Source organism: Myotis nattereri (assembly GCF_964212035.1).
Source record: "Myotis nattereri genome assembly, chromosome: 16".
NCBI classification, from domain to species: domain Eukaryota; kingdom Metazoa; phylum Chordata; class Mammalia; order Chiroptera; family Vespertilionidae; genus Myotis; species Myotis nattereri.
In genome coordinates, this window is record NC_138091.1 from 18,155,791 (window position 1) to 18,297,690 (window position 141,900).

The following is a 141,900-nucleotide window of genomic DNA, read 5'->3' on the forward strand; positions in this document are numbered from 1 at the left end:
ACCACCACACTCCGTCAGCTCCGCCTTGCCCAGTGTGTAACACGGCTGCTGTGGAAAAGCTGTTAGACCTGGAGATCCACAGATTTCCTACTGGAAGGTGGCTCTGCCTTCTACCACGCCCTGTGGCCTTGGCAAGTGGTTTCCTCCTCTATGAAACAGAGGGAATACTGCCCGCAGTGACCAAGATCAGCTGCGAAAGTACAAAGTCCGGGCAGGACACGTGCTTTTATTAAATGGACCTGAGTATGTAGAGAAGGAAGTCTGTGAAGGTGGATGGAAAAAATGTTCCTTCTTTGGTTTACTGAAACTTAACATTTAACTGAAACTTAACATTTCCTCAATTAAAAGTGTAGGCAACAAACCATCATAGGATTAGCAGTACCTATACTTAACATCAATAGAAATTCAGGTATTTTCCCATCACCTTACAGGTAAATACTTCAAAACACACTTTAAGGTCATCATGATTTGAAAGCAGCATAGTTACTAGACCTGCTGCTTAGTGCAGTAATAAAGAAACACATGTATCTCCATATCATAATTTTTTTTAATATTCTGATCATTGTGTTCAATATAACTGGTTCTTTGTAAACTTCCATATATTTAAAAACAAGCTGATGGATGACTAGATGGGAAAATACGTGATAAAGCAAGCATAGTAAAATGTTAATGGAAGAAACCAGGTGGTGGGTAGACAGGTCTTCACCGTAAAATTCGACTCTTCTGTATATTTGGACGTTTTCATAGCACAATGTTGGGAAATCATGAGAAGGGCTCCCTAGGCTTCACCAGACCACCAAAGGGGCCTATGGCACACACACGAGTTAGAAACCCCTCACTTAGAGGTACGAGTGGCCCTAACAAGCTAACCAGTCCACCAGGAGCCTTCATCCAGGAGGCAGAGGGCCCCAAGCCGCAGTGTGGAATTCCAGGAATTAGGCTGGTAGCCCTCTCCTAGGCGAGGAAAGCTAGCAGAACCCACATGGGCTGTTTTCTCCCTCCAACATTCCAACCTTAGTCGCAGACCTCAGGGCTCTAGAGGAAAGATTCCCCAGGGTAGGATGCTAACCAGAGCCTGAGAACACCTGCCAGAGCTCTGGGCAGGGCTGCCCAGGCCCTGGACAGAAACCACACCCACTGCTTCCTCATGCCCACCAGCACATCTGCCAGAATCCCCCATCCTGGAGGGCGCATCGCTCTCTGATTCTACTTAGGCCAAATCCCTTACTTGCCCAGAGGCTCTGAAGTTCAAAATGAAAAATGCACTTCTACGCCAGATGACCCAGTTCAGAAAGAGCTGAGAAAAAGCCAAAGCCACATTTTAACTGGACAAGACAGAAAAAGTAAAGTCCCAAGCTAAAAAATTGTCATCTTATTTCATAGGAAGGTACACGGTCTCGCTGTCAATCAAAGCTATGATCACATACCCATTAAAAAACAAGCGAAGTGAAACGGAGGTCCCAGGACATGCTCTTGTGGCTGATACCTATCTTTTGTGGTTAGGTCCTTCTGGAAAGCTATTTGGCACAGCATAGCGATTACAAAAATATCTTTCAGTCCACTTTTGGAAAAAGCTGAAAGGGCTTCTTTACAAACGGTAAAGAGCTGTACAAATTTATTAATTCCCCATAGACATGTTAACCCAAGATACTACCTCTCCCTATCCCAGTCTCACCCATTTTTTTCTGAAATCATTCCTTGATAAAGGTCACAAATGGTAGAACATATGATCCTTAAAAAACCAAAATAAAAAAAGTGTTGTGTACGTATGTAGAGTGTGAGTGTGTGTGTGTGTGTGTGTGTGTGTATACTAGGGGCCTGATGCACGAAAATTCATGTACTGGGGGCGTGGGGGTCCCTCAGCCCGGCCTGCACCCTCTCGCAGTCGAGGACCTCTCGGGGGATGTCCACTGCCAGCTTAGGCCTGCTCCCCAGGGGATTGGGCCTCACCTGGCAGTCAGACATCCCTCTAGCAGTCCAGGAGCACTTGGGGAATATCCACTGACAGCTTAGGCCCACCAAGGAGCTGGCCTAAGCTGTCAGTTGGACATTCTTAGCACTGTGGAGGAGGTGGGAGAGGCTCCTGCCACCACAGCCATCAGCACAGCACGGCTTGTGGCTGAACAGAGCTCCTCCTGTGGAAGCGCACTGACCACCAGGGGGCAGCTCCTGTGTTGAGTGTCTTCCCCCTGATGGTCAGTCTGTGTCATAGCAACCAGTTGTTCCCAATCATTCCACTATTGGGGTCAATTTGCACATTACCCTTTTATCATATAGGATACACATACACACACTTCAGTTAACTTGACTTTTTTTTAAATCCTCACCTCGTAGGACATGATTAGAGAGAGGAAGAGGGAGAGAGAGCAAGATGGAGGGAGAAACTTCCCAAAGGGGCTAGGGCCAAGGGCAGGCTGTGAGGCAGGCAGAGGAGGGTATGCAAAGCTCCCATTAAAGTGTGGCAGAGTAGCCAGGCCAATGTGACTCAGTGTTTGAGTGTTAACCTATGAACCAGGAGGTCATGGTTTGATTCCCAGTCTGGGCGTTTGCCTAGGTTGCAGGCTTGATCCCTAGTAGGGGTCATGCAGGAGGCAGCCAATCAATGCTTCTCTTTCATCATTGATGTTTCTCTCTTTTCCTTTCTCTTCCACCCTGAAATCAATAAAAACATATTTAAAAATTAGAATAGCCCTAGCCGGTTTGGCTCAGTGGATTGAGTGTTGGCCTGTGGAATGAAAGGTCCCAGGTTTGATTTTGGCGAAGGGCACGTGCCCGGTTGCGGGCTTGGTCCCCAGTAGGGGCCACACAGGAGGCAGCCAATCAGTGATTCTCTCTCATCATTGATGTTTCTATCTCTTCCTCCCTCTCTTAAACCAATAAAGAAATATATATTTTTAAAAAATAGAATACCCAGCCCTGACTGGCTTGGCTCAATGGTTAGAGAATCAGCCTGCAGACCAAAGGGTCTCTTCCCAGTCAAAGGCACATACCTGGGCTGCAAAGTTACAAATGAAAGCTGGTATCCAAAACAGAATACTAGTTATCATACTGATTAGATTAGCAAAATACTTAATTTGGTGGTGCTCAGGGCACAGAGTGGCACTTAAACATATTCTAAGTGGGAGTGTAAACGGGTAAAAACATTTTCAAGGTCAAGTTGCCATCATCTATCAAAATTGTAAATGCCCATAACCTTTGAGCCAGTAATTGTGCTAGGACTTAACCATCAATATACCTGAAAAGCATCTCAGCACACGTTTAAAGATGTTTATCACATCTTTTCTTTGTAATAAAAAAAATAAATGAGAATAACCTAACTATCCACCTATACGGGCTTGTTAAGTAAATTCTGACACATCCACTTATAACATAGAGTATATTATAGATCTGTTAAAAGAATGGGGTAAGTCTTCAGATGTTGCTACTTAAAGATGACTAAGTCCATTAGATGAAAAAAACTATGGGCAGAACACTATAAATAATCTAATCCCACTTGCACATTTAAAAAGTTTATGCTGATACACACAGAAATATTTTTTTTAAATGTCTGAAACTATTAACAGTGGTTGCTTTTGGAAAAAGAGATTAAAGTGGGAGAGGAAAGGGGAACTTTTCATTGTTTAGATACCTTTGTGCTGTTTTGAGTTTATTACTGGAATAAAAAAAAATTGTTCCTTCAATCGTGGTACTGATACAGGAACAAAGAGATCCATGAAACAAAACTTAATTTCTAGACTTCATATATGAGCATATATAGGAATTGCATAAATGATAACAGCAGAATCTCAATCAGCAGTGAGCATTTTCAACAAATGATTAAAAACAAGTTGTTAATCATTTGGAAATAACAGATTCAAGGTTGTCAGAAACCACTCTAGGTGTTTCAAGCAGAAAGAGATTTAACACAGAGAGCTAAGTTTCAAGTTTGTCGAAAGGGCTGGAAAATAAAAGGAGTGTCACCCAGAGGTCAGGGGTTGCAGGAAGCCACCAGCACGGGAGCCCACACTGCCATGCTGCTGCTCAGACGCCTGTGCCCGTCTGCTGCTGCCACTGCTCGCAGAACCAGGAGAAAGGCTTCCCCCATCTGCCCACTCCCAGTGGGTTCTCACTGGGAAAACCTGAACTAGGAACCCACTGCCAGGGAGTTCAGGCGTTTAAAGCCTTCTGGGCCCTGTGATTCCGGGAGAACGTGGATAAGCAGAGGAAGTGGATAGGTACTTCAGTAAGTGATGCTGTGAAATCACTTATGCTTCTGGGAAAAACACACTCGGGTTAAATCCTCAATTCACACCTTATAAACTCATAGATGTCAGAAAAAAAGTTAAAATTTAAAAGGAATAATAATGAAATCATCTCAATTAGACAAAGAAGACTAGGGGGGTCATACAAATTACTTTCTACATTATATACTTCTGCACGGTTTACATTTTTGCAGTAATTTTATAATTCATGAAAACAATGTTTTTAGAAGTGGAAAAATGTGGTCAAGCTTTAACAGCCATAACAATAAAAGAAGCTACTAAGAGCAAGGCTAGCCTGTAAGTGCGGCCTAATCTCTGTGCCCCACCCTCTCCCAGGCCAGGTTCCACCCCTGTGGATCAGTGCTTTCTTCTGGGGACAGTACTGACTAAGGAATGAAGTCTCTCTGAGCAACTCCCTAAGTAGGAAGCCAGGTAAAGGACTGGCCGTGTTAGTAAATAGACATGTTCATACATACAATAAAAACGAAGCTACAGCCCTAACCGGTTTGGCTCAGTGGATAGAGCGTCAGCCTGTGGACTGAAGGGTCCCAGGTTCGATTCCGGTCAAGGGCATGTACCTTGGTTGCGGGCACATCCTCAGTAGGGGGTGTGCAGGAGGCAGCTGATCGATGTTTCTCTCTCATCGATGTTTCTAACTCTCTATCCCTCTCCCTTCCTCTCTGTAAAAAATCAATAAAATATATTTTTTTAAAAATGAAGCTACAGAATAAAATCCTAGTCTTGTCTTTGCCTCTCCTCCTAGTGCCTGTTGTGATGGCTTTTGTTTTTATACTTTTTCATTTGTTCTGGGAGGCTTTTTGTGGCCTGATTTGAAATAACAGGCAAGAGCTGAGGATGTTGAAATACCAGACTAGGAACCGCTTTCAACCACTGTCCCTGCAGGATAAACTTCATAGCACACGATTTTGGAGATATCAACAGTAATGACGAGAAAAATGCATTTTTACACAAAGTTGAGAAATGCTATATAATTTCTTGGGAGGAAAAAAGAATTCAAAGTATATTATATGTGTATATTCAAAACGCTTTTGTAAAGAAAACAGTTTAACACCAAACAGTTAAATAAACACCAAATCTTTCCCAAGTTCATTTTTGCACATGCACAGGCACTCTTGAGACGATGTATTATTGAAAAACAATATTGTATTGACAATTTATCAGATTCTGCCCTGCACCCTCCTACAAGACCAGGTCATCAGTACGACACCACGTCTCCAGGGGTTGAGCACTAGCTGACATTCTCTCCCAGTGGACGAGGAGGCCGGTCCTCACCTTCTGTGAGCTGATTCTCTGATTTCAGCTGGGCCTTCCTTATGCTCTCCAAGTTCAGTTGTCGGTATTTTCTTTTAAAAAAGCCACACTAAAACAAAGGGGGGAAAGCCCAATTTCAGACCGAAGATACCCATCTGTCCCAGAAAACCATTTACCTGGTTGTTGCCAAAAGAGCCCCCATACTCCTTGGCTTCTCAGGCTCCCCGAATCTTTCCCAGTTCCCAGTCTGCCAAGAGCGTCCTAAACGCTGCCTTTCCACAGCCTTCCTGGTGCTCACTCCCCAGTCAGAAGTGACTTTTCACCTTTCCCTGAAACCACGGAGCTCTTTAACCTTTTTAACTTTTAATTGTGCAAAGTATTACAGTTTGGGCTGTACTGGATCTTACTTATGTAAAAGGGCTCAGCCCACTATGCTGAGGCTAGGTGATCAAGTACGGTGTCCCACAGCAAGAAACGCACCATCTAGTAGAAAGAGAAGTCATTAACACACAGTGCCACTTCTGGATTCCCAGCAGGGAGCTCACAGGAAAAGCTCCACCTCAGCTCAGAGGATTCCGGAGTCCCTGGGCTGGGCTTTAAGGGAAGAGTGTGAGCAAGGTGAAACCGTGAAAAACAGCCTGGGGGTGGGGTGGACAGCTTAACTGCCAGCACAAAGACACAAGCCTATTTAGTTCATCTCTGGAGAAAAAAGCAAGACTTAGGGTGAGCGGGTAGAAGCCGGGGAGTGAGAATCCTGAAGAGCAGATAAAGTCTGAATATTAAAAGAGGGGAAGGGAAGGGAAGGGAAGGATTTAAACAGGGAACAACCACCAATCTGTTTCAGGAAATCTCTCTTTACTCCAATACTTTAATTCGGTTTGTATTTTTTTCAGACAGAAACTGTCTCACTCATTTGCCTACAGATGTGTGGTGGAAGGAAGAGGGTAAAGTGGCCACACAGCCAGGCAGCTGTTCTAAGTCAGGGGCTGGTTGTCCCAGAAAGTATTGTGCCCAACCCCAGGGCCCGTATAAACACGATAGAACTGACCTTGAATAGCACGACTATAATCACTATCAAAACCAGAAAGCCAGCGACACTGCTTCCGATGATGAGAGGCAAAGGAAGGTACCCCTCCTCTTTCAGGAAGATGACCGTGATCTAGAATAAGACAAAGTTGTATCAGGTCAAGCAAATGAGAAAAAGTGCCACACATTATTTTAAGGAGCAAAATATGAGTAGAAGCTTACAGTGCTGGGATAGAAAACCCGAACTACGCCCTAGCCAGTTTGGCTCAGTGGATAGAGTGACAACCTGCAGACAGAAGGGTCCCGGGTTCGATTCCGGTCAAGGGCACGTATCTTGGTTGCAGCCTTCTCCCCACCCCGGGCCCTGGTTGGGGCTCGTGTAGGAGGCAACCAATCGATGTGTTTCTCTCACATGAATATTTCTCTTTGTCTTTCCCTCTCTCTTCCACTCTCTCTAAAAATCAATGGAAAAAATATCCTTGAATGAGGATTTAAAAAAAAAAAAGGGGGGGCGGGGGGACCTGAACTATAATTGATGAGCTGCTGGAGGCTCAGTGCGGACAACTCAGAGTTAAAAACGCCAGGAAACCCAGTCATAAGGGGGCCCCCCCACAGTGAGATTTACCTCCAGGAGCTTGACCAGGTTCCCACAGTAAGTACTGGAGAAAAATCTCTTGGCTTCCCAACAGGAAATATGCCATTTTGAAATACACCAGAGCACTGTTATTTTTTTTAAGCAACATTACTCATGTTTGATAATTTATTGATTTTTAGAGAGGAAGGGAGAGGGGGAGAGAGAGAAACATCAATGTGAGAGCAGAACATCGATGCCCTGTTCGGTTTGGCTCAGTGGATGGAGCGTTGGCCTGTGGACTGGGGTGTCCCGGGTTCGATTCCGGTCGAGGGCATGTACCTTGGTTGCGGGTGCATCCCCAGTAGGAGGCGTGCAGGAGGCAGCTGATCGATGTTTCTCTCTCATCAATGTTTCTAACTCTCTATCCCTCTCCCTTCCACTCTGTAAAAAATCAATAAAATATATTTAAAAAAAAAAAAAGAACATCGGCTCACTAACAGACTGAGACCTACTTATAGGATGATATACACTCACCTTCCCCCATACCTCACCACATTACTAAAGGCCTATTTACAGCAGTTCCTAAAGGCAAAAGACACAACTTGAAGAGACAAGAGCAAGCATGAGAACTAGACATAGCAAGGATGTTAGAATTATCAGATGGGGAATTTAACACAACTATGATCAATATGCTAAGGCCTCTAATGGATAAAGCAGACAGCACATAAGAACAAAGATAAAGAATAGACAGGCAATGGAAGTGGAAAGGTGGAAATCCCAAGAACCAAAAAGAAATGCTCAAGATAAAACACTGTAACAAAAATGAAGAATGCCTTTGATGGCTCATTTGTAGACAGAACTTGGCTAAGCAAAGAACCTCTGAGCTAGATAATCAATAGAATCCTCAAAAAGCAAACAGAACAAAAACTGAAGGGGAAAAAAAGAGCGCAGTAACATGATCTAATGACCAAAATACTTTATAGAAACTATTTTGATTTGTAATGCAGAAATAGAGCTAAGTCTGTCAGGAGACTGTGACCTCCTGTTAAGGATTCTCTGACAGTTTAACAGAAGGTCCCACGGGATTGAGGTCTTCAGGTTTTAAAGACTGACCGAAAATTAAGATTCTACACCCAGCTATGCCATTATACATCCTTGATCCCCAAGCTTCACCTTCAAAATGATGACGTTTTGTAAATGATCTTCCAGCTCTGTTTTTTTAAATAATATTTTTATTGACTTTTTACAGAGAGGAAGGGAGAGGGATCGTTAGAAACATCGATGAGAGAGAAATATCAATCAGCTGCCTCCTGCACACCCCCTACTGGGGATGTGCCCAAAACCAAGGTACATGCCCTTGACCAGAATCGAACCTGTGACCCTTCAACCTCTACGCCGATGCTTTATTCACTGAGCCAGACTGGTTAGGGCATTCCAGCTCTGTTCTGACAGCTCTTTTTGAGCTTCCACAAATCCCTAAAGTCTGATAATACACTTTCCCTCACCCGAAATATAAGACAAACACACTGTTCTGCTCCTCACCAGACTAGAGTATATGTTACTTTGAGACGGGAAAATAACGCAAAACAGCACCACGTGTACAACCTGTAGAGCTCTTCCTATGGAAGCCATCCCCAGCACTGTTGTCTCAACTTCAGAGTCTAAGCTGTCTTTTCACAAACAAGACTCAGCTGGAGCTTCCCAAGTGAGACCCAGACAGGAACGTCCCAAGTTGTGGCCAGCACACACAACACACATCATGGTCCCAGGACTTGAGTGGGGCCCAAGGGCCAGCCAAGCTTCTCTGCCTGGCCCCAGCCAGGTAGCTCAGTTGTTTGGAGCAACATGCCATGCACTGAAAGGCTGCGGGTTCCATTATCGGTCAGGGCACGGATGGAGGCAACAGATTGATGTTTCTTTCTCTCTCATTCTCCCTCTAAAATCAATTTTTAAAAAAACCATATAAAACAAACAGACAGGAAAAAAAACAGCTTTGCCTGCCCAAAACAGTGAGCTCCTTTCACACAAATGTTTAAGCACCCAGGTCAGCAATGCTTCGGAAGGAAATTCTGTACGGGGTGGAGGCTGGACGAATTTATCTGTGAGGCCTCCTCCTATAGAGCTACAGATGGTGGTTACTTCCCAGGGCTGACCCTCCAGGCACTATGTACACACCGGCCTTACAAGGATTAGTTCTCGGCCTTGACAGTGAGCGGGGAGCAAAGCAACAGAGAGGGAGGAAGACCAGGAAGGGAGCTTGTTTTTCCTTCTGTGGAAGCGAAGGGGGAAGGACAAGGAAAGTGATGAAAGGAAGCCCCAAGGTGACAGTGGTTCACCAGACCAGACCTGAGTGGACGAAACGCTCCTATTTCTCAAAGTCCCTTCCCTTTTCCTCTCCCAAAGCCACAGGTTTGCAATGTGCCCCAGGGCTGCCCGTGGAGGTGAAGGGAGAAGCAGGGCACAGGACACCACTGCTTGTAGCAAATACCGATGGGGGCCTCCTCCACAGCCATTCTCTCCTTTCAGATTTTGTTCAGAACCATGACTGGTCTAAGCTAATTAAGACAAAGACTAGTTGCCCCCGTTGCCAATGAGACAAAGGAGCCAGAGCACTGGCCCTGGTCTGCCTCCCTCCTTTTATGGTACCCGCAGCTGACATGCACTTGGATATACTGCTACTTACACTCATAGAGTCACTGTAAGTCAGGGGCTTATTGTCAGGAACTACTTAATACTTTGCTTAGGGTATCAAATTTAAAGAAAATAATTATAAGGAATCTATACTGTAGAATAAAAATATCAGTAAGAGGAGGAATTACCTAAATAATTTAAGAATATGCATATCAGAAATTGTTCACATAACCTCCCTTTGGGAAGAGGAAGTTGAAGTGTGGGAAGAGGGGAAGGAAAGGACCCATCATTTTTCATTTGGTATCTTTCTATAAGACTTGGATTTTCTTCTAAGCATTATCGGATTTTTTAAAAATCTGGGCAGTGGGATAACGGGGCACTTCTCTTTCTTCCTATCATTTTCTGTATTAGAAATGCCTAAAAATAAAGGGAAATGTTATTCCTGACACGTCTAGAGAACTGTTCCTTTCTCGTCCTCCTCCAGAAAGAAAATCAGAGGACCCAATATTTAGCAATCCAGTCTCACTCTCTTAACATTCCTTCTAATAATGAATCATGCCTAACTACAGAGCTCACAGATGGAGCATCTCGAAAACCAGCAGCACATCTAGGTGAGTGTCAACAAGAATGACAGCTCAGGGGAGCACACACTCCATTTGGCCCACAGATCACAGACATCCGTTTGACCTGTGGTCAGACTTCAGCAAAACAAACCCCAGGAGCTCTAGTACTGAGTCTAAGGCCTGTCAAAGAAGTATGCACTCTGAGTATTGTAACTGATTAATATTATAATTAAACTCTGACACTACACACTAGAGAGTTCATGCATACAAACAATAATTTCTCACTTTGGGAAAAAAATTTTAAATACCTTTTCAAATCATAGCATCTGTAGCTTATGGTTCCAGCTTAGTTATTTCAGTTTAGACATCCTCAGCTTAAGCCTCTTATGTAACTGCTTCATTTCACAGATGGAAAAACTGAGGCAGAAGCTGACTAGCCCAAGGTCACAGAGGCAGTTGGTGGCAGAGTCAAGATCAGAGGTGATAAGACTGAAAACAGGAACAGGGCCACAGCAGAGTGCACGAAGGCTGAGCAGTTCTCCTAGGACACCACCCCGAAGACAGGGCTTACCTTCGTTCTGTGGTTCTCTGCATTCAGACCCTCATACAGAGATTTGTTGAAAGAAATTTCACCAAGGATCTGCAGTTCAGTTACATCTCTTAGGAACTATAAGGGCAGAGGGGGAGAAAACGTGTTTTAGACATGGACTTACTGTTTCTGTACAGCATTCACCATCCTTTCTTTTACGTGTTCCATCCTATGTATTCCTTAGCTTAGTTAATGAGCTCAGCAACCACAAAGTTACCCAAACAAAAAACCTATGGTTATTCCGCAACTTTCCCCTTTACCTCATGTCACACCCTCACCCACCCCGCCCAAGTCAGTTTTCTTGACCATTTTTCCCTTTCTTTCTTTCCTTCCTTCCTTCCTTCCTTCCTTCCTTCCTTCCTCCCTCCCTCCCTCCCTCCCTTTTTCCTTTCCCTTCCCTTCCTTTTCTCTCTCTCTTTCTTTCATTCATTCATTCATTTATTGGTTAATCCTCATTCATTCATTCGTTCATTCATTTTTGGTTAATCCTCATTCATTCATTCATTCATTCATTCATTCATTCATTTATTGGTTAATCCTCACCCGAAGGTATCTTTTCCACTGATTTTTAGAGAGTAGAAGGGAGTGAAGGAGGCGCGGGAGGGAAAGAGGGGGAAGAAGGGGAAGAAGGAGAGAAACATTAATGTGAGAGAGACTGGGGCTCAGAATTGGACCTGCAACCCAGGTATGTGCCCTTGACCAGGAATCAAACCTGCCACCCTTTTGATGCATGGGCTCTATGCACTGAGCCACACTGGCCAGGGCCCTTCCTTTTTTGAGCCTCTCTTGCACCTGTCCCTTTGCCTCCATTCCCATAGCTATTTCTTCAGTTCCCATCTCATCAGTCATCTGGGTCACTGCAAGACGTTACACTGGGCTGTAGTTCCCACTTTCGAATGAGTATTCAAGGAAGGCCTCTCCAAGAAGGTTACATGTGAGCTAAATACAAGAAACCACGCACATGAAGATCTGGGAGAAGAAAAATGTCATGGAGAAGGAAGAGCAAGTACAAAGGGCCTGTGGCCAGAACAACATGGAACAATATGGAGGCACAGAAAGGACAGAACAGCTGGCGCATAAGAAGCTGGGCAGAGGAGAGTACGAGGAGATGAAGTCGAAGAAGAAATCGGAGACCAGATCACGCAGGGCCTTGCAGGCTACTGAAAAGGTATGAATTTTAGGGCGAATGTATAAAAAAGCATGTTTGTTTTTAAAAGGTAGCTGTGGCCCTAGCCAGTTTGGCTCAGTGGATAGAGCGTCGGCCTGGGGACCGATTCTGATCCAGGGCTCCTCCCTGGCCGAGGCGCTGGTCAGGGCGCGTGCAGGAGCCAACCAATCAATGCGTTTCTCTCACATCAGTATTTCTCCCTGTCTTTCCCTCTCTCTTCCACTCTCTCTAAAAATCAATGGAAAAATATCCTAGGGTGAAGATTAACAAAAAATAAAAATAAATAAAAATAAAAGGTGGCTGTGAGGAATGTTCGGAGCAGGGCATGGCAAGAGCAGAGGCGAGAAGAGCAGACAGAAGGCTGGGGCAGCAGTCTGGGCCAAAGAGGGCAGCCTGGACGACAGGGCGGCAGCGGCCAAGCAGGAGTGAACGGACTTAGAATGTATTTTGGAGGTGGAATGGGAGTTTGCTGTGGGAACAGACATGCGCCAGGAAGAAAGGGAGGAGGCCCAAGAAGTTCCTAGAAAGTAACTGGGGAGGTGAGCTGCCCTGAGGAACGGGGTAAGGCGCGGGTTGGGGCAGAAGGGGGGCCAAGGGCATGTGATACTGGAGATGCGCGGTCCAGCCGCGGCTCTTTCTAGGGGAGACAGGCGCCGGGAGCTGCAGGACAAGCCCATCCGGGGCATTTCGCGGCCTCAAGTACCTGCTCAGACTGACTCGCGGCGAGCTCCGCTGCCACCGTCACGTTCTCTCTGTCGGAAGCGATGGCACAGCGCACCGAATGCCACTCCTCCACGGGCTGGGCACGGAAAAGCGGGTGAGCACCATCCCTGTCACCGTCACCCTCGGCACACGAGACCCGGGGAAGAGACCGAGGAGGGCGCTGGGGCCGCCCCGCACGTGCTTTCGGGGGAAACTGCGGGCCCTTCCCGTCACCCGCTTCAGACCCTCCTCCCTGCCTGGCCTCTCGGCGCCGCCGCGCTCACCTGAAGCGCCTCGCTCCCACAGGCGCGCTCCGGACGCTGGGTGCACACGGTGTGAGCCTGGAACGAGAGCCATCGCCGCGACGAATGAGGACGCGAAACCGCCGTGGGAAAGCGCCCCCTGCCAAACCCGCGAGCCCGGGGTGATACGCATGCGCGCAGGAGGAGGGAGGGCGCTAGGACCCGACGTGCCGGCCGGCTGGGGGGCGTGTCTACGTCCACGCCAGCGTCCTCCGGAAGTCTCGCGATGTTTGCATTTGAACAGTTTGGCGGGTGAGAGCCATGGCGGAGCCAGTCCCGCGACCCCGGAACCGGCTCTTACGAACGTATGGGGCTGTGGGCGGCGGGGGGCCGCGGTGGCGGTCGGGCCGGGCCGGCGCGCAGTGGTTCGCGCCTCAAGATTCAAAGCGTTTCTTCAGCAGCACCAGCAGCAGCAACGCCAGCAGTGACGACCCCTCGCCGCCCGCCGCCTCCGACGACTCTGACGACCCCGACTTCTGCAGCGAGGTGGGTCCGCGGCGGAGGCGAGCTGGCGGGCGAACCTCCAAGGCCCGGCCGAGCCTGCTCATGACTCCGAGACGCCTGAGGCTGCGAGCGCGGCCGCCGCGGAAGTGCAGCACGCCCTGCAGCCCACTCGGGCCGCCGCCCTTCGCCAGCAGCACCCCGGGCCGCCTCAGCCCGGACCTCAGTGTGTGCAGCCAGCCCAGCGACGGCGGCCAGCTGGGCACCAGCGCCTCCCTGTTTAGCTCCCCAGCCTCTCCCGGCCCCGGCCCCGGGTCCCCAGCGCCGGGAGACAGTGTCATAGCTACCGGCCCCTCTGCCTCTCTGGATGCCGCCTCTCCGGACCACGCACCTCATTCCTGCTCCCAGGAGGCAGCAACAGGAGGAGGCGGGGTCACCAGCTTGGCCCGCCACGCTCGTGCAAGGCTCCCGTCAGCTCTCTTTAGCCTTACGGACTCGGGGCACCCTGAGGATTCTGAGTTTGGGACCGGCGGGAAGGATATGCGGGAGTCCCGCTGTGCAAGGGGACTGGTGGGGAAGAGGCTGGAGAGCCCAGCTTTGTCAAGCAGGCGGAGGAAGAGGGCCACAGACAAGGACTCTTGTCGAGGGACTGGGGCTCAAGGGGCTGTCCAGACAGAAGGTGGGGAGGCCAGTGGTTGCAAGAGCTGCAAAGGACCCGGGAACACCAACAGGCCTGAGAGAACTGGGCCAGGCCAGAAAAGGAAACATCGGGAGGCAGTAGAAACCTCCCTCCTCCATCACCACCAGTTTAAAAAGGGCCACAGGCCGGGCAAAGATTCACTCCTTACCCAGGACCTGAGTCCATTACAGATTGACTGCTCTTGGACCAAAGCCAGGGCTTCCTTCAGTTTCCATAAGAAAAAGATCGTGACCGCTGCGTCAGAAGTGAGCAACAACGCCACTACCCGTTCTCCTCCGGCGTCCTTCGTGTCCGAATATTCAAACCCTCCTGTCCTGAACAAAACAACCAGCAGTGCCCCGTCCCCTTGGCACTCCTCTTCCATGTATTTGCTCACCCCCTTAAAGACACTGCATGTCGCAGACCAAAAGGCATCTGATGCTGAAAAGGTTTATAGGGAATGCGACCAGGAGGGTCCTGTTCCCTTTAGCGCTTGCCTTTCCACGGAGGAACTGGAAAGCTGTGAGAAGATTGGGGAAGGAGTGTTTGGGGAAGTGTTTCAAACAACTGCTAATTGTACACCAGTAGCCCTAAAAATCATTGCTATTGAAGGACCGGAGTTAGTCAATGGAGCCCACCAGAAAACTTTTGAGGAAATCCTCCCCGAGATCATCATCTCCAAAGAGTTGAGCCTCCTGTCTGATGCTGCATGCCACCGCACAGATGGCTTTATTGGGCTGAACTCAGTGCACTGTGTTCGTGGGCCTTACCCTCCCTTGCTCCTCAAAGCCTGGGATCACTATAACTCAACCAGAGGGTCTGCAAATGACCGGCCTGACTTTTTCGACCAAGACCAGCTCTTCATTGTGCTTGAATTTGAATTTGGAGGCACTGACTTAGAGCAAAGGAGAAAGACGTTGTCCTCCATAGCTACTGCGAAGAGCATTCTGCACCAGCTCACCGCATCCCTTGCGGTTGCAGAGGCATCGCTGCACTTTGAGCACCGAGACTTACACTGGGGGAATGTGCTGTTAAAGAAAACCAGCCTCAAGGAAGTCCACTACACCCTCGGCGGGAAGACAGGTACTATCCCCACCTGTGGGCTGCAAGTCAACATCATTGACTACACCCTGTCGCGCTTGGAGCGGGATGGGGTCGTGGTTTTCTGTGACATTTCCGAGGATGAGGACCTTTTTACAGGTGAAGGTGACTACCAGTTTGAGATCTACAGGCTAATGAAGCAGGAGAACAACAACTGCTGGGGTGAATATCACCCTTACAGCAATGTGCTCTGGCTACATTACCTCACAGATAAGATTCTGAAGGAAATGGTCTTCAAGAGGAAATGTAACACCCCTGCCTTGAAGCAAATAAAGAAAGACATCGTACATTTCCATGGGACAATGCTGAACTTCAGCTCTGCCACTGACCTGCTCTGCCAACACAGTCTATTTAAGTAAGTCAAAGGTGCCTTACCGCCCCAAAGGGAGAGAGACCACTAGCCTTGAAAGCCCGCAAAGCCCGCATTGTTGTTTTCGATCTCTATCCCCAGGGGAGGGTGAAATTCCTATTCTAATCAGTTTTTCAAACAAGAATTTTTTGTTTCCAAGTGGAAACTGAAATGTTTGTGGAAATCTTTATACAGCAAACATTCTTTAAAAATGAACTACATGTGAGAACCGGTGTTTACAACTTTTAAGCCCTCTTTCTGTCAGCAGAGTCTATTCTGTAGGTTTCTCTCCATTTTTTCATTTTTGAGCCTTGACACTTTATGTAACCTAAGGGGGAAAAGAATTCAGGAAAGCCCAAGGTCTCAGCTGTTATACTAATCAGAGCCTATAGGTATTGACAGGCTGGCTTTGGGAACCATTCTACAGCTCAGGAGTCAACCGAGGGCAAAGAGGCAGTAGCAAAGCAGAGACCAAGACAGACAGACTGGAGGGAGAGAGAAAAGGAAGATGGTAAGACAGTTTATAGGAGACATGCAAGAAATGCCATATATTTATCAAGCTCATTTGCCAGTCACAGAGAAGTAGAATTTAACAATTTTTCAACAGGAAAATAAATGTCTCCATGGCTACTAAAAAAGTTTTGAGTTTTTGCTTATTTTTTATCAAAGGAAGTAAACAAATATTGCTTTAAGAGGTGGGTGGTTGATAATCCTTCTGAACATGACTTTGATAATTTACTCCTAATGTGTTCTCAGGTTAACTAATCTTGTTTTTACTCTTTTTCTAGAACTCTAGTTTTTATACCTTTAAAAATCTGTAGTCACTCTGAAAGAGATACAATTGTGATAGAGTCAAGAACCGCCTCTGAGTACCTGTGTCTTTGTCAGGTTCTTCACTCTTACAAGCCGGAGCCCTTGTATTTTAATTGGAACACAGATTTGCAGCTGGAATTCGGCTCCAAAGAAGTTTTCTCCATGGATCTGCAAAGAGTAGGAAGTCAGAGTTGGTGTTGCTTTGCCACTTGTAGCTTTGCAATAATTAGTACTAAGCACTTACATTGAAGGAGAATTCTTTGTGGTCAGAAAGCCCCTGGCTTGTGTTCATGTACATCACCGCTGGTCTGCAATTGAGAGGACATGTGTTAGCCTCAAGGCCCCCTTGTTTTAAGTGAACCTGAATGCTACTAGTTGGGTACATTAGGACAGAGCACCAGATCCTTAAGAGGAATCAAAGCTAAATATTCACATGTAAATTGGTGGTAGGGCAGTTGGGAGCGGGCAGAATATTTGAGTAGTATATATTTGGGCTGGTTCTTTATCTAATTATCATTCTTCAGAGTGGCCTTACTTTTCTCCTTCCTTCCTTTTCAATCCCATAACCCCTCTCTTCTTCCCTTCTTAGCATCGTGTCAGGACCTTTTGAAGCAAGACCAGTTGACAGTACTACTTTGATTACTACCACGGGCTTCTAGGAACCACTGTTAGTGTCCTAGAGATCGATGGGAGCCTGGGTTTTAAGCAGCCTCTTCTCAAAGAAAGGCAGTCCCATATCCAGCCTGCCCACCAGTTCCACCCACAAGAGAGAATGCTCCAAACTGTGCCCCAGGTGTTGGCCCCTTGGAGGTGCTTACTTGGGAAGAACTGCAATGAAGGCATGCTTGAAGTGAAGTCTGTGGGTCTCTCTGACCAAAGAGCTTCTTCCATTGGCACTAAGAAATAAGACACGTGCTTTGTACATATGGCTGCTTCTATACCTTGGCTTCCCAGGGTCATCAGGGGTCAGATAAGAAAAGACTCTTGGAAATAAGCAGAGTGCAGAAGAGTTGCTAGAAGTCCAGACTTGGAGAAATTGATTTAGAAGGGTTTCTCAACCTCAACAATATTAACATTTTGGGCCAGATAATCCATTGTGAGAGGCTGTCCTGTATATTGGAAGGTGTTTAGCAGCTTCCCTGGTCTCTACCCACTAGATATCAGTAGGACCCCCCATGTCGTGTCAGTCAAAAATATCTTCACGTAGCCCTGCCGGCGTGGCTCAGTTGTTAAGCGTCGACCTATGAGCCAGGATGTCACGGTTCAATTCCTGGTCAGGGCACATGCCCAGGTTGCTGCGGACTCAATCCCCAGTGTGGGGTGTGCAGGAGGCAGCCAATCAATGATTCTCTCTCATCACTGATGTTTCTCTCCCTCTCTCTTCCTCTCTGAAATCAATAAAAATATTTTTTTAAATATATATCTTCAGGAATTGCCCCTGAGGGACAGTATCACCTGTATTTGAGAACCCTTTCCCAACACCATATCCCATCCTACCCCCAAACATAGAGGTTTTGCAGGGGAAAGCTTCCCCAAAATTAAATGAACCAGAATTAGAACTCCAGTCCAAGGCTCATTTTTCCACACTATACCATAGTTTTACTTTGTCTGTCAATAAAAGAATGTTTAAATATATTTGATAACCATGGGGACACAGGTGCCTTCTCTGGGCTCACTGAAGTCCCCTTCTTCTCGGGTACATGGGAGGAAGATTTCTTCCAGGGCCATAACCTGGGTCTGCTGTGGCACAGACACTACTTACTTTGTGATTGTCACAGTGATGTCAGCTGTCCTGTTTGGGAAGGCACTCTCCTCTAGCTGCCAAACTACTGAAAAGTTTGCCTATTTTGAAAAAAAGAAAAAAAAGTCACTTCTCTATACCACTCACAATTCAAACTATTTCCTACTAATGAGACAGACCTGGGAAATAATTTATATTGCTCACATTTTTGTATCATAGGCTTCCACATTTGCTATTCCATGTCACCTTCTTACTCCCCTTTACAACTGAGCAAACATATCAGAGATTCTCACAGCACAGAGATCCTCCGTGGCACATCAGGGACTCACCTCAGGACTAATAACTTCGGGTCTGATGACCCTTCCATACTACGTGCTATTTCACTCTGTAGTGAGCCAACAATTTGTCTGGCTGTATTCCCTCACCCACCTCTCCCTACTTTCAGAGCCAACTTGGCAGTTCTAAGCACAGCTATGGACTGACTGTACAGTGAAGGGAAGCATGGGACCACAACTGAGATTCCAGTGAGACAGGAAAGTAGAAGACACCAACTCCAGGGTAGTGAGACAAGTCAGCCAATCAAAACACTCACAGATGCCCTCCTGAGTATGGGGTGACCAATCTTGCACTTCATGACCAGGACAGAAGCAGCTGGCTTAGGGTCATCACACTGAATATCTGGGGAAGGAGGCTGTTAACACAGAAAAGACTGTTCTTAAAAGGTAAAGAAAAAGCAGTTTTCTCACACCAATTTAGCATCATTTGCTCATTTTTTTTTCACATTCAAGACACCTTGCCCAGAGCTGAGGACACAAATCAGACTTGGTCCCTGTCTTCCTCGAAAGCTGGGCAGGAGGGCTCAGTGGTAGATGGTTGAGGAATTTAAATACAAGGCCTAAGGAGTGGTTCTGTGAGAGAGGTACAGAGAACAGCAGTAGAGGAAGATGAATTTCAACTTGGATGAATGAAAGTCTTCCTAGGGAAGGAGACATTTGAATTGGGCCTCGGGCCAATGCAAGTTTAACATAACAGATGGACTAGAAGGCTAGCATGAGCCCCAGCACCACCACACTGCCGTTTTCAATCATGGTTCCTCATCGGGACCACTGAATACAGAGAATAATTTGAGCATCTGCTTTTTTTTTTTTTTTTTAACTACTATTTTCTTAATTCTCCAAGGAGGGTGCATCACCAGTTCCATTCTGGATGCTCAGGAGATCATTTCATTCTTTTCATATAATGGACGCTGTCTTAGGCCAAATAGCCTAAGACCTTCAGGGACAGACCGTAGTCTGACAAAGCTGGGTTTATTGATTCATTATAGAGGAAAACCTCATTGGTGTGTCTTACCAAACAAAGGGAAAGACAGTTACTGAAGGACTCCGGGGAAGGGTGGTGGTGAGGTGAGATGTCAATGACGCAGTGTTCTGATAGGTTAAAAATAAAGCAGGGCTGTGTGTAAAGGGTCAGTCAACATCAGGTCTGCACTGCGGAGTGGACCCAGGGACCCTTGTCCTTGGGAACTATTCGGATGGACGTGAAAAGTTTTGTCCAGAAATGCTATATGTGCAGCTCTGTACCTCAGGAGGATATAGACTGCTTCTCTTTGTCAAAGTGACTTAGATTCTCCAGGCAAGCGTGAGGTGGTTTCATAATTACAGATACAACTTCAAACAGCAAAGATTCTGATTTCCAAAGACTTTAGAGAACACAGTTGCTCAATGTTATGATACTTTATATATAGCTGCAGGGTGTCCTTGGGAAAAATACCATTTCCTAGTATCTTGCAGCTGGTTTCCTGTCTGCATTCCCAGGCTGATGAATGGCAGGGCAGACTTTACATTTTAGTCCCAGCTAAGTTATTAGAGATTACTTCTCTCTCAGAACCTGGGTTAGGAAAGGCTGCGGCAGGGAGGAGTGATTGTGCGGCAAATGGCACCATTGAAGGTTTGTGAGATAGAATGGCATGACTGGATCCATGACATGTAGTTGGTTGGAGGGGCTTCATCCAGTTAATTTATTTTTTAATATATTTGTATTGATTTCCAAGAGGAAGGGAGAGGGAGAGCGAAACATCAATGATGAAAGAGAATCATTGATCCGCTGCCTCCTGCACACCCCCTACTGTAGGGGATCAAGCCCACAACCCGGGCATGTGCCCTGACTGGGAATCGAACCATGACCTCCTGGTTCATAGGTTGACACTCAACCACTGAGCCACTCCCGTTGATTTAAATCATTTGTTGAATGGACCAACATGAAGCTGGAGGCAGTTTGGAGGTTGCCATAGAAAAAGAGAGTATGCAGGGAGGAAAAGCCATGAGTGGCATGTTTCCCAAACTGCTGTCATAGTTACCTTTTGTATCCTCTTAAACTGTAAGTTTCTGGGGTAAGTCAAAGCCATGTTTGTCATGTAGGAATCTTCCCCAGAGTTAGTTAGGCTGATGTTCATTGTCAGCTCCTTTGTGACACCCACCACCAATTCCGTCCTGCACAGGGTAGCAAATAGATAAGTGTTACCAGTTTATTCTGTAAAAACCTCGATGCAGTGCAATAACACATTCAACTCACTTCTTAGGTAAATTGCCTAAAGGATAGATTTAGCCTAGATTTTCTTCCCCTTAACATAAGCAAACACCTGGACCTCCACACCCACCTCAGTTGCTGTGTGAGATAATAATAATGGCTACCATTTATTTAGTCCTTTCCATGTGCCAGGGACTGTGCTAAATGCTTCACATGCTCAGTTTATCCTCATAATAACCCTATGAAATAGGACGGTTATTCTTCATCTTATAGAGAAGGAAACAGAAGCCAAAAGAGGCTCACTAATTTGCCTGAGATCTAGCAACCTCAAAAAGGAATTGGGAGAATTGGATCTAAATCCTCTTTCTGTTACCAATTCTCTGTGACCATAGGCAAGGCACTCCCTTACACAAATCCATCCATTTCATATCTATTTATGGAGTAGCTTCCCTGTGCCAGATTCCCTATACAACACTAGAGTGACAGTAGGTATGAGACAGACACCATCCCTGCCCCTTTCCTGGCCTTAGCTTTCTCTCCCACAAAATCATTCAGCCCCTTCTAATTTAAAGGCTGTGGTTTAAACCAGGAGTCTGCTCAGCCTGGTGAAGAGAAGACTTGGGGCTTTGTGAGAGCGTCCTTCAGTCTGCTGAGGTACAGTGGGGCCCCAAAGTGCAGAACAACTACCAGTCATTGAAATCTATAGGAAAATGTGTGACCAGTACGAAGAAAACTCTCTAGCCATCTGACATAGCCAAAGACGTAATATGTAGCTCTGGGAAGCAACCATGTGCTTTGTTGTGTTGTTTTATCACAGCTGAAAAGAGGACAGATTGATTGGAGGGAGAGGGGTCAGAGCCTGCTGTGGAGATCCATCTGAGGAAATAAGACAGTAGTGGTTGGGATGGAGAGAACAGATAGAAACCAGAGATGGTAAGGCTGTGCTTGCGAGCAGAGCACAGGGAGAGAGGACTCAAGGATGAGTCCCAAGGTGACAGCCTGGATGACTGATGAGGGAGAGACCACAGGAGCAAGGGCAGAGGAAGTTGACAGAAGAGTTCAGTCTGGGACATGGTGAGAGGTGTTTATAGATAACCAGGTAGAGACGTTGAAATGTCCGTTGGATGCACTGTTCCAGAACCCAGGAAAGAGATCTGAGAGTTGTCAGAATATTTTAACAGGGACAGTCTCAGAGGCCCCGAATGCAAACACTGATGTGTGCACATGTGATCTTCTAGAACAGTGGTTCTCAACCTTGGCTGCACATTAGAATCACCTGGGAATCTCTTTAAAATCCTGATTTCTGGGCCTCATCCTCCGGAAATGCTGTTTCTTTGTTACTAATGTTGTGGCCCCGCCCCATAAAAAAGACACAGAATTTCCGGAGGATGAGGCCCAGAAATCAGGATTTTAAAGAGATTCCCAGGTGATTCTAATGTGCAGCCAAGGTTGAGAACCACTGTTCTAGGGAGAAGGGTCTGCAGTTTTCCTTAGATCAGTGGTTGGCAAACTTCGGCTCGCGAGCCACATGCGGCTCTTTGGCCCCTTGAGTGTGGCTCTTCCACAAAATACCACATGCAGGCGTGCATGTACAGTGCGATTGAAACTTCGTGGCCCATGTGCAGAAGTTGGTATTTTGTGGAAGAGCCACACTCAAGGGGCCAAAGAGCCGCGTGTGGCTCGCGAGCCGCAGTTTGCCGACCACTGCCTTAGATTCTTTGGGTGATCTATGTCCTCAAGGTCAAAAGCCACTAAAGTGTTTGGATGCTAAAGATTAGGCTTAATAATACTTTTGAAAAACAAAGAGGCTGCTTGCTACGTATGTACACTAGGGGGTGATGTAGGGCCAGCTGTGTGTGCTGTGTCTCTAGTTCACACACACTGGCTAAGAGGGCAGTGCTTGGTTCCATTAATTCCCTGGTGGAAGCAGCTGTGTCTGCTTGTTAGGCTGGATTCCAAAGCGCTCAGGCGTCTTGAATTGGATCCTTAGCAACTGAGATGGGCAGCACTAAGCCATGCACATCTGAAACACAAGTCCTGCAAACGTCTAGTGCAGGGGTGGGCAAACTTTTTGACTCGAGGGCCACAATGGATTCTTAAACTGGACCGGAGGGCCGGAACAAAAGCATGGATGGAGTGTTTGTGTGAACTAATATAAATTCAAAGTAAACATCATTACATAAAAGGGTACGGTCTTTTTTTTGAATAGTTTTATTCATTTCAAACGGGCCGGATCCGGCCCGCGGGCCGTAGTTTGCCCACGCCTGGTCTAGAAGCACTGGCCATCAGTACCATGTTATATACGCAGCACTGGTAGCCGGGAGGGCTCTTAAGACCACCATACGTCCCAAACCAAACTCGTGATCTCTTCCTCCCCACCCCGCCTTCCAAAGTCATTCTTCCAAAGGCTTCCCCGGTTCAGTCCTTGGCATCACTGCCGTCCTCGAACTGTTGCGGTCATGGGAGTGGTTATTGCTGTGCTATGCAGTATCACTAGCCATACGTGGGTACTGAGCACCGGAAATGTGCACAGTACGACTGAGGGGCTAAAATTTTAATTTTATTTAATTTAAATTAAAATTGGACAGCACAGTTCTAGATGCTCAGGCTGAAGTCTTGAAAGATTTCTTAGACCCCTCTCTTTCCCTCACTCCCACCTCCACTATGTCATCAAATCCTATGGGCTTTAACGTCAGAACATAACACCTTCACTGCTACCACCCTGGCCCAAGGCACCATCCCTTCTCCCCTGAGTTATTGTAAGAGCTCCTTGCTAGCTCCCTGCTTCCACCTTTGCTCCTACAGTCTGTTCTCAACACAGCAGCAAGAATGACCCGGTGACAAATGAAAGATCATCCATTCCTCTGGCTTCCCAGCTCCCAGTAACAGCCCCATGGAAGAAGGCCTGTGCAGCCCCGGGTGACCGTCCCCTGCCCACACATTGCCTCTCTCTCCTCATGCTACTGCAACCACTGCTAGGTCCTGGCCATACCTCCCATCCAGGGTATTGGCACTTGCTCTTCCTTCCAATACCCACATAGTCATTCCTCAACCTCCTGTGTGTACCAAAAAGCCTCCTCAGCGAGCTCTTGCCTGACCACTCCGTTCCAAACTGCCACCCCACCCCCAGCCCGTACTCCCTCCCGCCTTCCCTGCCTTGTCTTCATAGTACATCTTGACAACAAAATATTTACTTATTTGTTATCTTCTCCCCCTAAAAGCAGCAGGAAGGCAGGGCTCTTTGTCTGTGTTGTTCACTGCTGTATCTGCAGCGCCTGGAGTGCTTGGCACAGAGTAGACGCTCCATAAGCATTTACTGAATTAAGTAATTTGATTAAGAGGTGAGTCGGGGAAGAGGTTGCCTCTAACTGACACAGACTTATGAAAATGGCATTGCCCAGGATGTCGGAGACCTGGGTTCAAGTCTACGAGGTGACCCCTGTGACCCCCACGCAGGCTCCCAACTACTGATTCTGTTCTCTAATCTGTAAAATGGGAAAGCAGGTCTCTGTGTTGCCTCCCTTATGGGATGGCTGGGGAAGCAATGAGATAATAAATGCAAGGCCCTTTGTGGGCCATGAGGGGAAGGAGAGGGAATGGTCAGTTCAGGTAAGTCAGGAGGAAGTTTACTACAGAAACTCTGATGACTGGATCCGACTCACGGAGAGGTGGTGGCCAGCTGTAACTCAGCAACACAAAACAGCTTATTCTTGCAGGCCTTCTCGTAGGGCAGCTGTAACGAGACGGGGGCAGGATTAGCCCAGGGACCCCGCCACCCCCGCAGCCTTCCCTGGTGATCTCCGTAGGACATGCTGGACAGGCTGGGCTGTGTCCACATGGCTGTGACTGTGACAGTCCTTGCTCTGGCAGCGGTAGGAAGAACAGTCGGGTAACAGATGGCAAGTGACAGCCTGTCAGGTAGGGGGTGTGCTCGGTCCTACAACACAGGTACACCATGAGTCAGGCCTCTGGCCAAGGTAAAAAATGGGGTGACCTTCATGGAATGGTGGGAGGGCCTGTCACATTTCTATCAGCAGAATGAGGCACCAACACTCACAACTCACTGTGTACTTTGAAATTTTGGGGAGGAAAACCTATATGAAGAAGAGTTTTCTGAGTCCTTTCAAGTAGAGGTAGGAACCGCAGGGGCACAAATGGAAGACGCCTAATCAAATATTGTCAAGATCCAGTCCTGCACAGCCTCTGATTCCGTGGGTAGTTTCTGGGGGTTAAATATTCCCCTTGCAATCATTCCGACACTAAACCAAACTAATTCAGAGAGTCACAGAGGGTCCACAGGCCCAGTCAAAGTTGAAAAGCCCTATACAGGTTGAAAATCAAAGTTTCTAAAGAATCTGGGTGTTTTTGTTTGTTTGTTTTATTGATTTCTGAGAGGGAGAGAGAGAAAGAAACATCAATAATGAGAGAGAATCATTGATTGACTGCCTCCTGCAGGCCCCCCACTGGGGACGGAGCCTGCAACCTGGGCATGTGCCCTTGATTGGAATCGAACCCGGGACCCTTCAATCCGTTGGCCGACGCTCTATCCATTGAGCCAGACCAGCTAGGGGTGGGTTCATTTTTTATTATGAAGGAAACACAGCCAGCTCCTTAACTGGGAAATCTCTGCATTTCTCTCCCCAGCAGCCAGTGACCGCATCAGCAGCTTACGCAAGGACTCTCTGCCCAGGGCCTGAAGCGGGAATGGAGCCAGAGTTAGAAAGGAAACCTCCTACTTCCTGGAGACTGGAGATGCAATTTGCAGAAGTCAGAGCTTGACACTCCGACTGGGTCAATAGTTTGGGGCAAAGTTTTTTGGATTTTCTCTAGTTTTGTTTTTAATATAGACAAGTAGCCTGCTCTCTTTCACCCAAACCCAGTGAGCGTGAGCAAGGTTAAACTATAAGCTTCCAGCTAGAACTCATTCTCTGGAAACATCTGTGTGCTTAAACTAATACCAAATCACGCCTCCTCATCCATTTTATCAGTGGAGTAAAAAATGTCTTTGCCAAACCATCAAAGTAATCATTGATTCAGGTAAGAATCATGAGTGGATGTTAAACAGGATACATTCATAATCTCCAAGCATCGCCTATAAGATACTTATTCATGACCAGGGGAAACGGCACCAGTCGTGGGACAAAGCAGTGTGCCCCTGACATGACACCTAGAAGGACCAACTTCACTTCTATAATATTCTTGTCCAAAATGCACAATCTAATCTAATCGCGAGGAGACATCAGACAAATTCAAGTTGAGAAACATTCTACAAAATAACTGGCCTGTATCCTTCGGAAATGTTGAAGTCATTAAAGACTGAGAAACTGCTCCAAATTAAAGGAGACTAAAGATAAGTGATGACAAAAATGCAATAAATGATGCTGGACTGGCAGGAAAAAGTTTTTTCTTTTGCAATAAAGGACATTAATAGGACAACTGATGAGATTTAAATAAATTAGGTAATAGTATTTTATTATTATTTCCTGATTTTGATCATTGCACTGAGGTTTTGTAAGAGAATGTCCTTGATTTTAGGAAATAGATACTGAATACTGGAGGGTAAGGCATCAAATCTATAACTTACTCTCAAATGGTTCAGAAATATAACTGTGTGTATGTGTGTAATTTGTATATATGTATATGTACTGTCTATATATATCAAGACAGAATGGTAAAGCAATGGGAATAACAAAACGTGCAGATGTTAACATTTTGGAAATCTGGATAAAGAATGCATGGGGAGCCCGGCCAGCATGGTTCAGTGGTTGAGCATCAACTTATGAACCAGGAGGTCATGGTTCAATTCCTGGTCAGGGCACATGCCCGGGTTGCTGGCTGGATCCTCAGTGTGGGGCGTGCAAGAGGCAGCTGATAAATGATTCTCTCTCATCATTGATGTTTCTATCTCTCTCCCTACCCCTTCCTCTCTGAAATCCATAAAATATATATATATGTTTTAAAAGACTGCATGGGGATTATTTTGGAGTGTGCTTATAACTTTATAGTAAACCAGCTAATTCAAAATAAAGTCATATATATATTTAGCCCTAACTGGTTTGGTTCAGTGGATAGAGCGTTGGCCTGCAGACTGAAAGATCCCAGGTTCGATTCCGGTGAAGGGCATGTACCTGGGTTGTGGGCACATCCCCAGTAGGAGGTGTGCAGGAGGCAGCTGATTGATGTTTCTCTCTCATTGATGTTTCTAACTCTCTATCCCTCTCCCTTCTTCTCTGTAAAAAATCAATAAAATATATTTTAAATATATATTTAGTGATCATCTGCTTATTGACAAAACTTTATTACATTAATTCTTCCAACCTTTTTTTCATCTAACTTGCTGTCAATACCAATTTTTAAAAATAAATCTTCAGCCTGGTCGGTGTGGCTCAGTGGTTGAGCATCGACCTATGAACCAGGAGGTCACAGTTCAATTCTGCGTCAGGGACTCTGGGGCCTGCAGGAGGCAGCCAATCAGTGACTCTCTCCCATCACTGATGTTTCTATCTCTCTCTCTCACTTCCTCTCTGAAATCAAAAAAAACACATTAAAAATTTTTATAATTTACAAAATAAATATACTATTAGAAATTTAAAATAAAGTCACTTGCCTAAAAAATTAAGATGTCAGTCTTTGTACATGAACCTGATTCCCTCTCTTCCTGGGCAGATGAGCAGTGAAAACAGTCACCCTAATTGTGTTACTCTCTTATTTCTGTTTACTATTTTGTTTTGTTTTATTTTGAGAGAGAGAGAGAGAGACATCAATTTATTGTTTCATTTATTTACGTATTCATTGGTTGATTCTTGTATATGGCCTGACCAGGGATCGAACCCACAACCTTGGAGTATCATAATGACTCTCTAACCAACTAAACTACCCAGGCAGGGCTCTATTTACTATTTGTGATTAATACATTAGATATTGACCAAAACTGGAGCTAAAATCTTGTATAATTTAATTAACAGCATTTGGGTAAAAAATATTGGACAGTCGGGACTGTCCTGTGATTACCTAGAACTAAGTTACCTGAGCTTTTCCGTGCCCACATGAACAGAAAAGCTGTTGGCTTTTTAGTTCAAATTTTGGAGACTCCAACTCATCCCAACTGACTGTAATTATTACTCGCTAAGGCTCACGTTGTCACTTCTTTGATCCTGCTGACTTTTCTATACCCCAAAACACTCTCTAAATGTAGACAGATAGAATATTCCAGAGCCTGGATACAAGCAAAAATCACCTTAGATATCATAGAGTCAGGAAATATGACTGCTTTCCCTCTCTGGTTTCCCTTAGTAATGAGAAAAGTTTCTTGTGACACTACCTTCCCGTTAGGGGCAAGTTAGGTGGGGCCAGACATTCAGCCCGAAGGCCCTGAGCGGGACCTGGGTAGACAGCTGTGCCAAAGGGCATCCTCTCTCCCAGCAGGACAGGGTGGCTCCAGTCCAGTCCCCACATGGGACCCCACCGCCCAGTCATCAGACACCCTTGCCAAGTCAGGCAGTGGGTTCAGATGCTTCATTAAATACGTAGCAAGCACTCCGAACACAAAGGAACTAGTTTGGAGACGTGGTTACCCACCAGGGAGGCCCCTGGGTGCAGTAAGGGGCCCAAATGCTGTCTGACGACCCTCCCGATTCTAACATTCTTTGAAGTTAGGGGAGCAGGTGCTTTGGAGGATGGTGCCCCGGAGGGTCTGGTCCCAGCTGTGGGTACAATCACCTGGAAGATGGCGGAGGGCTCACTGTAGATGTCCAGGACAGGCTGGGAATGGCTCCTCTGGTCCTTGGAGTTCTGGAGGTGGTAGCTGACCTTGACAGTAATGTTGGAGAAGCAGTCCTCTTCACAGAGCTGCAGTCACCAGGAAGGTGGAGTTGCAGTCGGATGTGGGGCAGAAGATGACAAGGAGAATGCCTTTAACTTCGGTATAGTCATGAAATAAACCGTGACAGTGGAGAGCCAGAAGTCCTAAGCCTCTTCCCAACAAGCCAGGCTAAAGGGAAGCTGTCATTGAACCAAGCTGCCAAGAGCATTAGAAAAATCCCTGGATCTGTTCTCAAATCTCATAACTCCTTCTGGTTTCCACCCCAATCCTAAGGAGTTAAAAACTGACAACTTTGCCCAGCCTGTGTTGCTCAGTGGTTGAGCATCGACCTACGAACCAGGAGGTGGCAGTTCAATTTCCGGTCAGGGCACATGCTCAGGGCTTGATCCCTGGTGGGAGGTGTGCAGGAGGCAACCGATCACTGGTTCTCTCTCATCATACATGTTTCTATCTCTCCCTCTCCCTTCTCTGAAATCAATAAAAATATATGTTAAGAAAATAATATATTCTTTAAAAACCTGATGATTTTATTCAGAGAGCAAACGGGAGGCACTGAGGGATGACTCATGGTCACATCTGTGTTTACAGAACAGCATGAAGGACATATTAGAGCAGTGGTTCTCAACCTTCCTAATGCCGCCACCCTTTAATACAGTTCCTCACGTTGTGACCCCCAACCATAAAATTATTTCCGTTCCTACTTCATAACTGTAATTTTGCTACTGTTATGAATCGTAATGTAAATATCTGATATGCAGGATGTATTTTCATTGTTACAAATTGAACATAATGAAAGCATAGTGATTCATCACAAAAACAATATGTGATTGTATATGTGTTTTCCGATGGTCTTAGGTGACCCCTGTGAAAGGGTCGTTCAACCCCCAAAGGGGTCACGACCCACAGGTTGAGAACCGCTGTATTAGAGGGGAAAAACCAAATGACATCCTGGGGTGGCATTTGCCCTTCTCTGTGTGTGAGCCATGGTAGCAGCTTCAAGCCAGGAGAGTAGGTGAGCATGACTCCCGGTGGAAGGAGTAGTTATGCTTTTATTTAAAGAAGCCACAGACGCACTGGAAACTCTTTCCTATTAACAACTGGAACAGATGTGGGGACAGATGTGTGGTTAGAAGCATAATTCATGAGGTTGTTGGAATAAATGATCCTTATAGGTCTAAAGTTCTAGGGCCAGTCAGGCCCTGAGTCCTGACAAATACATTTTCTGTGAGTGTTTGTAGACACCTTTGTCAGGTGGAAACCTTCGTAAATGATAACTTTTGTCCTTCTATTTCTACTTTCTCTCATTCAGATTTTCTGATAATGATTTGAAGAAGGACCCTCAGCTCCACTCTTAGGTCAGTTGACAGGGGAAAGGAATAAACAGCAATTAGAATATTTCACTCTCTGTTCAGATGCTAGGAAGCTCAGAGATATAGTGTTCAATTTCAGCACATTTCTTTAATCTGGATTTCTAACATAATTAACTTCATCACCCATTGCTATTATGTGGTTCCTGATCTATCATTTTTTTAAAATATATATATTTTTTAAAAAAATATTTTTAAATTGATTTCAGAGAGGAAGGGAGAGGCAGAGAGGGATAGAAACATCAATGATAAGAGAGAATCTTTGATCGGCTGCCTCCTGCACACCCTCTACTGGGGATCAAGCCTGCAACCTGGGCAGGTGCCCTGACCGGGAGTCTAACCATGACCTCCTGATTCATAGGTCAATGCTCAACCACTGAGCCACCCTGGCTGGGCTATTATGTTAATTGTCTAGTTTGTATGGACGGATACATACCCTTCATTGCACACCCCTCAGTTCTTGTATCAGAGCACAGACCCCTCTGGACTTTCCTAAACCCCTCACTCACCTCTCCCTCTGTGGGGCTGAGCAGGCGGGACTCGCAGAGACGGGGCCCACTGCCCCACTCCCGAAGGCAGCTCTGACAAGTTCTCTGGTCCGCGCACTGCAGCCTCTTCCTCTCCTTCAACACATCCACGTCCAACGTGAAATTCAGGGACGTCCCTCTGAGGCCTGGGAGTGAAGACCAGACCTTCCCGATGAGGCTGGGAGGGGCCAGCCCCAGACACAGCACCCCCAGCCCGCCTGAGGCTCCCCGGGAGCCCCTCCAGCGGGTGGCCCCGCCCAGGTGCTTCCCTGGGGCTGGACTTCTGAGTTTCTTCACTTCGAAGGGACTTTTCTCTGGTCTCCTGGCACCGGCTAGCGTCCCTCCGTGTCCCAACCCCCAGCCCAGAGCAGCACATTCCTGGGGCTGGGGCTTTCTTCCCTAGGAGAGGGAGGACTCAGGAGGGAGGCTGGGATTCGGGGAGAAATGGAGGAGAGGAAACAGCACGGAATGGGGAGAGAAACCAGAGAGTAACACCTGGACAGCAGAGCTGGAAGCACCTTACAGATTACCTGGGCCAACTCCTTTACTGTACAGAACAGAAACCAGGACCAGAGAGGGAAAGACACCTGCCTATGTCACACAGCTGCTCAGCAGCAGCCATGCGGGCTCCAAGGCCTGAATCGCTCTGCCTGCACAGCTGGACCCGATAGGCCCGTCATTTCCTCTCCGCATGTGATAACGGCCTCCTTCTGCAGGAAAGCCACCCACCCCGAGAGGGCTTTCTTATTTGCAGGAACCAGAGACATTCAGGGACTGCTGCTGAGTCTCGACACCTTGGGGACTCTTGCTGATGGGTGGCTCTGGAGGGGAGCTCTGGGGCTGCCAGGAAGTTCCTGGGCTGCGAAAGCCGGGCCCACCCTCTACCTCCTGGAAACAATCTCCCAACCAGTGCCAGGAAGGGATGGGAAGAGAGGCCAGGCCTCCACCTCCGGCAGGTCATCCCATCCCACCTGGGCCAGGGAGACATAGCGAGGAGGGCAGGGGCGAAGGTGTAAATCAGAGAGGAAGAGGAAGGGCCCTTCTCAGGGTCCCCTGCACATCCGTGGGCACCGTGGATGGGGATGGAGAAACGGCTGCCCTTTCCTGAATCTTTTTTCAGAAACTCAACCCTTCACACCTGAGGAAGGGATCCAAGGTCCTTCTTCCCAACAGGGTCAGAGACACCCCTGCAGAGTGCGGACTCCCCAGCAGGTCACCCTTTTCTAGGGCACTTCACCCTGAACGGAACCTAATGTCAAAGGAGCTAAGCTCCAAAGAGAGGGATTTCAAACCCCAGGACCTCATCACTCACATAGCCCCACCCACCCCATCCTCTTTCCCTGCCCCGAAGCCAACGAGGAATGACCCCAACACTGGGTGGGCCAGCTAGGCTGCCTGTTACCTGACGTGGCAGCTGTGGTCCCAGAGCTGATTTCAAAACACAAATTCACGTTCACGCTGCTGTTGAAGCCAATGGGCAGCGCCTCCGGGGTGAAGGAGACGGACACCGCCAGGCGCACCACAGGGCTTGAGCTAAACGAGACAGCAGAGAGGACCGTGAGAAGTGACCGCAGTCTTCTGTATCAGTGCTGGCTCATTCATTCCTTCAATGGATGCTATCGAGCAACTCTCATGGGCCACTGCTGTTCTGAGTCTTCAGGGAAAGAGACAAATCCCTGCTCTAGTGGGAAAATAGACAACAAGCAAATAAACAAGAAGAAACAGTAAAATACTATGTTCGGGTAAGACTATGATAAAAATAAAGGAGGATAAGGTCATGGAGACTGGGGGCTCCTTAGGTTGGGTAGTCAGGGCAGCCTCACTAATGAGGAGACATCTAAGTTGCGATCTGAGAGAGCCAGCTATGTAAAGATCCAGGCAGGAGGCACAGCTAGTGCAAAGGGCCTGCGGTAGGAAGGAGCCGGGTTTGAGGAACACGGGGGTGAGCATGACAGGAGCAGCTAGTGAGACAGAGGGTAGCAAGAGACGGGGAGGGAGGAGGGGCGGGGCAGGTCGTGGAGAACTTCGCAGGCCGTGGTAGGGAATTTGGGTTTCACTCTAAGCAGGAGCCATTGAGGGGTTTTAAGCAGCAGAATGAAGGGATCGCTGGCGGCTGCGTGGAGAATGGAGCACAGGGAGGGGGGCAGGGGAGAACGCCCTGGCGGTGATCCAGGCGAGAGGTGACAGTGTGTTGTAGGGGAAGGTATTTGCGAGGCAGGGACAGCAAAAACGTGTTGACGGGCGGCAGGAGAGGGAAAAGAAGAATCAAGGATGACTCCTGGGTTTCTGTCCTGAACAAATGGTGTCATTTGCTGCGATGGGCAGCCCAGGAGGGGCTGGTTGGGGGAGACTAAGAAGACAGGGCCACTGTAGGCATGTTGACTCTGAGATGCCTGGGAGCAACAGCACGAGGGTGTTGAGTTGAGAGCCACGTCTGGGGCTCAGTGGAGAGCACAGGGCAGATCGCGCCCCGTCAGCTTATTTGTCGCCATGGTACTTGGTCATTCGCTCAGGGACGGGCACAGGAGCGCTGACATTCACAATAACAATAATGGCAGCCACCATGGGGCACTGTGCTAAATACTGGGCATGGATTCTCTCAATGGAGCCTCATAACTCCGTGAGGTAGGGGCTACTATTATTCCCATTTATAGATGAGAAAGTTGGGACTTAGAATTCACCAACCTGCCCAAGCACACAGCGTGAAGGGAGAGCAGAGGTTCAAACCCAGATGGGCAGACTCCAGAGCCCGGCCCCTAACCACCTACTCTCTTCCGTCAGTGCCTGGCATCTTCATGGGATCTCGTAGGGCAGAGCAGGTGGGTGAGGCAGGGGTCTGGGACCCCAGAAGGCAGGGCAGACCCTTACCGGAGCACAGCCGCCCGACCAAGGGTGCCCACGGTGATGTCAGCAAGGCCATCGCCGGTCACATCCAGGCCACCGTCCACAGACATGCCGAAGTAGTGGAGTCGGGGGGCGACCGCTGCGGCTCTGATGTGCTATGGAGGGAGAGACGCAAGGCATGGGGCGGGAAAAGAGTCCTTTGGATGTGACTCAATCAGCAAATCAGCATCAGTCCCCACCTCTCAAGGGGACCCCTCGATTATGTAGAAGCTGGAAAGAGCAGGGCAGGGTCTCCCAGGGAAGAGGCATTTGGATAGAGCCGGGAAGGGCGTGTGGGACTGGACAGGGGAGGTGCAGGAAGAGGTGTGGCCAAGCAGGGTGGCCTAAGGAAACAGCTGGGGGCCAGTGCTGGGAATAAGAGTGGAGTTGGGTGCAAGGAGGCTTGATGTGGGGCTGGGGGTGTCTAATCACATACAGGGCAGGAGATGAGGAGGAGGCAGGAGGGCAGGCTTGGGAGAGAGCTGGAATGTTGGGATGCACACGGGGCTGACAGACTGTGCCCAGTGTGGGCGCCTGGGATTATCTGGGTGTCTGGGGTGGGGGGGGCAGAGGAGCCGCAGGTCTCGGGGGAAGAGGCTGCTTTCTGTTGGGCAGCAGGAGAGCTACCTGCTTCGGAGCCACCCAGGCGAGGTGCCCAAGAGGCAGCTGGACAGACGGGACTGAAGCTGAGGAGAGAAGCCAGTTGGAGGGAGTGAAAGTGCCATAAAAGATACAGCATGAGCCTGGCTGGTTTGGCTCAGTGGATAGAGCATCGGCCTGAGGACTGAGGGGTCCCAGGTTCGGTTCCGGTCAAGGGCACATGCCCGGGTTGTGGGCTCAATCCCCAGTGGGGGACTTGCAGGAGGCAGCACATCCATGATTCTCTCTCATCATGGATGTTTCTCTCTCTCTCCCTCTTCCTTCCTCTCTGAAATCAATAAAAATATATTTTTAAAAAACAAGTATGTGTCTATCATTTTACTTAAAAAAGATATAGCATGAGAGGTTGGCAACAGAGCCCTGGGGGTGAGCGCTCAGGCACGGAGGGTTGGGCGGGGTTAGGAGCCAGAGAAGGGCCAGCAGGAGAGGGAGGAGGAGCTGAGGCAGGCCCAGGCCGGGAATGCCAAGGAAGGGAGGTACAGGTCAGGGTAGTCAGACATTGCCACAAGCTCTTGCCCCGCTGGATGCGCCGGGAACCTCCCACCAGCCTGAGTGACTTCTGCCCTGCACTGGGGACCCCCAACCCCGTGGGACTGCCTGGCACTTAGACCTGGAGCTGACTTGGGGCTCAGGCCATTACATCTGGGGGGGTCACTGTCCCAGAGGAGAGGCAGGAGAGCGCGCTGCGGGTTACCTGCGAGGGGCTGGTAGAGAGGCCGTCCGGGCATCCGTTGTAAATGTACACACTGCCGAAGCTGGCGCCATCACCTGCCCCCCAACCCTCCAGGGGGGCGCCGATGGCCACGTCCGTGAGCTTATCTTGACTGATGTCCCCCACTGTTGCCATGGCAAAGCCAAATCGGGCATCAGGGAACCCAGGCTTCCCGCTCAGCGTGCGTGCCAAGGAGAAGGAACCGCCCTGCAAAGCAAGCAGGCAGCTCAGCCCTCCAGACGGGCATGCAGGGGGCCCAGCCCATCGCCACCCGGGAGGCCTGCTCCCTGGGCTTGTCAACGCAGAGTCCCTGGCAGGGAGTCTGAGGCTCAGAAAAGGCGGGGGCCTTCCCAAGCTGGCACAGTGGGCGAGTGGTAGAGCCGGGTCCTGTGCCCTCTGCTCCCACAGTTGGCAGCACTGGCCTGGCCGTTGGGAGCCCTGGGTTCTGGTCTTGGCTCTTCCCCACACTTGTATGTGAACTTGGACAAGTTTTAGCATCACTGAGCCTCCACTTCCTCACCTGTAAGGTGTGAGTGACAGCTACCTCCCAGGTGCCAGAGAAACAGGCGAGCTAATAGGCAAAGCCTCCTTTATGCTTTATCAGCTGCTGCCACTCGGGGTGTTGTCACCACCAATAGGAGATGATGAGGAGGGGAAAATGAGGATGTGGGGTAGGGGGGTGGGGGAGTGAGCCGCTGTCCACCCTGAGCACCTCCCCATCACTGCCTTCCCACGCAAGGTGGGGTCAGGACGATTCCACCTCCGCCACCCCTGGGCCAGGCCAGTGGCCGCAGCCTGCACAAGCGTGCGAAGTCGGAGGCTCTCCCACCTGCTCGTCCAGGCGGTACACGTAGACTCTGCCTTCCTGGCCGCGAACGTGGTAAAACGGAGCCGCCACCAGCAAGAGGTCCGTGGTTCCATCCATGTCGATGTCCACAGGACACAGCTCAGAGCCAAAATAGGACCCCATCTACGGCCCAGGGAGAGCTCGCTGACCGGGTGGCGGGAGGCCCCTCCCCTGCCCCTCAGCAAGGCCACCAGCTCTGGGTCATTCCAGATGGATCTGCTCTCCAGAGGAACACAGGAGCCTGGGAGAGCAGCCCGAGCCCCACGCGGGCACCACTGGCAGTCGGACACGCCGGGCCAGGGCAGAGGCGCTGAGGTCTGCCCAGGCTGGGCCCCCCACCCATGGTGTGCCCTGGAGCCCATCCCTTTCCCTCGGGCCTCCGATCCCCATCTGTAATGGAGGGTCCGCGGTCCCTCCCCGGCAGGCACCTGCTCTCCCTCCAGCACTGGCACGAAGTCGTTCTCTCCGCCCTCCTTCCGGAACTCAAACACGGCCCCTCGATGCTTGTGCCGGGGAGCCCCCGCCACGTAGGAGGGGCCACTGGCCTTGTGCAGCTCGGCCAGCGAGTAACCTGGGGCAGGGGTGGTGTGGCTGTGATCAGAGGCTTCCACGGGCCACGCCTTTGTCCCCCGCCCCCTCCCCCCCCCACCTTCCCAGCCAGGCCTTGGAAGTGGCCCGCGCAGGAGGACAAAAAGGGGACTGTCAGTCTCATCGTCTCAAAATTGGCATCAGGGAGCCTTCCCACTTACCCACTGTTGCTGGTCACACACTCCTGCCCACCACACAGATGTGACACACACACATCACCATGTATGCAGCTCTGCTCTAAATACACGCATCCGCACACCCGGCACGTAAGGACTGAGGTGAGGGGTGGAGGGAGGCCCCGCCTTCCCTAGGCAGCCATCCAGGACCACCCCCTGAATCCGGTACTGAGCAGGCCCTGTCGCCTTCCAGGAGCCCTAATTTTCAGCTTCCAGATCCCTAACCAGGGTCCATCCCTCTGTCCATGGAAGCCTAGTGCAGCATAAGGTGAAACCTCAGTGTCCCTGCCCTCACCCAGGTGGTCTCCGGGCCCCGCCCTCACCCAGGTGGTCTCCGGGCCCCGCCCTCACCCAGGTGGTCTCCGGGCCCCGCCCTCACCCAGGTGGTCTCCGGGCCCCGCCCTCACCCAGGTGGTCTTCGGGCCCCGCCCTCACCCAGGGGGTCTCCAGGCCCCGCCCTCACCCAGGGGGTCTCCGGGCCCCGCCCTCACCCAGGTGGTCTCCGGGCCCCGCCCTCACCCAGGTGGTCTCCGGCCCCGCCCTCACCCAGGTAGCTGTGCTTCCCAGCCTTGCTGTCCACCACCGTCTGGTTCAGGAAGCGGCCCCGGCAGCTGTGCCTGTCATAGAGCAGCACGCCCCCGGACCAATCAAAGGCCCCAACAGCACCGAGCAGCAGCTGCCCCTGCAGGGAACGAGGAGGCCATTTGAACTGGAGGTGCCCCGGGGTCAGCCGCTGTGACCTCGGGCCTACTGCCAGCACAGCGAACCTTGTGCTGTGGGGGAAACAGGGGTGTTCCGTGGCCCCAGGCCCACCTGGCCAGCCATGCAGGAGGAAGGTGAGATGGCAAACACTGGTTCCTGCCTTGAACCCATGACCCTTCCCTCTAATACCAACCCCAGAGCAGAAGCCGTCCTGGCCCAGGCGTGAAGGAAGCACTAAAAGGAGAGAGAGAAGAGAGTGCTGCCTCCTTCCTCCCAGGTCGCCCAGCCTGGGCTGAGAGACAGCCCTAACTGTGCTTCCACCACACGAGGGCCACGCCCTGCCCTCTGTGCCTGCATCTCGGCCCACCTGTGGGAACAGTGCCTCTGGTGGGGAGAAGCAGGCAACTTGGCGAGCGGGCCCAGGCCAGAGCCTGCTCCCGTGAGAACAGCTCAATCCTGGCGCACACAGAACAAGACGACCCCCGGGATGAAGACGGCCATTCTTTTGTCTACCTCAGGGTCCCAGAAGAGGGCGAGTAAGCAGACATTTTCCGTTATCCTAACATGGCTCCTTCAGAGGCAGGACCAGGAGGCAGAGCTGCTCTGTGCCCAGGGCCCCTAGCCCCTGGGTGTTGCTGGGCCCTCCTCCATGCTGAGTTGGCCACGTACCTCATTCAGGATCTGGGCGCTGAACCCGACCTGTGCCAGCTGGAAGTGCAGGGCTTCTCCGACCGTGCCTGGAAGCCACGACACCCAGTGAGACACTGCGCTGGGCAAGGTGGAGGGAGCAACCAAGCCAGGGAAGGGTCCAGCCTGGCCTCACTCCCAGACGGAACTGGGTTTGGTGTGATGGGAACAGACCAAGCTGAGAGCAGAGATGTGGGTCCTGCTTTAGCAGCTACCGGATGAGAGCCTGGGCAGTTCCCTCCCTCCTTCGGGGCCTGGGTCTCCACGCCCCGGTCATCCTCCTTTCTCCAGCACCAGGTCAGCTCATCAGAGCTGCCTGGAGACTCAGGGAAGGGCAGAGGCCTGGGGATACGGTCGCCTTTTTAGAGGTGGAACAGCCGAGGCTCATAGGGGTGATGGGAGTTGCCCCGAGTGTCACAAGGAGGGAGCCCCGAGGTGGGGCTGGAGGGCAGGCCTCGGACCTCCTGCTGAATGCCGAGGGGGCAGCCACAGGGTGGCGAGGCCCTGGAGCCCTCACCTTCCATGGGAACGATACTTTGCTGCAGTTGGCTCAGCAGCCCATCCAGCGCCGCGTAGTTGGTCACCTTGAAGGCATGGGTCTCCGGGGGGTGCGAGGCGATCAGCTTCAGCTCCTTCTCCGTCTTAGGCTTCGTAAATGCCTCTCCCACCTGCACAGAGGCCCCGGATCGGTGGATCCACACCTGAGGGCTGGCTGCTTCCTGAGCCCCGAGGCCTCTCCAGGCCTAGGGAGAGGGCCGGCCTCCTGCCCCCTACTTTCCCTGCTCCCTGTTCTCCCCCAAACACACACCGTCGTCTTACGGTGTTGTCCTGAACACACAGGCTCCTTCGCACCTCTGCACACGCTGTTCCCTCTGCCTGCAGCGCTCTCCCCTCCTCCCCTGGACACTCGGCCAGTTACTCCTGTCTGTCCTCCAAGGCTCAGCCCACCACCGGCTCCTCTAGGACCACCCCCCCCACACACCCCGATGTGGGCTCCCTGGGTTGCCACTGCTCTCCCCATCACTTCTGAGCAAGTGAGCTCTGACCACGCTGGGGAAATGAGCCTCTGTGGGAGGGGTGTGCTGCCCGGGGCGTGAGGCGGGAGAAAAGAAGTTGGTGAGTGTGCACAGCACAGGGTTTGGTAAGCTGCTTACAGAAGCCCCTCCCAGGAACCCTGGCTCCTCCCCTACAGAGACTTGGGAGGCGCCCCCTGCTCCCGGCTCTTACCCCAATGGCAAAGCGCTCAACACCTTGCATCTTTGTGGAGTTGATGACAGTCGTGAGGTTGAGGGGGTCCATGAATATCTCCCCATCGGTGAGCACCACCATGACCTTGGAGGCCTCTCTTCTGGAGCCGTGGCTTGGTGAGAAGATGTGGTCTCTGAGTAGGGAGAGTAAAGGAAGTGGAGGACTTGGCCAGGGAGACGGCTGAGCTTGGGGAGATTTTATTCACAAACCTGTTTTAGAATTGGAGAGGGTTAAGGTGCCCTCCCAGCGGAACAAAGGCCCAAGGAGGGGTGGGGACAGCAGGGCTGGGTGGGGGCGGGGCACCTGCTCCCAACAGAAAGGTGCTGGACAGCACAGGGAATAGATGTGTGTGGGAATAACAATGACATTAAGAACAGTGGCGCCCTAACCGGCTTGGCTCAGTGGATAGAGCGTCAGCCTGCGGATTCAAGGGTCGCAGGTTCGATTCCGGTCAAGGGCAAGGGCATGTACCTTGGTTGCGGGCACATCCCCAGTAGGGGGTGTGCAGGAGGCAGCTGATCGATGTTTCTCTCTCATCGATGTTTCTAACTCTATCCCTCTCCCTTCCTCTCTGTAAAAAATCAATAAAATATATATTTATAAAAAAAGAACAGTGGCTAATATTTACAAAGCACTTATGTGGCAGGTGCTGCTATAGGCACTGTATGTATTTTTAACCCATTTAATCCTCACAGAATCCTCTAGGGCAGTGGTCGGCAAACTCATTAGTCAACAGAGCCAAATATCAACAGTACGACGGAAATTTCTTTTGAGAGCCAAATTTTTTAAACTTAAACTATATAGGTAGGTACATTGTTATTAACTTAATTAGGGTACTCCTAAGCTGGCCTTTGCTAAAAACATCCTCAATCTGATTGAGGTATGTTCGATGAGGTCGACCCCTTCCAACTCTCCCATCCATCTTGTACACTTGTTTCGTCTATCTCCTTTCGTTCATCCTCTCTGTATGTCCAAACTATCTCAACATACCTTTCACAGTCCTCGACACTACATCTTCTTTCACTCCACAACGTAACCTAAAATTAACTTAATAAACTTTACTTAAAGTTTTAAGTCAACTTCACACTGTACGTGTGCGCACCCGCACGTGATATTTTGTGGAAGAGCCACACTCAAGGGGCCAAAGAGCCGCATGTGGCTCGCGAGCCGCGGTTTGCCGACCACTGCTCTAAGGCAAGGGCTATTATTATTCCCATTTTACACGCGAGAACCAAGCAGGGAGAGGTCAGGCACCCAGGTCTCCAAGTACAGACTGGTGCTGGGATGTGGACCCAGGCAGCCCGGCCACTGAGCCCCCCACTGTCTGCACTGTGCTCCACTGCCCCCCTCAAGAGGAGTCCTCAGAAGGCTCTCTGGAGGACTGTCCTGGGGTGTCATTCATCAGCCAAGGCTGGATTGAAAGACCTCACATTCTCCTCTCAACCGAGGAGGAGCTAGAACCCTGATCCTCTCCTCTTTTCCGTTCTGTCCTGCCACCTCTCCAGGCATGACGCCTCAAAGCCTCTGGGCAGGGATGCCAGCCAGCACCCAGTAGGTGTTCAGGTAATTCCCGCTGCCCTCACACTCACAGGACATGCTGCATGGCAGAGGCTGTCTTGGTGACTTCCTTCACTTGAGTGATGTTCTGGACTTTGCTGAGGGAGGCCATCACATCCTGGCTGTACCGAAGGTCAAACTCAGTCTGGATCACACCTCCGTACTGCACCAGGGCAAAGCTGCACTGCAGGGAGGGGCAGAGGGAGGAGGAGGTTGGCAGGGTCACCATGCCCAAAGCCCTTGTATGGCTCCCCCTGGATGCTGAGGAAGAATCCACTCATTCCTCCTTGTTGAAGGCAAGAGGAGGTGCTAAAGCAGAGGGAGATGTGACAGTGACGGCTCCCAGTGGATCGCAGACTTCTCCCTGAACCCATGTCCTTGTGTACGCCCTCTCCCCTTCCTATCCACCATGTGACTTTCTTTGGCCTTTGGGATATCAGCAAATGGGATACAATCAGAGACATGAAAAGTGCTTGTGTGCATTAGGTCTTGCCCTCTTGGAATGTTGCAGCCATGAAAACATTGGGCTGACCTGCTGGAGACACATGGCCAGACAAGTGAGGCCAACCAGTTCCAGTCAAGTAACCAGACACCTGCAGCTGCAGGAAAACATTCAGGCAAGACCAGCAGCAGAAGAACCGCCCCGCTGAGCCCAGCCCAAATAGCTGACCCATAGAACTGTGAGCAGATCAATGGTAGCTGTTTCGAGGTGGTTTGTTCATAGCGATAGACAGCAACAGACTGTGTGCGCCTAGCTTCTAGGGAAGCCCACCTCAAAGCACTTCTCATAGATCTTCCTCATCATGTTGGAGATGAAGTCTTTGGCTCTCTGGAAGTCGGGGGGATCAATGCTTCCCGAGCCATCCAGGACGATGGCGATCTCGGTGCCTGGGCCAAGACAGGGAGCAGGTCCGGAGTGGGCATGCAACTGGGGCAGGAGTGAGGGTGGCATGCCCTGCCCTATAGGACACCCACCCCATTCAAGCCCCAAGGGCTCCGTTCAGGGAAGAAGTTGGTGAAGCTCCCAACAGCGAAGCCTTGTCTCAGAGGCTGCGAGAGAGCCAGGACTTGCTCAGGCTCTGACCCTGCGAGCCACTCCCATCACTCCCACTCTCTGGGCCTCAGTTTCCCCATCAGTAAGATGGAGGGGGGCAGAGCTGGGGGTGGCCAGGCATGTAGAATCCAGCCACTGTTCCCCATCTCCCAGACCTAGGCAGCTCTCACCCCTGGAGTTGCCAGCCTAGGCGTCAGCTCTGAGAGCCTCAGAGAGCAACCCAGATCTGCCTCTTCTCACCAGCTCCCTCCTCCTCTTCCTCTTCCTCCTCCTCCTCCTCCTCTTCCTCCTCCTCCTCTTTGGCCTTCAGAGCCCGGCGCTGCCTGGCTGTATTCTCAGTGCTGCCTTTTTTGTTCCTGTAGCAGTCTCCAGCATCCGCATGTGCCCCAGGAACCAGGAGATTTTCTTTAAAAATACACATGAAAGAGCTCAGAATCAGACAGCCTCCTTCACCTCGGGGCAAGCCCACACTTAGCCCACGGCGGGCCTAGGCCCAACTTGCCCTCTCTGGGCCTGTGTCCTTCTGTGTCTGCCATGGGCAGGTGCCCCTTCTTGGAGACTCAAGGAAACCTCCTTAGAGCTGCCCAAGGCCAGCGAGTATCCTTACCAATGTCGCTGAAAGAGACCAGGGCCTGGTGACTGAGGTTGGAGGCCAGCAGGCTGCAGGTGCCTGTGAGTTCTGAGCTGAGGCTGTGGGGCCGCCGGGCCACCACCTGAATGCAGATCTGGGGGAGAGACGGAGAAAGGGAGAGGGAAAGTCTGGGTCACCCCCAGCCCAGGCCCCTGAGTCACCGCTGCCCAGAACCACATGCCTCAACCAGGCAGGGAATGCAGGAACAGCTTGCTCACCGCTCACCAGGGGCAGACGTTGGTGCCAGGGTCAGAGCTGAGATCAGCCCTGGAGTTGGCACCAGGGGGACACCTGGCCTTGGCCCTGAGAATAGCATGCCAGTCAGGACTGGCATGAACACGGGTTTGCCACAGGGGTCATTGCCCGCCTCCTGAGGCCCTCCAGCCCCCTGCCCACGCACACTCACCAAAACACCGTGGTGGTTCCGGGCAACGGTCACGCCCCGGTGCCTCCCCTTCGGGATGGGGACATGCTCTGAAACAGTGAAGTCCAGGTAAGGTGGGAGGGACACAGGGAGGCCGCCGTGGAGCCCAGGTCAGAGGGGGCACAGGGCTTGGCCAGATGGTGATGGGGACTTAGAAATAACTGAGACGGGGTGTAGAGCGGCTATAGGGTTAAGCCCCGGACTGACCTGTTGGCAAAGCCACAGACAAGTCCCAGCTTAGAGGGCACAGCCCTCTTAGCATAATTAGGCTTGACCTTATGACGCTCCCTAGATCCTTCCTGGGAAGCTAATGGGCTGTGGGAGGTGCAGCAAGTGCTGCCAAAACAAGTGAAACTCCCAAGAACATTGTAACTATGGTGACCACGACCTTGTTTACCTTTGGCTATAAAATAAAGCCTCAGCTTGCCTTCTGGGTCTCCCTCTCTGTGGCCTCAGCCAGGCACAGGAGATCCTGCTAGACCTAGCTTACTCTCTCTGTCTGTCTTTTCTACATCTTTCACTGCCCCCGCCCGCACACCCCCCGCTCAGGCTCACGGAACCCTTGGCTGTACTGGCCCGGCACAACTGGGGCTTTCCTCCAGGGCTCCCAGTGTGGCGGGGCAGGTGGGGAGAGAAGCAGGAGTGAGTGTGTGCAGCGCGGGGGAGGTGTGCAGGATGCTGAGGCACTGGCTATAGGAACAATGGACCCTCCAGTCTCAAAGGCCGTCTCTGGGGAACCTTACTGCCCCAGGGGCAGATGCGGTCGCTCCGTCCTCTCCCTTCCCAGTGTGGGCCTGGGGACACGGTCTCATTTTGAACCACTGGATCACCCTGTCACCCTGCTGGACTGTGTCCCCCTCTGAGGCTGTTCAACACGGTGCCTCTCAGAGACAAGGGTTCTGCCATACACAGCCGAGGGGCCACCAGCGAGTGTGTGCCGTGTGTCGGACTGAGTGGGATGGGCAGAGTTTGGTTAATAAATGAATATGGCCCATTCATTTGGTCAATTATTTCAAACAACATTTACTGCGCACCTAATATGTGCTGGACGTTGGGGTGGCCACGGTTAGATGGGGCGGGGAGGGATGGATGCCACTGAGGTGTGATCAGTTGGGACAGGTGAGGTTTTGGAACCAGGTCAAGTTGGGTTTGCATCCGTGGTGCCCCCAATGCTATTTGTGTGACCTTAGTCATACTGGTAACCAGAGGACTTCCCTGAGCTGGAGGTTCCTCTTCGGTCAAATGGTACGGTTTTGAGGGTTAAAAGCGGGTGGAGAAGTACTTAGGAACACGCAATACATGTTAGGTAGGATTTTGCTGTTAGGATTGGGTCAGGAGAGGTGGGCGGGGATTAGGGTTGGGTTGGGATGGGATTGGGCACTGGGACAGAAAGTGAGCCGTGGGGGGCGGGGGTGTGGAGTCTGGGGGGAGGGGCTGGTTAGATGGGCTGGGGTTGGAATGGTTTGGCCTGGATGAGTGGGACTCCTAGAAAAGGGTCCTGGGAGCATTCCCTGGAGCTGGGCCTCACTTACCTACAGGCTGGCAAAGGAGCTCATCCCGGGTGAGGGAACACTGATGCAGGGGCCCCGCTGTCCTGTTGGTTCTGGGGCTGGTGACCAGGAGCCTGAGAGGGAGGGCGGACCGCAGAGTTGAGCCGCTTGCTGATACCTTCCCCCCCCTGTCCGCCCACGCCCCGCCTGCCCACCCCAGGCCCCCCGGGCTCCCAGGCTCCGCGCCTGGAAAACCACGGAGCGGGCACAGACCTGGGAAAGGCCGGCAGCCTCCCCGCCCAGGGTGGCAGGCACCACATGACGTGGAAGCCATGGCTCAGCCTCTACCTTTGCACAGCTCCAGGCAGGAAATGGTTAATGGCCCACCCTGCCGGAGAGGGTGATAGTGCTGGTAAACAAGGACTGTGCTCTTCGGTGGGTGGTGGGGGTGGTGGCCGTGGGGGGACCCAGGAAGCCACCAGCAGCACCGTGGTTATACTGGGGGGGGGGGGGGGGCAGTGCCGGCTTTTCAGTGGCTGCTCCAGCTGGTGCCCCTATCCTATGAGTCAGTCAGAATTAGAGGTCGGGGGTGGGCGCCTCAGCCTGATTAAGCCTCAGAAGATGTGAGGCCCAACAGCAAACTTTGCCCCACAACCCATCCACCCACCTAAACCTTTTCACTGCCCATGCTGCCCGGGGAGGGCTGGGCTGCCTGAGACAGGGAGTGGGCTCCCCATCCTAGGGCTGTGAGGGAGGGGTGCTGGGGCAGCGGCCCTGAGGCTGGGCTTGGTAACAGCGACCAGCAGTAGGAAGCCACAGAGGGCTTTATAAAAGGGAAGAACAAAATTAGTCTACGGCTTGAAAGGTCATAATGAGGCTATAGTGGGTTGGGGGGAGGGCAGGAAGGAGGTACTGTCTCCACTTCCTCACCGCCCCCCCCCCCATCCATCTACATCTTTTAAAATTACAAAATGGCCCTTTTGTCCGACACCTTATCGAGGCAGCAGTGGTAGCAGCTGCTCTTCGAGTGCCTCTACGCCGCCCAAGGACGACAAGAAGAAGAAGAAAGATGCTGGGAAGTCGGCCAAGAAAGACAAAGACCCAGTGAACAAATCTGGAGCAAGGCCAGAAGGAAGGAGTGGTCCAAAGGCAAGGCTCGGGGCAAGCTCAATAACCCAGTCTTGTTTGACAAAGCAACGCACGACAAGCCGTGTAAGGAAGTTCCCAACTATAGGCGTATTGTGACCCCAGCTGTTGTCTCTGAGAGACTGGAGACCCCCAGTTCCTGGGCCAGGACAGCCCTAGGGGCTCCTTAGTAAGGACTGACTCACCTAGCTTCAAAGCACAGAGCTCAAGTCATGTACCAGAAACACCAAGGGTGGGGACGCCCCAGCTGCACATTGTGAAAAATGAACTTTATTAAATTTAAGGAAGTGTAAATACATCCTTCACCCATCTCCACGGTTGATAGGACAATAATAACATCTACACCTGTGTGTGTGCCCCGCCAGCTTAACCCACCCCAAGCTGACTTCCACCCGAGGTCCCCAGTGGTCCCCACATGGCCAGAGCCAATGGACACCTTTCTGTCGTCATCTTCCTCACCCTCTCAGCAGCCTGGGCGGAAGTGACAATCTCCTCCTGCCGCCCTTTCTCCTTGACCCCTCCGACCTCTCTCCTGACCTCCCCAGGCCCCTTCGCTGGCTCCATCGCTGTCTGACCTCTGACCGGAGTCCTGAGGCTTGGTCTTGCCTCCTTGCCAGCACAGCTTCCCCAGGGGCCCCCCGCCGCCCCATGGCCCCCATCCACCCACAAATGCTGAGATTCCCACCTCGGCACCTGCGGGCCTAGCATCCTTCCAGCACGAGGCAGACTAGCCTGGCCGTAGAAGGCAGAATAATGTCCACCGCCCGCCGCCCCACCTCCCCGCCAGATGTCGGCATCCTAATCTCCAGACCCTGGGATTACGCTACTTTTCATGGTCAAAGTGACTTTGTGGACTTGGTTAAGTTAAGGGTCTTATGGGAAGATTATCCTGGATTTTTTTTAATTTAAAGTTTATTTTTCTTCTTTTTTTAAATGTTTTATTTTGAGGAATGTCTTAATTTTTATGTTTGACCAAAACTTTGTCTTTTTTATTATTTTTTTTATTTTTTGTTAATCCTCACGGGAGGATATTTTTTCCATTGATATTTTTGAAAAGAGGGAGAGAGAGAGAGAGAGAGAGACAGAGAGAGAGACATCAATTGGTTGCCTCCACACACACCCCGACAGCGACTGGGAATTGAACCCATGACCCTTCAGTGAGCAGGCCCACACTCTAACTACTGAACCACACTGGCCAGGGCTAAAGGTTATTTTTCAATTACAGTTTACATTCAATGCTATTCTGTACGAGATGCCCAGTGCACGAATTCATGCACGGGTGGGGTCCCTCAGCCTGCCCGGCGATTGGGGGCCACAGGAGGTTGCGTACTGACCACCAGGGGGCAGCCTCTGCATTGAGTGTCTGCCCCCTGGTGGTCAATGTGCATCATAGTGACCAGTTGTTTGCTTGGTTGGTGGCTTAGGCTTTTATATATAGAGATTAGTTTCCGGTGGACAGCATAGTGGTTAGACAATCATGCACTTCTACAAAGTGATTCCCTGATGTTTCAAGTATTCACCTGGCACCACACCTAGTTATTACAATATTATTGACTATAATTCCTATGTCATACTTCACATCCCCATGACTACTTTGTGGCCATTTTGGAGACTTTGACCTTCAGAATGGAAAGGTAATAAATCTGTATTGTTTGAAGCCAGCAAATGTTTTATAACTTGCTGCAGTAGCAACAGGAAACGAATACAACAACCAACTGCCCGTTGTCTAACAGGCACTGCAAACTGGAAATGTCCAAAGCAGAACACAGGGTCTTGACCTCCGAGCCTGCCCTGTCCGCCTTCCCCAGCAACCACCCCAGTCCACGTCCCCAAGCCGGGGCATCCTCACTTCACCTTTCACTCGCCCCACATCAGATCCACGCGTAAGCCCTGTGGGTTCTTTCTCCAACCTACATCTAGAGAGCATTTCTCTATTCATTTTTCAATTTGTCAGTATTACAAATTTATTTTAACAAACACCAGTCAGAATTTTTTGAAAATGTGACATTTTTCCTAACATTTAAGTGGAAAATTTTAAGTCCAGAAATATTGTAGACTTTGAAAACAAACAAAAAGAAAGTGGAAAATATGAGATATTGGGGTATATTTTAAAACAAAAACAAATTAAAAATGGTGAGGCGGTTGCAGAAACCAAACAGAACAAGCAACCAACCAAAAAAACCCATGTTTGGTGGGTCAGAATCCCAGCGTCTAGGAGAGACCGGGACGTGTGTTTAGAGATGGGAACCTGGTGAGCAGCAGCAACAGAGCGCGTTCCTTCTCTCCCTCCCCAGCCACCATCCTGACCACCATCCTCCCGCCTGATCTGTGGTAATACCATCCTAACTGTTGTTTTTGTTTTTGTTTTTTTAAAATATATTTTATTGATTTTTTACAGAGAGGAAGGGAGAGGGATAGAGAGTTAGAAGCATCGATGAGAGAGAAACATCCATCAGCTGCCTCCTGCACACTCCCTACTGGGGATGTGCCCGCAACCAAGGTACATGCCCTTGACCGGAATCGAACCTGGGACCCTTGAGTCCGCAGGCTGACGCTCTATCCACTGAGCCAAACCAGTCAGGGCACCCCCTGTTTTATTTCCTTCGGAGCCTGTCCCCTCATAGTATCCTGTTTACATGTTTACATGCTTCTATCTGTCCCTCCCAGTGGCCTGGCACTTCCCCAAGGATCTTGTCTAGCTCTTTATTCCCAGGGTCTGGAACAGTGCCTGGCGCAGAGCAAGGGCTCAGTAAGTATTTGCCGAGTGACGATGACGAAATGACAGCCCAGGCAGCAGGTGAGGGGACTAATCTTGGGCGGGGCTGAGGGGTAGAGAGTGGGTGCAGCTGAACTCTGCAGGCTCTGCAGCTGAGCCCCCAAATTAGGTCACCTGCCCTGCACCCCTGCCTCTCTCCCTCCCCAGGCTCCTCCCCAGCCTGAGCCTCAGAACTGCGCTCGGCCGGGCCATGCTTTGGTGGGGCAGGTGCGAGCCTTCCTCCGCCAGCCTTTGCCCAGCTGCCCGCTCTGCCTGCAGTGCCCTCCCCTCCCTCTTCCTGCCGAGTCATTCCCACCAGCTCCTCAGGAAGCCTTCCTCAAAGAAGGAGGAAGGTGACCCTCCAAGCCGGCCAGGGGCCTGACTACTAGAACCCATCCCACCCCTGGCTTCTGTTCCCACCGGGACCACCAGGGGCAAGGTGGCGATTTGCATCAGGCACGCAAGGCTGGGGCCCGGGGCTCAGTCTGAGCTGCCTCTGCCGCCCACCTCCTTATCGCCCCACCACGGTGGGTGGCCTCTGGGTCTCCAGGTTTGCTGACTGAGTAACTGATTAACTAACTGAGCCATAACTGAACCTGCCATCGGCCGACAACCCACCTGATGGATTCACCCAACTGGAACCTGTCTCTCATCTCAGCCTATTCCCACACCCCCTCCCCGCCCCCCCAGAAGGCCTTCCTTCTGTCCCACCGCATCCCCGCTGTGGCAGCCACGCCCGTGGTGCTGCCAGCCTGGCTGCTATGTTTTAGGGAGACGCAGCATGAGGGAGAGGGGCCCTGGCCTCACACGCAGGGCAGGGGGGCCTGCTCCTCTCTCTGCGGCCTGGTGGCCCAGGGGGCACTTCCTGCCCCCGCAGCGGGCGCGTGGTCTCTGGCTCCCTCATTGCGGCAGGAACCCAGGAGCGCCTCCCACCACATCCTCCGTGAGCCCCTCCACCTCAGCAGGTGTGCAGGGCCTTCATGGGCCCCAGCCCTGAGTGGGCTTAGAGCTCCTGTCCCAACTCCCCTCCTCTGCGGAGGCCTTTCAGCCGTGGAGGGAGGGAGCCCTACGCCTGCCAGGCCAGGAGCTGGGGAGGGGGGCCCCCCGCCCAGGCATTGGTGTGAGGGGACCCAGGGGGCGATGGGCATCCATCACTCAGACGCACCTGGTCAGAAGCACTGCGAAGTTTGAGAAACTGAATGCGAGGCCAGCGCATTAGCCTGATCCAGCAACTCCAGTGCTGGGCACGTGCTGGAGGGAGGGAGGGGCACGGGTCCACTGGGAGAAAGGGCCCGGCCCTGCTACTCATACAGCCCAGGGGACAGCCCAAATGCCTCCATCAGCCCTGGTCACATGGGCCAATTCTAGCAACGAGAATGAGCCCCCAGCCTCAGGCAAGCCCCTGGGGGAAGTCACAGGCTATGTGGAGGGAGAGACGCCTAACATAATAGTGCGCCTACTGTGTGCCTGGTTTATAATACCTTTAAAGCCCTGACCAGTTTGGCTCAGTGGCTAGAGCGTCGGCCTGTGGACTGAAGAGTCCCAGGTTTGATTCCGGCCAAGGGCATGTACCTTGGTCGCGGGCACATCCCCAGTAGGGGGCGTGCAGGAGGCAGTTGATGGATGTTTCTCTCTCATGGATGTTTCTAACTCTCTATCCCTCTCCCTTCCTCTCTGTAAAAAATCAATAAAATATATTTAAAAAAACAAACAAACAAGCAGAACTGCCCAGCTGGCGTGGCTCAGACGTTGAGCGGCGACCTGTGAACCAGGAAGTCGGGGTTCCATTCCTAGTCAGGGCACATGCCTGGGTTGCAGGCTGGATCTCCAGTGTGGGGCGTGCAGGAGGCAGCCGATCCATGATTCTCTCTCATCATTGATGTTTCTCTCTCTCCCTCTCCTTCCCTCTCTGAAATCAACAAAAAAAAATATTAAAAAAATAATAAATAACCACTGCACACATCTCATTGGTTTGACCTGCTGCTAGTACCGATCGCATGATTCACAGCGTATTTCTTCCATTTTCGGAACAATGAGCATGCCTTTCTGTCACCACTCCCAGCAGGGCTACCATAGACACCCTGACCCCACGAGAATCCTCCAGGGCTGGCATCTGGGAGTGGCATCGCTGAGCCCAAGGCCACGGGCATCGTCAGTCTGACCACACGTGGCAACCTTGTTCTCCAGGGCGGTTTCACCAGTTTACGTCCTCGCAAGTTTCTGTACAGCCACATCCTTGCCAACAGAATGTCATCAGATTGAGGTTTTTGCTCGTCTAATGAGTGGGTACAGATGAGATTTTCAAAAGATAAGATACTGTGATTGAGCTTTAATTTGGCCAGAAACTATGCTAAACCTTTTAAAATGTGCGTGAACTCAGCAGTCTTTGCATCAGCCCTGGGAGGCAGGCGAACCCTGCCCCATTGGAGAGACGAGAAGTGAGGCTGTGGGGGAGACGTCGCTACAGAAACAGAGTGAAGCTGCCACCAGACCCACAGCTGCCTCTTAGCCACCACCCCCTTCTGACTCAGAATTTCCATTTTTATTTTATTTTGTTTTGTTAAATTTTGTTTAGATTGGTTGTAGAGAGAGAAAAGGGAGAGGGATAGAGAGATAGAAACATCAATAAAGAGAAACATCGGTCGGCTGCCTCCTGCACGCCCCCTACTGGGCATCGCGCCTGCAAGCTGGCCATGTGCCCCAACCTGGAATTGAACCAGCGACCTCTTGGTTCGTGGGTCAACGTTCAACCACTGAGCCACACCGGACGGGCCAGAATTTCCATTTTTAAAAAAATATTTTTGTCACTGTCCAAAATTCCTACACTGAGCATGTGGTATTTTTGTAAGAGACAAAGGAGCCTTAAAAACCCTTATTTTAAAATAGTTTTGAAGCCCCCCCCCCCCCTCACCTCAGCAATGAAGAAAAGAGGGGCCAGGTGAGGAGAGGGCCGGGGCGGGGTGGGGGGGGGGGCGCCTGGGGCTCACAGCCTCTCCCTCCTCCTCTCCTCCACGGCCTGGGGACGTGCACGGAGGCTCTCCCCAGCCTCGGGGGGTTGGGGGGTTGCCAAGGCCTTCTCTGGGGCCCCCTCGGTCCTCAGGCTGCCTGTGCCGGGCCCCACTCACCAGGTCTGGTTGCTGCTGGGGTCTTGGTGCAAAAGGGAGCTGAGCACATACGGCCCGTGTTCCTCGGGCGTCACCCGGATCCAGTTCTCATCCACGTTGAAGGCCCCCAGAGGAGCCAGGCCTATGAAGAAAAAAGAAATATTTAACAAAACGGGCACCTGGTGAAGCCATGGCGGGGCCTTTTCGCCAGTTATCCCATCAAGCCCTGCCGTGTCATCATCCCCACCACACAGATGAGAAAAGCAAGACTCCCGAGGACGTCCCCCGCCCAGGGGAACAGGTGTGTCTGACCAGGGCCCTGATCCTCCTCCTGAACCTCGCCGTGTCCGCACCAGGGTCCCTTCTCCAGGGGCTCTTCCCCGGGCCTCCCCCCAGAAACACTTCTCACACCTCTCACCACACACTTCCTGTACCTGTGACATCGCACACGCTCATCACCGAGTCTTTGTACCGAAGTGAAAATAGTAAGTCCCAGGGTGAGGGTCTGCATACATTCAGACTATGTACCCCAAGTGACTCAAGAGAAAGCATGTCCTCAAAAATACCTGCACAAGAGTGTTTATAGCGGCTTTATTTGTAACAGTCCCAAACTGGAAACCACCCAGATGTCCGCACCTGAGGGAAGGGGTAAAGTACCCGTGGTCTATCCACACCATGGAACACTGCTCAGGAGTGCAAAGGAGTGGACAACTGACACACACAGCAGTGGGTGAGTCACAGACATCATTACGCCGAGCGACAGAAGCCTAACATTAAAGAGTATCTCCCGTATGATTCCGCTTGTATAATGTTCTAGGACCAGCAAAACGAACCTATAGTAAAAGATATTGCCCAGCTGGTGTGGCTCAGTGGTTAAGTGTCTACCCATGAACCACGGTTCAATCCCGGTCAGGGCACATGTCTGGGTTGTGGGCTTGATCCCCAGTAAAGGGTGTGCAGGAGGCAGCTGATCAATAATTTTCTCTCACCACTGATGTTTCTCTCTCTCTCTCTCTCTCTGAAATCAATTAAAACATATCTTTAAAAAAATAGCCTGTGGGGATTAGCAGGGATGGGACAGGAAGGAACTTTGTGGAGTGATGGAAATATCGTATATCTTATTGGAGAGTTTGGATTATAAAGGTGTGTGCATTTGTCAGAAACACGAGTCGTCCACTTAAAATTTGTGTGAATTTTACCTGAAAAAACAACCCTATGTAAATATTGAACTCTAGTTGATATATACGCTGAAATATAAGATAGTTGATGGATGGATAGATGGATACAGATACATATATGGGTGGATATATACTAGTATATACATATATGTTTTATGTAATATATAATATAAATATATAAACATAAATATAGCCCTGGCTGGGTAGCACAGCTGGTTAGAGTGTCGTCCTAATACACCAAGGTTGCAGGTTTGATCTCCGGTCAAGGCACATACAGGGCATAATGAATGCATAAATAAGCGGAACTGCAAATCAATATTTCTCTCTTTCTCCCTCCCTCCTTTCTCTCTCTCCTTCCTCTTTCTCTCTAAAATTACTTTTTTCAAAAAAAATAATATATACATGGGGTGTTCCCCAAAAATGTATATACACTTTGAATAATTATAAAGTCAGTGTTTATTAATACACATTCATTTTCAAAATTTAAAGGAATATACATAAATGAATAAATTTTTTGTCAATGCCTGTTTTCAAACTGATGACCGTTCTGGTCCAGGCACCGCTGATAACGTGAAGCAATGGAATCAAAACATCAAGAATCATTTCATTTGTAATTTGTGTGCCCTCAGTTCATCTACTGTTGCCAGTTTTGTCCTATAAACTTTATCTTTAATGTATCCCATAAAAAATGCCTAGTGGCGCTTTAGGATAAATGTTCTTTGTTCCAAGCTTAGTCTGGCTTCACCCATTATTTCAAGTCATTTAAACCTAAAAAGGAATGAAAATTAAGTGAGTTGTCAGCTGTTCAAGTGTGTATACATTTTTGAGACCCTACATATACTTTATATACTATGTGTGATCGTGAAAAAATAAAATGTTGACCATTGTAAAACCTAAGTGTGATGTGTGGTTGTTCACTGTACAATTTTTTCAAGTTTTCTATGTTTGAAATTTGTCATTAAAAGTTTGGAGGGAAAATTGATATATCCAGATTGCCTCCCAAAGAGGCTGTGCTGGTTCACACTCCGACGACAGAGTAGGAGGCCTGCTTCCGCCCAGCACTGCTTCAGCTGACTGTGTGCAACCTTGTCGTTCTTGTTTTAAAGGAGCATCTCGTTATTTTGTTCCAAAACTTTTTTTTATTGATTTCAGAGAGGAAGGGAGAGGGAGAAAGAGATGGAAACATCAATGATGAGAGAGAATCATTGATCAGCTGCCTCCTGCACACCCCACAGTGGGGATCAAGCCTGTAACCCGGGCATGTGCCCTGACCAGGAATCAAACTGTGCCCTCCTGGTTCATAGGTTGATGCTCAACCACTGAGCCAGGCTGGCTGGGCCCAAAACTTTTTTTTTTTAAATATATCTTTATTGATATCAGAGAGGAAGAGAATAATGAGAGAATCATTGATCAGCTGCCTCCTACACACCCCACACTGGGGATTGAGACCACAGCCGGGGCATGTGCCCTGACCTCCTGTTTCATAGGTTGACGCTCAACCACTGAGCAACGCCAGTGGGGCCAAAAACTATTTTTTAATTGTGAGTGAGGTCAAGCCTCTTATCAGCTCATTTAAAGCTTATTCATATACGTTATCTATTTTTATGAGGCATTTATTGTTTTCTTATTCATTACAGTTTTTTGAATCCAAAAGAAATAGTCAATGTAACAATGTTTCTCACTTAGCCCTTTGACTAGCATATTATATGTTTTCCACGTCTAGACGTCTTATAGAGTCAATTTTTTTCCCTTTCTGACCCTTGAATTTTGTGTCATGCTTCCCTACTCAGAGGTTTGATTTTTTCAATTCACTCAATGTTTTCTTTGATATTTTGTTTCATTTCTTATTATCGAACCTTTGATTCATCTGGGTTTTATTTTTGTGTGTAGATTGAAACAGAGATTCACCTTTACTTTTTCTTCCCCCAAATGAAATGATCTCAACATAATTCCCACAGATTTGAAACACAACCTCTCTCGTTCTCAGAATCCTCATATGCGTTTGGGCCTCTGTCGGGACTCAGTTGTGCCCAACTGACTGCATTGTTTCTTACTTGGACACCTTCATTAGTCCCCTCACCTTTCTCTTCTAAGACTTGTCCCTCTGGCTACATCCTTTCTCAACCAGCTGCCAGACAGATTTTTTTTTTTTTTTGAGAGAGAGAGAGAGAGAAAGAGAAAGGAAAGAGAAGAAGCAGGGTGGGGGCGGGGAGAGACATCGATTTGTTGTCCCACCATTTATGCATTCATTGGTTAGTTCCCACATGTGCCTTGACTGGAGATCGAACCCGCAACCTTGTTGTATGGGACAACGCTCTAACCAGCTGAGCTGCCCAGCCAGGGCTTGCCAGAAAGAATTCTTAAAAATCATGGTCTGGCCATGCTACTCAAAACTTTCCATGTACATAGAAAAAGGCAGGTAAAGTTCAGTCTATAGACTTATCTGTTCAATTAACTTTTTGCCATAATGACTCTTAAAAAACTTATACTGAAGCATCCATCTTATATAAAAACTGCTGTTTGAAATTTTAACCCTGCTATTTCTGGCTTCTGTAGATGCTTGCTGGCTTAAATAATAAGGAAAATAAGACTACTCCCATTTCAGAGAGGCCATTAAACCTTCCCCAGACGAAGTTATCAGGGCTGGCATCAGGCCAAGCCTTTGGTCGAGGTCTCAAAGCGCCAGCACACAGGGGCTCTTTAAGAACTTGCAAAGGGAACCGGAAAAACCCCATATTTGGGAGACAAAGAAGGTAAAATGGTATAAATACAGGAAACTTCCTGTGTGATTTCGCCCAGATTTGAGAGGCATTTTCCTCTGGGCCTGCGCGTAATAATAATAAATGTAACTCCATCTCTCTAAGCGTTGCTTGGTTCTTCTCCGGTTTTTCTGTAACAATACCACTATAGTATAATGATTTTTTTCTTCCCTGAACGTACCAAATAAACATGCCATAACGAGTGACATTCTGACAGCACACTTTCAGGGGTGTCAGAATATAACCGTTTCTAGCCCAGTGATGGCCTAGGGCAGTGGTCAGGAAACTGCGGCTTGGGAGCCACATGCGGCTCTTTGGCCCCTTGAGTGTGGCTCTTCCACAAAATACCACGTGCGGGTGCGCATGTACAGTGTGATTGAAACTTCGTGGCCCATGCGCAGAAGTCAGTATTTTGTGGAAGAGCCACACTCAAGAGGCCAAAGAGCCGCATGTGGCTCGCGAGCCGCAGTTTGCCGACCACTGGCCTAGGGAACAAACCTGCCTTGCTTGCCGGGTTCGGGTAAACCCCATGTGCTTTGTTTTGCACATGCCCATCGGAGGGCTGCAGAGGCGGCTTCCACGTTCTGTGCTCTGTTGAGTACACAAGCTATTTCCATGTGTTTCAAAGGGCTTCCTTTGCCCTCAAGACATTTTTCTGTGCTATAACTTCATTTTTAAGTAAAAATTTTGAAGATAGCCGTAAGTCTCCAGGTGGTTGAAAAACAGTGAAGAAATGGTGTCGAGAGAACTATGCACCTTCTCAATAACGATTCCCGCACAGCCATCTTTCACCACCCATGTTAAAAGCCGTCATTACTCCTTTAATGGGCACAATAAACCTTCAGTACAGTAAGTTTTATATATAAACTGTATCTTTATACTTTGTATTACTGGGTTTTTAAAAATATAAACTTAATTTATTGGTCAGTTAATAAAATTTCCCATCAGTAAAAATTATTTGGCTATTGGGTTGGATGGACTGCATCACAATTTTTCACTGAAATTGAAGGAAGTATGTTTTTCAAAGAATGGCTTTTCACTTGGCAGTAGAGTTTTAGGCACAAATAAAAGTAAGTAAGCAAAGTACAGGTTTATAGACTATGCTATCTATATATATAACAGCCTAAGCAACCAAATGACCAAACAACCGGTCAACCGGTCACTATGATGTGCACTGACCACCAGGGGGCAGACGCTCAATGCAGAAGCTGCCCCCTGGTGGTCAGTGCGCTCCCACAGCGGGAGCGCCACTAAGCTGACTGACGGCCGCAGACGCCGGGCTCACTGCTAGCAAGTGCAGCTGCAGCGTGAGCCTCTCCCACCTCAGTGGCAGCGAGCTACAGGCAGTGGCGGTGCGGGCACAGCAGGGCCAGGATGAGTGGGAGCGGCACAGCGCCCGGCCGCCTGCCCCTTTGCGCACTACTACATCCCCCCAGGGGTCCCAGATTGCGAGAAGGCGCAGGCCAGGCTGAGGGACCCCACCAGTGCATGAATCTGTGCACTGGGCCTCTAGTATTTTACATAAGAGAAGGAAATATACACATACAAACATGTTGTTCTTCATCCATCAAGAAGTTATAACGATTTAAAATATGTATATAACCAATAACATTGCTTTAAAATATACATAGCAAAAATCGACTGAATTAAAAGGAAAATATAAAAATCAACAACGAATGTGGGAGATTTTAATGTTTTAACAAGTCTTTCATAGAAGCTCTAAAAGCAGACAAAAAACCAGTAAGGATATAAAAGACCTGAACAATACAATTAAGCTTAGATTAATTGACTAACAGAACACTCTACCTGACAATGGTAAAATAAACAGTTTTTGACATGCATGTAAAACGCTTACCCAAACTGACCACATGCTAGCCTCAATAAATTGCCATAGTTTGAAATAATTCAGAATATATTCTCAGTCTCTACTGGAATTAAACTAGAAATCAATAACAAAAAGAAAACTTTAAAAATCTGAGTGTTTTATAAATTAATGCACTTTAAATAACCTAGGGTCCAAGATGAAGTCACAACAGAAATTCTAAAATATCTTGAACTGAATGAGAATTAAGATATGACAAATCAAAACTTGTGGGGGGCTTCTGTAGTGTGGGGGCATGGCTCAGCACAGGGACCCTGGCAGCTGTCCTCTCAGCTCTCTCCCCAGAGCCACCCACCCCAGAGAGAGAGAATAAATCAAAACACTGCGTTGGAAGTAATGAGGGAACCATCCCTTATTCTGAAAATTAACTATTAAAAGGAAAGTACTAAGCAATTTTCTTGCCTTTCCTATGAGCTGCATCTTAGGGTCACCAAATAGTCTTAGTTGATGAGAAAAAGTTCTTTACAGAAGAATTATTACTAATGAATGTGGGAGGCATAATAAAATCACAAAACACAATTTTGCAAGCCATTATATCATTAACTCGGGCCATGATCATCAGCGGATGAAGCTACTGACGAGTTTGGTTGAGCACTTGACAATTAGGCCGACATCCCATCCCGTCCCCCATCCCCCCACCCCAGACCACTAGTACACCTTAGTGTCCCCAGATGGGTCCCCAGCATGTGTGCCTCCTGGTGTGACACCCTAGGAAAGGCACAGAGACCAAGGCTACATTTCTAACAAGTGCTCAATGACACCCATGCAGCTGGTCATCAGGCCACATTTTGAGTAGCGAGTGTGTCAAATACTTTGGCGAAGGAAACGAAAAGAAGCAGGAGGGATGGCAAAATCCTCAGGACTGTTGGCGGACGCTTGCGAAAAGGGTTTGCCTTGAATTTAATGGAAGTCATTAGCTCCAACTTCCAGGTCTGGGGACGTGTAGGGGATAGAAGAACAAACCACACGAAGGGGAAGCCAACATGCAAACCCTGAAGGAGATGGTCCACGTCTAGGACAAGTACCGAGCCCTACCGGAAAGCCAGGGCTTAGAGAAGGCACACGGGCCACACGATGGGCTGGGCGAGGCGGCCCCTTTGGACCTTCACTTGAACCAACCAACCGTCAAAGGACGACAGGAGGATCTGCGTCGGGACGGGCAGTAAATGAGGCCACGGAGCGGCTGGTCATTGGTGAGGCGGCAGGAACGTTGCAGCTCTGCCACAGAACGGCCACACATGACAGAAATGTGTACTGAAGGCTGTGGGGGGAAAGGACGGGTGCTGGGATTTGCTTTTAAGTCATGCTTCCGAAACATTCATGTGCAGACGACTCACCCAGGCCTCCTGTTGGCATGCAGCTCCCGCGTTAGTGGGTCAGGGAGGGGGGCGAACCAGCTCCTAGCCCAGTGATGGCGAACCTTTTGCGCTCGGCGTGTCAGCATTTTGAAAAACCCTCACTTAACTCTGGTGCCGTGTCACATAGAGAAATTTTTTTGATATTTGCAGCCATAGTAAAACAAAGACTTATATTTTTGATATTTATTTTATATATTTAAATGCCATTTAACAAAGAAAAATCAACCCAAAAAATGAGTTCGCGTGTCACCTCTGACACGCGTGTCATAGGTTCGCCATCACTGTCCTAAGGGATGCCATGTGCCGGTCCCCACACCAGGTTTTGAGCAGCAAGGCCTTAAAACCTTTGGCGAGCCCTGGCCGGTGTTGCTCAGTGATTGGGCGTCATCCCGTGCACTGTAAGGTCGTCAGTTCGATTCCCGGTCAGGGCACTTGCCCAGGCAGTGGGTTTGGGCCTCAATCGAGGCATGTACGGGAGGCAACTGATAGATATTTCTCTCACATTGATGTTTCTCTCTTTCTCTCTCTCCCTCTCCCCCCACCACCCCCCACCCTCCCGAAATCAATTTTTTAAAAAAACTGCTTTGGTAAAAGAAACAACAGGAGACATTGAAATACATGCAGCAAGGGTAGCAAACGCTTGATAACAATGCCACCTGTGTGATGGGTATATTGGGCTAATCGTTGTTTTCTTTGCTTTGGTACATCCTTAAAATTTGTTATTAAAAACCAACCGTCCAGAGGCTCAGGAAGGAGGCAGTGTGAGAGGGCCTGGGGGCGGATCTCTTCCTGAGCCGGCACAAAGGGGCACCTGGACTCACCCTTCCCTCCGCCTTCCCCCGCATGGCTTGTGGTGGCTCATCAGAGACACCCTACACGAAGGTAAAGCGTGTTTTAAAATAATGGGGCAGGTGGAATTTTAGAAAAAGGACAGAAGGGAAATAATCAATAGAAAAAAGTAAAAAAAAAAAAAAAAAAAGAAGGGAGCCAATCAAAACAGAAGGAAGAGAGAGCTAACCTGTGTAGCAAAGAGCCAGCACTTTCTATGATGGGCCAGCGCTCGCCTCTGCACACCGCACAGCACACGGTCGGCACGTAATGCAATTATTTGTGGAATAAATGCATAAATAATTGAACTTTCTCGAACTCAACATAAGGACTAAAATGATCAGTTATGTCATTCACAGCATCCACAAAACTGGGGCAGAAAACTCAAAAGCTATTCTAGTGTAGCAGAAAATGACAGAAAACAATTTCTCTCAGCAAGAACATTGAATGATACCTTAATTAATAAAGAAATTAAAAAAAAAAAAGGACATTGAATGAACTGGGACAGGGTGGGGCGGGAGAAAAAAAGACACTGAGTGAACAAACCTGCACCCCACGTTTCCCAGGCCTGGTATTCATGTCCTCCCCACTGCACCCCAAAGTAGAATGCAGACAATGCAACCGTGAGCTCTTCCGTTTGGGGCCTTGCATCCCTTTGCAGACTTGAGGGGAGCATCAGAACCTCCCAGCCCCTCAAGTGCACATTTGCACAAATCTTGGCCTCCCGAGGGCTCTGCTTGGAGGCTGGCCCCGGCCCCTCCGCATCCTCAGCATGCACCTCCTCACAGAAGCCACCCTGACCCCCAGCCCCCCGCCTGGCCACTCGGTGCCCCACAGCCTTTCTCCAGTTGGAAACGACCTGCTCATCTCCTGCGTACGCACTGCCTGTGACTGTTCCCTCACCACCAGGGATCCCCGAGGGCCCAGATTGTGGCCAGGTGTTGGGCGGGTGAAGGGGCCTCACAGACTCCCTGTGGCCTATCCATTACCCTCAAGGGCTCCAGAGCAAGACCCCAAGTGGGGAAGGGGGCACCCTGTCCTCTGTGAACAGTTTGGATCAAGGAAGTCCACAGGGAATTGGGACTCCTTGGCCTGTGCCCAGCCCTGTGCCTCCGGGTCAGCCAGGCCGGTGAGAGTGGACGTCGGCACACTTCTTACTGTGTAACTGAGACATGACTTAAACCCCTGAGATAGTCCAGCGTCCTTGCCCGGGCATTCATGGCACCGCCCTGCCCAGCTCCTCTACACCCCCTCCCTGAACACCATCTCACCCTTCCCACCTCTGGGTCTCTGCACAAGCAGGTCCACACCCAGCCACCGTCCTCAGCACCCGCCCACTCTGCCACCCCTGGGGGCCCGCTCAGGCACCCCGGCGCCAGGAGCCAACCCAGATCCCCAGCCAGAGTCATTCACTGCGAGGGGTGGGCGGGCTCCCCTTCCTAGCCCCTGGGATCCTGTGGTGTCTCCGTCTGGCTCTAAGTCCTGTCTGGGTCAGAGCGATCTGTGATTAAGTCTGTGTCCCTCAAACGGTGATCTGCTCTGAGTCACCCATGACAACCCCCACGCCCACCGCGGCGAAGAGCCAGCTCAGCAGAGTCAGGCCCAGAGTGGTGTCAGGAAATATCAGCGGGCCGATTCCGGATCCCCGCCCCCTCCATCCCGTTCGACCCCATTTTCACTTTGTTCAACCGAGGGAACTTGATGCAAGACCGGAGGGCGGAACCGGGAGTGGACAAGCACAGCTCTCCCAGCGCCCACTGTCTCCCATGCCCACCGTCTCCCAGGCCCACCGTCTCCCAGGCCCGCCGTCTCCCAGGCCCGCTGTCTCCCAGTCCTGCTGTCTCCCAGGTGGTCCGTGGGGGAATTAAATATTTGTGTCTGGGCCCAGGTCTGCCTGAGTCCAAAGCCTCATTAAAAGCTTGAGGGATGGAATCCGAGAGCAGGTCACAGGAGCCCCGAGGCTGGGCATGGCCCCAAGTTGTGCCAGCAGCTCACCGAGCCAGGGCAGAGCTCTGGTTTAGAGGCTGGTAAGTAGGTCAGCGAGGACGTGTGTGTGCGTGTGTGTGCGTGTGTGTGTGTGTGTGTGTGTGTTGGGGGTGGGGGTCCCCGTATTTGCTGAGCTCTCCCAGGCACCAGCCACCAGCCCCTCCATGCCAGGCTCTGCCAGGGGTGAGTCATTTGCCAAAGTAGATCCCTCCCAAGCCCCTGACAACCTTTGCTCAGGCTGGCCGCACGTCGGATGACCCCTGCCCTTCCCACTGCCCACTGGGGCTCAGGAAAAATGGCATCGGTCCCCAAGGGAGACGGTCCTGGGTTCAAATCCTGACTTTGCCACGGAATTGCTGAAGGGCCTCAGGCCTGTCCGCCTCAGTTTCCCCATCTGTGACAGGGGGCTGTGCAGACCCAATGAGGCAACGCCTGGCCCAGCATCAGACACCGAGCTAGGCGCACGGCATGTGGGTGCGATGCTCAGCGCTGTAACCACAGGGAGGCCTCTGACAGCCTCGCCCTCCGCCTAAGCCCCCCACGGGCCGTCAGCCGTGAGCCCAGCTGCGCGGTGTCTGTCACCACACCACCCACAGGCTGCCGCCCCCACGCTGTTCCCAGCCGCAGGGACCTGCTGAGTCAGACTGCGACCCTCCTCCATCCTGTCAGCCACCACTGCCCGCCCCCTCCGCCCGGATCTCCCCCCACATGGGCATTTTATTTTATTTTATTTTATTTTTATATATTTTATTGACTTTTTACAGAGAGGAAGGGAGAGGGATAGAGAGTTAGAAACACCGATGAGAGAGAAACATCGATCAGCTGCCTCCTGCACACCTCCTACTGGGGATGTGCCTGCAACCAAGGTACATGCCCTTGACTGGAATCGAACATGGGACCCTTCGGTCTGCAGGCCGACGCTCTATCCACTGAGCCACACCGGTCAGGGCTGGGCATTTTAAATATACGTCTCGCAGCCCCATTTCTGCTTTAGCAAACTGAGATCCGGGGGGCATGGTCTGCCCCAATGTATACAAGGAACCAGTTGTGGACCTGGGACTACACTCAGGTGTGCGGACACCCACCCAGACCACCCCGGTGGGCCTCGGGGGAGGTTATGCCTCAGAGGCGCCTGCAGGGTGCCCATCAGGTGCAGCTCACCCCTCGGCCCACCCACCTTGGTCTTCCCAGGCCTCAGACACCATCAGTCCACCTAACAGTGGCCATCAGGTCTGGGGCGCTCACTGTGCCAGCACCGTGTTCAGTGCTTGGGGATTTTCCGATTTTCCTCCTATTTCTCATGAGTGGCTCCTCCTCCACACGCTCACCTGCCCAGCACCCCTGGACCTGCCCCGGCAGCATCCAGCATCGTCCCGCCAGCAGCACTGTCCTGCCGGCCGGCTTTCCCCAGGACTCCGGCTCACACAGCACGCCGGTCTCACTGTCACTACCCCTCAGCGCTGCCCCATGGCCTCCCACTGCCCCAGGCCAGGTCCCAGCTCCCTCAGCCTGGCCCTGTGGCCACCCACATGCCCCCCATACGCAGCCTACAAGACAACCCCCAGAGACTGTGGGAGACTCCGGGTCCTACAGGGCCTGCATTCCCCACCTGTCTTGCCCACAGGCATGCATGTCTCTGACATTTTACCTCTGCCTGCAAGGTCCTTCCTCTCCCCCATGTGAGGCCTGAAGGCAGCCTCAGGGGCCTTTGGCCTGGGGCAGCCGTGGGCAAACTACGGCCTGCGGGCCGGATCCGGCCCGTTTGAAATGAATAAAACTAAAAAAAAAAAGACTGTACCCTTTTATGTAATGATGTTTACTTTGAATTTATATTAGTTCACACAAACACTCCATCCATGCTTTTGTTCCGGCCCTCCGGTCCAGTTTAAGAACCCATTGTGGCCCTCGAGTCAAAAAGTTTGCCCACCCCTGGCCTGGGGCTAGAGGGGCAAAGGGGTGTGTGTGTGTGTGTGTGTGTGTGTGTGTATGGTGTGTGGTGTGTCCTGCTTTCTTTTCACACTGAGGCTCCAGGACAGGGACTGCACCATGTCCTGGTTGTGGGGGGACAGGCAACATCAGAGTGGACAGCTTTCTGCTGCCACTCAAACCTCACCCTGCATTTTCCTAAATAGACTCCTCACACCCACCTCTTTGTCCATACGGTTTTTCCTACACAGAGAGCCCCCCTACCCCACCCCCCAGACAGAGCCGGGTCTGCAGCCTCCTCTCCCCGGAGGGGCCCAGGCTGAAGGTCACCACCACAGAGGAGCGAGAAGGCAGGAGGGCCCGCACTCTGGCTCCTTTGCCACTGGGAAGGCTTTGTAGGCTGACAGCAGAGTTCCCTTCTCGACATGAGGCATGTAGACTCAACCTCAGACCCCAGGAGGAACAGTGAGCAGCTGTGGCCACAGAGCGAGTCAGGGATGGAGTGACCTGGGGTCAGCAGGCCATTGGGGAGCAGCCTGAGCTGGGGCTAGAAGCGGGGGTATGAGCAGCTGCAGTATGTCTGGCATCCGCGCCTGACTCGAAACCTCTCAGACAATTAATGCCATCTCATTGGCTCCCACAGATGAGAAGTGGGCATCCCCACAGTGGGTGGCCTGGGAAGAGTGGAAGGTCAAGGTCAGGCCAGTGGCCTAGGGAGGCCCAGCCAGGCACAGGATTCAGGGCCCTGAGCCTGGGGTGGTGGTCTGAGGGGGTTCCCCCCACCCTCCCCAGCACCTCCTTGTCACTTTCTCAGACTTTCCCCAATCCTCTAGACCAGTGGTTCTCAACCTTCCTATGTTGTGGTGACCCCCAACCATAAAATTATTTTCGTTGCTACTTCATAACTGTAATGTTGCTACTGCTATGAATCGTCATGTAAATATCTGATATGCAGGATGTATTCAGGCGACCCCTGTGAAAGGGTCGTCTGACCCCCAAAGGTGTCGTGACCCACAGGTTGAGAAGCGCTGCTCTAGACTCAGGGCTAGTTTCACCTCCTCCAGGAAGCTCTCCAGGATTAGTCCATCCTATCTCAGGACATCATAGCTTAGAGTAGAACTGTCACAATTTCATTTCCCCCCACCCAAATTGGAGCTGCTGGGACCCTGCTCCCACATCCTTCCCATAACGTAGCCGAGCTGTGGGCTCCGTAATCTCATAGCAAGCCCACTCCATCCTGCTCTCTGCTGTCTGTCAGCTTGGGGAGTGGCTGGGCCTCAGGAGGGTTCGATAAATGTCATCTGGATTGACATGTCTGAAAAAGGCCCCAGGCCATGGGGTATTCTAGAGCTGGGAGGCAGGACAAGAGGCCTGAGCTGGACCCTCGATTCCACTACTTGCTTGTAACCCTGGACGGTCACAGCTCCTCTGGGCCTGTTACCTCCTCCACACTGGGCGGGGGTGGGGTGGGGGTGGGGGGAGGGGGAGAACCAGAATCTAAGATCTTCTCCGGACATTCTTGGTGATGGAGGGTCAAAGCCATAAGCTATGAAGAGGGAGAGCCTCTCTGACACCATATAAAACTGAAAATAAAAGTGTAAACTGTAATATAAGGAAAAGAAAGTCCAACCAAGTTCTGACCTTTCCATGGCTTTGATGTTTTCGTAATACTGTATTAAAACATGTCCCAAAATACTTGCTTCGCTGGTGCCTTGCACAGGCTTGGCCTGCCTCTGGGTGCTCGGCCCGTGGTGGGTGCTCATCCTGAGCCCCTCCCAGCGTGGACTCAGCGCTCAGACACTGGCGCTCACTTGCAGCCCCGGCCGGTCCCTCAGGGGGAACTGCTTCTGCCTGGTGTCCATCTCATTCTGTCAAGCTGCTGCCCAGAGCAGGAGACCCCAGGACGCCCGCCCGATCACCAGGCAGGACCACCCCGGCCTCACGCGTGGCCCGAGCAGTCTCCAGGGGCTGACTGTGCTCAGTCCCATCCCTGCAGCCTGTGGGCAGGTGCAGGCTCAGGGCTCGGCTTGCCCCAGGTGGCTTCCCTGGGAGGCTTAGAGGCCAGAACGGGACTTCCAGGGAGTGGGAAGAGGAAGTCCCGCTCCCCCACCACACACACATGCTCCCATCCTGACCCCAACAGCAGTTACAGGAAGGTGGCTCCCCAATGCAGTCAGCTCTGCCATGCAGACACGACCCCAGTCTCTGGTCAACACATCCTCACAGGGCACTCACCTCACCAGCGGAACCCCTGGTCTGTAGACGGGTGCTCTGCTGGGGGAAGGGAGGTACCTGACAGTGCCTCCACTCTGAGACCAAACTCGGCCCAGACCCGAGGACCTGCCCAGAGTGGGTGCCATAGGGAGAAGGCCTGGCGGGGGGAGGGAGGCTGGGTGGGGAGAGGGGCTGGTGGGGAAAGGAGCTGGGTGGGGAGGGACTGGGTGGGGAGGGAGGCTGGTTGGGGAGAGGGGCTGGGTGGTGTGGGGGCTGGGTGGGAGGGAGGCTGGGTGGGGAGAGGGCCTGGGTGGGGAGGGAGCCTGGGTGGGGACAGGCTGGGTGGAGAAGGGACGGGGCAGCAGAGCTCTGGAGTCCGAAGCCACAGGCTGTCAGCACTGCCCGAGCCCCCAGTGTCCTACAGTGGAAGCCGGGGACCCTCACCCTCGGAGGAAGAGCATCTCCATTGAGACAGTCTCACACTTTCTCCAGCCCCCGGCTCTGACTTAGCCCATCAGACAGAGGACAGAGGACCGACAGGCTGCAGAGGGCACAGCAGCCCTCCGGGCAGGGGCGAGGCTGACTTACTGGTCACGCAGAGCAGAGTGCGGAGGAGCCACATCCTAGCTGAGGCTGCGGCTGGCGCGGAGTGGGCCTGGGCCAGCTCAGCTTCCCCTCCTCGGCGGGGCGCCAGGAGGCGGGGACAGACACACAGACACAGGCAAGGACCCACAGGCAGACAGGCGTTTTCAAGCACACACAGGCGCTCCCACTGGTACCGGCTGGTGGCCTGGCTTCCTGGGCAGTGGTGGCTGAGTCCTGGGAGCTGAGACACACCTGTCACCACATTTCCTGCAGTGGTGAGCTGAGCCGAGGCCTGGAAACAGCTCCGGTGTCCTCAGCCAGGAGCAGTGCTCACCCGACTGTTGTTTATCATCCATGTGAGTCCCAGCCCCTGCCTCAGACACACCTCCAGGACACCTCAGCCCAGCACTCCCTCGGGACCCTTGGTGATGGTTCCTGGGCGACAGGAAGTGCCTTCACAGCAGAGCAGGGCTCCTGCACCAGCCCCGCACTCCGGCCCGGGCCATGGAGGGCCAGGTGAGGGGAAAGATCCAGCCCCTGGCTGCAATCACTTCCTCAATTCAGCTGTGGCTGCTCTTTGCTAGTAAATTCTGGCCACCACGCCATGATGCCAGAGCAGTTCACCAGAGCGCTGGGTTGGCAGAACAGCACATGTAAGATCCCATCGATCCCCCAGCTCTCTGACCCACCCCAGCACCCAGAGGACACAGCCGGCAGCCTACAGTCACAGTTTAACGCCAACTCCACCATCTGCCAGGTTCTCCGTGTGACGTCTGTGGTCTGTTGTGGAAGGAAGCTTCTCGCCCCGAGTCCCAGGCTGCCGTGCGGAGCAGCACTGTCCCCCGCGGCGTTCTGTGCTCAGTCCTATGGCCGTCACCAGCCACAGGTGGCACCTGAGCCCTGCCCCGTCACCAGTGCCACCAAGGACCGGACTTTTAAATTTTATTTAATTTTAATTAATTTACATTCAAAAAAGCAGGAGACTCGATATTTCTTCTCACAGGAAAGACTGTATCTCGAGGAAGAGTACTCTGAAGTGTGGATATAAGTGTTAAAGCACAGAGGACAATGGTGTTGACTTCATGACGGTGAAAATTAATTTTATTTAGTTTCTCACATTAAAAGCTCACTTTGCCGAAGTCTTGTAAAGTTTGGTGACACTTAAAACATTTTTGCATTGTCTGCTTTGGTCTGACCAAACACCGACTAGTAAGATAGTTCCCTGATGTTACATGGCTATTACACAGATGACAATTCATCATTTTCACACCACAACCACATGCCATCAAACAAAGAAGTTAAACAGCTCAGAAAGCAAAGCTCCAGGTCTGATGATCTCCCTCCCGGACCACGATCAAGACCAGCCATCACAGCTCGGTCCCCAGTGTGGGGTGTGCAGGAGGCAGCCAATCAATGATTCTCTCTCATCACTGACGATTCTATCTCTTTCTCCTTCTCCCTTTCTCTCTGAAATCAATAAAAACATATTTTAAAAAAGAAAATGGAAAAATAAAAACAGTGGGAAACCACGTTATTGGGATAGTTGACAAAATTGAAATATGAACTACAGATTAGATACTACTGTAATGATTAGATAAAATTATACATTTATCAAATTACCCATGTCATAGGGGAGGCCTGGCCCGTCTCCACACCACAGTGCCCCTGCTCGGAGGGTCAGGGGCACCTGGCAGAGCCACAGGAGGCCCCTCTGCACACCGAGCCGGAGCAGACCAGCAGCAGGGCAGGCTGGACCCCAGGACTGCAGCCTGCTCCAGACTTCTGGGAGGCAGGACTTCACATCTGCAGTGTGACTTTTGGGCACCGCAGGAGGCCAGGCGAGGTTTGTGCCTGGATGCTGGACCAGGCACAGGGCCGTTTTCTGCATCTTTGGTGATGTCTAGAATGAGGATTCATCCAAGCTTGCTGATGCCAGCATGGCAGAGCCCTAAGCATGAGCGTACACAGGGGCCCTTCAAACCCATCTGACAGCGTCGCTATCCCCACAAACACAAGTTAAGGTCCCAAGGACTGTGTACAAACCTGGCTGTTCAGCAAGTACATACGTATCCAAAAGGAATGTGAAAAAGACTTTAAACAACTGTTAGAGGGCCAACTCAAGGGATATTCCACAACACAAATGGACTGAACTCTTCAAATATATTAATATCATAAAAGACAAAGAAAGGCTAATGAATTGTTCCAGATTAAAGAAGAATAAATGTAGTGCGCGACACTGGATTGCATCCGAGACCAAAAACAAAAACAATTTGCTTTAAAAAACATTATTGATTTAGCAAAATATACCATTCCTGGGAATGATAACCAGAAAGTCCAGTCTCTGGTTATGGGCAGAAAGATGAGAGGTGAAGGGTATGACTGTGGAGAGTTACACAAAAGGCATCAACTCTAGCTGAAATTTATTTTCATTGAAAGCATTGGGGCCTGGCTGGCGTGGCTCAGTGGTTGAGTGTGACCTATGAACCAGGAGGTCACAGTTCGATTCCAGTCGAGGGCACATGCCCAAGTTGTGGCTTGGTCCCCAGTATGGGGCATGCAGGAGGCAGCCAATCAATAATTCTCTTTCATCATTGATGATTCTATTTCTTTCTCCTTCTCCCTCTGAAAGGGCAAGGACTATGCCCTCCATCTTACCCTGGGTCCTCCATTTTTGGGCAGAGCCATGTGCTCGGCAAGGCTTCTTCCCGGAAGCCCAAGTCTCTGCTGGCCACACCCAGGATTTCTCTGGACTAGCCAATGATAATCAAGGGAAGTGCACGCCATCAATATGACCACATCCTGTGTACCGACTTGCGCCTGGCCAATCGGCAGGACCCACAGTCACCTCTCCACCCCTTACTCCACCCCCCCTATAAAACTCCTCGTTCCATCGGGCTAGGCCTCTCTCTGCCACCTGCTGCTGTGTCAGTAAGGAGGGTGGGGGAGCCAGACCTAGGTTTGAAATAAAGGACTCTTTGCTTTTGCACCGGGACTCGCTGGCTCCCTGGTGGGCTCTTGGGAATCTTGAAATCTGGGCATAACATTTGGGGGCTCGTCCGAGATTCCCAAGACCATCGAGGGACTCCCGATCCGAAGAGTCTGACTGACCGCGGTAGGTGTCTGTGTCGTTGTGTTCTGTTCTGTTCTGTGCGAGCTCGTTTCTGGAATCTGTAAGTGCCTGAGGGGTATAGGTGGACGCACAGTGAAAGACCACAGGCGGGTGAGAGTTGGAAGACGTTCCGCTCCCCAGGAGAAATGAGTATGCCCCTCGCAGATCGGGGGAGAGTTGGAGGACGTTCCTCTCCCCAGGAGGGATGAGTATGCCCCTCGTGGATCGGGGGAGAGTTGGAGGACGTTCCGCTCCCCAGGAGGGATGGATATGCCCCTCACGAGGGATGAGTATGCCCCTCGCGGATTTGAGACGAGGCGGGTTGCTCCCGCCGGTTTGGCGTAAGGCCATCGTCTAGCTTTCGGGTTTGGCTTCCATGGAGTTGGAAGCCTGTTTTGGTTCTGCTTCCATGGAGTTGGAAGACTGTATTTTCGGGCCCGTTTGTTGTTTGTGTTTTTTCGGTTTTATTTTGTGGACTTACTGGACGGACATTATGAGACAGACTCAAACTACTCCTTTAAGCATTATGGTCGATCATTTTAAAGAGGTAAGGGAAAGAGCCAGCGACCTCAGTGCGGAGGTTTGGAAAGACCGGTGGCAGACTTTTTGTTCCGGGGAGTGGCCGACTTTTAACGTCGGGTGGCCGCCGGAGGGGACTTTTGACCTCCCCACCATCCGCCGGGTCAGGGATGTCGTCTCCCAACTTAGGGGGGGACATCCTGGTCAACTCTTTTACATTGTTACTTGGCAGGACCTCGTGGAAGACCCGCCATCTTGGCTCAGGCCCTTCCTACCTCCACGCCCTCCTGGGCCGAAGCCCATTCTTGCCTTGCAGAGAACGAAAAAGGAGAAAAAAAAGAATCTCCCCCCTGTCCTGCAGGGGGGGAATGAAGAAGAACTAATCTTTCCTCCCCCATATAGCCCACAGGTGGGCGATCCTTCCACGCCAGGAGTGGCTGGGGGCGGAGTTCTGGGAGTGGCCGCGGTTCCAGTAGGAGGCCCGCTCTCACCCGGCAGAGAGCTCAGCGGGAACTGTCTGCCGCAGCACCCGACTCCACTATCAAGACCCTGCCCTTCCGGGCCGCTGGACCCCGGGATGCAGACGGCAACCAGCCCCATCATTATTGGCCTTTCTCAACAAATGATCTCTATAACTGGAAGGCACAAAACCCTAAGTTTTCTGAGAAGCCGGGGGGACTTATTGACTTGCTAGATTCTGTTCTTTTCACCCAACAGCCCACATGGGATGACTGTCAGCAGCTTTTACAGGTTCTGTTCACGACGGAAGAGAGAGAAAGGATCCTCAATGAGGCCCGGAAAGTGGTTCCAGGCGTGGACGGAAACCCAACTGCCAACCAGGCCCAGATAGATGTCTCTTTTCCCTTAACTAGGCCTGAATGGGATTTCAACACGGCAGAAGGTAAGGAGAGGCTTTCGGTCTACTGCCAGACTCTAATGAGGGGTCTCAGAATGGCTGCTAGAAAGCCAACTAATTTGGCCAAGGTGGGGAATGTTCAGCAGGAAAGGGATGAGTCTCCAGCTGCCTTTTTAGAATGGATCATGGAGGCTTACCGCACCTACACCCCCATGAATCCAGAAGCTCCTGAAAACAAGGCAGCTGTGATCATAAGCTTTGTAAACCCATCAGCCACGGATATTAAAAAGAAACTACAAAAAGTAGATAGGTTGGGAGAGAAGAGTTTACAGGATTTACTGGCAGTGGCAGAGAAGGTGTACAATAACCGAGAGTCTCCAAAAGACAGGCAGGCTCGCGTCGTGGCTGCCACTAGCAGTAGGCAAGCTCGGGACCTGGCTAGGGTCCTGCTGGCTATGACCATGGACTCCCCCAAGGAGCAAGACCGTCACCTCTGACAGCTTGCAAGCAATAAAGGAAGAGGTAAGCAGACCACCCGAGAGGGGAGGCGGGGGCTGCAGAAGGGTCAGTGTAGATTTTGCATGGAAATAGGGCACTGGGCTCAAGAATGTCCGAGGAAGGCCGGTGAGAAGGGAGACAGGACAGACCGAGTTAAGGTCTTAGAGCTGGGTGAACTGAGTGATTAGGGGAGTCAGGGTTCGGACCCCCTCCCCGAGCCCAGGATAACTCAGAGTGGAGGGGACTCCTGTTAACTTCCTTGTTGACACCGGGGCACAACATTCGGTCCTCAGCACCCCGCAAGGAAAACTGGCAAACAAAAAGTCCTGAGTGCAAGGGGCAACTGGTATGAGCCAGTATTCATGGACTACCCGAAGAACAGTAGATTTAGGAACGGGCCGGGTATCCCACTCTTTCATGGTGATACTGGAATGCCCCTACCCACTATTGGGACGGGACCTACTGACCAAAATTGGAGCTCAAATAACTTTCAGACAAGGGGGGCCTCAGGTCACCGATGGGAAGGGCCGCCCCATTCAGGTCCTGACCATGAGGCTAGAGGATGAGTATCGCCTCTACCAGAAGGCTTCCCCAGTAGAGGGCAGTATGGACAAATGGCTACAAGAATTCCCAACAGCTTGGGCAGTGACGAGGGGGTGGGGCTGGCCGCCCACAGGGCCCCAGTCCTGGTAGAACTAAAACCAGAAGGTCCAGTAAGAATCAAGCAGTACCCCATGCCTCAGGAGGCACGGAAGAAAATTCAGCCTCATATCAGGAGACTGAAGAGCTTGGGGGTGTTAGTTCCCTGCCAGTCTGCGTGGAACACTCCCCTACTGCCGGTTAAAAAGCCCCAGACAGCCAAAACCGGTTTGGCTCAGTAGATAGAGCGTCGGCCTGCGGACTGAAAGGTCCCAGGTTCAATTCTGGTCAAGGGCATGTACCTGGGTTGAGGGCGTATCCCCAGTAGGAGATGTGCAGGAGGCAGCTGATCGATGTTTCTCTCTCATTGATGTTTCTAACTCTCTATCTCTCTCCCTTCCTCTCTGTAAAAAAATCAATAAAATATATTAAAAAAAAAAAAAAAAAAGCCCCAGACAAACGACTACAGGCCAGTACAGGACCTCCAAGAAGTAAATAAAAGAGTTATGGACATACACCCAACAGTCCCAAACCTGTACACTCTCTTGAGCTCCTTGGCGCCCTCTAAAGTCTTGTACACGGTATTAGATCTGAAAGATGCCTTCTTCAGTCTACCGCTAGCACCTCAAAGTCAGCCCCTGTTCGCCTTCGAGTGGCATGACCCAGAGGAGGGCTTCAGTGGACAGCTGACCTGGACACGCCTACCCCAGGGGTTCAAAAACTCGCCCACCATCTTCAACCAGGCGCTGCACGAGGACCGGGGTGAGTACAGAAGGGAACACCCCAACCTCACCCTCCTCCAGTACGTAGATGACATCCTGATTGCTGCCGACACAGCCAAGGACTGTGAGCGGGGGACCCAAGATCTATTGGCCACCCTGGGGGCCTTAGGGTACCGGGCATCCACGAGGAAGGCTCAGTTATGCCGAGAAAGGGTGAGTTACCTGGGATACATCCTAGAGGGCGGGCAGCGGCGGTTATCGGATGCCAGAAAAGAGACTGTTTTGAAAATCCCTACTCCCACCTCTCGAAGAGAAGGGAATTCCTAGGATCGGCCGGCTACTGCCGCCTCTGGATACCGGGTTTTGCCGAAATCGCCAGGCCCCTATATAAAACTACCAAAGAGGGAAGGGTGTTTGACTGGACTGAGAAAGATGAAGCTGCCTTTAGGCAGTTAAAGAAGGCCCTTCTAGGTGCTCCAGCCCTGGGCCTGCCAGATATTACGAAGCCCTTTCACCTCTTTGTAGATAAACACAAAGGGATAGCGAAAGGGGTCTTGACTCAAGCTTTAGGCCCCTGGAGCCGCCCAGTGGCTTTCTTGTCTAAGAAGTTAGATCCTGTAGCTGCCAGCTGGCCACCATGCTTGAGAATTATCGCGGCAACCGCGCTCTTCGTCAAAGACGCTGACAAACTGACCCTGGGGCAGGAAATCTGGATTACAACCCCACATGCCATTGAGGGAGTCCTGAAGCAGCCTCCTGATAGATGGATGAGTAACGCTCGTATAACCCATTACCAGAGCCTCCTACTCAACCCTCCAAGAGTGCGGTTCCACCCCAGTGCGGCCCTCAATCCTGCTACTTTGCTGCCCGACCCTGACTTAGATGCCCCACTACACGACTGTGCGGGAATCCTAGAGCAGGTACATGGACTCCGGAAGGACTTGACCGACCAGCCCCTCCCTGATGCAGAGGCCACCTGGTTCATGGATGGAAGCAGCTTCGTGCGGGACAGGTGCAGGTACGCGGGTGCAGCGGTGGTCACTGACACGGACACTGTGTGGGCGGAGGCCCTGCCCTCCGGGACGTCAGCCCAGCAAGCAGAACTCACCGCCCTTACTAAGGCACTGACGCTGGGGGCTGGGAAACGGCTAAACGTTTACACAGACAGTCGTTATGCATTTGCTACAGCTCATGTCCACAGGGCAATCTATCAGGAGAGAGGGCTACTGACAGCAGAGGGACGGACAATAAAAAATAAGCAGGAGATTCTCGATCTGCTTGTGGCCTTATGGCTTCCTGCCAAGTTACCCATAATCCACTACCAGGGGCACCAGAAAGCCGATGACCCGGTAGCAAGAGGTAACCAAAAGGCTGACCAGGCTGCGAAGGCAGTAGCCCTTACCTCGGTCCCTACCATGGCCTTACAACCCCCAGACCCAGGGGACCCAGTCTTACCAGACCAGCCCAAGTACTCCCAGGAAGAATTGCAACGTATCAGAAAGCTCCCCAGAGCCCAGGAAATAAAGGGATGGTGGCATACACTAGAAAGGGAACTTATACTGCCAGACTGGCTCGGGGACACGGTATTAGAACATATGCACCGGTCCACTCACCTGGGAACCCGGAAAATGAAGGACTTAGTCCGACATGCCGGGATCAAGATTCACCAGCAGAATACCAAGATAGATCAGGTTGTGTCTGCCTGCAAAACCTGTCAACTCACGAACACGAGAGTCAGATCAAATGAAAAAGGGACCAGGCTCAGAGGCACCAAACCGGGAGCACAATGGGAGGTTGACTTCACTGAAATTAAACCAGGGAAGTATGGTTATAAATATCTTTTAGTATTTATAGATACCTTCTCTGGCTGGGTAGAGGCATACCCAACCAAGCATGAAACAGCTCAGATGGTGGCCAAGAAGCTGCTGGAAGACATCTTACCCAGGTATGGTTTTCCTGCTATGATAGGGACCGACAACGGGCCAGCCTTTATTTCACAGGTAACACAGGTAGTAACCAGGGCTACTGGGGCAAATTGGAAATTACATTGTGCTTATAGGCCCCAGAGGTCAGGTAGAAAGGATGAACAGAACTCTAAGAGACCCTTACCAAATTAATCATGGAGACTGGTGGGGACTGGGTGGCTCTCCTACCGTATGCCCTTTACTGGGTAAGGAACTCCCCATACACCCTGGGCTTTACTCCCTATGAAATCATGTTTGGCAGGCCACCCCCTATCATTCCTAACCTTAAAGCTGACCTTCTTGCTGAATTTGAAAATCAAGAACTATCTCTTTCCTTGAGAGGGCTTCAGAAGGCACACGAGGACATTTGGCCGCTCCTCCGCGCCATCTACGAGACCAGCCCAACCCCAACTCCTCATCAGCACAGACCAGGAGATGGGGTCTACATCAGAAGGCACCGCCGGGAGACCCTAGAGCCACGTTGGAAGGGTCCCTACACTGTGGTGCTGACGACCCCCACCGCTCTCAAGGTAGACGGCATCGCGACCTGGGTCCATCACACTCACGTCCGGTCAGTGGATCCATCCATGACCCGGAAAGACTTCATCACCAAATGGAGCATCGATCAAGATCAACGCAACCCGCTCAAGCTCAAGCTACGGCGTGCTCGACCTGCCTGATGCTGGTAACATGGCTCGCGATCACTCCTGTCACCAGGAGCCCCCACAATACTGTGTAATACACTTAGATAATGCCTGCATCTTCATGGACATGGCTCCAAAGAGACAAGGACAATTTATAGGAGCAGAAGATTTGGCTGCCTGAAGCGGCCATGATGCCAATATTATGTTTCATTGTATTGATATGTTATATTAACCTCTGATTCTTTTGCAGGTTTGAATGTATGTTGGCTGTCCTGGAAGGGAGCTCTGTGGGGTGACCCCCAAAAGTAAAGGGTGTCTAGCTGCCAAGAGGGCAGGTGCCCAACTGGGCAGGGAAGGGTGCCCATCAGGTTTTGGTCTCTGTTGAGAGACAGCTAACAGTTGGCAGCCTGTAATACTGTCTTGCAGGCCTGAGTCACCATGCCCATGTCCGGGGTAGTAAAGCTGGAAAAAGCCTGTTTAGAATAGAAGGTCTGAGGCATTGTTATGCATAGAAAGAAGGTTTTATACCAACAGTTATTGTTTTGTTTTAAATCCATGAAAAGGAATTAGCAAGGAAAGTCAGAAAATCTTAGAGTAGATCAGTATGTTTTTCTCCTTATGTAATTCCTCCGAAATCTGGCAATGCTAAATAAGTCATGGCAATACATGAAGGGATTTGTTCCCTCCTGGGAAGGCACTTAAGCATTCTGTATTGACCTCTCTTGCCAAGAGGATTCCAACTGTCTACAGCGGTTGTCTGAGCTCTCCGTTCAAGCTGGGTTAATGAAAAGCTGGTACCATGGATCTGTCTCTTGCCCAATGACGTAAGCTGGGTCCTCTCTGGAGAAGAAACCTGGGTTCCCCATGATCAATGCCAGGGCCCCGCCAGCAGACGAGGGGATCCAAAGGCAGTTGCTGGGCATGGAGGCCAGAGGGACATAGGTTAACAAGGAGACAGAACTGAACCTCACATCACCCTACTTGGCCCAGAGATGGTTGGTAGTCAATGACGGGTAAGACCCCACAGGGTGGGGCAACCTAAGACAGGCACAGCCAGGGGCCAGTAGGAGAAAACTTGGGGTTCAACAGAAGTGGGGCACAGATCCTCACCCCCCCAATAGTGCAGGGGCTTGAACACTCGCCCCTTCTGAGGAAGGTCTCCTGTCCCCATGGCTGCTTCTTGCTTCCCATGCCCAGCCCAGATCAGGAACCAAATAACAGAAGAGACTTGGTCCAGCTGAAAATGGTACCCAGAAAAACGAAGGCTTAGTTTAACAGACTCTAAATTTAAATCTAGCCTAACAAAAAGGAATGCTTAAGCCTCCTCAAGGCAAATAGTACAGTAGATAAATTAATCTTGATTTGGCTTTTTGATAGCCATGGAGGAATTTTAAGAAGAAAAATCCTATTTCAATAGAAGTCGTTAAATCTAAAATGGTTTCTTTCCCTTCCACCGGACCATTTGTTAAGCTTATAGGGATAGTTCAGTTGATAGTTCTGTGTGCCCAGTATGGGCCTCTAGCAACGGTGGAATAGAAATGCAGTCCGTCTTATGATTGAGCCGAAAGTTCCAAGACAAGGGGGGAATGAAAGGGCAAGGACTACGCCCTCCATCTTACCCTGGGTCTTCCATTTTTGGGCAGAGCCATGTGCTTGGCAAGGCTTCTTCCCGGAAGCCCAAGTCTCTGCTGGCCACACCCAGGATTTCTCTGGACTAGCCAATGATAATCAAGGGAAGTGCACGCCATCAATATGACCACATCCTGTGTACCGACTTGCGCCTGGCCAATCGGCAGGACCCACAGTCACCTCTCCACCCCTTACTCCATCCCCCTATAAAACTCCTCGTTCCATCGGGCTAGGCCTCTCTCTGCCACCTGCTGCTGTGTCAGTAAGGAGGGTGGGGGAGCCAGACCTAGGTTTGAAATAAAGGACTCTTTGCTTTTGCACCGGGACTCGCTGGCTCCCTGGTGGGCTCTTGGGAATCTTGAAATCTGGGCATAACACCTCTCCCTCTCCCTTCCTCTCTGAAATCAATGAAAATATATTTTAAAAAAGAAAAAGAAGGAAAAATAAAAACACATTGGGAAACCACATTATTGGAACAGTTGACAAAATTGAAACATGAACTACCGATTAGATACTACTGTACTGATTAGATAAAATTATATATTTATCAAATTAGAATTTGATAACTATACTATATTATTCTCTCATAACTATGAGAGAATTATCTTTGTTCTCAGGAAATGTTCACTAAAATATTTAGAGAGTAAGGGACACGACTGTGTAAGTAACCCTCAAATAGTTCATAGTTCAGAGAGGGAAGAAGGGGGAGAGGCAGGGAAAGAATGAGAAAATGTGGCAAAGTGTTCTTTATTCTACCCTTGAAACTGTTCTGTAATTTCAAACGAAAAGTTTTAGGGCTGGAGGGGCCGTGTTCAGCTTTAGGGCTGGAGGGCCGTGTTCAGCATGACGTAGAAGGACTAGCTACTCTGTCTTGAGAGTCCAAGCACCAGCAGATGAGGGTGTTCCCACAGCCCTGCCTCAGAGCCCCAGCCTCAGGAAATGTGTCCAATCCCCACTTGCCTTCTGAGTCCTGGGAGAGCATTTGGAAGAGTGAGGATGTTACTGAGACTAGAGAGGACTGCAGTGGAGGCCAGGGCTGGCGAAGGGGGCTGGGGGATGACTGGAGAGCAGCAGTCACCACCCCCATTGAACGGGCACTCAGGAGGGAGCTGCAGACTCAGTGTCAAGGGCCTTCCGTGGAGCCCCCATGGGGTCCTCACAGACACCCTGCTGGGTCATCCGACTTCACCAACGAGGGTGCTGGCTCAGAGAAGGTGGTGAAGGAACTTGCCCAAGGCAAATGGCTAGTAAGTGGCAGAGTTGGGACTCAACCAGGTCTATCTTCTCCAGACCCCGGACTCTGAACCAGTAAAAGCTGGTGCCTTCAGACCCAAGGGTCTATCATGAGCTATTAAAAAGCAGGGACCTCATTCCACAAACATGCTGGGATACTTGCATCACTGGGTGCCATGCACTGAACTGTGTCCCCCTGAACCCCCAAATTAATATGTTGAAGCCATAACACCTAATTTGACTATATTTGGGGATAGGGCCTTTAGGAGATATTTAAGGTCATAAAGGTAGGGCCCTAATCCAACAGGCTTAGAAGAGGAAGTTATCCCTCTCCCCAAGTTCAGGCAGCAGGGAAAAGCCATGTGAGGACACATGAGAAGGCGGCTCTCTGTAAGCCAGGAAGAAAGGCCTCACCAGAACCCAACCATGCTGGCACCCTGATCTTGGCCTCCAGATTGTGAGCAAATAAATTTGTTGTTGAAGCCACCACGTCTTGCTATGACAGCTCAAGCTAATATACTGGGCCACCTCCTAAAAATACCTCCCAAATAACACACTGAATGGTGTGTGTTGGGGAAGGGGGGCTTAGTGGAGAGGGAGCAAGAGAGAGGATCTTCTTGGCTTTTCATAACTGAGGGGCTGGGAGAGGGGGTTGGGGGTTGCACTTGAGTCATGGAACCAAGGGTCCAAGGTCTTAGACCTCCTGCTTGCCCCCACCTCCTTCCTGTCCAGCTTACAGTCCTGATGCTCCCTGGGAAAGTACAGCAAAGGGCTCACAACTCACATTAACACTAAAACTGGAGATCCCTTCATGTGACAGATGGGGAACTTGAGGTCCCAAGAGGTGAAGGGACTTGCTTCGTCTTTTCCTATCTGTCCATGGGACGAAGGGAGTTCCCTGGGCTCCAGCACCAGCTGTAGCCTCCATACTATTGGACTCTGCCCCAAAGACACTCTACCTGAGCCAGGAGTGCTGCATCCTGCTCACAGGCCCCCTGAGGAACCCTTACCAATGACAAGAAGGACACATCACAGGATTAAACACACACAACCCCAGGAAGAGATGGGAAGGCCACGTCTTCTCTCCTGCCAACTGTGTGGGCCTTTTGCCCTCACTAACCTACACTGGTCTAGGGCCTCTGGAATTGCTCAGACAAAACAACTAAGAGCCCCAGGCAGGGTATGTCTGGTAGATTAAACACTAACCACACTCTGGAGTTTTACTTATACCACAGCAAAATCCCACTTCGATGCCTCACAACTATTTGAAACAGGCTTGGAGTGGGCATTTCCCTAATTGCTCCTGAAACATCAAAAGTCTGTGAAATGTTCATAAATTTCATTTTTAAAAAATGCTACAGTAGTGTTTCTTCTAAGACTCACTTTATAAACATGTAAGAAAAGTTCTAGGTTATTGTCGGTGAGATTACACAATAGCAATCTGCCTTGAAGTGTGCTATTCTCAAGATTATAAAAAAAAATTTGGTCTTTTTAGTTCTTAAAAGAAAAAATGGTTTAACTTCTAATTTACTTCTTATTATATAAGGTTTAAATGCAAATAATCATACATCAAGTTTATTTGTGTAGCAATTAATGAATCTGTGAAGCCACGAGTTGCTGCTAACTTTAACCCACAGAGTCTGTCAGCATTTCGCCATCATTTTAAGAACGCTCCGTGTGAGAGCTGGAATGCTGCTGGAGGCAAAGGGCTGCTGCGGAGAGAGCTGCTTCCTTTCGCCTTCTCTGGGCTGCGTCCCATTCCTCCCCAACAGGACCAAAGGCTAGGCCGTCCCAGCAGTCCTTCTATGGGTTCCGTCCACCTGCCCTCTTCCTGTCTGGCTCTCCTGCCTTCTTGCTTACGTAATTCTCTAGCAAACTCTTCAAAGAGCTGGGTAAGTTTCTGCTCAGCTATGGCCAGATCACCAAAATGGGAATTTTATCAAGGTTTTAATGAGATGTTTCTGTTATACAAGTATGCACTGCTGAGCAACCTTCTTCTGAATCTGGTGGTCTTTACTAAAAGTAGACTGACGTGGAGACAAAGGTACCATAGTCCGTTTACCAAACACTCTTTAGGCGCCACTTACTCTAGCATGTTGGGAAGACACAGAGGAGACAACAGGAAGACACCTGCTCACTGGGAGCTTGCAGGCTGGCAGGGACAGTAAAACAAAGACGAAGTGTGGTGGGTACAAGGCAGGAAAACAAGGACTAGCCAGGCCTCAGCGGAGGGAGCTGCTCCTGCAGTGGGGGTTGTGCACACCCAGCACCTGTCCGTGGGGGGCCTGTCAGGTGCCAGGCATGGTGCCAGGACTGGGGAAACCCCAGGAACAAGCCAGACATGTCCCTGCTCTCACGGAGCTTACAGTCTAGCAAAAAGACAAACTAGGAACCGGGAACTACAATCCAGTGTAAAGGGGGCAGGCTTGGGAGAAGAGAGAGCTTTGGTTATCATACACTTCACTTAGGCAAACACTATGGCATTTGTCTGGGGAAAAAGAGACAAGGGAAAAGGGAAATAACTTTAAATCATTTGGCCCATTCCGCCTGCCCTCCCTTCACCCAGCAGAGGGCAGGAGGGCTGGTGGCGAGCTCAAGCTCTGCTGCTCCTGTGGCCTCTCAGCCCCCAAGCGCCTCTTCTCACCCGAGTGGGACTATGGCCCGTCAGCGCAGACCTGACACTTCCCCTGGTGCTCAACCACAGACACTGGGACCTGTGCCACACGGGCAGGAGCAATGCACTCATCATGGGCCTCCTATGCTGGTCCTCAGGGTTTCCAGGAGGAACTGTGGTTACACTCCGTGTTTACCTGGGTATGATATTCTACTCTAACCCGGGAGTAAGCCAAGACTTCCATGTGGCAGTCCCGTGGGGCACAAAGCAGGGACCCAGACTCTGGCTCTGGGAGCTGGGATAGCCCCGTGGAGGGGTCGCTAAGTCCTTGAGAAGGCCAGGCAGGAGGGGACAGGGCCAGGGGGTGCCAGTGCGGGAGGATAGCACTGAGCAGAGCCTGGGAGGCTGGGAAGATAACGATGAGCCCAGGGAAGTAGTGAGCAGAGGGCAGGGGAGGGCAGGCCAACAGGCCAGAAACAGTGCCAGAGAATAGGTCTCGACCAGCCGTGTGAGTATCAGAGGAGTTTGGGATTTATTCCAAGGGCAATGGCGATGCTTTGGAAAAGGTCTTAGACGAGGCCAGATGAGGAGAATGTACATCTGTGGAGCCTCTGCAAGTTCCCCTGGGTAGCTGGTACCTCTCCCAAGAGGTAGAGTGGGAAACAGAAATGAGGTATCTAATCATTATCAAGCAGCAAAAATGTATTTAAGCAGAGAAATAACAGAAAGTTCATCCCGAAGCACATGAAAAGATAGCCGACATCTGTAGTCATCAGGGAAATGCAAATCAAAACCACAAGATACCAATTTATATCAGAAAATAAGTTGCTGTCAAAGATGTAGAAAAACTGGAACCCTTGTATATTGCTGGGGGGAATGAAAAATGATGCAACCACTTGGGAAAACAGCCTAGCAGTTCTCCAAAAGGTTAAAGACAGAGAGTTGCAATATGACCCAGCAATCCCACTTCTAGGTATATAACCCAAGAGTAATGAAAACATATGTCCACATAAAACTTGTACATAAGTGTTCATAGGAGCACTATTCAGAATAGTCTCAAAGCAGAAACAACCCAAATGTCCATTAACAGGTGAATAGATAAAAGTGTGGTATAGCCATAAAATGGAATATTATTCAGCAACAGAAGGAAATAAAGTACTGATACATGCTACAACATGGATGAAACTTGAAAATATGTTTAATGAAAGAAGCCAGTCACGAATCATACAAAGTGTATGATTCCATTTATAGGAAATGTGCAGAATAGGCAAATCCATAGCAACAGAAACAGTGGTTGCTGGGGGAAGGGGGACAGGGAATGAGGAGTGACTGCTAATGTACAAGGTTTCTTTTTAGTGACGCAATGTTCTAAAATTGATTATGACAACGGCTGCACTTCTCTGTGACTATACAGAAAGCTACTGACGTGCACAATACATAAATTATATGTCAATAAACTGCTAACAACAGGAGTTCATCCTGGGTATGGTGCAGAAGAGAGAGGGAGAGATGGGGCAGAGACCAGTGAGGAGCTGCTATGGAGATGGAGCGGGAGACAGTGGTTGAACTTTGGGGAGGGATTCAAGGAATGAACTAGACGAGGCCAGATGAGGAGAATGTACATCTGTGGAGCCTCTGCAAGTTCCCCTGGGTAGCTGGTACCTCTCCCAAGAGGTAGAGTGGGAAACAGAAATGAGGTATCTAATCATTATCAAGCAGCAAAAATGTATTTAAAATCTTGTACGTATAAAGACGAAGAGAAATCTGAAAAGTGCGTAGTCCTGCTGCCCACGTCCATGAAGTGCTCTGTGTAAAAGCCCACTGAGCTCCTGCCAGGGGACTGTCCTGACTGCCCATTTTCACTCCCAAACTCCAAAGGAAGGGCCTGGGCACTCGGGGCATGCCTAAGATATTGCACAATCGGAGTATCTGAGTACAGGCTGGAGAGCAAGAGAGGTTGAGACCAATAACTTTCAGAAATACACTGAAAATCTTTGAAGATCCTTTTCTGGGTTCCGTGTGTTTGTGAGAATTGCCAAGCTGCTAAAGTGGGCACTTTCCTTGGCTAAGTCAAAGACCCGGTTTTGACTACAAACCACCACTCACCTGAAAGTCTTCCCTGGTCTCTACCGGCGACTGGGAGGACCAAAAGGCCCTGGGATAGATGGGCCTGCACCGCTGCGGGGAAACCCAAAGGAAATCCTAGGAGGGGGCACTTTCTGAAACTACAGAGACCGTGTCAGTTGGGACCCTGGCCACAAAGACTCTGTCCCACCCAGAGACTGGAATGGATGGGGGTAGTCCCTGTCCACAACCTCATGCACAACCTCAGTTGACTCCTTGACCCTTCCCCTGCCTGCAACAGAAACCAGTGCTGGCCAGCTTACTGCAGCCATACTGGGGCAAAAAGTCAAACACCACTGAGACACACCAACAAAGCCAGAAGCTCTGGTTCCAGCCCATTCATTTGCTAAATGGGGAAACCAAGGCCCAGGTCATGGAACACAGCCAGGGGTTCTCACTCCATCAACTCCCAAGCCCTCAAGAACCTGGCTCAGGGTGCTTCAAAGAGCAAGAGAGCTGAGGAGCCTTAGAAACCTTACGTCTCAACCGGCAGAGAAGCCTAAACTATCTCTTTCCTAGAATCCTATTAGGAAGGTGAAACGTATCATGGGCCTGTTCTAATCTTTCTAAAGGGAGAGAAAAAAGCAGGTCAAGCAACAAAATACAGACAGTGCAGGCTTTGCTGCAGTCCTTTACTTGATTAACAACAGTGTCTGCACTCGATCAGCTCTCCAGGGAACACTAATGAACTCAGCCACAAGACAGGGAGGAGCTCTAGAATGCAGGGCTGCACCGGGGACTGGGACGCTCCTGGCAGGTGGAGAGTTTGTGACATCACAAAAGGGACAAGGCTTCACTATCCCTAACTCCCAGGTGCTGGTGAACTGAAGTGAAACACCCTTTTTAAGCTGCAGAGGAATGCAAACATTAAATACTTCAAAATAAAAATCAGACAGGAAAACAAACTAATCTACTGCCCATTAGTTAAAATAATCGAACTAAAACTAGAAATAAATGAACAAAATTTCTATAACTATGTCATTTGCCAGTTTGGAAGATGTCTCCAGGTGTCAGAAAAAAGGTCAATGCGTTACTTCTAAAGGAATAATGAACAACAGAACCCCATCTCAGATGGGTGGATGTTTTCCTACAGTGGCCAAAGGCAAGCTGAACTCTATGTACAACAGACAATACAAGTAGGATCATTTAAAAATAATGAGACTCCTCTCTTTGCCTTCTTCCAAAGTATATAATATATATTTAACAGCACATTAGACACCACTTGAGCTTCCCTGGTAGCCAACAGGAAGTATTTTCACATATAAAAATTAAAAATTTAAACCTTAAATCATTAATATTTTTTAAACATAATACAGACTTAGAAATTGTTCAATAGTACCCCATGACCCCACCCCTAGCACAAAAAAATCCATCCCAAATCCAGAAGTCACAGTTTTTTGTTCCTAAAAATCCCCCAGTACTGAACTTGATCTTCACGGCAAGCCGAGTGCTAACAAGAGGTCCCTAACAGGTATCTCCAGGAGGAACGGAAGCACGACCGACGCTGTGTCTGTGATCTACCTGGGCAGCACTGGTGCACCTCTGAGGTCAGGTCCATGAGATTCGGCCCCCACACTAGGGTCCTGGAAGAGTGAGCTGGCAGCTTCCCTCATCTTCCCCCTCGAAGGCTGTCCAATAAGCACCTGGGAATTGACTTTTCTTGGGAAAAGGGTGCTGGTAACAGCTGTCAGGGCCAAGGCAATAGTGAGAAGTTCAGTTCTCTGCTCTTTGGATGAACTGTGTAAAACATTTTTTTTTTAAGAGACACAATGTTAAAAATATTAAGAAAAACATCTACAAAATCTGGAGGGCTGCCTTTTTCTCAAAGGGTAAAGCTTGTGGAGTGGTAGGAAAAAAATCGAGGGCCCAGAACTATAACTGCAGCAAAAGATCGACAGGTGCCCTTCAAACACGTCACATTCTTAAGAGCTCTTGCTAAAGCAGCAAGAGCTGAGGGTGACTCTGTGAGTAAAGCGGGAGGGGCACCAACTCCTGCAGGGGAGGTTCCTACTGTGCACCCACCCTGCGCAAGAATGTCAGGCTTTAGGGCAGCTGCCATCGGCCCCAAGGGCATCAGGACTCTGCCTCTGAACCAGAGCTGCTTTCCCGACTAACTTCAATCTGGAGAGATGGTAAGTTATCTAACCGGCTCTTCTTTTGGCGAGACTGTTCTTTCTCCTTAATCAGAGCCCCCCATGCCCTTTGCAGCTCGGAGTCATCTTCCTCAGTGCCAGGGGCCCTACGATCCACTTTCTTCGTGTTCTTTTCTTTGGTCTTGGATGCAGATCCTAAGCGAGTCCATAAACTACCTGTTTGAATGAGAAGGCATTTTAGTTTTGGTAGTCAATGCTGAGGAAGCAGGGGTACTGCCAACACCTGATGAGCAGGGAACAGTGGTGGTGGGGGTGAGGGAGGAGGGTCTGTGCACCTGCAACCACTGTGCAGCCTTGCACAGGTAATCTCATCCCCCTGGCTGCATCCCCTGCCTGCAAACTGAGGGATCTGGACCCAAGGGGAGATTCTCACAGACAGGGAACATGGCCTCCATGCTAAGCATTTTAGAATCACCGGGGAGTCTGTGCTACACCTGCCCCCTCCCTGGTGAAACGCACCACCCTGTGCACAGCTGCATTCTGCCAGGAGTGGGCCATCCCCAGATCATCCCAGCTATAACGCTCTACAAACTGATGAGCCTGCAACACTGCAAATTAATTTTAGAGATTCTGCCCGCCCTCCATTATATTTTAAAAATATACTTTATCAATATCTAATAATAGAGAAATATGTGTTTAGAATTTCATAGTATAGCCACACTATAAGGCAATTAAGTTTTATTTATAAAGAATTTAACCCGCCCTAGCTGGTTTGGCTCAGCGGATAGTGCGTCGGCCTGCGGACTGAAGGGTCCCAGGTTCAATTTCGGTCAAGGGCATGTACCTGGGTTGCAGGCACATCCCCAGTAGGAAGCGTGCAAGAGGCAGCTGAATCAATGTTTCTAATTCTCTATCCCTCTCCCTCTCCCTTCCTCTCTGTAAAAAATCAATAAAATATATTAAAAAAAAAAAAGAATTTAACCATGTAGGAAAGTGACTATGGTAAAACACTATATGAAAAGGTAGGATATGTATATGGACAAAGACTGGAATGGCACACATGAAACTAAAATATTTGTGCTAAACTGAAAGAACCAGGGACGGGTCTTTATCTATTTACTAAAATTCCATATTACTACCATTATTATTATTGTTGTCGGTATTACAACTATTATGAAAAAGAAAAAATATTTTTGGCACCTGCTATTTACTGCCTCTACTAACAAAGTATTTCGATGCTTTACCCATTGTCCTTGCTCTTCTTACCCAATTGCCGTCCCCATCAGTTTTAAGTGTTACCAACCTGATTTCTTCTCCCGAGTATCAGCATAGAGGCCTTTAGTGTCTTGCCTGGGAACACCTAGCCTACTATGAACATCAGAAAAGGGCTCTCTCCGAACGACGGGGTTACAAGCCTTTTCTGGAGAATGTGGTCTTTTTCCTAACCGCTGGCGTATATCTAGGAAAGAAAAGTACTACTGTTACCAAGTGTGTGTGCTTTGCTATCTGTACTGTCAACCTGGGATCCTTACAGGACCTGGTCCAGATCTCCCCGAGTGAGGACAAAGGGCCAACACACTCAAGCTTCTCAACATCTTCTCTCCATGCTAGTGATTTTCAACCTTTTGCATCTCATGGCACACATCAACTGATTACTAAAGTTCTGTGGCAGACCAAAAAAAGGTATAATTTTGATTCATCCACATGGGACAACATGTTGGCTGTTGTCATTCTTTTATTTGACAATCTAAGAGAAAAGAGGTCAGTGCCCTGACTAAATCATCAGGACCAGTTGAAAATCGATACTGTATGTAATCTAGATTTCCTTAGGAAAAATCAGATGTAAGGGTTCTCAGCTGACTGCTCCAGAAAGGAATTTCTGTGGCAGAATCAACTGTCTTTTTTTTTCTTTTTAAGTAGAACCAAGCAGACCAAATGATTTACAAACATTTTAGTTAACAAGCAATATTGCAAAAGCCGAGGGCAGAAGCCACAATCTTTGAACATATAAGTTCTCAATAAACTTATTACACTTAACAATAAATGTAATGAGAATGGTGAAAAGCAAAGGATTAAGGGAAGATGTCCCAAATCAAATTTGTTCTTCCTCTATACCCCCTCCCACCCCCAAAATCTGCCTATCCTCCTGAGTTCCTTCTAACAGTAACACCATAACAGCAACAACAAAACCACCTTTATTAGCAATGGGCTCTTCCGCGCCTTGCTTATTCTCGGAGAACAGCACCCCATCATCCCCGTCCCACTGACCTGGGTCTCTTGGCTTCTCTCCTTTCCTCCCTCGCATCCCAGTGCCGAGTCTTCTTCCTTCACGTGTGACATTCTCGTCCACTGTCTCTGTGGTCCCTGACCTAGTTCAGGCCTTTGTTATTTACTTAACTCTATACCCGACCTCACTCTGCTCCTAAGTTACCTTTCTAAAATAGATATAAAATCAGGTTACTTCCTCAAAAAACTGTATTTGCCAACTGAGATCCTATTCTCTCCCCACATTCTCTAAGAAGCCTTCCACAATTCTGCCAGGAGATCCAGCTCCCTCTCTGCTCCCACAGTCCACTGCTCACAGGACTATCAGAGCACTTCCTCCACTCTGCTTTCGGGGGAATGTGCACTCGTGTTTCTCCATCAAAGTTCTAGGATGATTCTGCATCCCCTCTGAAGACTTCGAACACTCCCAGCACCTAGCCCAGGGCCTGGCACACAGTAGGCATGGCCGAGCATCCGCTACACGCCTGTCTAGTCCAAATCCTTAGCCATTTCTACAACAATTTCTATTACCCTGACATATAAAAAATACCAATGATTGCCCAGCCGCCATGGTTCAGTGGTTGAGTGTCAACCTATAAACCAGGAGATCACGGTTCGATTTCCAGTCAGGGCATATGCCCAGGTTGTGGGCTTGATACCCAGTATGAGGCTTGCAGGAGGCAGACGATCAGATTCTCTCTCAACATTGATGTTTCTGTCTCTCTCCCCCTCTCCCTTCCTCTCTGAAGTCAATAAAAATATATTTTAAAAAACACCAATGACATACATAGTAAAATAATCGTTAGGTTCAAAAATACTGAAAGCTAGTATTAAAAAGTCGGATTTTTCATGTCCTAAAAGCCAATGCCTAACCCGAAATTTAGAAGTAATGAACCAGAACAACTAAATCCGTCCACAAATGACACCATTTAATCTAAAAACCTATCCCTGCCCGTCTGCCTTCCGGAGCTCAGAACGAAGCCCAGAACCAGAGCTGACCACCAGTACCTGAAGCAGTGCTGCTGCCTGACGGCCGTGGGCGTGTGTGCTGACGTTTCTCATCTAATAAATGTCGGACGTCTGCAAATTTCTCAGGTGGCAATTTGTTACCGATTCGGTTTTTGATATTGCTTGTTGATATAGTATCTGACCTCATGGAGTTCCTTGGAAGAAAAAAAAAAAAGACACAGCTAACCACTTCAACTATGGAACAAAGCCCACCCAACAATCTCACATACTTCTCTGGAAACAATTAAAACCCAATCTAATCTAACATTCACTTACAAAGGCTACACACTGATAATTATTTATTTACAAAAATCATGATCAGCCTGATGTAAAGAGACCAGCCAGGTGAGCAGGTTCCAAGGTTCCCACACCTGATATCTGTAAGCCATCACGAGCATGTAACTATGAGTCTCCTTCTGGGATGAACATTGAGAGGCCTCTGCTCCCCCAGGCTGTAGACAAGATACAACAGTCTGCAATCCCTTTCTTTAGGGCTGACTTCTCCGTCAAAGACATCTACTACCATGCTAGCTAGGAACCAGCACGATTTTGGAAGCATTTGTCTTTACAAAGTTCTGTGAAAACTAAAAATAAGGATGTGAACTAAGCCATACAAACCAGCTTGAATGGTACCTTCCTTTCCCCAAATACACCACCAAGAACAGTTAGGGAGAGCACCCCTAGATTCCAACCCTTTGAGTTGTGCATATGCTGTCTGCCCTCAGGAATATGCTCATCCTCATCCCCACTAGTCATCAAAGAAAAGCACATTCAAATAACTGTCTTTGTCCTGGTTGGTTGCTCAGTGGTTAGAGTGTCAGCCTGTGGGCCAAAGGATCCCGCGTTCAATTCCCGGTCAAGGGCATGTACCTTGGTTGCAAGTTCACCAACCCAGGCAGGGGCTCATAAGGGAGCAACCAATCGACGTGTGTCTCTCATGTTGATGTTTCTCTCCCTCTCTTTCTCCCTCCTCTCTTCTACTCTCTCCCTTCCACTCTCTAGCAATCTATGGAAAAAAATATCCTTGGTGAGGATTAAAAGAAAACAACTATTTTTTTGGTCCATAAAATTAGCAAAATTTAGAAAGTTATAATATCTAACATTGATGAGTATGTAGGTAACAGGTGAAAATGTGAGTGAATAAAACCTTTCTAGAATGAAATTTCGCATACCACATATATTTTTTGTGCAATAATTGTAATTTAAGGAATTTATTTATTAATGAGATAGTAAGAAAATAGAAACCTAAGTGTCCATCAATAAGAGATTGGATTAAATAAACCATGATACTTTCAAACAATGGATTACATACAGCTGAAAAAACAGTGGATCTCTATAACATATTAAATGGAAAAAGCATACTGCAAAACAGTATAGCGTAACTTCACTTTTGTACAACTATGTCTATAATTTCTCCATGTGTTATGTGTATGCATGAAACTAGCGGGAAGGTTATTCACCCAGCTGCTAACAGTCCTTCTCTCAGGAGAGGATGACTATACAGGTGATTTTTACCTTTTATACTGTCTATAACAAGGATCTCTTCTTCTTTTTTTTTTTTTTAAATAATACATTTTATTGATTTTTTTACAGAGAGGAAGGGAGAGGAATAGAGAGTCAGAAACATCGATGAGAGAGAAACATCGATCAGCTGCCTCCTGCACACTCCCTACTGGGTATGTGACCGCAACCAAGGTACATGCCCTTGGCCAGAATCGAACCCGGGACCCTTGAGTCCGCAGGCCGACGCTCTATCCACTGAGCCAAACTGGCCAGGGCACAAGGATCTCTTCTTGTATATTTTGAGGAAAAATCAAACACTTTTATTCAAACTCTACAAAGGACTAAAATTAGAACAGATAAAGTGATTATAAAACTAAGAGGAATTAAAATGAAGTTAATTAGTATTTAAAACCAAATTAAAAGCTAGCACTGACAGAAAGGAGAAATAATCTTACCTAATATTTTTCAACTGAGATTCCACTTCATCAGCATACATAGTCATTTTCATGCTTTTCTTTGGGGAAGGAGTGGAAATCATTTTCAGTTCTAGATCATAGTCCATTTCATCGGAGTCTGAGCTGCTGGCACTGGACCTCCTGGATGAGCTCCGCTCCCGGGTCTGCTTGAGAGCTGGGAGCTCCTCATGGTACTCTACTACCACCCTGTCGTCAGCATCCATGTCCTGGTCCTCCTCCTCCTCCTCCTCCTCTTCTTCAATGGGTTCCTCAGGAACATTCACTAGTCCTAAGGAATTTAACAAAAAACATTAGGAAAAGCAATGACAAGTCTAAATTTCTATTTACTTCACTGACTTCTTTAAAGAAAGGGTTCCCATGCCCAAGACTTTATTGCCGCATTATCTGTAACAGAGCCAATCTGGTGCCATTCTGGTACCTACAACAGAAGAACTGCTAGGTCAAGTATGATCTAGCAGCCCATGGATTATGAAATTATCTCAAATACAGTCAACTGCCATTATTCACAGATTCTGCATTTTTGATTTTGCCTAATTTATTTCTGGCTCCAAAATCAACGCTCACAGTGCTTTCATGGCCATTAGCGGACACGTGCAGAGTGGCAAAATAAGAGTCGCCACACAGGCACCTTCCCAGCAGAGGTCAAACGAGGCAGTGCTTTCTTCTTGCTCACCTCACACTGTACATGAGTGTCCTTTCTGCAGTCTAGTGAGTGCCATGTCTCTCAGTTATGCGGTGTTTGTTGGTGATTTCACTATGGAGTCATGCCAAAACTGTCCAGTGTTCCTAAATGTAAGGAGGCTGTAATGTGCCTTAAGAGGAAAATATGTGTATTATATCAGCTTTGTTCAGGCAGGAGTTATAGTGCTGTTGACTGTGAATTCATGCTGATGATTGTATTAAATGTATGTATTAAAATAAAGTGTCGTTAAACAGAAAGACAAGGTTATATATTGATCAGCTGACATAATGGTATGACCAGATTCTCAAAGGTTCAGTATTAGCCCTGATTGGTTTGGCTCAGAGGATAGAGCATTGGCCTGCAAACTGAAAGGTTCAGTATTTGCTCCTTCAAGGGTCACAGTGACTTTATAAACCATAATCACCAGAAGTAACATAACTTTAAAGTTCATGAAAAAGCACATATAAGTAGTGGAAGAAGCTGAATATAGAATATATATATGTTCACAAAAATTATAATATTATGAAACAAAATAGGAAAAATGCAAAATGAAAGTCAGTATATTATAGTGCTAGAATTAAGGGCAATTCTCTTTTTAATGTCTTTAATATAAAGATTACATGATCAAAATATCTTAAATATCTTAATGTAACTGAAATTGGAAAAATGTAACTGCATAAAGTGCAAATTTTACATATAATTTTCTATATATACATTAAATAAAAATGTACAGATGTCACCTCTCCCTGTCCTTGTTACAATGATAAATGTGTATGCATGTTATTCCATGTTTGTATGTTGACTTAGTTCTAGTTCTACCAAGCATGTGGGAGATCCCACAACTTGGGTTCAAAATAAAAAACAAATCTTTATAAAACATAATGAAAATGATTCTTTTACAATAAGCAAAGAAAGAAAAAAAGAAAGATGAGAAGAAAGAAAAAAAATACCAAGTCATGATATCCTATTTTTCTGGAGACATTCATGTGCACAAGCCAATATGCATAAAACACTAGATATAGCAGCTTATTTTCATTTTCAGATAAAAGAACAATAAAATCAGCTCATCTGATAACATTTTTTTAAAAAATTTTTCATGCAGTTTTGACATAAACAGAAAAAATTAGATTCTTAAGAATAGTTTTATTTTCATTTTCCCTATGTCACATTTGGGCTTTTTTATTAGAACAGCTTTTATAAAACCATTTGACCTCTTTGTACGGGCAATTTAAAATTAACTCTGACTTGACTTACTTTCCTATATGTTGGCAGAGGGTGAGGGCAAGGAAGAGAGGATGATAAAGTTTGGAACCTTAAAAGACTGTATTAAGAATAAAAATATGATTTCGGGAGCCAAACATGTGTCTACCCAAGAGCTGAGCAGGCAACTACCGGAATGTCGATGTTTATAGGACGTCAAGCCAACATCATCCCCAATCATGGCTCTCTTCTTGATCACATCCCGCTGAATGCGACGGGAATGATATCTTCGCTTCCTGCAACATTGCCAAAATAAGCACATAATCAAAGACCAACAGGAAGGACCATGAAACCCACTGGTTAATTTCAACTACACAGTGACAAAGTGTCAGGTGCATCTGAAATGAAACTGAAACTCAGTATAGTGGGGCCTTGACTTACGAGTTTAATTCGTTCCGTGATGGAGCTCGTAACTCAAATTACTCGTATGTCAAATCATTAAAGTGAACAAGTGAGACACGTGATGCTGGGCTGATGTTGTGGCATTCAGTGTGACGTTCGCTGCGCCAACTAGCAGTGGGGTATCTGAAGCTGGCTTGTAACTTGAATTTTAGCTCGCAACTCAAAGCAAAAAATCGGCCGAGAGACGGCTCGTATCTCGAAAAACTCTTTAGTCGGGACACTCATAAGTCAAGGCCCCACTGTATTCTCACACCTTGTACCACTGTTAAGAATCTTGCACTCTTCCCTCCTGTCTTCCTTCGAGCCCACACATGTTGACATTCCACTGCAGAACACCAACTACAGGATTAAGAAAGATTAACCATTGTGTTTTATACTTTTGGACTCACCAAGAATTACTAAGAATTCCTTTCATGCCTCCGTAATTTGGATTCCCATATTTCATGTAATACTGACTTCTTCTGGCTGCTCCAAGTTCTTTTTTGTCATCTAAAAATTAATTACAACAGTTACCTAGGATTTCCTGTGGGTGTGAAAACAATGTGTAATAGTTAAAAATAAATAAATAAGAAAGACCGTTTTGCATAGCTGGGGTCAGGTCAGCACAGTCAGCCAACAGAAGGGAAAGATGCACTGCAAACATTCCCTCTCTGTGTGCCCACTAAGGCATTGTGTGTGTGTGTGGGGGGGGGGGGAGCATGAGGGAGAAGCAAAGCAGAGATGAATGAGGTGAAGCAGCTGTCAAGGAGGAAATACTTCATAGAGGAAATACCCCTATAAAACCCCAACAATACAAGACATAAGGTTCTAAGAAGCATGACAGCCCTAACCGGTTTGGCTCAGTGGATAGAGCATCGGCCTGAGGACTGAAGGGTCCCAGGTTCGATTCCAGTCAAGGGCACGTACCTTGGTTGTGGGCACATCCCCTGTAGGGGGTGTGCAGGAGGCAGCTGATGGATGTTTCTCTCTCACTGATGTTTCTAACTCTCTATCCCTCTCCCTTCCTCTCTGTAAAAAATCAATAAAATATATTAAAAAAAAAGAAGCATGACAGAGCTTCAACCGTTATAAGTGCTCAGGCTCAAATGGGCTTTTGAGGTGGCATTTTCACTGCCCCCTGAAAGGTAATATTCATTCCTTTTTTAAAAAAAAAAAAAATATATATATATGTTATTGATTTCAGAGAGGAAAAGAGAGGGACCGAGACAGAAACATCAATGATGAGAGAGAATCATTGACTGGCTGCCTCCTGCATGCCCCACACTGGGGATCAAGCCTGCAACCTGGGCATATGACCAGAATCGAACCCGGGACCCGTCAGTCTGCCAGCCAACACTCTATTCACTGAGCCAAATCAGCTAGGACTAATATTCATTTCTGAATGATAATACACCAATAACACAGAATCGGGATTAAAGAAGCAGACTATACATAATTCCACATATTTGATAAACTATTTTTTCCAGTTTATCGTGATTTCCTCAAAATGGCTTAAAGTACCATACATATATCTAGAATGTTCTCAACCACTCAAATCAGTAAATGCAGAGAAAATCCCTTTTTCAGGTTAAAAGGTCCATTAATAGGAAAGAAAGGTGGTCAGTGCTCACACGTACATATAAAGGACTCGGACAGCTCTTTGGGCACGCACTGATTGCCAAGGACCAGCCCCATGTGAATGTATCAGTGCTGGGTAAACTCAGTCACACAGATTAGTATGCGCCCCTACAAAACACAGGCCCGAGGAGAAACAGCTGGTTCCAGATCAGAGGCAGGTAAAGTACAAGTTGGGTCCGGAAAAACAAGATGTTTTAGTGTGCCATAAAGAAAGTGGTCCAAGAATCATGGGGACATGTCAAAAGCACACAGCTGGAAGCGGCTCTACTCGCCAAATCCAAGACAATTCGTGAATCAAGATAACGATAACAATGGATGATAGCCCAATGAATAAAATAAAACTCCATGTGTCTAAACTGATATAAGTAAGTAAATAAATAAATGGGTAAAAGGGAAAGCTCTTCCTTATAGCAGACTGCCAACTAATAAAGAAACGATGGAGTTAGTAAGTCAATGGATGTGAAAGCTACTGCATGAAAGCTTGATGAGCAATAGGCTACTTACATAATCTCAAAGTATCTTTCCACAAATTTAAAATCACAAATGGAAAAATAGAAACTTGACAGTTTAGAGAAACCTGGTGATCATTACCTTAACCAAGTGATAAAAGGTACCATCCCTGGGTATGGGACAAGCTATCATGTGCCTCCTGATATGAGGCACTGAAAACAACACAATATCACTTCTGTGGTATTCTTGCCTAAAATGCACAACCTTAATCAGAAAGAGGCACGAGACAAGACCAAACCAAAGGGTTGTCTATAAAATAATGAGCCTATCTCTTTAAGAAATGGTTCAGTCAAGGAAAACAAAGCAGAGGAGCAGGTCCAGATCCAGGGCGACTGAGGAGACACGGGGTACTTCAACACGGTCTGGAGTGGACCCCGGGGGGGGGGGGGGGGCAGTAAAAGCAAAGTCCAAATTTATTTGACAATGATCATCGTCGCCATCATCAAACACTGCTACACACAGCACTCACTGTGTGTCAGGAAGTTTAATATACAGAATGGGGAATTCTTGGAACAACTAATGAAATCTGAATGTGGATTATGGATTATTGTGTATTAATGCTAAATTTCTCGATTTTGATAAGTGTGCTCTGTGTAAGACAAAGTCCTCATTCTTCAGGAATACATATTGAAGTATTCAAAAGTGAAGGGTCATTTCTAATTAACTGTCAAACAATTAAAAAGAAACCATGTGGGGGTTTAATGTGCACCGAAAATCATTTGTGTATAAAAAGCCTTACAAATTATTACAGACTTGACCTAATTCCTTAGAGAATCAGACCTGACGGGCACCATGAACAATGTCCAACAGGCTATTACTGTGATAAATAAAAATATACAATTTAAAAGGTTTTCATAGTTCAGATGATAAATTGGCTGAAAAGCACATGGCCAAACCAGTTTTAACAGAAAATAACTTACTTTAGCCAGAAATCACAAAAGAATACAAATAGTTAATATTTACTTTCAAAGTCTGAAATTCCAACTCGGGCAGCAAGCCATCATTTCATAAGCACAAAATATTACAGTTTGAGATTACTTGATCTAATGTCACTCAATAATCACTTTAATAGTGAAAATCAATAGCAAATATCATACTTACCTTTTGTAGCAAATCTCATGAATAACTTATTTCCTTTAGCAAGTTTGTTAGCTGGACGAAGATCGTTTCTTAGCAGAGACTCTTCTTCTACCTGAGATAATGTTTCCAACTAAGAAAAAAGAGCATTTCAATATAAAAAATTAAAGCCATTTTCACTTTTATTCAGTAGCAAAGTTACCATTGATTAAGAAAGCATTCTGCCTTTAGTAACATTCTCAATATTACAGCACCAGTTCTAAGTCAGAGGTCTTCCCTGACCACTTTGTCAAACAATGGTTTCCATCACTCTCTATCCACTTACCCTTCTTAACTCTCCTCATGGCAATTATCACTGCCTGACATTATATTATATACCTGTATATCTGTATTCTCTGTCTTCTCCACTAGAATGTAGGTTCCAAGAGAGCAAACACTTTGCTTGGCTTAAGGCTATATACTGCATATTTTTATATGAATACACTTTAATTTTTCCAACAGTAGTACATAATCTGTTAGGAAATATGCCATTTCTTGCTTTTTCCTAATTTTACTTATTAGGTAACACTTCAAAGTATTTCTTAACAAAATCATTTTCTCTTATAGAAGTGTGAGTACTATTCTAAGATCTCAAGATGAATCATTCATTACAGTCACACAAACTTAAAAACCAAGGGTCTGGCCCTAACTGGTTTGGCTCAGTGGATAGAGCATCAGCCTGCCGACTGAAAGGTCCCAGGTTCGATTCTAGTCAAGGGCATGTACCTTGGTTGCGGGCACATCCCCAGTAGGGGGTGTGCAGGAGGCAGGTGATCAATGTTTCTCTCCCATCGATGTTTCTAACTCTCTATCCCTCTCCCTTCCTCTCTATAAAAAATCAATAAAATATATTTTTAAAAAAACAAAACCAAGGGTATGGTGCACCCTCAGGAAGTCTAATGGTGAGAGCCAGAGGAAGAACGCAACTTACTAAGTCTTTAAGCCTTAAATAAAAACATAGCAAGCAGTTTTTTACAGTGAAACCTTACATATATATATATGTAAATATATATATATCTTTTCCCTATTACTAACCTCTACATCACTTGAGTTTTCATCTTCAACTTCTCCTTCTTCAGCCTCATCATCTGAACTGTCTTCCTGCTTGTCTAAAATTAAATGTGAGGGACAAGATGAACTTTAACGTAACCCCATCTCATATCATTTAAAAGTTCGATTATTTTCTCCATCTATTTACTAATGATCTAAAACATCAACGCCTATTTCAGAAATAACTAGTGATGAGATACTATGTAACACTTTGCACAGAAACCCAAACCAACTGAGTAAATATAGGACATTCAGCCCAAAAGTCCCTCCTGTGTGTTCAGTTACCTTTTTTGCTTTTCTCAGATGACTTGTCCTCATTGGCATCCCTGCTTCTTATCTTATCCAGGTCTGGCAGAGAGCTCATATTGATAAGGGCTCGTGTGGCTGTCATTTCATCCAGCCAAACCACATTACCTAAAATAAAATGTAAAATAAAACATTATATCACATCCAAATGGTTGTTTCCTGAGAGCAGAAACTGCATCCTATTCATTGTTAAGCCTCATCTAGGTACAGACTGAGAGCAATAAATATACAAACCAACGAATGAAAAGAACAGGAAGTAGTAGTAAAACTTCTTTGATGAAATTGACCTTGACCTGCATTCCCCAACCGTGTTCCACAAAATAATGATCAAAGATTCCACAAAAAAGTGTTGATATAATAAAACTGCCTGGCACACAGTGCTATGTGTTAGTTCTTGATGAGGATGAGGATGATAATTATCAAATAAATGTGGATTGTCCTCTATACCACTGCCCCTCCAGGGAAGCCCTATGCTCTTCCTTATCATCCAGATATGCTTTTAAATGATGTCCACCCACTGATGATGGTGCCATCACGGACATATACAATGGAGACATAACAGACGCTTGGCTTTGTAGCAACTAATTGAATTTGCTGCATTTATACCTCAGAATTGAGGTCTAAGAGTCTCACTTTTGTTACCGACAGGCCATGTGGCCGTGGGCAATTTCCCTTCTCTGTTTCTCAGTTTCTTGGTTTCTGATGCACAATATGAGGTAGCTGAACTGGATAATTCTAAGGGTCCCTCCAACTGCAATATCCCTTACCTAGTTTTAATGACTTAGAGCAGTGGTTAGCAAACTAAAACCTGCAGGTCAAATCCAGCCCATCATCTGTCATTTATTTGTTTAAATTTGTACCTGATTTATTTAGGTATAATTAATGTAAAATAAACTACACATCCACTGCCTGTTTTTATAAAATAAAGTTCTATAGAAAATAGCCAGGCTCATTCAACTACATACTGCCGATGGCTGTTTCACGCTATTAGAGCAGAGCTGAATAAATGACAGAGACGATATGATCTGCAAAGCCTAAAACATTTACAGCCCAGCCCTTTATAAAAAAGGTTTGGCAACCCTGATTTGGAAAATGTAAGTTAAGGAAAAAGAAAACAGGAGAAAAATAGTTTACTCTGTCATGTTTCTTCTTATTTCAATGAAAACGTTGAATCAATATCTTTTAAAGAAAGCAGCCAGAAAAACCAGGCTGCTATACAGGCATAACCTGGTAGGCCAGCAAGCTAGCAGTAAGTGAAGCCAGACTAGAAGTGAGTCAAGACAAGAAGCCAGTAGTGTGGTCACCAGAATCAGAACAGACTTGGAGCGGGGAGGCAAGGTAAAAATTACAGTTGGCTCACAAGTTAAACAGCTCACAGGTTAGTGCAAGCAGGTGAAATTCCAGAAAACACAGTCCAAAGCAAGCAGAGATGAGAAGTCTGGTAAAGGGCAGGGATTCTGATATAGTTCTAGGTTAGAGACACTGAGGCAGAGCCAGCCCCTGGATAATCCATTGTATGGCAAGTTGCAATGACAAAGTCTAAAGCCCTGAAAACGCAGCCCTCAGCTCAAGTCTACAGAGCGCGATTCACCCCTTTGTTGGGAAATCGTGGGAGGTAACGCGGCCTTAATCGTGTACACTGGGCTCAGATGCCAGCAACCAGCTTTATAAGCCCTGGTCTGACTTAGAATACTCACGGGGTATAATTTGGTAGACTGGTTAATGTATCTGGTTCTCATCAACGGGGACTTTTTTTCTCTTCTACAATAAGGGCAGAAGTTAGGCACAGACAAGTAGTCTTGGCCATAATCATTCACCATCTGAGGTGGCAAGAACAATTTCAAAATCATAAGCAAAAACACATTCAACAGAAAACTTGGCATACTTACAGGAGGTATCATCCAACCATTCAATGTGAGCCGGAGGGTATTCTTTAAAATAGGAAAAGATATCCTGGGTACTCATCTCATCCACTCCGCAAATGTAGATTGTCTCCAGTCTCACTTTGGGGATTGCTAAAAACACAGGACACAGAAAAGATGATAGAATTTTCCCACCCACTATTGCACATTCCACCCTATTACACAGTTCAGGTAACATGTGTTTAGAAAAGAAATATGCTGAAAGAGATGACATTTATTTTAAAAGAAAATGATAGATGACAGCAAGGTACATGAGTGTGGATGAAAAAGGTCCCATGGGAAGTAGGGAGGGAACAAACAACAGGGAGAGCTCCTGGAGACGGCAGAGAAAACAGACCAGGGAAAATACCTGTGGAAGACTTGTTGGCCTGATAGCAGGGTTTAATCATAAATAAGACAAGCAATAAATAAATAAATACCAAAAGAACTGACAAAAATAAATACCAAGAGCATCACAGCACTGTTCTAACATTATAATGCTTTTATTTAAAAAAAAAAAATCAACAACACAACCCTGCAGAAATAGCTTAAAAACAAACGACGGTAAGGAATAAAACTTCTGGCCTCAGACTCTTTATTTAAAATTTTTTTTAACTGATATTTTGAGAGAGAGGAAGGGAGAGGAAGAGAAAGATAGAAACATCAATGATGAGAGAGAATCGTTGATCGGCTGCCTCCTACATGCCCCCCACAAGGGATCGAGCCTGGAACCGGACATGTGCCCTGACTGGGAATCGAACTGTGACCTCCTGGTTCATAGGGTGATGCTCAACCACTGAGCCACGCTGGCTGGGCTTTATTTTAATGTACAGAGGATGGTATACACATCTAGAAATGGGCAATGAACAGTCCTGTTCAAAAGAAGAAGGTATAGATACAAAAGCCATTATCACTACAAAGACAAACGTTTCAATGAGCTGGAAGAAAAGTTCATTCTCAAAAGAGAACCAAACCGACTGTGGCAAGACCCACTAGAGATGGAAACCTTGTTAAGCTCAAAATTTGATGGAAGATTGCCAAAGGAGAATGCTCAATGCTTCCTCACCTTGCTGACAATGTCGCTGCTTAAAATAAAACAAAGCAGGAGCCTACATTTGTGCCCAATCAATGAGGAAGGGCTAACTGCTGAGATGGCAGTGAACAGATGGATGAGGGAATGAGAACTGGCCATTTACTGAGTGCTGACTACCAGCAAGATGGTGAGGGCAGCATCTTGCTTTTTTTTTTTAACAGGAAAGAAACAATGAAAGACAGGGAATAGGAAAGTAGACTTCTGAAAATCCAGAGAAAAAGAAGCCAATCCCATGGCCTCACACTAGAATGTTGAAAAAATTTATAAGACATTAAATATAGTTACTCAGAATATGAGAGGTGATTCCCAGGAAAGAGAAGGCAGCAAAGCTTGGGTGAGAACAATCTGCCAAATAGCACATATGGGAGACAGACAACGGGTAATTTACTAAAGACAAAGGTAGAAGAATAAATGTAAGAATCTAAAAGCCTAGCATCAGGCTATACAATGACATGGAAATGCAAATGGCAGATTGTCAAGTGAAAAGGAAAAACAAAAATAAAATCTGCATACAGAAAAGATTAGAAGGAAATACACAAAATGTTGACAATGACTGGATTTGGTGATAGATTGTGGGAAACTTTTCTTCTTACTCTCCTTTCCAAGTTTTCTTTGGTGAACATGAGTTGTTTGTGAAACATCTAATGAAGAAAAGGGTACAGTTCAGAGTATATAAGCTCATCAAAAATGCTGATGGCTTTTTTTTTTCGTACACCAAAAAGTTACAGGTTTGATCCCCAGTCAGGGCACATACCTACGCTGTAGGTTTGCAGGGTTGCTTCCCAGTTGGGGCACATACAAGAGGCAGCTCATCGATGTGGTATCTCTCTCTTTCTCTCCCCAACCCCTTCCTCTCTCTCTAAAATCATTAAAACATATCCCCAGGTGAAAATTAAATACATATATTAAATATATGTAAATATAATATATATATAAATTAAATATATATATATTTTTAAATATATTTTATTGATTTTTTACAGAGAGGAAGGGAGAGAGATAGAGAGTTAGAAACATCGATGAGAGAGAAACATCGATCAGCTGCCTCCTGCACATCTCCCACTGGGGATATGCCCGCAACCCAGGCACATGCCCTTGACCGGAATCGAACCTGGGACCCTTCAGTCCGCAGGCCGACGCTCTACCCACTGAGCCAAACCGGTTTCGGCTAAATATATATATATTTTTTTAATTTAAAGTAATGTCATTCTCTGGAATTTTTAAAAAGTAGCTGATCAAACAATCTACAATCCCTTAAGAAACCAAGTCTCGCCCTAGCCGGTTTGACTCAATGGACAGAGTGTCGGCCTGTGGACTGAAGGGATGCAGGTTCGACTCTGGTCAAGGACATGTGCCTTGGTTGCAGGCTCGATCCCTGTCCCTGGTCAGGGTGTGTACGGGAGGCAACCAATCGATGTGTGTCTCTCATAACGATGTTTCTCTCTATCTGTCTCTCCCCCTGCCTTTCACTCTCACTAAAAAAATCACTAGAAAATATCCTCTGGTGAAGAGTTACAAAGCAAACAAAAAATGAAACCAAGTCTCTCCCATTGGAAATGACGGCAGTTCTCTAAGAAGCAAGCCACACAAACCTCTTTTCTTTTTTTGGCAGCATTACCCCACACCAAGAAATTCAAGTTCTATCTCGGGACCATTAAGGCATGTAATCTAGTTCCTCATGACAATAAAATGAAATGTGGACCTGATAATAAACTAAGGCTTACAATTCATGGATCTATGTTTCATGGCATGATATGGGATTATCCTGATCAACATTTACCAACAACTGGGTAAAGATGCAGAGGCCTGCATACCAAAGGGAGGAATACAGCTAACATGCTAAAAGGTACAGTTAAGATGAAAATGAACTCGACAGACTGAAATGGAGTCTTGAAATTAATAATTTGGTAAAGATAAATAAGAAAGTAATTTTTAAACAGTGCCTCAAGTACTAGACCAGACTGCTTTGATGGGGAGAATTCCTAGGGAAAAGACCTGGGTGCTTTGGTTGACTGGAAGGTGAGTACACTATGAAATGGTAAGACAGAAGTCATGGTGTAGCCCTGCCATACTCTGCATGAATCCAACAATATCTACACCTCACTTTATGAAGGACATTTAGAGATTGAAAAGAGTGTAGAGGAGAGAGGCTAGAAAGTCAAGTCACGTAAACTAAGTGTAGGAAATGGGCTTACTGCTCATTCACCTGAAGGATTGTTATGTGAATGAGGAAAGAACATAATGTTGTTCTAAGGGTCACACAATAACTAATAGAAATTATTAGAAAGCAATTTCTGTTCAACATGAGGAACATGTATTAACATGTATCCAAAAATTGACTGCTTCATAAATAGTTCTTCTGCCGTCACTAGGAAATGTTCAAGCAGAAGCCAGAAGACCATTGGGAACTTTGCCAAAAGGCCTGCAGCGCTGGGCAGGAGGTGACTTTTGATGACCTCCAAGGTTCCTTCCAACCACAAAGGCTTTGATCTTGGAGATAAGGAAAGGAAAGCTGCTCGACCCTGAGTCGCTAAGAGTAAGTAGCAAGTCACTCTTGATGCAGAATGATCAGTGCAGCACATCCCACACCCTACCTGAGAGCTGGCAGAGAGGTGAGGGGAACCGGCTTCAGCCCGACCAGCCTTCAGATCCCAGCCTTGCTGCTTACCTAGCTGTGGGACCCCAGGCAAGGTTCTCAGCCTCTCGGCACCTTAGTTTCCCCACCAAACAGAAATGGTAATTCCCTTCTCTGCACAAGGCTGAGTGGCATACAGTAAGCATTTACCAAACGTATCTTTATTGCCCTTGGCATTGAGAAGAAGCAACAACTTGACACCTAATGTGGCTGCAGGAGTCAAGATGTTTATTCCAATGTTCCCATTCTCCCAAGAGGCTGGCCACTTAGAAGACTGCTGGGAAGATGGAAAATGCCAGATAATGAAAATAACAACATTTATTGAGGACTTACTATGTATCAGACATAGAAACTGTAACATTATGCTAGAGCATCGGTTCTCAACCTGTGGGTCGCGATCCCTTTGGGGGTCGAACAACCCTTTCACAGGGGTTGCCTAAGACCATGGGAAAACACATATATGATTACATATTGTTTTTGTGATTAATCACTATGCTTTAATTATGTTCAATTTGTAACAATGAAATGGGGGTCACCACAACATGAGGAACTGTATTAAAGGGTCGCGGCATTAGGAAGGTTGAGAACCACTGTGCTAGAGGCTCCCAACAACCCTATGAAAACTACTGTTATCTGACTCTCCCTATGAAGAAACTGAGTTTCTTAGAGCCTAAGTAACTTCCCCAAGTCACTGAGCTAGAAAGGAACAGGTCAGGATTTAAATATAGGCACCCAGGCTTCAGAACCCACACTCTTTTCTTTAAAAAAACAAACTGATTTTAGAAAGAGGAAGGGAAGGAGGGAAAGGGAGGGGGAGAAGGGAGAGGGGAACAGGAAGAGGAGAGAAGGGAGAGGGGAGAGGGGAGAGGGGAGAAAGAGAGAAAGAGAGAGAGAGAGAGAGAGAGAGAGAGAGAGAGAGAGAGAGAGACCTAGACATGGGAGAGACACATCATCGATTGGTCGCCTCCCACATGAGTCCCCACCAGGGCCAGGGAACCTGCAACCGAGGTACATCCCCTTGACCAGGAATTGAACCCGCCACTCTTCAGTCCCTGGGCTAATGCTGTAACCACGGAACAAAAAGACCAGGGCCAGAACCCACACTCTTAATCACCATACCAATGGTTCTCAATCTTGACTGTACATTAGAATTACCTAGGGAGATATAAAAATAACTATCGCTGGGACCTACACAAACCCCTCACCTACCTCCCATCCTAATTTAAAATGAACTGGGATAGGCAGCAGGGTTCTCCAGAGTTCAGGAATACTACCCTAGACTATGCTGCCTTCTGGATGAAAAACAGATTAAAATGAGCAACGTGTCCCAGCTCATCCAGGCAGATCTATTGCTTTTCAGGAATATCTTTAGAACCATAAGATTAGGATTGCTTTTCAAAAAAGAAAAAAATATTTTTTTTAATTTAACTCCAGAAATGATCCTATTTAGGTAGGTATCATATTCTCACTTTATAAACAAGGAAATTTTGACCTAAAAAGGTTTAATAACTTGTCCACATTCACAAAGGAACTGAGAAAAAGATTCCAGGAGGGCACCAGCACCAACAGAGGTAAGAAATTTGAGTGGGTGATTAGGGCTTCATGGGGAAAATGGCATCTGAACAAGACAAACCATGGGACAAGGAAGGCAAAATCAGCAGAGTGAAAAGGCATGACCTGCCACAATGAACGCCCACCGGCTGGAGGGAAGCAAGCTGCCGTTATGAGAGGCTTCAGAGCTCTGCCTGGGCCCAGGCTGAGCAGGCACATGAACGCCAAGCTGCACGGCTATCCTTCGCCTTCAAAGGACTTTTCCTGAAACAGAAGTCCACTCAGGTAGATGCCTGGAAACCCAGCCTGCAAGGGCAGCAAGGCCATATTTCCAACTTGAACTCATGAGGCAGAAAAAAGTATAAAGCAGGATTCAGCGTTGAGCTCTGCATCCAAGCTACTCTACCCACTGGGACACACTGAGGAGATCTGGGTCTGTGCTGTCGTATCACATACATGAGGCGATAGAGCAAAGCAGTTAAGAGCAAGGCTTTAGAGCAGGGGTGGGCAAACTTTTTGACTCGAGGGCCACAATGGGTTCTTAATCTGGACCGGAGGGGGCCGGAACAAAAGCATGGATGGAGTGTTTGTGTGAACTAATATAAATTCAAAGTAAACATCATTACATAAAAGGGTATGGTGTTTTTTTTTTAGTTTTATTCATTTCAAACTGGCAGGATCCGGCCTGCGGGCAGTAGTTTGCCCACGGCTGCTTTAGAGTCAGATAAACCTAGGTCGAAATCCTGACTCCACTTTTACGAGCTGCATAACCTCAGGCATTTACTAAACTTTTCTGAGACTATTTCTACTTCTTTGTAAAACAGGAATAACACATATACTCCTCATAGGGTTGTTGTGAGAAATGAATAAGAAACGAATATGCAGCCGAAACCGGTTTGGCTCAGTGGATAGAGCATCGGCCTGCGGACTGAGGGGTCCCGGGTTCGATTCCGGTCAAGGGCATGTACCTGGGCTGCGGGCACATCCCCAGTGGGAGATGTGCAGGAGGCGGCTGATCAATGTTTCTCTCCCATCGATGTTTCTGACTCTCTATCTCTCTCCCTTCCTCTCTGTAAAAAAATCAATAAAATATATTTAAAAAAAAAAAAAAAAGAAACGAATATGCAATATTCCAACTAATACAGTGCTGGGTAAGACAGCAAGTTCCCCCAAAATAGTAGTTATTCTTTTGTTCATTCAACATGCTTTTATCAATCAAGCAAGCCTAGAGAAACTCATACAGCAGAGCACAGACCTTTAACATGCAGAGGTCTGCCTATTAAGCCCTTCAGAAATACCTAAATTTGCAAATACAACAGAGACCTTTTGTACTCATTGATTTATTTATTTATTTTTTTAAATATATTTTATTGATTTTTTACAGAGAGGAAGGGAGAGAGATAGAGAGTTAGAAACATCAATGAGAGAGAAACATCGATCAGGCGCCTCCTGCACATCTCCTACTGGGGATGTGCCCGCAACCCAGGTACATGCCCTTGACCGGAATCGAACCTGGGACCCTTCAGTCCGCAGGGATAGAGCCAAACTGGTTTCGGCTATACTCATGGATTTATATTAGCATGGAATAATAAATATGGCTATCAATGCACTAAAAATTTTCCCTTTATTTTATAAATTGCTTCAGAAGACTGGGGCAGATTACTCTTTATAATTCAGGGTGAGTTCCAGGAAGCAAAACACTTACCCTAACAAAACAGAAAAATAAGATGAAATCACAAGCCCGCATCTAAAGAAGTACTGACAGCTTTCCCCCACAAATCCAATATTGCTCTGACTCCCCTTAAAGTGGTCTCACTGTGATATACTTCTAATACACTTATTTTATTTTTTTTATCCTCATCCAAGGGTATTTTTTCCATTAATTTTTAGAGAGAGTAGAAGGGAGAGGGAGAGAGAGAGAAAGACACCAATGTGAGAGAGACACGTCGATTGGTTGCTGCCTGCATGCCCCAGACCAGGGCCGGGAGCCTGCAACCGAGGTATGTGCCCTTGACCAGAATGGAACCCGGGACCCTTCTGTCTGCAGGCCAACGCTCTAGCCACTGAGCCAAACTGGCTAGGGCTACTTCCAATACATTTAAAAACAAAGAAAAGTTAAGCTTTCTATGATAAGAGCAGGAATGGGTGAGTCCATAGAAGCATAGGTTCTAATCTCAGCTCTGCCACTAACTGGGTGACGTTCTTTGAGCCTCCTCTGACGAGACAATCTTTTTTTTTTTTCAGCTCTAACATCTGAGACACAGCTAAACAGACCACCTCAAAAATGGAGACTTCCTTTCCTTTGGGAGTACTTGAATGAGGACTGGACATACAAGGCGAGGCCAGAAGCACCAGCCGTGATAGGAAAAAGTTACTGTCTGGGAAATGTGGAAAAATTCCCCCCAAACACCCAGTACCTTTCTTCATCATGTCGCGGTCCAAGGCTATATTTCTTTGGGCAAGATCTACTTCTGATCGTAAATGGAAGCGCTTGGCTCGTTGTTCTTTCTTTTCAATTGCTTCCTAGAAGGTACAGAAAAAGCCATGTTTCAATGAATGAGGAAAGTTAGATCGCACACGCAATCACAAATACAACATAATGCATCAGTGACAACCCTAAAATAAATCAGAAGAAATAAGCCACCATGTACCTTTAATAATTTTTGCAGAGAACTGGATATTCAAAGTCAATGACTGGGAGGGTGTACATTAATGCTGCTATAATTTGTAATAATCTCCATGATGATTCAATGCCTATCACTGTGTCTGAGGCAGAGTAGGAATTCAATGAATATTAGTTGATCCAGTGAGTAATAAGGAATGCTTAATTCTCTGACATTTCATTTATTAGCAGTCATGATTCAAACAAATTACAACTAAACAATCTCAAATCTCAGTTTTCCAGGTGCAGAAACTGAAGCACAAAAAAGTTAAAAGGTTTGCCGGAGGAACTTCAGCAGTAAGTGGAGCAGAACTTCTGATATCAGTGCTATTTCTAGGAGGCCCCCTCCCCCCCCACAACATCCCCATTTCACTGTCTGTGTGCATGGTAATCACACCTATCACGCTCATCCACATTATGTCTGCATGAGCAGTCCACTCCCTAAGGCTTTCTCCTGGTTTAAAAATAGCTTTGAGGCAAAGAAACTCTCTCTTTTGTAGGCTTGTGTCCATGGAATTGCCAGTTTTCATTTTTAAGTGACAAAAAGCATTGACGCTTCACTGAAAAACAAAATAATCAGCTTCGTAAGTTTTTTTTTTTTCCAAGAGCTAAAATAAATCCAGATCCAACTGTGAGTTTCTGATAGCTCTTGGGAACCCTTCGCTAATTACATACTGACTTTGCCACACTAATTGAAGGTCTGACTGTATAGAAAGCTTGTGGGGATCGGTAAAGCAACAACACTTCTGTTATTTCCCAACAGTTATGCTAATTTTTCCCCCTGAAATCTTCCCAGTGCAAACAGCTAATCTACCTTTCTTTAGTAACAATTTAAGTACCAATTCTGGGAGTACCACCCTTTCCCCTAATATATTTATTTAATATAATGGCAAACTGTGTAGGATTAAGAACAGTACAGTCTACTTCTGGTTCAATTACGATAAGAAAACATCTCCACTTTATTTTCTTGTTTGTCTAAAAGATCACTTCTTTCTTTTGGCCTTTAAGTCATCTAAGACAGATTGAGTCCCAAATAAAATATAAAAATGTAAGCATGACATTTTTATTTTTTATTTTATACATCCAATATAGCAACATAGTACTATTATTCAGAATTCAAGATTCTATTCCACTCAATTGCACACATTAAAGTAGAAAGAATGCCTAAACTGGGTATCACCAATTAAAGCAACAAATATGCACTATTTATAATAAGGAAAATAATAGGCTTGGCTCTGTGAGGAATTACAGTGAAGTTGGTCAACTAGTAACAGCAATCACTAGATAAGATAGCATTCCCAGGTACTGAGAATAATTCAGCTGACATGGTCTTCAAAGCTTAGATAGCCACACAGTAAGGAAATCCTATTTTTCTGGGTTTTTTTGTTTTTGTTTTTGTTTTTGTTTTTAGAGACGGAGGAAGGGAAAGAGAGAGAGAGAAAATAACATCGATGTGAGAGAGAGACATCAACTGGTTGCTTCCCGCACGCCCCACAATCAGGGATCAAACCTCACAATCTAAGTATGTGCCCTGACCGGGAACTGAAGCTGCGACTTTGTTGCACAGGATGATGCTCCACCAACTGAGCCACACCAGCCAGGGCAGGAAATCCTATTTTTCTAAGCCTGCAGCCAGTGAGGAATAAAAGACATTTACTAAAAGCCTACTATGTGCCAGGAACTTTTCATGTTTTGTTTCATTTAAAGTAAAAATAGTCTATCACTTTTAAAGAATGTATACAGCATAAAAAAGCATTTGCAGTGCAGAACTTTTTCTTGGATATGATTGAGCACAGGTATAGTGATTTTATCTTAGCATGAACGTGAGAATACACAAATACTACCTGGATGTTTCCAGAATGCACAACGGCATCATTGTGTAATATAAGATTTAAGCTAAATAAATTTTAATCCGGCAACTAAAGAAAACAGGTGGTAAAGAATAATTGCAGTTCCACTAATCCTAGGAACCAAGTTCACCCGCTTATCAAAATGAATAAATAAATCATGGTCTGTCTTACCTTGGAGGTGACATCAATTCCAGTGATGAAACTGCCAGCCTTGTTTTCATATCTTCTGCTTGTGTCCTAACAGGAGGGGAAGAGTAAGAAATGCTGACAGCAACTGAGGAAAAATTCATGATAAAAACAGCTGATGCTTTTTGGATAGTCATGCTCTTGAGCAATCCTTCCCCCACTCTGACAACCCCTTATCCTGAGGAAGCCCATCGCCGTGACGGCAGTAGCAATCACCTCTAAGGAGAGGCCATCTCCAGATTAGGGCCTGTCCAAACCTCAAACAATCCCATCTACGGAAGGTATCACGTCAATGGAACTCTACAAGCTTCTGTGAAAAGCATCCGAGATGAGGCGCAGTCCCTCATCTCCCCGACCCGGCCCGGCCCAATCCATCATGCCCGGCCTCGAGGTAAACAGAGCACACGTCTTCACCAAAATGCAGAAAATCCAGACTCGCCCAGACCGACGGAACACACAGCACAGGGCAACGAAAGGAGGGTGGGATTGGGAGACCCAGGCCTGAAAAGGCAGCTCTGACGTTCACAGGCTCCGTGACACTTTACGGGTCCGGTTCCGTGGGCCTCTCTGGGCCTAGGTGTCCTCCGTGGCACCTGCCCACCGTCCGGCCCTCTTGCTGCTCTCATACTTGTGCCCGTCTCAGAGCCTTCTGCTGACGGTTGCCCCTACTGGGGACACTTCCTTCCAGGCCTGCACACGGCTGGCTCCCTGTGTCACTCAGGGTTTGGCTGAAACGTCCCTCTCTCAGAGGACCCCCGGGCCATCCCACCCCATGCAGCTCCCCGCCCTGCACACCCTCCCTGCCCTCTGCCCTCGAGATGCCCTGAACATGCTTTATTCTGCTCAGGGCACTGACCACGACCAGAAATCACGTGCTTACGTGTGTCCCCCAACTGGAACATAAACTTCGGGAGGGCGTTTAATCGTGATCAAGTGCCCAGGACAGTGCCTGGCACCTGGTGGGGGCTGCCAGGGGTGTGACACCGAATGAGTTCCGGGAGGGCACAGACTTCACAACCACGGTGACAGTGAAACGATACAATGTGGTCAGCGGTACAGGGACACTGTTCATTACTATTACCGGAGTCACTGTCATTTCCTATCTCGAGGGACCCACTTTCACCTTTCCCCATCATTTCAGTTTAGAAGCAAGGCTTGCTGACGTGGTAACAAGTCCTTCCTTCGTCCTGGGCGAGCAAGGAGGGGCCGGAGAAGGGCCAGGCAGGCCTGGGGCCGGCCCCCAGAAGCGGGCAACGGGCCACCAAACACAAGCAAAACGCCGCTCCCCGTCCCCGCGGTGGTAAAAGGCGGGCCAGAGCCGCTGCGCATTCGCGGATGTTTTGGTTCCATGAAAGGTCAGGTGTCGGGGCCGCGGGGCGGGGGCCCCAGAGCAGTGGGGCTGCGCGGGGGCCAGATGACCCTCGGTCACCAGATACACGAGCTCCCGCTGCTGTCAGGCCCAGCCCTCCCGGAAGACACCCCGAGCCCCGCTGACCGGCACCGGCCGCCCGCCCCCCGCTGCAGGACGCGCCCGGAGCCCCGGGTGCCGCGCCGTCCGGGCCGCTCGCGGTTCGGTTCCCGCCCAGACAACCCAGCCCCTCCTCACTCACCCCGGGCACAGACGGGCTCGGAGGGGCGGGAAGCGGACGCCCTCAACCCCCTGCAGCTCCCCCGCCTCCTGCAGCCCCTCAGCACCCATTTCCGGGCGCCCGGCGTCCTTTCTCTCGCTCCCGGTCTCTCCAGCCAGGCGCCCCCGCCCCCCGGGCGCTCGCTCCCCTCTCTCCTTCCCCCGACTCTCCCCGGGCCGGGCAGCCAGCCGCCTCCCCTTCCGGCCCGTCCAGGCGCGGGGCACTCGCTCGCCCGGCGACCTCCCCCTCGCCCCCCCGTACCGGGATCAGTTCTTTCAGCGAGCGCCGCACCGGCACCATCTCCAGCTCGCCCTCCTCCACCTCCATGGGCTCCGGCTCGCCACGCTCCAAACCGGACTCCGCCTCAGGCGACGGGAGCCCCAGGGCCGGCCCCGCCGAGGCCTCCGCCTTCACCGACACTCGCAGGCCCCGTACGGCCGCCATCGCCGCCCGCCGGCCGCACCACTGAGAGCCCGCCCCGCACACCCGACGGCTAGAGCGCCGCCGCCACTGCCACCGAGCAGCCGCCTCCGCTGCCTAGAGCGTCGCCCGCTTCGCTAGAAGGTCCCCTGCAGCGCCGCGCCCCCTGGTGTCGGGAGGAACCCGGCGGGCTGCAGCAGGACCTGGGAAGGAGGAGGCGGGACCAATGGGGACGAGGGTGGGGCCTGTTGGAGGGGGCGGGGCATGGAAAAAATCGGTGTAGTCTGGATTTAGAAAATGCTTTAAACCTGTAATAAAAGCTAGTTTTACTGTGGTCATTATGTGCCAGTGACTATTTCAAGTGCTTCACTCCTACAACAACCCTATTAAGTAGGTACTGTTATTCCCATTTCACATGGGAAAAACTAAGGCACACAAATTTACCCAAGGTGATAGCTGCTATCCTATCCTATGTAATAAAAGGCTAATATGCAAATCGACTGAAGACTGGTCGCTATGGCATGCACTGACCACCAGGGGGCAGATGCTCAATGCAGGAGCTGCCCTCTGGTGGTCAGTGCACTCCCACAGGGGGAGCCCTGCTCAGCCAGAAGCAAGGCTCACAGCTGGTGAGTGCAGCAACAGTGGTGGGAGCCTTTCCTGCCTCTGTGGCAGCACTAAGGATGTCTGACTGTTGGCTTAGGCCCGCTCTCCGCAGTCAGACATCCCCCGAGGGCTCCCGGACTGTGAGAGGGTGCAGGCCAGGCTGAGGGAACCCCCTGAGTGCACAAATGTCATGCACCAGGCCTCTAGTATAAGGGATTAAACCTGAATCTGAGCCTAGGCAATCAGGCTCCAGAGCCCAGAAAGACCTTTGGTCTATGACCTCTGAGCAATCTGTAGGTTTACAGTGGACTTGGCCTTGCCAACCTGTGTCTCTTTCAAGTCTCCCAATAATTGACCCATTTTACATACACAAAAATGGAGGCTCCAAGAGCATAGTGAGCTGCCCAAAGGCCAGAGCTTTCCTGATTCCCGAGGGCCCAAAACCATGGTTTCTGGCATGTTCTAACAAGAGCCGGGGGGGGGGGGGGTGTCTTTAGGATTCCAGAGGGCTCCACTGGTCAGTTTTCGCTTTGATTCCTGACTTTGCACCTTACACCCTATGTTACCTTGGGCTAGTCTGGCCCCTTTCTGGGCCTGTCTTCCCATCTCAGGAGGGTGTAGATGGGGCCCCAGGGCCTCAGAGGCCCTACCAGCTCTGACCATGGAGGAACAGACAACTATAAACCAAGGGAGAACATGACCAGCATCAGACACACCTGCGTTTCAGGGGGCAGAGTCTGCCCCTTTTACCACGTGTGATCTTGGGCAAGCCGCTTAACCATCAGAGCCTCAGTGCCCTCAGCAGTCGTATGGGACGTTACCCACCCCCAAAGGAGGTCGTGGAGGTTAAATAAGTGTAGCCACCAGTTCACGGTGGAACTTGACTTAGGTCTCTAAGTTGGTTGGCCATCAGTGACTTTGATGAGACCAAGGTGCATGAAGGGGAAGGTAGCTTAGAGATGGAATTTGAGGAAGTGTGGATAACTCTCTTAGAAATTTGTGACGATGGAGGCTAGGGGACAACGAGGTATTGAGGGTCTTCTAAAAGATTGGCTGAGCCGAAACCAGTTTGGCTCAGTGGATAGAGCATCGGCCTGCGGACTGAAAGGTCCCAGGTTCGATTCCAGTCAAGGGCATGTACCTGGGTTGTGGGCATATCCCCAGTAGGAGATGTGCAGGAGGCAGCTGATCGATGTTTCTCTCTCATCGATGTTTCTAACTCTCTATCTCTCTCCCTTCCTCTCTGTAAAAAATCAATAAAATATATTTAAAAAAAAAAAAAAAAAGATTGGCTGAAATTGGCCACTCCCTCTCCTTTCTCTCACCCTCTCCCTTCCAGGGAGGAGGGGAATACATGATGGAATCCTACCTCTCCTGGGATAACACAGGGGGAAATCATTGAAAGGTAACATAAGCTCCTATGGTGAAATCAAATGCTACCGGCAGACGGGTAACACGGTCCACTGGCCTGAGGGGGTGTCCTGCTGACTCAAGCAGAAGGACTCTTTGATGCAATTTTAAAGTGGACACCCACAAACCCACACCCCCAGTTCATGTCCCTGGACTACTTGCAGGTTGGTAGTTAAGGAAACGTTTCTACAGTTAAAGGCAGCTGACCCTGATGCAGGAGGAGCACCTACGCTCTGCGCAACCCTACACAGCGAATGATTGAAAGGACTGCCTCCCTCACTTTCTCCGTGTGACCTGACCACTCAGCATCATCGACACTGATGGCCACTCCCGGGTTCTTGAAACCACACATACTCCTGATGTGGTCACACGGGGTTTCCCTTTCACCTCCCAGGTGGCCCCTGCTCCAGTGTGTTTTCAGGTTCTTCCTCTCCCCCCTACATTAACAGTCCCCCAGGGCTCAATCCTGGGTCCTCTTTCTTCTGACCCAGGCACACTCCCTAGGCCAGGGGTGGGCAACCCCTGGCACACGTGCCAAACATGGCACGCCAGTGACTTCTGCTGGCACGCGAAACCCTCTCTTATAATCTTCCATTCACAGTTTTTTTCTTAATATCGACTTTCTTATTTTTCAGATAAATTCAGTGTAGGTGCATCTTAGATAAATAAATAATTTTACATAACAAGTTATCTTAAAGACCGTAGACATGGATTGACGAGAGAGGGGAAGAGCAATTTCTATGCCTCTGCCTTAACTCTCCCTGCCTTCCTAGATCCGACCAGTGTTTTGGTTTCATCCACATACGTTTGTGAATCTTTGTTCTCAGTGATGCATTTTGTTAAGTCTCGTAATAGAAGTAGCCTGACGGATGAAAGTAGTAGCTCGTGCATATCTCTGAAGGTCACGAAATATAAACCTGATGTAAAATCTCTGTCATCAGTGATGCACCAGCAAAAGTCCCACTGATGATATCAAACGAAGTCATAAAGTTTTCTGTCGGACTATCAGTGTGCATTAAAAAATAAATGTATTTTTCATCATCCCATACTGTGTTTTTGTTGCTTGAATGAATTTTATTATTTCTTCAAGGTTCTTCACATATGTACACCTTAAGAGATATCAAGTAGGCGTAACATGTTCTCAAAAAATTAGGGTTGGCACGCAGAAGAATTTTGAGTCAGAGATTTTGCTGGTTTTGGCACGCACTCACACAAAGGTTGCCCACCCCTGCCCTAGGCCATCTCATCACACCCATGGCTTCCAGCTCCACTGCCATCCCTACCCTGAGGACCTCCAGGTCGCCATTGCCAGTTTTCCCCTCTCCCCTGAGTTCCAGTCCGTCTGTCTAAATGCCTCCTGGACATCTTTCCTGGAATGTCTCAAGGCACCTCAGACTCAATCTACCTGAGACTCAGAATCCTGCTTCCAAGCCACACCCTTTCCTATGTTCCCGACTTCCCTGATCCGCATCACAGGCAACCCAGGTGTGTAAGCCTGGAAAGCGAGGAGCCACCCTGGATCCCTTCTTCTCCCACCCCCACAGCCAGGCCACTCATAATTCTTGTCTGGCCCCCCACCTCTCTCTCATGTCCACCTGCTCCTCTCCATCCTCTCAGCTGCCACCCCTCAGCTTCTTTCCATCCCAGCCACCATCATGCCCCCTCTTGTCTGGACACTGCAGCGGCCTCCTCACTGGTTTCTCTGTTTCTCTCATTCCTCCACCCCCATCCCTCCCCTACACACTGTAGCCAGAGGGGTCTCTTCAGCACATTATCCAGCCCTGCCCTGCTCTCCAGCTTCATTTTGAGGGGTGGGAGGGAGGGAGGGATGAGCAGGTAGAGCACAGGGGATTCTTTGGGCAGTGAAACGATTCGTATGATACTGTAATGGGAGATACACAGCATTACACATCTGTCACACCTAGAATATACAACACAAAGAATGAACCCTAAAATAAACTGTGGCTTTAGTTAATAAGAATGTATCAGTGTCTGTTCATCAGTCGTAACAAAGTGCCACACTAATGGGGAACTGGGGAGCAGGAGAGAGGGTGGAGGGATTATATGGTAAGCATCTGTACTTTCCACTCATTTTTTTCTATAAACCTAAAGCTGTTTCAAAAAAATAAAGTCTATTAATTTTAAGAAATCCAGACACCCAGACTACATCTCAGAACAATTAAATCAGGGCGGGGCCTAGGCATCAGGAATTTTTTAAAAAACACTTTTACTGATTTTAGAGAGAGAGGAAGGGAAAGGGGAGAGAAACATTGATCCATATGCACCCAGACTGGGGACCCAACCCACAACCTAAGCATGTGCCCTGACTGGGAATTAAACCAGCAACCTTTTGGTGCACAGGACGCTGCCAACCCACTGAGCCACACCGGCCAGGGCAGCATCAGGACTTTTTAAAAGCTCCCTAGGGCCTAGGCGACACTAGCAGGTAGCCAGGTTGATAACTACTGTTTAGGCTGAATTGGGAGGGACAGACCACAGCGGGGAGCCCTCTCTCAGCTTTGGGGTGGGTTCCCCGAGGAGGTGGGTGGGTGTTGGCACAGATTGCCTGAAAGCAGGAGAGGAGTGTGCCTGAGGGCAAGGGGTCCTCTCCTGGGAAAGCTCTGGCACCTTGAGGCTGGTGCCCTGGACTCTGGGAGGCCAAGCCTGGAGTTTAACCAGCCCCTTCCTGTGTTCCGGTCCCACATTGTTCTGGTTCCATTTCTTCAGCACAGACCAAAGAACGGCTGGGGTCAAAGGGCACGCAATGTAGAGAGCATCGGCCAGTTGCATGAGCGGCGGCTAGAGCAAACAGTGACCAGTCCTGCTGGAGATGGGACAGCGAGCTGGGCAGTAACAGGGGACACAGAGCCAGTGCCGAGAGCATCTGAGAGAGAAGGCAGGAGGGCTGCCTCCTGCACGCCCAGGAGTGTGGGGCGGTGGTCGTTGGAAAACCAAGGCGGTGGAAATCTGGGCCAGGCCGAGGAGCAGGAACAGAGGACCGGAAAAGGCCAGAGATGTGCAGGCCCGGGAAGGAGCTCACAAGGGATCTGGTGGGGAGAATGGGGTTCCCAGCGGGAAGGCCCCCTTCTTGTGGTTTTGCTGAGAGATGCTCTTCGATGGCCTTCATTGTGATGGAGCCGTGAGTGGGCAGACAGAAGCTGTAAAAGTTCTAATTCCTGGCCCCGATTCCAGTCTTGTAGGAGGTGGACCAGACGCCGGACCACATGCCCAGGGTGCCTCTGGGGCTGTGGACCAGGGAAGACTATCTGGAGGAGGTGGGGAAGGCAGGCAGAGGGACTACAAAGCCAGATGGGCCAATGACAAATTGGTCAGTCCAACCTGCATGGGGACTGATAGCTGCCCTGGGGGGCGAGCCAGGACCCAGACTTTATTTCCCGAGTCATCCTAGCTGGAGAAACACTGTCTGAGACCCCGGAGGGCAGAGCCAGGTCTGCATGTGTATGGGGGAGGGGACCGGAGCAGGAAAGTCACTTAAGCTGTGGATGCCCAGGCCAGCAGGAGGCTGGAGTGGTGCAGGGAGTCCTTGCAGGCCAGGGACTGTCCTGTAGGTGAGACCAAAGGCAGGCCCCTTCACTGGCTCTCCGGGGCCTCAGTAGGCCCCTCAAGCCCAGGCCTGCTCATTTGCCCGAGGAGAGGCTGTGTAGGTGTGCCAGCCTGTGTGTGTGGAGGGAAGGAGGGAGGGTGGGGAGTGTGGAAGGGGAGGGATGCCTCCATAACCTGTGGGTGTTTATATGGGGCCCAGTATGTGTCAGAGTGTCCCCTTGGGAAAATCGGAACCTTCGGCGGCCCTGACCGTCCCTCCCACCTCTCCCCCAGGCTGAGACCTCATAGGATCATAGTGGGTGGGGGGAGCAGAGATCAGGCAAAGGGCCTGTGGGGTCTTCCAGAGAGAGCAGCAGGGCTGCTGGCAGGGGCCTCGGAGGCCAGGCTGAGCCTGTTGGGAGCACAGGTTTCTGAGGGCTGGGTGTGCTCCGGTGAGACCAGGATCACCTGGCAGCTGGAGAGCTGAGGACCCCGGCCAGGAGACCGTGAGGAAGTGAGAGGTGGTGGGTCCCAGGTTGAGGGGCTGCCGTGGTGGGGAGCAAGTGGGTGCAAGAACCCACTCATGGGTTCTGGTGATTGGGGAGTTTCTGCCTCGCCGCCAGCACCCCTGCTGGAGAGACGTTCCCAGGATGCCCAGGGAGCGGGCAGCAGCAGCTCTGGCCTCCACCTCTCAGATGGGAAAGCCGGTCGCCATGCCAGGCAGCCTCTGGCGTGGTCTCCTCCTGTTTGGTCTCCAGTGTCATCCAGCTGGAGCTCCACCGACGGGCAAACACGCGGCCTGTGCCGAGCCCGCGGCCCCTGAGGCTGGTTCCGGGCAGCCCCAGGGCGGGACGTCCTTTGTCTTCCCTCGCCGAGTGCCCACTCTGTGCCAAGCACTGTGGCGGACGCTTGGCACAGGGCTTGGTTTAACCTCAAAGAACCCTGAGGAGGTGCTACGATCCGCATTCGATCGATAAGGAAACTGAGACTCCTCCAACGACTTGCCGAGGTCACACGACGATTAAATGGCAAAGCTGGATCCAAGTTCAAGGCTGTCTGACCTCAACATCGTGGCCATGGGGGCCCTAGGATCAGCAGGAAGCTGTGGCGCCAAAAAACCCCGGGCCAGTGCCCAAGGCTAAGGGGGCAGAGGGAGGACATGGGGCCCATGTCACAGGGCTCCTGTAAGGCTCCACTGGGACTCCTGCCACACGGGGAGTAGACAGCCCTGAGGACCAGACCCCGGCGCCCTTGGGCCCCTGTGAAACAGGCCGGGTGCCCCATGAGCAGCCCATTGGCTCCCCAACACCCTGTTGTTCCAAGCAGGAGCCACGGGACTTGCTCAGCAGCCTGAGCCAACCCTCCTCCCTCGCTCTCCTCTTCTCCTCCCCCCCAGAGCCCCTCCCACCACGGTCCTGCTCAGGCCTTCCCAGAAATGCAAGCACAGCCAGCTGGCGAGAAAACACACCCAGAAGCACAGAATATACACACAACGTGCTGTTGTTTTAACTCAAGAAAGGGCTTTTAATGTTTTTAACTCACTTCCTGAGAAGTTAATTTTTAAAACACTCTTATGGAGTTTATTCATCACTTGTGCTACGTTCGAAAACGATGCCAACCCAAACCCACGGCGGCGGGGTCAGCACGCCATCCAGGCTGTGACCTGGCCAACGAAGCCAGGCTCACCTTGGAGCTCTGCGAGGGCAAGTCCGATGGACGTTGCCCCCTGGAGGCCCCACCCGCCAGGCCCCAGCGCAGAGACGCTCAACAAAAGCTGGCGGGTGGGTGACCGGCCTCCCACGAACTCTATGACAGTGTTCTTAAAAACAGTGCCGAGCTGTTTCCTAAGCCCTGGTTACAATGGCTTAGCGGAGAGGAGCCAGGGAGAAACGTGGACCCATTGATGACGGGCCACGTGCTGCTCACAGTCTTAAATAGACATAGAAACTATATTACAGATGCATGTGCCAGTGCAAGACATGCGAGTGTGCTGTGCAGCGGATGGGCACGCACATGCGTGTGTGGGGAGGCGCGACGGACACCCACAGGCACGGAGATGCACAGGGGAGACCCTCCTCCGGCCCGGCCTCCCTCCCTTCTCGGCACAAGTCCTCTTGCGAGATGAAACCCACGCCCGCCACTGTACCCGCTTGTTTGGCCCACGTTTTCAGGGGAGGTATCTGATGAGTCCTGCTTTGCTGTCCTTTGGAGGCCAATCTCTTGAGCATTTGGTCAGCGAACACCACGCCATCAGAGTCCCAGAGAGATGTCTGCCCCAGCCTGGCCGAGTCGACACATGTCACAGTCCAGCCCTCCAGCTTGGGGCAGGCTGGATGGTGACTGGCCTGGGGTGAGGCAGTGGCGGAAGGCCTGCCGCTCCATGGCCGCCTGCCAGCATGCATGCCCCACCAAGGCCCCACTCTAGGGTGGCCTTCACCGTGGGCAGTTTGTCCTTCAGCGTAGGAATGTGAGGGCAGCTTCTGGGGCCAGATGGGGAGGCCGGTGTAGGATTGGAGACTGGGTTCCAGTTACTTCAGCATCTGCAAGGCCACAGCCCTGTGAGTCCAGGGCTCTCAGGCCATGTCGGCCCCTGGTGCCTCTTCTGCCGCCATGGCTCTGAGGAGCCACAGAGGGAGTGATGCGGGCAGGGAAGACGTGGTGCTCCTGGCTCAGGTCTCTGCTGAGAGTTGAATTCAGCCCTTTCTCTGGCTAGTGCTGGGTGTGAAACACAATCCGGCAAGGCCAGTTCAGCTCACCTGGCTGCACGTAAGGGTGGGGTGCACTAGGAACCGCCCACAGCTTTGGAGAGGTCATGTGCTGTTCCCAAGCAGGTCTTTATAGCCCCTTGCCCCCATGTAAAAAACACAAGTAAAAGACAACAGAACGAGAATCTGAATTCTCCAATACTGGCCCCTGCCCCAGTGAGGCCCCGGAACACCCATCAAAGACTCAGAGACTCCATACCAGTGTTCTCAGCAGACTCAAGCTCTGGCAGCACCCCCCCAAGGTGGCAGGGTACACCCCTCCATGTGCGTGGCAGCTGAGCCCGGCCTGCCCAGCCCCGGCGGGAGGTCTCTGCAGTGGTGGTAAGCCAGGCCTCCTCCTGCCATCTCGGTTTCTCGCCTCCTGCCTCCGGGCCTTGCTGACGAGTCATATGGGGTTCCTAAGGCACCGAGTGTACCTACCTTCCCCACAATGTGGGTTCCACAGGGAGAGCCAAGATGAGGAGAAAGGCTCGAGGGAGCCCTGCCCACCAAACCCCAGATGACACACATTCCAATCCTGTCTCGGACACGCGCAGAGGTCATGCAGCATGACGGGGGGAGGGGAGCCAGGAGAGGGTCCACAGTCCCCAGCCCCCTGCCCGCAGGGGCGGCTGTCGGCATGAGTGCAGGGGCCTTTGGAGGCGCAGGATGAGCGTGTTGCTGGGTGGCCCTGGGCGCATGCAGGGGCTCAGGACGCAGCCTCGTCTTCTTGGACACCAGGGAGCTCCGGGCTCTTGATGCCTTCACCACACCCGTCTTTCCTGTTCAGGGAAACCAAGGGGCAGAGGGACCTCAGGGCTCAGAACATACACTCAGAAAGGACACTCTCCCGCACACTCACAGGCATCCCAAGCTCGCCTTCCTGCGTCGCGGCCCCTTGATGGTCTCCCTACCCCAAATCTTGGCTTACAACACTCCATGGCTCCCTACTGCCCAGAGATGAAGTCTGGAGCCTCACACGATCTGACTTGGCTGACCTCCCTGCGCCCTCGCAGGCCTTCCACGTAGGCCCAGATCAGCCCCCACAGTCCTGAGCAGAGGGGCTTTGGTTTTACATTTTCTTCGTCTTGTGCAAGTAGAGTAACCCGTCGATCTTGGGATGATGTCACACGTTCAACAGCTTCCAGTATCTGATCCCCCCCCCAAGACCTTTCTTTTTAAAATGACCAATGAACGGGTTTTTATATCTTAAAAAAGGATCAATTCCATTTAACTTGACTGTAGAGCTTCAACTATTATCCCAAAGCATAGAAAATAGAGTCAATCAAGGACAAATTTAAAACCTGCGTTTCAAAATTAAACTTGAGTCACAGAATTACAGAATTTTATTATAGCTGGAGAGTATTAGGCCCAGTACTTAATAAAGGGAACTGGCCTGTCTCCCCATTAACATGGCTATAAAAGGACAACGATTCCCTTCCTCACTTGCAGTCCAGCCCTGGGCCAGGCATAGATTAGATGGGTACAGGATGTCTTTAGCCTGTGACTGGCCTGGCCCACCACTAGGAGGCGCGGAGTCACAGGCACTGAGCTAGGGTGACCAGATGTCCAGGTTTGTTGGCATGGCTTTGACCATGCATGTAGTCCTGGCATAGTTAGTAATAGCTTCCTCTTTCACTCTCAGAAGTGGCTGCATTGGATGCGAAGTATGTGATTCCCTGCACTAAGCCCAATTCCATCACCGAGGCCTGCAGACCTAGAGGAGCCAGAGAGGCCCCTGCCCAGGCCTGGCCAACTTACTGAGGAGACAAGGGAAGGGGAAGCTCAGTGACATCGAGGCCTCTCCCAGACGCCACCCCTCGCCCCTCACTGACCAGAAAGTTTGTCAAGAGGAGGAAAAGCGGTTGGTATATGGACATCCTTGAGGGTAAGCAGCCTCTGGCAGGGAGCAGACACCAGCTTGTCCATGATGAGGGGACCCGGCACTTCTAAAGGGCCCACTCATGAGAGGGTGGCCTCACAGAGCCCGTGTCTGGGCCCCTGGGCAGCACAAGTGAACAGACTCCTTCCTGAGAGGCCGAGCTACCTGGACTGTGTCTGGCACCCTCTGGGAGCACGCCTTCCCCGCACAGCAGCTCCTCCTCCCTGCAGCTCCCTTCCCCAGAGGAAGGCACCCGCGTCCCAGGGACAAATGCGGGTCCAGGACCCTCGCCTGGCTTTCTGTCTGCAGGCCTGTGCGCAAACTCCAGCAGACCTTGTTGGCATCCCCAACTAACTTTTGTTTTATTTTAGTGGGAGAAGGTGGACAAGCTGAAGACCAGGCTCTCGGAGGTTTGCAGAACTGCTTTTCTGACTTCTAGCAGGTGGTGACCGCACATGCCTGGTTCACAGTAGGGAGCCTTCAGCAAAGGAGGGTTCCCCTTCCCTGGCCCGGGCAGCTGGCCTGTCCATGCTCACTTGCTGAACGAGCGTTTACAGAGCGCTGACCAGGCACAGGGCCTCCGCAATGGCTGGAGGTAGCATGGGCCACTCAGGAAAGCAGCCAGCACTGCCCCACGCTGGGAAGTCGGCAGAAGCGCCCTCCCTCCACAGCCGAGCCACCCTTCTATGAGGAGCAGACATGAGGCCTTGCTGCAAACCCTACCATGGGCTGAGGAAAGAAGTGCAAACAGGCACCTTGGAGGCCCAGCTGAGTCTCCCCCAGAGGAGACAGAAGGAAGCTAGGTAGACAGGGACCGGGACCAGGGAGGGGGAAGCAGGGCCGGGAAACCCAGCTAGGCGGAGTTACTAAGACAGCCCAGCTGGGCGGGAAGGAAAGGCACATGCAGGAGACAGGTATAGATGTTACCAAGACAGGCAGCTTGCAAATAACCAATCACAAGAATATTGCTAAGGCAGAAGTCTTAGAAAGAACCAATCAGAAGCTAGCAAGCATGGATACAAAAGAGCGTGCACTCCTCTCCCTCGTTCTCCAGCGTGCGAGGTTCCTGGCTCCGGTGCCATAAGCCACCTGGGACTCTAAACATGGGACTAATGGACTTTAATTAGCTTGGATGCTGAACTACACTCAACTGCAACATGGAACGGAAGCTCTGGACACTGGCCGGCTTTTGGAACCCCAGCTGTACCTCTTCCAGGACTGGCTTCTCTCAATAAACGTTGCTTCCACTAACCCCTTCTGTCTGTGAATCCATTCTTCAGTTTTGTGAGACAACAAACTCAACTCAAACCCCACATTTTGGTTTCTGCTCAGCCTCATGGCCCAGTGACAGTGAGAGTGGGAGGATGTGCCCCCACCCTGCCCCACCCCACCCCAGGGGGTGCCCTGCAGGTCTCAGCCCACCGGTACTTACAGCAGTAAGTTTCCTGGGACAGACATGGAGCGCTCTTCCTTCCGTGCTTGGGGCTCAAACGGGTTCCCAAAGGAACGCTTTCTCAGCATAGACTTCACCAGGATCTAGGGAGGGCAGGTCCATCAGCATGAGGAACACAGGCCCCCAAGAACCAGGCCCACTGGCAGCCTCTGCTGGGACTCCCTGTGGGGCAGCTGCTAGGTGGGCCGTGCTGAGTGGGCAGAGAAAGGAAGAGTATTCCGGCAGAGGGAAGGATGAGGGCACAGAGGACGATGGTTGAGGGTGAATTCCGGGAATTGGCAGGAACCCGGTGCAACTGGTGCCTGGGGGGCTCAGAGGCCAGAGAAGGCCTTGAGGGGCCTGGGATGTCCAGCTGAAAGTGGGGCTTTATCCTGAGGGCATGGGGAATGCCTCCTAGCTGAGGCAGGAAGGATGGGGTGAGGAGTGCTTGTGCCGGACAGCGCAGAGGAAGCTGTGCAGCGGCCTGAGGGACATGCCAGGAGAGAGCGCTGCACCCTGGCTCTCCGACTCCGTCCCTCCTCCTGCCACAAGGACAGCTCCAGGAAAGCCAGCAGAACAGGGGCCTCTGGTAGCATCGGGGCTGGCCCACCAGGCGGCCTTCTAAACCCCCACAGGGCCCAGCAGAGAGCTAGTCTCAGGCGATGGCCACACCCTCCTCCCAGGACCCCTCACCCTCTTACCACTGTGGTCCAGCTGGGGATGAGCTTGACGGAGTTCTTCACCTCCTCCTCGGTCACCTCCACCACGCTGCAGTGCTCCTCCTCTGAGGGAAGGGGCTCCTCCCCGTTCCTGGTCACCCACGGGTGCAGCTGTGAAGTCGGGAGGACAGGGAGGGGTCAGACACCCAGTGAGCAAAGGCCCGTGGGCATGCCACCAACAACAGCCTTGAGGGAACCCAGTGCCCACCAACCCACACGTCCCGGGGCAGGGCTCTCCACAGGAGAAACTGAGGCCTATGGTTCCCCCACCTTGATGTCTGGCACCCCAATTCTCCTTTCGGGATTCTTGTCTAGCATCTTCAGGATCAGGTCCTTGAGCTCCTCGCTGACCTTTGGCCTAAAGAGAGGAAGGAAGGAGATGAGGGGAGATGGTTGATGAGGATAATTTCCTTCCCATCCCTCCCTCCCCATCCTGCTTCAGGGGTTCCCTGGTTAGCACCCCAGGGCAGAGACACACCCACCCCTCACTTCTCAGACAGCAGGGGGGCACCCCCAGGGATGCCTCCTGGAATAATGTGAAAAGAGTCACTTTATAGGACACCAGACGCTGCCACTCAGCGTCTTATCCTCTCCTCCACCTGGGAGGTGGCAGGAAAGATTCTCACGTGATAGAGGGGACCGAGGCCCAGAGAGGTGAGCGGGTTAGCACATGGCTGCCCAGCAGAGTGAGGGCAGGGAGGAGGGACTCAGGGGACGGGGGACCAGGACCGTCAGCCCCACATCAGCCTGGACTGTCTCTGCCCAAACTCTGGGCTTCTTTGCTACCATTCTTGGGGAGCCCATCCCTACAAGCCTGCAGAGAGGGAACCCACTCTTGGGACTGCTGGCCCTGCTGCCCTCTGCTGTCCTAGGTTCTGAATCCTGGGGGGGAGAACGCTGGCCTGGCAGGGGTCCTGCAGGCGCAGAGGGCCAGGCGACTGGCCATGGCAGGGAAGGGCGGGATCCAGATGCCTAGTGCTGCAGGGCAAGGAGGCTGTGTGGTGGCAGGACCCAGACATCCTGGAATGCCAGGGCCAGGGCGGGGCCTCTCCCCGTGGGCTCTGGGAAGCCTCGAAAACAGCTGAAGATATGGTGAGATTCATTGTGCTTTATCAGGGTCAACCTGGCCTGACTGTGGTGGCTGCACTGGATGGAGGCTGACAGCAGGGAGACCCAGGCAGGCACCCAGGTGGCAATGCAGCCAAGAGATGATAAGAGGGGCAGTTTAGAGGGCTTGGGGACCAGACAGGCAGCGGGCACGGGAGAGCAGAGGTCACTGAGGAAAACCCCTAGGTTGGCTTGCGACCTGCCTTGGGCACTTTGGGCAGAGGGCAGGAGGGCCCTGGAGACTGAGGAGCCTTGGTAGCCAACGTCATTATCAGAAGAACCGTGGATGAGCGGGGCGGCCTCTCTACACAGTCCCTCTGGGCTCAGAGACCTCAGTCACAAAGGGAGGGAGTGGAGGGGCTGGCTTCCAATCCCAGGCCCACTGAAAACTTTCCCCCAGGACTCCACTTTTCTATCTGTGAAATGGGGCAGCACACTGGCATCTGGAAACCCCTGCCCACCTGTGGGGAGGGGGGGGTGGAGGTTCCCCATGGGTCCAGGGTCCACATGGGGGTGGTGCCCTGGCCCCCCTGGAGGCCTTCTGGAAGGAGCAGTGTGAATGTGTGACATGGTCGCCCTGCCCCACTCCCAGCCTCAGAGCTCCATCTGCAGAGGGACCCATCCCACTCGATGTCTCAGAGGCCCTGAGCCAGTCCCCCCTCCATCTGCTCAGGACCCTCCCAAGAACAGCACCCCCCCCCCCCCAGATCTGCAGGCGGGGGTGGGGCCTTCAAAGGGTAAAAACTCTGCTAAAGGCCCACCTCCCTGGGGTGGGCAGGAGCCCCTGTGGCGGACTACTCACTCCTCAGGAAACACCACGTCCTCATTCTTGATCTTCCTGTGCAGGGCCAGGATGTAGTCATCGATGAACGGGCACTGGGGTGAAGAAGCAGGCGAAGGATGTAGCCCCAGAGCCTTAACGCGTGCTGGAGACCGGCCCCATCTCTCTGGGACCCCGTAGTCGGGAGGAACCTCGTCTAACTCGTTCAGGGCCTGGCACACAGCAGGTGCTCCACGAACACTGCCTGACCAAATCAGTCACTGAGGAAACGGTGAGGCTGGGGGTACCCACCGGTTACAGCTGCCGGCAGGGAGGCCTCCACTCCGAGGCCTGGGATCTGGGAACATGCTCACTGAGGCTCCCTCCTGCCCCTCAGTGCGCTCACCAGAGTGGGAGCACCTGGGGACAGGGATCTCGGCCAAGTCAGTGTCGGGTGTCCCCAAGGCCCAGCCTGACCCAGAGCAGGAGTCAAAACCGACTGGTTGAATGAATGACCAACTGAGTGAATGTGTGTGAGTGAATGGCATGGAGGGACAGGACCCGGAGCACTCGGCTGGACTCCACCATCCATACCTGCCTTCGGGGTGGCTGCTGTCCCAGACGCCTGCACATGAATCCCCTCCCAAGGGGATAAGAGAAAACCAGAAAAAGCCTCTTTTCCCTCGGTCTTCTCTGAGAGCAGTGGCCCCTTTCAAATGTCACGTCACTTTAGCACACAGAGGAAGGGCCTGCTCCTGTCAGCCACCCTGGTTCGGCTGGGCCCAGCCCGTGGCGCCAGCCCACCCAGCACTCACCTTCCCATAGACAAAGCAGTACAGCGTGACCCCCGTGGCCCACACATCCAAGGCCTAGAAAGAAAACAGCTCCCATCAGTCCCCCCAGAATGAACCGACACCCCTTGCCTGCCAGTTCCAGGGGCTGTGGGAGAGGGCGTGCAGGGCACCTCCTTCCTCAGTCATGTAGTCACTCAGCAAACATCCCCGGCCCTGGCTCCATGCCCAACTCTGTGCTGAGCCCTGGCCCTGCCCTTAAGGGATTCCAGGTTTCTTTGGAACAGGCCCAAACTAGATACATGTTCAACTCAACAGGTGCAAACCTCTTTGACCTCTAGGTCACATGCTGTACCCATCACACAGAAGCGGCCGGAAACGATGGTGTATTGAACTTAGACGCGCTAAACCAGCTCATCACCCCCTCGTCCTAGCGATCCACTGGAGAAGCCACCATATTCCTTCTTTCGGACCCCAGAAACAGCCCTGCCCAGGCCGAGGGCTAGCCCCTAACTCTCCCCAGCTCCCCCACGCTCTGGTTCTGGCATGCGCTCTCAGTTTCCCCTTCTGGAACCCCACCTCCTCTCCTGGTATCTGCTTTATCTCGTACGGGAGCATATTCTCAAATCTCTACCTACATATTCTCGCTACAGATGCCTCATCTGAATCCAATCCAGGAACACAAACAAACGCAAACTGACATCGTTCTACAAAGTAACAGGCCTGTTCTCTTCAAAATGTCAAGGTCAGGGGAGAGAGAGAAGCCAAGCTCTTCCAGATGAAAGGACACCGGGGATGTGACAAGTGGATTAAGCAACGGGCTCTGGATCCGGCCCTGAACCAGAAGACGGGGCGCTGAGGACAGTATCGGGACAAGTGGTGAAATCCGAACAAGGCTGATTAGATAACAGTCTTTCATCAGTGATACATTCCCTAATTTTGATCATTGTACTGAGGTTATATAAGAGGATGTCCTTGGTTTTTTTGGTGTGTTTTTTAAATTCGCTGAGGTTTTTAACAATAAAGGAGGAGGAGGTCTCCAACTTAACTCTCCAATGGTTCAGAAGAATGTCATACGCTTACACATAAACACAGGGAGAGTGGTGAAAGGTATATAGGACAAAATGTCAGTAACTGGTGAATCTGGAGATATATATATATATGTATATATTTTTCTTATATTTTTTTCCCGTAAATTTGGAATTATATCAAAATTGAAAATTAGCCCAGTTGGCATGGCTCAGTGGATTGAGCGTCCTCCCATGCCAAGAGGTTGCTGGTTCGATTCCCAGTCAGGGCACATGCCCGGGTTGCAGACTCGATCCCCAGTGGGGGGCAAGCAGGAGGCAGCTGATGGATGTTCCCATCTCCTCTCCCTCCCTCTCCCTTCCTCTCTCTCTAAAACAAATCAATAAAAACATATTTTTTAAAAATTAAAGAAGAATATCTACATCCCTGACTTCTCTCTTGAGCTCCACACCCACACCCGACACGGGCATCCACAGGCCTCCTTGGCAGGATGGGGGGTGGGGGGGGAGCCAGCATTCCACAGGTGAGAACAGGCATGTGCGGGGGACACAGAACTGCAGCCCCTGCTCAGAAAGCTTTGCCCACTGCCTCTCACTCAGGAGAAGACCTGAACGTCCAGGCCTCGCACTGCCCGAGCCCCACCGTGCCCCAAGCCCGTGCCCCATGTTCTCTGGGCCCCACCTCCTCCTCAAATCCTCCCCATTCTTCAAAGCCTAGTTCAAACCCTGCCACCTCCAGAAGGGCAGAGAGCTGGGCTGTCTGGGCTCTGCCTGCCCCAGAGCCCCATCCAGAACTCAGCACAGAGCAGCTGGCAGGGGCGCCTTGGGGACATTTTGCTGGAACATGAGAGGAGGCCAAAGCTGGGGCGCTTGTCAGACTCTAGGCCAGTGATGGCGAACCTTTTGAGCTCGGCGTGTCAGCATTTTGAAAAACCCTAACTTAACTCTGGTGCCGTGTCACATAGAGAAATTTTTTGATATTTGCAACCATAGTAAAACAAAGATGTATATTTTTGATATTTATTTTATATATTTAAATGCCATTTAACAAAGAAAAATCAACCCAAAAAATGAGTTTGTGTGTCACCTCTGACACGTGTGTCATAGGTTCGCCATCACTGCTCTAGGCAGAGGTAATTATGAAGGAAGGGACTGCGTTTGGTGTTCACCCCCGAGATACAGGACCCTGGCATCTTCAGCTTGGAAATGAGGCCTCACTGCAAGCTACCCCACCCCTTGCTGCTGAACCCCAACCCGGCCCAGGCCCTGGGAGCCACCTTCCCACTGAAGCTCTGGCCGGTATCGGAGATGGCCTCGGGGGCCATGAACGCCGGGGTGCCGGCCGTGCTGGACAGCTGGGCGTCGTTCCCCTCAAACTGGTTGCTGACGCCGAAGTCGGCGATCTTCACGTGCCCGTCGTCCCCCAGGAGCAGGTTGGATGGCTTGATGTCCCTGTGGACGATCTTCTGGCAGTGCACTGCGGAGAGAGGCAGCTGGAGCGCCGGCCAGGCCCGCGGCCCAGGCCGTGGCCCAAACCCGCCCCCCAGCCAGGGAAGCCTGTCTGAAGCCAGCTGAGAAGGCGCCCACACACCCTCCTCTCAGGGGGACCCCAGAAGAGGACGCCAGGGCCCTCTGCTCTGCTCTGCAGAGAAGGCACTGAGGCCGGGTCAGGTGGTCCAGACCCAGGACTGGACTCTTAGGGGCCTTGGGACTCCAAGTCCAGTGCTCTCTCCATGGCGATCAAGGCACCTGTTGCTGAGGGGGCAGGTCAGAGGAAGCTGGGGGAGGGGAGTGCACAGGCCAACCCTGGCTCTCCCAGAGATGACGTGGGTACTGTCTGCAGGCCCACAGCCTATCAGTCTTCCCCAGTTCCTTCCCCCACCCAGACGGACAAGATGCTCCTGCTCCTTGGACTCGGGGTGGGACTGCAGGGCAGCCTGCAGAGGCACTGCCTGAGCCCTACGGACTCTGGGCTGAAGGAGATCCAGGGAAGGGGGCATCCCAGGCCTTGGGCCTGCAGGATGCACATGGCCGACCGGCTAAAGGTCAGCCTTCGCTAGCGGGCTGGCAACTCTTCCTGCTTCTCGGGCTCAGCACTGCTGGGAAGAGACAGGCAGCTCGGGCGGGGAGAAGGCACTGACCCCGCCCCAGGGCCATGCACTGTAGGCTCCCTCCTCAGCTAACACTTTCCCCTGGACAGGCAGACCCAGGATGTTGGGAAGGAGGAAAGATGGAGAGGGAACAGGGGAGGGGCGCGGAGGAGGGGAGGAAGGCTGGGGGCTAAGGGAACGAGTGAATGCGGGTTCTATAACAACAACACCAACGGTCCTGCGGTGATGGTACCAGATGAGCAGCAGGATGTGACACACACCTATCCGTCTCAAAGGCTGTGTATTTGACCATGGAAAGTGTCTCAAGTTCTTATCTCAAACCCTGGCCTCCTCCCTGAACGCCAGGCTCTCTGTCCACATGGATATCCAGTAGACAGCTCAATCTTTCTCAAGAAGACGTCTAATCCAGAACTCCATTTCTCTGTCGGGAACCCCACCACCGTCACCGCCAAACAAACAGAACAGAAAACCCCTGCTCCTCCTCCAGTCTTTTCCTTTCTGTTAACAGCATGTCACCCTTTGTTCAGGTCTCTCTCTCTCTCAGACCCCACAGCCAACTCATCAGCAAGTCCCACGGACCCAACTCTAAGATCTATTCCAGATCCAGCTGCTCTCACAGCTGCATCACTGAATTTGCTCCATCTGTAAGCATCAGGATGGACGCTCCCGCCAGAGCCTTCCTGGGCTGCCTCAAGTCTGCCTTCGAGGGACCAGAATCGCGAGGCAGTCCTCCATTCGCCTGCCTGTCAGCCCCTGGTGCTCACCCATCCACCCAGGAAGCCCTTCACCTTCATTAGCTGGTTATTGATGAGGCTTTGCCCAAAAGTCAGGTGGGATTAGCTTATTTTTGTTTGTTTGTTTGTTTGTTTTGGGGGGAGTTGTTGAGGGGAAAAGAGGGTGGGAGATAGATCCTCAACTGAGAAGTAAGTCCCAGGATAGGAAAGGGGTGGAGGCCAAGCTGGTGCACCCACCAATGATCACACCAGAGTAAAAATGCCCCCTGCCTATACCTCAAAGCCCTTGCTAGGGACTTTCGGCAAAGCCTTCCTCTCTCTGTGCCTCAGTTTCCCCACATGTACAAAGAGAATATTAATCTGGGGACATGAGAGTAGCCCAAATGCGATAAAGACAGTCCTGGTTCCTGTCACCTCTGCTGGGCTCTCATCCTGTCCTCCCAGGGCAAGAATATGCTCCTGACAAACCAAGCTAAGATCTTAGAGAAAGGGGGCCCCACTCCTGCTCCCCAAACCAGGCCAGAAGCCCAGGTGTCCGGGGGCCCTCCCCAGGACTGGTGCTGACCACCCCACCTCCTTCCTGTCTCCTCCCACTGCCACTGCCCTAATCCAGGACTCACCATCTGTCACTTGGCTGTGGAAGCAGCCTCGTCCCTAACCAGCTGGCCGCCTCTCGCCCTTCAGCCAGCCACCCGGCAGCTGCTGGACAGAGCTTTCTAAGGTGTCACCCTATCACGCCTATCAGTCTTCCCCAGTCCCTGCCCCCACCCAGACGGACAGAGATGCTCCTCAAAGCCTCGGAGCTCACAACACAACAGCATGAAGTCAGGGACGTCCTCTGCGGAGGCATTCCCGGCCCTCATGCCTCAACCAGACTGAACTTCTTCCCATTCTCCAAGAGTCCATGCCCACCCGCTCTGTGCCTCTGCCCACCCAGTTCTCTCTGCCTGCTGTATTTCTCCCACCATCCCGCCAGCCTGGCCAACGAACTCCTACTCATCCTTCAGGACCCTGGTCCCAAGTGGCATCCTCCAGGAAGCCTCCCTCGGCCCTCAGCGCTCTGACAGCCCCGTGCCTCCCCAACTCTGGCAGGCACTGCACTGTGTCATCTGCCTGCTTAGATTCCTGTCCCTCCTACTGGGCATGAGATCCTTGTCAACTCCCTGCCCCCAGCTATCACTCAGTAGGTACTCATAAGTGAGTGAATAAGTAGGAATAAAGGGACCTGGAGATAGAGGCTAAGATAACATCCTCCCTCCTGAGCTCTTGTCCCTTAGGGCCCCTCACAGTGAACCCCCACTGCCACCACCCACAGGCTCCATGACAGCACAGGCTCGGAGCGGCTGGACGTGCATCTCTTCCTTCCCAGCCCTCTTGAGGCCCTGCAGAGAGGCTGAGCGTGGCTAAGAACTCAGCAGGGGAGAGAGCCAGACAGAACACCCAAGGCGCAGAGTCACTTGATGATCACCAGGAGCCAGGAAGGACCCCATTCCCCGACCAGCGGTCAGCAAACTGCGGCTCCTTGAGTGTGGCTCTTCCACAAAATACCACGTGTGGGCACGCACGTACAGTGCGACTGAAACTTCGTGGCCACATTCAAGGGGCCAAAGAGCCGCATGTGGCTGACGAGCCGCAGTTTGCCGACCACTGCCCTAGCCTTTTAGAGGTTTAGGCCTCGCCCCCAGGTCCATGGCCCCACCCCCAACTGAAGCTGATTGGCAGATCAGCACTGACTGACAACACAGGCTCAGAGCCTTCTCAGCCTGGGCTCCGCCCCCTCCGGTGTCTCCCACCCCTGTCCCCTGTCCCCTGTCCCCTGTCCCCTGTCCCCATCCCCAGTCCCCAGTCCCCAGTCCCAGGCGGGAGGCAGGCGGCCCCTCACTCACGGTACTCAAGGCCCAGGATGATGTCCCTCAGGTAGCGGCGAGCTTGCTCCTCCGGGAAGGGCTTGTCGCAGGGCACCTCCATGACCGGCCTGTGGAGGGAGGGGCGAGGGGTGTTCAGCTGAAGCAGGTTGAGTAGAGGCAGACAGCAGGGGAAGGGGAACGGGGCGGGGACCTTCAGGCCACTTGAGACCTCCCAGGAGCCCTCTATCCTCAAATGGGTCCCCAGAACCTAAGATATTAGCTTTTTCCTCCCATATGTGATACAAATAGACACAAATATCCCTTCAGATCACTGTCATTTCAAATTAGCTTTATCTTAATTTCTGATGGGCGATAATCCTTCTTCTAAGTACTTTATTACCTATAATCAGACAGTTGTAAAGATGCCACATAGAGCCATCTTTTTCACATTGCAGGTCCAGACCCAATACAGAGCCACGAAATCAATTTAGTGGGTGACTACCCCAAGCTGAACCCTGACACTGCTGTTTTCCTAATGAAGTAGAATATATCCGAGTAGATCCTGTGTAATACGGACATGCGCTGTTTTGTAAAACTTTGGTTTCAGTGACAGATGCAAATGGCAATGTGAACCATGCTGCTCCCTTTGAATGGAGGTCAAAACCATTTGCAAGGCCCTGAGCGAGCAGCTCAGTTGGTTAGCGTGTCGTCCGGATGCACCAGGGTTGCAGGTTTGATCCCCGGGCAGGGCACATACGAAAATCAACCAATGAATGCATAAATAAGTGGAACAACAAATCGATGTCTCTCTCTCAAATCAGTAAATTACAAAACACACACATTTGAAAGCCCCCGAGTCTGAAAGGGACACTGCGGCCTGTCTCCTCCCCAATTGGTCTTGAGGAGCCCCCCCAGCAGAGAGACAAGTTATAGCCTGGATTCAAGACCTCAGCAATTAGGGCTTCCAGTCCACCCAGGCCATGGCCCTGTTCCGTGTCTGCTGCTCTGCAAACATCCTGAGACGGCCAAAGAAGGCAGACGTGAGTTAGATCCCTGGGTTTCGTCAGTGACTTGCTGGGTGGTGCCGGGCAAGCCACTTACCCGCTCTGAACCTCAGCTTCCCCTCTTGTAAACGGGAGTGAATGGAGTCCCACCCACCCAGCTCACAAACTTAACAAGCCGCAGGAACGGTTTGCAATCTGAATACAGGTAAGAGAGGTAAGAGTTGAGTCCCTGCTCTACACTTTTGCTTGAGAAACACTCCGTTCTACTCCTCTTCCATCAAAATCTTCCTTCCAGTTCCTCCAGGCCTGGTTCCAAACCCACCCCTCTTCCAGAGCCTCCCTGACTACACTACTCCGGCCTCCCTGACCTCTTTCAAAGGATTGTCTCTTGGTCTCTCATCCCCGCCCCCAGCTCAGAGCTTCCCAAAGCAGGGCCTGGGCTCTGCCTTCTCCCAGAGCAGCTGACCCTAGGACTAGGGACACAGGAAGGGAAAGGAAGGCCTGGGTGAGCCTTGACCTGCCTGATCGGAATGGGGAACTCACCCCTTTCTCAGGAGGTCAAACACTGAAAGAAAAGAAAAGAAAAGAAGGTAAGGTGCAGCCAGGCTGGCAGAGCAGGTGATGCCAAGGCCCCTCCCTGCTCTGGAGGGTGAAGGAGGGGGCAGGCAACCAGCCATCCTTGAGGGAGGGACAGGGGTCCCACGGCATCAGAGGAGGTAAACGGGTAAGAGTGGGGTCTGCTATGGACCTGCCTCATCTGATACAGCGCGGACCCCTTTCACGGGCAAGGGTGGGGTAACTGAGGCCCAGAAGGGGCAGAAATTTTCCTAAAGGTCATAACAGATAGGCAGGTAGGAGAGGGAGTGGAGCCTAAGCCTTGGCCTCTCATTTGTAAGCCAGTGTTCATTCCTTCTGCCCCTTTTCCTGTGGCCTCCAGAGCCCAACCATGAATCAGGCACCGGGAACTCAATTTAAGAACAACATTAGCATTCACAGTGAGTATGTCTTCTCCCATGTAATGACTCATTCACTCCTCACATCAACCCCATGTGGCAGATACCATTATTACCCCCATTTTACAGGTGAGGAAACTGAGGCACAGAGCTATCAGACAGGGTCTGGGAACCCACATCAGGGAGCCTGCTTCTTGTGTCTACTCAGCCCATTCTCTCTCTGATCAGCAGAGTGGGCACTTGGAAATATCTGTTGGACTCTAACTGGATATTCTGAGCCTACTTCAGCAGGGCTGGGCAAGGGGACCCAGGGCCAGAGAGTGTGTTTCCTCCCTGGCCCCCTGAAGGCCATTGTATCCCCGAGGAGCCCTTGGACCGACCCCAGGTAAGCTGCTTGGGGAATGAGTTGGGTCACTCACCCAAATAGAGATTGTCCTCAGCTGGGTCATCCAGGACCTGGTCAGAGGGAGCAGACATGGGGGTAGGGCTTGAGGAGGCCTGGGGTGGAAGTGCCAAGCCTCCTTGTCCCCCCAGCCCCAGGGCCCCCGGTATACTTTGCAGCTATCCACCGACAGATGAGGCCTCAGGAACCACCGGCGCTCACCCTCAGGGAGACGTCGAGAACACCCCAGACCAGCCTGAACTGACCCCTGAAGCCTCCCTGCGTCCCTGTCCCAAGTCTGGCTGTGTCCCTGGAGGCCTCGGCCACATGTGTCTCTCGGCAGGACCCCTGGGTCTGTGCTCCCCACGACCCGGGCACAGGTACCCGCCCGCTCACCACCGCCTCCTACCTCGATCAGCTTCACCACATTCACGTGGTCCAGCTTCTTCAGGATGGCGATCTCCTGGTACACCCGGTCCAGGGGCAGCAGCTGCTTGGCTGGTCCTCCCTGGGCAGCCTGGGACCCTCTCGGGGGAGGGCGACCTGTGGCCAGGAAGAGGAGACAAGCCCGTTGCAGGAGCCTGGGCCCCCCTGTCGCCTCGCAACCAGCCTCAAGCAAAAACTTGCAAGACCATGGTCTTGTCGCCCACCCGCCAAGCATATGCCCACCACCAGACCTTTGCTCATGCTGTCCCTCCTCCACTCCCAGTCCTACCAAAAACTAGCTAGGGGCTGAGGTCTCCTTCTCCTCTGTCTCCCCCACCGCCCCCCCACGCACCCCCCAACTCACGCCCCAGCTAGGGGCCCCCAAGCACAGGGCCCAATAGATACATACGTGGAAAGCCATACTGCTTCAGTAACTTCTTTTTGGAAAGGACTTTCATTGCCTACGGAGGGAGGGGCAGGCATGTCACTTGTGTGCGGCCACCAGGGGGCAGTACAGGCCGGTCACAGGTGGCACCTGCCATGCCACTAAGGGTGTGGCTGGGAGTAGTTAAGCTGGGTGAGGAGGTGGCCACATCTGAGTCTAGGAGGCCTTATCCCTCTTCTCCAAAGTGCCTTTCTGGAGCTCTGCCCTCAGAGGTATCAGCCTCTGATTGCGTATTACCAGGGTCAAGAAGGTCACTTCCTTTGCATACCCCTGGGGACAGGGAGTTCCCTCCCTTCAGAGACAGGGTCGTTCTCTGTCTTCCCAGCACAGCGTCTGCCCACCCCCCAGGTTTCCAGGGCCGGGCTTGGGCAACACCTCCCTCCTATCCCTGGACTCACATAGTGCCTGTCTTCACTTTCGTTATAGGCCAGCCTCACCACGCCGTAGGCACCCTGCGAACAGGCACAGGTCAGCCCCGCCTGGGCAGACACCCTCCCCCAGGGCTGGTTCAGGCCAAGGGGAGCCTGAACAGCTCTGGCCCCCTCCTCCTGCATCCCATCTCCACTCCCACCACCCATGGGCTTAAATTTCAGGCCCGCCTTGGTAACTGCCCCTGCCTGGCTCAATGTAGCTCCATGCCTCCCCCTGTCCAGTGTGGCTCAGTGGGTTGAGCATCATCTCATGTTCCGAGAGGTCGCCAGTTTGATTCCCGGTCAGGGCATATGCCCAGGTTATGGGCTCAATCCCGGGGGGCGGGGGTGGGGGGGAGGGAGGTGGGCATGCAGGAGGCAGCCAATCAATGTTTTTTTCTCTCTCTCCCTCTCTTTCAAAAAAAAATCAATAAAAACATATTTAAAAAAACCCCCACATGCCGAAACCGGTTTGGCTTAGTGGATGGAGCGTCGGCCTGCGGACTGAGAGGTCCCGGGTTCGATTCCGGTCAAGGGCATGTACCTTGGTTGCGGGCGCATCCCCAGTAGGAGATGTGCAGGAGGCGGCTGGTCGATGTTTCTCTCTCATCGATGTTTCTGACTCTCTATCCCTCTCCCTTCCTCTCTGTAAAAAGTCAATAAAATATATTAAAAAAAAAAAAAAAAAAAAAAAAAAAAAAACCCCACAACTCTGGGGAGACAGGAATCAGGACTCATCTCCCATTAGCCCCACCCACACCAGACATTTCCTACAGGAGACAAAATTTTCCTCACTCCCAGGCCTGGGCCTTCCTGTCTCTGCCTCACATTCCCAGAGGAGAAGGGGCTGCACCAAGCAGAGCATCCTGACAGCCTGCCTTCGCAAAATCCCAAACTAAATTCCCGCTACTCCTGGCCAGCCCCAGTCCTACCTTGCCAATCTCACTCTGCAGCTTGTACTGGTTCAACTGCACACAGTCCTGGCGGGGAGAGGAAGCATCAGGTAAAGCATCAGGTAAAGCTTGATCCAGAGGCAGCATTGGATCCTGTTCAGGGATCAATCCGGGCCCCAGACCCCTTACTCCCAGACCCCAGGGGGTTTCAGCAACCTTTCAAGTTGGGGTGGGGGAAACTTGGTGGTGACAAGAAGCCTCATAAATGGGGAGCCTGGCTAAGGAGAAATGCACTGATTCCTGCCTGGAAGCTGAGGTCTGGGGGACCCAAGTCTGTAAGAAAGCCGTGAGCAAGCATTTCCAGAGGCGCTGGATGTGAGGTCTAGATTGCACGAACAAGGATGAGAAGAGGGACGAGAGACCGGAGCCCTCGCTCAGGCATAAAAGGCTCAGCCTCTGAAGCTATAGATTGCTCCGTACTCAGGTTCACGTTCAGACCTAAGCGGCAAGGACAGAGCCAGCGGGAGCCCGCAGGCTGGCAGCATGCTGGCAGCTTCTGAGTCAGAGTAGACTCGAGGAGGCAGGATTCAAGGTGGGGTTCAAGCTGGGGAAGTCTTGGGGTGGGAGGACACTGTGTCTGGCCTCAAATCTCTAAGAGGACTTCTTGGGGGACAAGGGCGGGTTTACTTCCAAAGTCTGGACTGGGTGGGGTTGGGAATGGTGGGATGTATAGGATGCAGAGGTCGGGTCAGGTGGAGCTTCCCTGGGTGGGAAGAGGCCTTATTGTGAGGTAGTGAGCTCCCCAACTCTGAGGGTATGCAAACCAAAAGCTACAACAGGGACAGGAATAGAAAGGGTCTTCACTGAGGACTACTGAGAAGCTCATGGGCACCCCCTAGCTCTGCCCCACCAACCTCTGCATCCGAGATGGCCACGCGGTGGGACTCGATGGTGGGCCTCCGCCAGGCCCGGGGGGAGATGTGGCTGGCAGGCCCCGTGGTGTAAGGCCCAGCCTGGGCCTCCAGGCAGCTTCCTGCTGGCCGCTCCTGCAGGGACAGCTTCCTGGTGGAGAGGCTGGGTCGGGGTAGGGGGAGTCCTGAAGCACTGCCGGGGATCATGGAGGCAGCTCTGGCCCGTGGTGGGGGTTCCACGCCGTTCCTGGCAGGCCCCGGGCCACCATCTGCCTCCTCCAAGCGGGCCACATCGATGGCTGCCACTCGCTCCACCAGCTCTGCCCGGGGATCCTGGCAGCAGACCGCTGGGCCCCCCTCCATTGCCACGGTCAAGGGGGTCCTCCGTGCAGCCTTATTGGGAACCTGAGAAAATGAGGGCAGAAAAGGCTTCAATTCTGGCCATGGAGCAAGGAGGTCAGATTTCTAGGCCCTTCTCCCATTGTGGCCACAACCCTACGAGTCCCACCTCCATGCCTCTGCCCTGCCCATTCCCTCTGCCTGGGTTGCCGGTAGCCAATCTTGGACCCGTCCCTACTGACTGGAGGATTTCCAGGAACTCATCTGGCTCTGCTGCACACCAGCCCTCTAGGCCTCAGCATTTCCATCTGTAAAACAGGCACATTCATGTCTGCCTCGCTGGCTACACAGGGAAGTCGGGAGGATCTGATGATCTGGAGTCAGAACAGACCGACACGGGCAGAACACGGGAGGCCCAGCAGCTTTGGGAGAAACAGAGTACAGGGTCAGCTGAGGCCGGCATCCAGCAGACAGCCCAGTGACTCACCAGCCTCACCCCTCGACAGTAGACAGTGGAGCATTCCAGGGCTGCTGCCTGGAAGCTGAGCTGGGCGCTGGTAACGCAGAGGCCTCCCTGGTGCTCCAGGCCCATGCACCTCCTGCACCTCCTCCTCCGGGGAGGCCTCTTTGATATTCCAGCCCCTTGCTCCCCCCCTCTCACTGCTTCCAGGAAGACGTCCCCAGGGCTCCGGCCTCTCTCCTTTCCTGCAGGGAGGCCTCTCCAGGGCCACAGGGCAAGTCTCCCATTACTCCCATCTCTGGCCCAGCAGAGCCTGCAGCCCAGGACAGGGTCCATCAGGGCAGGGGCTGCTGCTCTGGGGGCTGTCCAGAGACTTCTTATTTTTCCAGTGTATTTGTGTGGCCACAGTGTATGCCACATCTGTTCAGGCTGAGATGCTCCCCCCGGCCTGGGCTCACACCCTCCCTGCCCCTACTGCAGTCTGAGCCCCAACCCAGGCCAGAGGCCAAGAACTTGAACCCCGAATCTACCTCCAACCTCCAGCCCTAGCCCTTACCCTTGCCCACAGTCCTGGGCTGAAGCTGGACCCCAAGCTGAACGCCGACATTCAGGCTGGGGCTCCATTTCCTCCTCGGGCCAAGCACTGGCCCCACCCCAGCTCGATGCCCCACCCCCTTCCTGGGCCAAACTAGGCATCTTCTCAAGAAAAGGAAGTGAGTGACCCCTGACCCTCTGCCCTTCCTTTCTGGTGGTAACTTCCTCTGACCCAGTAGAGGAACTAGAGAACACGGTCTGTTTCACCCCCTCGTTCCCCCGTCACCTTGCTTTGACAGCTGTCAAGGAGGCAGGGCTCACTGGAGTCCTCTGGCCACAGAGGAGCCCCGGCTGGCTTCCAGTCCCACCAGCCAAGCTCCTGTGGGGCCGTGGGCAGGCTCCTTCCTGAATCAGAGCCTCAGTCTCCCCATCTGTACGAGGGATGCAAGACCTTCCCTCCCCAGACTCCCTAGGGCCATAGCAAGGCTTGGAAAAGGATCGTGGGTGAGGGGGCATTCCAGGCCCCTGTGCCTGGCACCCAGTGTTGGATGAGTGGAAGCCTGGAAGTGGTGAAGCTGCTGCTGACATGCAGAAAGGAAGGGGGAAGGGAATCCAGACTGGTAACAGGCAAAGAGAGGACGCTGCACCTGGAAGAGTGAGAGTGTGTGTGTGTTTGGGTGGAGGGGGTGGGGGGCGGGTGGCGTTGGTGGGGCTAGAGGCCCAGGTTTCCCTGGAGGAGATGAGAAAGGAGAAGAGCTGGCACATCAGAGAGGCTCCCTGGAAGAGCTGAGAAGGAACAAGTGAGTAGGTTGGAACACGAGAGGCCTCCCTGGAGGAAGTGAAAGGGGGCAGTGAATGGAGTTAAAGTACCAGGGAGGCTTTGGGAACCAGGCCCCTTGCAGGAGGGAAGAAGCCAAAGTTGAAGGGAGCCCTCCAAGCCGGGCCCACCCATCCCCCTCCTCCCGGTTGGTGGCCCACCCTGGGGCCTGCTGCCTGTCCCCCTCACTCTACAGGCCCCTTTTCTCCCACCAGAATATAAACTCCGTACATTAAGGCTCTTGTCTGCCTTGTCTCCATAAAATCATCAGTGTCTGCAGCAGTGCCTGGCACAGAGTAGGAGCTTGGTAAGTATTTGTTGAATGAATGAATGGTTGCCATAGTGATCATTACAGCCCTATCCCCATTAGACCCATGGGAAAACAGCCTCAGAGAAGGGACCCCAACAAGCCTAAGGCCCCAGTCCAGTCGAGAATGAATCAGTACCCTCTGGACCAGGGCAGGCACCACGGGACAGTGCCTCCACCCACAGAGGGTAAAGGTGGCCCTAGCCCATAACATTTGCATGATTTTCCTGAGGAAGGCTGTTACCAGAGCCCATCCTGCTTTATTTCCCTTTCTCTTTTCTCAGCGGGGGAAAGAGGCCCAGCCAAGGGCAGGGATGGCCCTGGGGTCACACAGCAAGTCAGGGCAGAGCCTTCTTGCTTCTTACAGAGCCTGGGGCCTGGACCTGGTTTAGGCTCTGCACCTTCCTGGCCGCAAGCCCACGGGCAGGTGACTGCACCGTGCGCCTGGGTTTTCCTCGCCTGCAGAATGGGGGGGACTGGCCTCTCGGCTCCCGGAGCCGGTGGTGGTGAAGAGTAAAGGAGTGAACGCCCATGCCGGGCTCAGAACTGGGCCTGCCAGGAAGGAAGCCCCGTAAAAGTGAGTTGTTGTGCTGCTGCTGCTGTTGTGATTGCCTGGCACACGCTGTCGCCCAGATGGATGCGCGGGCGGCACAAGGCGGCTGTGAGGGCTGACGTCAGGCCCTCCACCCTCCCTCCCGCCTGGATCCAATTCAGGTGACTAAGCACGTCTGTGCAGGAGGAGGCCCCGGAGGCCCCAGGCTCCTGCCTCGTGTCCAGGCGACAGGGCCTGGCGCCCCAGACTGTGCATGTGAGGGCATGTGTCCACACGCGAGACAATGTGTACAAGCAGAGCTGTGGGCCTGGGGTGACAGCATGTGTCTGTGTGTCTGTGTGTGTGTGTGTGGGGGGGGCCCACATAGGCACACATCTGCGTGGAGACAGAAATCTATCAGTGCGGTCTACATGGGTGTGTAAGTGTGATCACGTGCACTGTGGGGCCGTGGGAACCTGAACACCGGTCAAGTTTGAACTTCCCACACCATCACCTGTTCACCATCCTGAGGCTGCCTGCGGGGCTGGGCTGTGTGTCTTGGGCAGGCCCCAGGTCTCTCTGGGGCTCCCCTAAGGGATCTCTCCAGGCCTACCCCAACCTTAGGCCCTCATAGATGCTTTGTAGCAACTGATTCAGCAGATAACTAGGGACCACATGGGCAAAGAGGCAGACAGAGTGTCTGGGAGCCAGGCCCAGGTCAGAGCAAGGACTCCTCTGGGCAAGCGGGGCCTCCTGGGTCCAGCCCAGGCCTGCAGCTGAGAATGGTCAGACGCAGGCCTTCACACACTGGGAAAAGCTACCCTAATCCTGTCCTCACAGGCTGGGGCTGTGCTGTCCTAAACAAGCCATTGAGTGTGTGAGAGCCTCAGTTTCCTCATATGCGAATCAGATGGATGGCTACCATCCTGCCAACGCCCAGAGCTATAGAAGAAAGTGGACAAGGCTGGAAAACGAAGCCATTTGTGCCCGGGCAATGTGGGACTGGGATGTGTTGTCAGGAAGCCACCAAGCAAGAGCCTGGATGTACATAGTAGGACCCCTTATCTGTCCCCTGGCTCTGGGAAGGCCTGGCCCAGTGCCCGTCCGGAAACGCCCCCCACCCCCCAGTGCCTGGCTATTCCCAAGGGATGCAGACTCCGGCTCCAGATCCTGCTTGGCCAAACCTTCTCCCTAGGATGAGTCCCATCCACCGGGCCCCTGAGAGAAGGCCCGGAGCAGGACAGAGCAGGCAGCTCCTGCCCTTGTCACAGCTGGTTAAGCAGCGCCGGCTGGGCTGACTTCAGGAACAGTTCGGCCTCGGTCTGCGTCCTGGAAGGCTGTGTGGACGCCAGGGCCAGGCTGAGCAGGGACCAGCTACGATCCAGACAGAGAGCCCAGGGCCTTGGCTGGCAGAGGACCAGCCGAAGGGAAAGTTGTGAGGAGGCGGTCTCGCCGCCGGGGCCAGACACAGAAGGTGGCCCTGACATCAGAGAGGCTCCTGTGTTTATGCTCCTGACAAGTGTTTGGATGGCCCAGGCAACGGGTGCCCTTGGCGGCTCCCGTTCCCCGCCTCTGCCTGGGATGACTCATTCCCCTCGAGGGAGGCCCGGGCGTCATCTGCTGCCAAATCACGCTTGAGGATGCCTGCTGCGAGGACACCCCCTTCCACCATCCCCGGGGATGGAGTCCCCAAAAGCACCAAGGTGGTCTCTGCGCGATTCTGCACAGCAACCCTCAGCGCAACCTCAGTGCACTCGGCTGATGGTGTCCAGACCTCACCCTTTACCAGGGCACCTCCTCCTCTGCAAACCAGGTCTGCGTCTCCAGTCCAGCTCTTCCCACCCAGCTGTCTCCTCCCCTCCATGTTCCTGGGCGGCTCCAACTCAGCAGGGCCCCGATTTAACTCAGCATGTCCCCCAAGTCTGCCCTTTCTCCTCTGTTCCCATCGCAGTGATGGCACCACCACCCTCCTAGTTCTCCCAGGCCAGGACCCCAGGAGCCCTCCTCATCACCCATCCTCTTCCTTCCACCCAGCCTTACTCCCCTCATCCCCACTTACTCTCCACTCTGGCCGCACCACACCACTCACGGCTTCCTGAACGGCAGACTGGCCGCTGCTGCCAGGCCTTTGAACTAGCTGTGCCTTCTGCCGGGAGCACACCTCCCGCTCCTTTGTTGCTGGAGGACAACTCGG

At 50.5% G+C, this 141,900-nt stretch overlaps 4 protein-coding genes and 1 pseudogene across 6 annotated transcripts; 2 read left to right on the plus strand and 3 right to left on the minus strand.

Annotated features, from left to right (window-relative positions):
• Positions 1 to 3,496: 3,496 nt before the first annotated feature.
• On the minus strand, positions 3,497 to 65,851 carry ITGAE (integrin subunit alpha E; the record flags this gene model as incomplete). Its single annotated transcript, XM_081110619.1, has 31 exons — positions 3,497 to 5,622; positions 6,562 to 6,672; positions 10,879 to 10,974; positions 12,768 to 12,863; positions 13,051 to 13,107; positions 16,512 to 16,619; positions 16,696 to 16,759; positions 17,270 to 17,347; positions 18,214 to 18,293; positions 18,785 to 18,883; positions 20,549 to 20,681; positions 24,381 to 24,451; positions 28,438 to 28,566; positions 30,417 to 30,580; positions 31,837 to 31,967; positions 33,303 to 33,433; positions 34,672 to 34,896; positions 35,519 to 35,659; positions 35,965 to 36,107; positions 36,847 to 36,982; positions 37,672 to 37,739; positions 38,207 to 38,357; positions 38,917 to 39,070; positions 40,527 to 40,678; positions 41,267 to 41,382; positions 41,789 to 41,953; positions 42,156 to 42,273; positions 42,586 to 42,653; positions 44,136 to 44,227; positions 51,120 to 51,240; positions 65,818 to 65,851. The coding sequence occupies 31 exons, from the start codon at positions 65,849 to 65,851 to the stop codon at positions 5,491 to 5,493; spliced, it is 3,564 nt and encodes a 1,187-aa protein (XP_080966745.1). The 3' UTR covers positions 3,497 to 5,490.
• Positions 13,330 to 16,264, plus strand: HASPIN (histone H3 associated protein kinase; the record flags this gene model as incomplete). The annotated part of the gene is made up of 1 exon (XM_081110620.1): positions 13,330 to 16,264. The coding sequence occupies one exon, from the start codon at positions 13,330 to 13,332 to the stop codon at positions 15,646 to 15,648; it is 2,319 nt and encodes a 772-aa protein (XP_080966746.1). The 3' UTR covers positions 15,649 to 16,264.
• LOC308532561 (small ribosomal subunit protein eS25-like) lies at positions 44,655 to 45,506 on the plus strand (annotated as a pseudogene). The gene is made up of 2 exons: positions 44,655 to 44,716; positions 45,098 to 45,506. The product of its transcript is annotated as a small ribosomal subunit protein eS25-like (transcript).
• A 17,686-nt stretch (positions 65,852 to 83,537) lies between the features above and the next one.
• Positions 83,538 to 110,737, minus strand: NCBP3 (nuclear cap binding subunit 3). The gene is made up of 14 exons (XM_081110621.1): positions 110,421 to 110,737; positions 108,517 to 108,582; positions 106,251 to 106,356; positions 98,543 to 98,668; positions 96,633 to 96,761; positions 96,333 to 96,406; positions 95,283 to 95,391; positions 92,444 to 92,543; positions 91,785 to 91,888; positions 89,690 to 89,978; positions 87,732 to 87,886; positions 85,758 to 85,917; positions 84,512 to 84,670; positions 83,538 to 84,049 (listed from the first exon to the last, which is right to left on the minus strand). The coding sequence occupies exons 1-14, from the start codon at positions 110,601 to 110,603 to the stop codon at positions 83,941 to 83,943; spliced, it is 1,869 nt and encodes a 622-aa protein (XP_080966747.1). The 5' UTR covers positions 110,604 to 110,737; the 3' UTR covers positions 83,538 to 83,940.
• A 6,901-nt stretch (positions 110,738 to 117,638) lies between these two features.
• On the minus strand, positions 117,639 to 137,478 carry CAMKK1 (calcium/calmodulin dependent protein kinase kinase 1). Of its 2 annotated transcripts, XM_081110622.1 has the most exons (16): positions 137,299 to 137,403; positions 136,721 to 137,122; positions 135,846 to 135,893; positions 134,902 to 134,955; positions 134,468 to 134,519; positions 134,042 to 134,175; positions 133,670 to 133,706; positions 132,841 to 132,862; positions 131,333 to 131,421; positions 127,879 to 128,078; positions 125,598 to 125,651; positions 124,825 to 124,898; positions 123,186 to 123,273; positions 122,898 to 123,026; positions 122,197 to 122,300; positions 117,639 to 119,664 (listed from the first exon to the last, which is right to left on the minus strand). In XM_081110622.1, the coding sequence occupies exons 2-16, from the start codon at positions 137,078 to 137,080 to the stop codon at positions 119,592 to 119,594; spliced, it is 1,518 nt and encodes a 505-aa protein (XP_080966748.1). In that variant the 5' UTR covers positions 137,081 to 137,122; positions 137,299 to 137,403; the 3' UTR covers positions 117,639 to 119,591. The 2 variants fall into 2 exon arrangements, with proteins under 2 accessions (XP_080966748.1, XP_080966749.1); XM_081110623.1 differs by having other exon boundaries at positions 136,721 to 137,478.
• Between the last annotated feature and the right edge of the window lie 4,422 nt (positions 137,479 to 141,900).

Bases quoted from the DNA above. Each gene is read 5' to 3' on its own strand.
- NCBP3 (XM_081110621.1), bottom strand. From the start codon at position 110,603: ATGGCGGCCGTACGGGGCCTGCGAGTGTCGGTGAAGGCGGAGGCCTCG. The intron at 108,583-110,420 runs GTACGGGGGGGC...CCCTCCTGTTAG, and splicing joins CGCTGAAAGAACTGATCCCG to GACACAAGCAGAAGATATGA. The intron at 106,357-108,516 runs GTAAGACAGACC...TGTACCTTCTAG, and splicing joins GAATTGATGTCACCTCCAAG to GAAGCAATTGAAAAGAAAGA.
- CAMKK1 (XM_081110623.1), bottom strand. From the start codon at position 137,080: ATGGAGGGGGGCCCAGCGGTCTGCTGCCAGGATCCCCGGGCAGAGCTG. The intron at 134,956-135,845 runs GTAGGACTGGGG...GCCTGTTCGCAG, and splicing joins TGCAGAGTGAGATTGGCAAG to GGTGCCTACGGCGTGGTGAG. The intron at 133,707-134,041 runs GTAGGAGGCGGT...CCCTCTGACCAG, and splicing joins ATGTGGTGAAGCTGATCGAG to GTCCTGGATGACCCAGCTGA.